The 115689-nt window shown below is 36.2% G+C and overlaps 7 protein-coding genes across 8 annotated transcripts; 4 read left to right on the top strand and 3 right to left on the bottom strand.

Moving 5' to 3' along the window:
* Positions 1-14711: 14711 nt before the first annotated feature.
* LOC140774787 (kinesin-like protein KIN-1) lies at positions 14712-20935 on the top strand. Its single transcript, XM_073117909.1, has 17 exons — positions 14712-14837; positions 15469-15596; positions 15688-15790; positions 15918-15961; positions 17453-17482; positions 17618-17740; positions 17820-17845; positions 18012-18090; positions 18185-18226; positions 18300-18333; positions 18442-18517; positions 19710-19858; positions 19974-20035; positions 20103-20194; positions 20271-20385; positions 20468-20647; positions 20732-20935. Exons 2-17 carry the CDS (start codon positions 15483-15485, stop codon positions 20894-20896), a joined length of 1434 nt encoding a protein of 477 aa, XP_072974010.1. The 5' UTR covers positions 14712-14837; positions 15469-15482; the 3' UTR covers positions 20897-20935.
* Positions 20936-36958: 16023 nt separating this feature from the next.
* Positions 36959-41101, top strand: LOC140776688 (28 kDa ribonucleoprotein, chloroplastic-like). Of its 2 annotated transcripts, XR_012106930.1 has the most exons (5): positions 36959-37454; positions 38701-38802; positions 38914-39219; positions 39409-39573; positions 40787-41101. XR_012106930.1 is itself a non-coding variant. In XM_073120499.1 (4 exons), exons 1-4 carry the CDS (start codon positions 37068-37070, stop codon positions 39463-39465), a joined length of 852 nt encoding a protein of 283 aa, XP_072976600.1. In that variant the 5' UTR covers positions 36959-37067; the 3' UTR covers positions 39466-40757. The 2 variants fall into 2 exon arrangements, 1 of the variants encoding a protein (XP_072976600.1); XM_073120499.1 differs by lacking the exon at positions 40787-41101 and having other exon boundaries at positions 39409-40757.
* Positions 41102-51171: 10070 nt separating this feature from the next.
* Positions 51172-56755, top strand: LOC140776407 (protein LPA2). Its single transcript, XM_073120117.1, has 2 exons — positions 51172-51723; positions 56209-56755. The coding sequence occupies exons 1-2, from the start codon at positions 51249-51251 to the stop codon at positions 56346-56348; spliced, it is 615 nt and encodes a 204-aa protein (XP_072976218.1). The 5' UTR covers positions 51172-51248; the 3' UTR covers positions 56349-56755.
* Positions 56756-63126: 6371 nt separating this feature from the next.
* LOC140768516 (transketolase, chloroplastic) lies at positions 63127-66871 on the top strand. Its single transcript, XM_073108821.1, has 7 exons — positions 63127-63733; positions 64366-64456; positions 64564-64669; positions 64762-65044; positions 65136-65284; positions 65371-65524; positions 65637-66871. The coding sequence occupies exons 1-7, from the start codon at positions 63242-63244 to the stop codon at positions 66591-66593; spliced, it is 2232 nt and encodes a 743-aa protein (XP_072964922.1). The 5' UTR covers positions 63127-63241; the 3' UTR covers positions 66594-66871.
* Positions 66872-72830: 5959 nt separating this feature from the next.
* LOC140770818 (small ribosomal subunit protein uS15) lies at positions 72831-76200 on the bottom strand. Its single transcript, XM_073112107.1, has 5 exons — positions 76046-76200; positions 75893-75965; positions 75635-75773; positions 75347-75533; positions 72831-73195 (listed from the first exon to the last, which is right to left on the bottom strand). Exons 1-5 carry the CDS (start codon positions 76066-76068, stop codon positions 73162-73164), a joined length of 456 nt encoding a protein of 151 aa, XP_072968208.1. The 5' UTR covers positions 76069-76200; the 3' UTR covers positions 72831-73161.
* An 18572-nt stretch (positions 76201-94772) lies between these two features.
* On the bottom strand, positions 94773-95603 carry LOC140770812 (probable calcium-binding protein CML7). Its single transcript, XM_073112093.1, has one exon. It carries the CDS (start codon positions 95560-95562, stop codon positions 95119-95121), a length of 444 nt encoding a protein of 147 aa, XP_072968194.1. The 5' UTR covers positions 95563-95603; the 3' UTR covers positions 94773-95118.
* Positions 95604-104566: 8963 nt separating this feature from the next.
* On the bottom strand, positions 104567-107547 carry LOC140773346 (cation/H(+) antiporter 15-like). The gene is made up of 3 exons (XM_073115847.1): positions 107305-107547; positions 106203-107210; positions 104567-105739 (listed from the first exon to the last, which is right to left on the bottom strand). The coding sequence occupies exons 1-3, from the start codon at positions 107545-107547 to the stop codon at positions 104567-104569; spliced, it is 2424 nt and encodes an 807-aa protein (XP_072971948.1).
* Between the last annotated feature and the right edge of the window lie 8142 nt (positions 107548-115689).

The raw sequence follows: 115689 nt of genomic DNA, 5'->3' as shown, positions 1-115689 counted from the left end.
ATATTTCTCAATGGGGTGGGAAAGGGATATAACTCAGCAGTAGAGTGTCACCAATGGATGGAGACCCATATAAGGCAAGCTTCATAGAATAGTGGTAGAAGCAACATTGAAATTAACGTGATGAAAATGAGGGTGATGAACATGAAGCTGAAGAATTGGGCATCGAAAGTACTACATTTAGAATAAAATACTAGATTGTTCGTTTAGCAATTTACCAAAAGAGTAAATTGCTCAAAATTTTAGAAATTTTGTAACATTTAAAAAAAGAGCCACTATGTGGGCACGTGCATCACATGTGCCTTCTCTTGTCCTCTACTTGTGGCCCCTTCTTGCCACTATGCAGGCTAGCCACCCCCTATACACGTAGCCGACACACTACACCAATGTGATATGTGAAGGTGTGGCCAACCTCGAGTCAAGCACTCCATCAACTTTTTTTTCACTTTTAACTCTCCTTCCTCTCCACTCTCCTTTGGCTGCGGATATCTCTCCTTGAGTTCTTTCTCTCTCTTTCCCTCTTATATTTTATCATTGTCATGGCTAGAGTTCGAGGATCACTCAACCATCTTAAGTGTCAATGAGCCCCCATTTCTCTCTCCTTCATATATTTGATGATGTCGACTTATATGCGTGTTTTCAATCGCTCAAGTTGTGTGGTTGATTTTGTTGGCTAGCGAGCTTCAATCAACAACCGTTGAGCTCTATGAGCTTATTAGATTAGAGCACTATGGCTTGGAGCTCTTTCTAACCCTTGGTGATACCTTGGTGAACCAATCCATACTAGTGAAGCTAGCATTAGGTTGAACTTTGAGTTCTCTTGCCATTGTCCTTGCTAAACCCTAGCAACCCCCTATCATGTAGACCCACCTCTACATGGCTCCTCACTATGTCATCTCCCCTCTTCCCTATCATCTCAGCCACCTCAGCTTTTTTCCTTCTTCTTTCTCACCTTGTTGATTGTCGTCAGATGTTTGTTAGACCTCATTGTTCTGTGAGCTCTTCCCTTAGCAACCCTTCCCTCTTTCTTTCTCTTTGTTGGTCGTCCAACATCGTGGGTCATCGATGTCTCCCTCCTCTCCCTTCTTGCTTTGTGAATGTTCATGTCCCATCTCCTCAGGATGGATTAAGTTCGAACTTGAGCCTAAGCGAATTGGGCTAGGTTAGGCTAGCTCGAGCCCATACATTTTAGGACTAGTGTATTGTAGCCTATTCTAAGTTTTTGGTTGGGTCATTTAATGTCCATAATGTCCCTAGTACGAGCATGAACCCCGAAGCATACTAGGTTTAGAATGGAGCCTCTTCGTCACAAGAAAAATTTAGAGATTCAAGGCAATTGGATTATTCTCCTTGCTAATAATTAATGCTAATATATGGTGATAAACTTTTATGAAAAAAAATGACCTTATGCAAGGTATGGTATTATTTATAAATGACTACAAATGGTTGAGAGAGCATAATTTTACACGTGATTATTTAAATAATTGTACATTCATTGTAGATATTTATAATACTAGTGCATAACTATTCCACAATGTTGATGATGTTGTGATTACAATCTTAAAATCCTTACATGGGTATATCTTAGAATTGCTAGATAGCTTGAATATTATTTTTGGAGTATATACAAGTGCATTAGTCAAAGCCCGATGTCGTGTTGATCTCCTTTTAGTTGACAGTTTTGTTACTTCTATTATAAGATTATTTTTCGCATCTACCTGTTGATATTCTAATGAATGCTGATATGTATTGATGATATCTTACTAATGTAGTAGCATGTCACTAGCATATGTGCACTATCTTGAGAGGTTTGATCTCTATGTCTTAAAAGTTTTTTGCATAGGTTAAAGAGCAAGGAGAAATAGTAGGGTCATGCTTGAGATCCTAATGTCTGGATCTCAATAATCAAGTATGCCTTCATCAAGCTTAGACGGATGATTATACTTTTGATAGATGAGAGTCAAACTTATTGGGAATAAGGTTGGAGGTATGAGGGTGGGATGATATAGACTTAGTAGTACTTAATAGTGTTATGAACCAAATCTAAAATGATCTAGATGTAAAAAAATTATAATATTTTTATGATAATAGCCCCTTAAGTTAGGATTCTAATAGCTTTGGTTTAACGTGAATCGGATGTTGAGGTGAAAAATTAAAATCAAAAAATTGGATGAAGGTTAGAATTAGATAGATTGATAATTATCCAACGTTGCAGCTATCATTGAAGGGTGGCAGACGGCTAATGGTGGCGGTGGATGACCCGCAAGGTAGGGTGGCTTATAGAGGTGATGGTGGCTATGACTTGAATGCAGAATTAGAGTTTTTAAGTTAGATCTACTCTTAGAAAAATAAACGGCTATGATTAATTTACTTTTACTCCTAGATTATCTTACTATTACTCCTAAGATAAGGCTAAAACATAAATTTTTAATTCTTCATTGGATACTTGGATGATTTAAACAAAGCAGTCTAACCTCTTTATATATAAAGGTCGGGTACAATAAGTATTACTCGGACTAATCCTAAAAACTTATATGACTTAAACTATGATTTGTTTTATAGGCTTATATAACTTAATTGGACTTACCTTTTTGAGTCTTGTATTATTTAATTAGACTTTGCATTAAAAGTTTACATAATATATAAGCATAAGTTAATTAAAAGATGAATAATTTCATCCATCGAGCCTAATGTCCTCATAATACAATCGGACCTGACCCAATTCATATCAAATGGGCATAGAGTAAAAGCACATTTTTAAGTGGTATGCTTATAATTTTCGTTGTATGCAATAACCTTGCAATGGCCGTGATAATGAAGATGAGGATATGAGCTTGTAAACTAAGATTCTTAGTCTATAGTGGTGGACGACTAGTCAACTATTTTGTTGGGTGATAAACAAATAATTATATCACTAGTGTCTACACTCTCTCTTGGGGGTGCTTATTTGAGTTGAGAACGGGTGTATTGTCGGTCTGGTGTTAAATATTCTACTCTCTCTCTCTTTGAAAGGTCACATCATCTGTACTCTTCTCTCTCTTAAAAGTCATAGTAATATATTATTTCTCAAATATCACATCGGGTGACTCTCCTTTCTCTTTTAAAAGTCATGTATTGTACACTTTTTCCTCTCTTCATTTTTTTGGTTCGCATCGGAAAGAAATTTATCCACACAAATATGCCCGTAATTAAGTACACATAGATACGCAAAAAAAATAATATACTCTTAGCGTATGATAATATATGATTATTTTTGAGATACCCGTAGTGTATGTGATAAGTCTACGGTACCAATTTGATAGGCTTTGATACCAATGATAAGTCTATGGAACAATTCTTTCAAGATCTGAATTTATTGCAGGAAGTAGTTGGCGCAATCGAGAAAAAATATTCACCAAATATTTTTTCGTAGTCAAAAAATTATGAAACTAAGTGGAATTGATCCATAACTTCATGATCTACGTTTTTCTTATTTATTCCCTTTGCAGATTCGTACAGAAACATGGACGAAATTATGCTTTAGTGCGGATGATGGTGGTGGTGACGGGTGGAGTGGATGTTAGAGTTATGGATGATAATGGAGATGAGGGTGGATGAGTGATGTCGTTTAAGTGAGTAAGACGAAGGGGAAGAAGTGGTTGAGATCTTAAAGAAAATGGAGGACTCAACAGATGAAAGAGATTAGAAGTTAGGAGAGACTTTACCAACGATAGAGGTTGTAGGTTGGTAAAGAGGGAGGAGAGAGAATAGCGTAGAGAAAATAGAGAGAAGATAGGAGGCAAGAAATCAATAATTCAATAGCATAATGAATTTGGCTGCCATCCACACCTTTATAGAGGCTAGTTAACAAGCCTTAGTAACAATAATTAACCCTAATCCTAGTGGAATCCTGCCGATCACGTTCGAATGAGCCCGATCGCGTTCGAACACACAAAAAGCGTTATTCGTATGTGTGAACGCGATGCGAGTGTTCGAACGCACTGACCGCGTTAGAATGTACATTTTACGTTCTCTATTTTTGTGAACCTGATGAAGACATTCGCAAGGGTGTTCAAACGCGACTTATAAAAATTTTATTTTAATAAAAATAAACAACTAATGATAAGAAAGACCCTAACTAAATGTATCAATATGACATGATATGTTTTGATCTTGTGGCATGATGGTAAGACAAGTGCCGAGTTTGGGGTTGGATACCATGCTAGTATGATGGATGATCTTCAATGTTGAAATTGATGATTGTGCTAGTGAGAGATATGTGAGTTATATCTGATTTTAACATATATGATTATTGAGTGATTAGCATACATCATGCATCGTTATTGTTGGATTAATATCTCTTGATCATTGTTGTTATACATCATATATTGTTGTTATATTTGATGATGTTATATTATATTTTCGTCATAGGAAATATATTTGGTTGAGGATATAATATACCCATTTGTAAAATAATACTGATTATATTTACACATATTATAGAGGATATATATTCATGCTCATACATAACATCATACTCTTTTCTTATTCATATTATCTAGTATATAATTTATTCTCTATTTGACATCACTAATTCGAAGTAAAATTTACTCATTAAACCTTTAGCTTATGACCCTTTTATTTTTCATTCCCAAAAACCTAAGTAATAGATTGAGTGAGATACTCCATTAGAGACCTTACCAATGATTGAGTAAGGTGTTACTAGTATTGTACGTAAATGAGTTTATATTATATGATGCATCAGACTTTTCAAAGTGGTGCCTTTATCATTCTTGTTACTATAACAAGTGATTTTATACTTAACGTATTATGTATATACAATTATTGTGTATATGTAATAATAAGATGCTCTTGATGATATGCTATAGCTTTTGAGGGTCATATTAGAGTTAATAATATTTTGTGAATACCTAACATGAATTATTCATAGTTTAGATATTGGTGGATAAATTTTAGGGTTGATATAAGATTTATTTGATTGTCGGTAATTAACCAAGTTGCCGCACGTGCTGTGTGAGCTCGTGGCTTGCACGTGATTGGGACTAGGTGTTACATATCACTAGATATATTTTTGTCAATATCTCTAAATGACAATAAAATGTATTTATGTTGGGCAAATTTTTTTTTCCCGCAATTGCAATTGCTAGTGAAGATTTTATTGTCAACATTTTTCAAAATATTGACAAAACTATATTTGTTGATATTAGTAATTCTAAGTAATAGTTTTATAAATGTTGGTTTTACTGAACTTTTTGACACTCACATAGTATCATTAAATACATTTACCAACTCGTATAAATGTCGACAAAGATTTTAAAATCCCAACTTTTATAAATATTTCTAATTTTTTTTTTGCCATCATTTATAATGGGCAGGAAATATATATAGAGCTACGTTTATAAATGTTGATAAACAAACCTTCATTGGTATTTAATAATAAGTGTCAGCAAAAAAAATTACTTGACGCCACATTTAATGATCATCTGAAAAGATATTGTTGTAATACATAATTCTTGGTTATTACTTAGTTCACATTTATTGAACATAATTCATAGTTATTGGACATAATTCATAGTTATTGAATATAATACACTATTATTTCATATCTTATGCAAATGGATGTGTGTAAACGAAAATATTTATTATTATCGTCTCCCTAAAAAAATAATAATAAAATAATATATTTATAATAAAATTTGAATATATTAAATGCATCCTAATGAGTTCGATAAAAGGACGTATGTAACGCCCCCGCCCGGCACGGACACGTGCACGCCCACGCGCCCACACGGCAACGCGCGGCGCACGCGACAGGTCAGGCGGGGCCCGTCACGCACAGATACACTCCTGTGCACATACAATCATGACATCATCAAATAACACCTGCTAACATATCTATGATCATATAATCCATCACCACATAAATCATACTCTTAACCAAATAAACCTGTTAACATATGAATATCAAAATACACAATAATACACACTAGACCGCTACATAATCTGGCAGGACCCACATAGGCCACAACAAACCATCAAGATACAACTAAACAACTGATACAAGAGTACACTATGATTCGACCTGTATTATACAAATCATCGTCTAATACAAAAGAGTACAAATATCAAATACTGGTACAACTCAATTTCTATATAAACTATCATCTATGCCATCTCGCATCTATAGCTCACCTCATCATTACTCTAAAATATCTTCTCAAGTCGCTATCACGTACCACATATCTGAGGGGTTAGAAAAGAAATAAAGAGAGTCATGAGCAAAAGGCTCAGTGAATAGACCTTACCCCGAATCAGTGAAGCCAAACAGAGAGTAAATCATGTACTGGATAATATGAATCAGAAAGCAGTATGATGTCATGTATGAACATATATATATATGTATCCTCAATGACATATATATGAATGAAATCAGTTCTCATGAATGACCATATTATATCCTCAACCGAAATTATATAACATGATGAAATTACCATATAACATCACCGAATATAACACCATATCATGTATAACAATTATGATCCAATGATACTAGTCACAACAATGATGATGCATGATGCATGCCAACTACTAGATAATCATATATGTCAGAGCCAGATATAATTCACATATCTCTCACTATCACAATCATCCGTCTCAACTCTGAATATCATCCACCATGCTGGACTACGGTACCCGGCCCCAAACTCGATACACATCATGTCACAAGCTCAGAGCATACCCTGTCATACGCTAAGAGTATCTCTGTAGATAAATCATACCCTGCCATACGCTAAGGGTATCTCTGAAGAAAGTAATCATACCCTGCCATACGCTAAGGGTATATCAATGATAGTTGTACCCTGTCATACGCTAAGAGTACAACTATCAGCCATCACCATACTCTGCCATACGCTAAGAGTATGTCCAGTACCAGTCCGGACCAGATACCGTTCCAGCCATCACATCACATCACATACACATGTACTTTTATGATTTCCTATACATGATAAATCATATGCATATATCTAGTACGACAACAGATCATACAACTCAGGAATTTAGGTGGTAAAGAAGCCGAGAGAAAAATGATGTAATGCAAACTCCAACATGTATCTAACACATGCATACTCATGCTAATCTATCACATGCATACTCATGATAGAGATCATCCCGACATAAAACCATAATAGCATAATCATTTCCAATCATCTCTATATATCACCAATGTACTCATATCCCAGATCAGTCTAATCAAATGCATGATAAAATATATGCTCGACTGAAATCATCTCTATATAAAGTCATATAATCATGCTGGAGGCCAAAACATGCATGTACATAATATATAATAAATCCTAATTTGAGAAAGGGATCTAGAGGATAAGACTACTCACACTGATCAGAAGATATAAACCACGTATCCCTTACATCCACCCATCAACCGTGTGACCCTTCTCGCTAGCAAGGACAACGGGGTCTCAAATAAGGGGTTCGGGATCTGAAAATGTTTAAGTAACATAAAGTTAGTTGTTTATTTAATTATAATTCGTTCGAGTAAAATATGATATTTTATTAGGTTTAATATTGATTAGATTTATAGGATAAATTTAATTATGGCAATATTAATATGCTATTTATATTTATTTAATAAAATCCTAATTTGGTAATTATAGAAAATAAGTATATAGTAATTTATCTCCTTTTTATAAATAACCAAGACGTCTATATATATGATTTAATAAAAAAATAATTATAGAATAATATTATTACTAGTTATTTTGTAATACTTACTCTTCTTTAACTAATCCTAGATTATACATAAAATAATCATTATCCTATTATACAAAAATAATCTGCAATTCTAGTATTCCATTTTATACAAACTATTAGACAATACTAATATACTAAAAATAGACATATATAATATAAGTTAAATATAAATATAAGACTACATATATTCACTAATAAATAATAACTAAAACTCTAAATAAATTTATAGGCAATATTTATAATTGTAATTAATAAATTATTATACTAAAATGCTTAGTAAAATTATATTAGTTATAAATTATCAAAATAATTAATTATCTAAATAGACTATGTTACTTATCATTAGGAAGTAATTATATAAAAATAATAATAATAATAGTCCTCTTCCAACACTGTCTGCTACACAACAAGAGGAGGAGGAGGCCAAGAATGGAGAAGAAGAAGAGAGGAAGGAGAAGAGAAAGAAAGAAAGAAGAAAGAAGAAAGAAGAAGAAGAAGAAGAGAAGGAGAAGGAAGGGAGGCTCACCTAGGCTGCGGCGGTGGCGACGGCGACGGCGACAGCGACAGCGGCGGCTGGCGTTGATAAGAGAAGGGAGAGAGCTCAAGAGAGAGAGAGAGAGAGAGAGAGAGAGAGAGAGAGAGAGAGAGAGAGAGGAGGGTAAGAGAGAGAGAAGGTGATGCGGCGGCGACGACGGCAGCGACGGCGGTGGTAGACCGGCGTCGGCAAGAAAATATGTGAGAAAGGAGAGAGAGAGAGAGGGAGAGAGAGAGAATATGTGAGAGAGAAAGAGAGAGAGAGATATATAAAGAGAGAAAGGGAAGGCGGTGGAGGAGGGGGAAAGGCGGCGGCTGCGGCGGCGGCGGGGCCCGCCGCAGCTAGCTGGTCCGGCCCGGTTGGCCGGGCCGGCGGTTGTGGGCGCACGTGGCGCCCCCAACACGCGCCCACGTTGCATGGCACGAGCTCGTGCCATGCAACGCCAATATTTTTTTATTTTATTTTATTTCTTTCTTTTTGTCTCTTTTATTTATTTTTATTATTATTTTTTTTTTCAATTTATATATTATTATTATTATTCTTTTCTTTTTTTTTTTCTTTTTTGGGTTATTACAACGTATGTCATATATATTAGTTAAATCATTTATACATATGTCATATACAACTTCATATTTATCTAGGACATTAAAAAGGATAAGACGAGGACCCAAAATGATTTTCTTTCTTTTATCTTTCAATATCAGTATAGACCTAGTTAAACATTTAGAATGTTCTTTCTTGTTTCAATATCAATATAGACCTAGTAAAACATTCAAAATGTTATTTCTTGTTCTCCAAGATGACAATTATCATGCACAATTACTCCTAAACTTATCAAGAAACTTATTCCACAACAACCTAATTTCTCCCATTATTATATAGGATTTAGTACCAGTTTGGTGGGAAGAGAAAAAAAAAAATCCTCTACTACATTCAAATTGTGTCTACTAATAGGTGTAGCAATTCTAATGTCTTTGTGAGGATTTAGGTTCCGATATGGGACTGGTGGTTAGAATAAGCATAGGCTCATATCATTCGATGCGTATCACATTGACTATTATCTATTCCGAATGAAATATAAAAATGCATCCTCTCGCATTCTACTCAAATTAAATCAAACAGATTTTTGACCTTCTAAATACTACTAATGAATAGGTATAACCCATATGATAGGAGTAAGTGTGTATAAATATTAATTTGGAAGTATTAATTGATTGAAATTTGACATGAGTTGGTTTAAGCAAACGGTTAGATTTGCACCAAATTACACAATCAATGATCTAAAAACCCTCTTATTTTGATTTTAGATATAATTAAAGTCACCAAATCCAGATGATCAATGTCGTATGTCGTATGTCGTATTTTTCTTTAGCATTTAAGGACATTTAGAGAAATATGTTATTTAAGAAAAAGACTGAACATATTTTCACCTAACAATTCCTTATTCAAGAAGCCTAGCAATACTGGACCCAATCCAAGTAGCTTCCTAAGTCGTTCAACGCGCTCCTAGTCTACGTGGTGAGAGTCCAAGAACTTTCTTGCCCCATCTAGATCCCTCCTACCTCCCCTAAAAAAGGCCCAAACAACCCTCATTTCCCACAACTAATAAGGAGAAAAAAAAACCCCCAATATAGATAAGCTCTTGGTAATGTCAACTCTTAGCTCCAATTCTACAGACTTCCCTAATTCTTAGTTGGATATCTCATGGCTAAGGAAGGGGAAGGAGTGATAAAGAGGATCAGAGGAAAGGTAGTAATAGAGATAAGGAGAAGGAGGATACTGTGAAGAGTTCCCAGCAATAGCGAGCTGGGACGTGGTTTGCACCGGAGTTCGATGGGATTAACTGCTTCACGACAATAATCTCACAATGAGGAGGACTACCGTTGTCTTCCCTAATTTTTTGATTCAATTATATGTATTAATAGGATGTTTTGTTTGATTTGTATACGATTTCTCTATGAGAATTTGATTGTGACTATTGACCATTGTTATGCATATAGAGTTTTTGATTGAAAAATAATAAAAAAGTTTTTTTTACCTTCTTTTTTATATGAAACAAATGCCTCTACTAGTAGTAGTATCCTACATATTCTCTAACTTATGATAGAGGATTATATATAATCCTTTGAACCATAGTTTGAATATTTGATGGCTTCGGCTTAGCGGACTTAGTTTAGTAGTCTAATAGTGTATTGTGTTTAATTCAAAGCAATAGCTCGACAACACGATGTCTTAGAGTTTCAATTAGACGACTTAGTATATTAGTTAGATAAAAAAATATCTTTTGTATTAGCGGAGTTTTTGTATAATGCGATGACTTAGAGTTTCGATTGAACATTTTAGTATACTAGTTAAACTTAATAGGATCAAAAATACCTTTTGTATTATCGGAGGGTTGGTCTTTTACTAGGCAATATTTAGTATTCTAGCTCTTGTATGATAAAAGAAAAATATTTGTTACCATTAACGGATACTTAGACTTGTCCTATGATGAGGATTGAGAATAAAATAATCTCACAACTCTGCTCTTAGCTTTACCTAAAATGAATTATGTAGTAATTTTTAACATATAAATTAAATGAATAATTAGTGAAGAAGACATTTAGGAAGTTTTACATAATAAAAAGTGTCAACGTTTTAGAAATAATAATAATAATAATAATAATTCAAATGTAGTTATCCTTAATTAAGAACAAATGCAAATGTTGTAAGGAAGACTTCCTTTTGACAATGATTGATGAATGATGGTAGAAGCCTAAGAGATATCTAAAAGCTTCATATTATTTATTAAAGTTCAGAGAAGTTTATATATAACACCTATAGATAAGTGAATTATGGTTTAAAACCAATATTTTTATTTTACTGTTTATAAATTGAATCCCACCTTATTGACATCATTAGATATGTCATCCAATCATATAAAGCTTAATATAAGGGTTGCTCGATGGAAATATAAAATCATATAAAGATGAGATTTTCTACGTTCGGAACTTGGTAGCATTGTCACTTTCCATCGATAGATGGTGCGAAATCGAGATGAGGTGTTAAGGAGACTCAAGATGCACCTAGCGGCTGCTCAAAATTGAATGAAACAAGTCTATAACCAGCGACACCAAGAGAGGTCCTTCTCGATTAGGGATTGGGTCTACATCAAGCTCTAACCATATTGGCAAAGCTCGGTTAGACCCATTCCTAATCAGAAGTTAGCTCCAAAATTTTATAAATCTTATCAGGTGAATAAGCGGATTGGACCTATGGCATACCGTCTAGACTTACCTGAGGAGGCGCGGATACATTCGATTTTTCATGTCTCAAGCCTTAAGGCGCGAGTTCCCCCTACTGAGCCAATTGGAGTTGTTCCACCGATCCAATAAGGGTTGATCCGGATGAGTTAGAAGCTGAACCAGGTACCCCTATTCCGGTTCGGATCCTAGCCAGACGACACACTCGAATCCAAGACAAGTGGGTGACCGAGATTTTGGTAGAGTGGCACAGACGCACAGTGGACGAGGCAACTTGGATGCCCGAATCCAACTTCATGGGCCGTTATCCAGATCTAACACCTTGAGGGCAAGGTGAACAAAAGCGTGGTGGAGTGATACAAATCGTTAGATTGGATCCACTCACGACATTGGGTTTATTGGGATAAACCTATCTATCTAGTTTGATTTTTGCTTGAGAAAATAAAGCTTTTTACCAGGGGGTGTTTGAACTCCAAGGACCGAGTTAGAATGGGCCATGCGAATGCCTGCACGTGTTCATAAAAATAAAAAACGTGATTAGCACATCCGAACGGCCATGGGCTAGTTCGAACGTGACCGTTTGAATGCCTGCACTAGTTCGCAACGATAGAGATTGGTATATACGCGTTCGAATGCGACGGGGCATGTTCGAACGCACCGCAGCGAGAATATTTGGTTTATTAGGGTTTTAATTTGGTTGTTTGGGTTACAAGGGTGAACCTCTATAAATATATTGAAGAAACATTAATTAGAGTTTATCTGATAATTAGATCAACATTGCTGCTCTTATCTCCCTCCTTCTTGCTCTAGCCATTAGCTCCCTCTTCCACCTCCTTTCTTCCACTACCCAAATCCTTAGTTGGCTTTCTCTAACTTCTAATCTCCTCTTCTACAATAACTTTTCCCCCTTCATACAAAAAGTGCTCTTCTACCACATACATATCTAGCCATTGAAGGACTAACAAGCTAGGGTTCATTCGACCTTCAGTCATTGTTCAGCGATATCTCAAGATCTAGCCTAACTCCTTTATATATAGACGTCGGATATAATGAGTCTTACTAGAATTAGCTCTCACATAATTCAAACTAAGACTTACTTTAAATGCTTACTTGACTTAACTAGACTTGTCTTAAGTGCTTATTTGAGTCAATTTGACTTGTCTTATGGGTTTATATGACTTAACTAGACTTTTATTAAAAGCTTATATAAGCATGAATTAATTAAATAATAAATAAACTCGATCCATTGAACTTTAATATCCTCATAATGTGATCTAATTTGACCTGGTTCACATCACTAGTCAACGAACTCCTTGTGGCAATGATAGAGAACACAATGATAACAACAGGCAAGGATGCTAAAGCAAAGGTAATTGAGTGATGCAGGCGGCTACAAAGGCTGGGGTTAGTGATAGAGGATAGGGGAATGGTGGGAGAATAAGGGTGGGGGAGTAAGGGCGGGGGAATAGGACAACGGCGAAGGAGTAATAGAAGTGATACAGTGTAATAGATTGGCAAGAAAAAGAAAAAGAAAAAGAAAAAGAAGTAGAGAGAAGAGAGGAAGGAGTGATATGATTCGGTCAGATTGGATCCACTTACGATATTGGGTTCATTGAGATGAGCCTATTTATCTAGTTTAATTTTTATTTGAGAAAATAAAGCTTTTTGTTGGGGGGCGTTCGAATGCCAAGGATTGTGTTTCAATGAGTCATGCGAATGCCTGCACGCATTCACAAAAACAAAGAACGTGATTTGCTCGTTCAAACGGTCATGGGCCCGTTTGAATGCGACTGTTCGAATGCCTACATGCATTCTCAACGATAGATAACTGTATTTGCATGTTCGAACACGATCGGGCATGTTCAAACGCACCGCTGTGAGGATTGTTAGTTTATTAGGGTTTTAATTTGGTTATTTGGGTCACAAGGGTGAGCCTCTATAAATATATGGAGAAAACTCTAATTAGAGTTTATCTGATAATTGGATCGGCGTTGTTGCCTTTATCTCCCTCATTCTTGCTTTAGCCATTGGCGCCCTCTCTCATCTGCTTTTTTCCACCGCCCAAATCCGTAGTCAGCTTCCTCTAACACCTAATCCCCCTCTTTTACAGTAATTTCTCTCCCTTCACATCAAAAGAGCTCTTCTAGACCTATCTAGCCATTGAATGACTAACAAGCTAGGGTTCGTTCGACCTTTGGTTACTGTTAGACCGATATCTCACTATCTAGCCATCCAAATCCTACGATCTTAGATTCATTGGAAAGCTCTCTTTAAGAGCAACAATATATCCAAAATTTCGTAAGATCCAATGGTAGATCATCTAGAATTCTCTTTGAAAGTCACATTCTTAAACCTGTTTACAGAGTCCGTTACGGATCGGATCAAGTGGGATCATAATAGGAAGAAGGCGACAAAGTTGATAGGGAGGAAACCTCTCTAAAGAGGGAGAAAAACGTTGCCCCTCCCCTTGCCACTCAAGCTAGGAGAGTGAAAAGACGCTGGTGGCAAGGTAAAGCCCTTTGGAAGAAGAGAGGAGAATGTGACTGAAACCCTTGCAGAGCTAGGGCCAACATAGAGTTTTTTTTTCCTTTTTCCAATGAAGTTCTAACTTTTATTATTATCACTTTCTTCTCTTGTGGTTGAGGCTATTGTGAAAATTTGAGCTGCCACTAATATAGTCATTAATTTACCATGCTTTGTGGTATTAATTTATCTCATTATTTGAGCAATTGCGAATCTTCGACGGAATTTTTAAAATAGTCAAGATATTTTCTTCAATGATCATTTTTTTTAGAAGCTTATAATATTGGAGAGAGAGAAATATATTTTGTTATAAGTTTGAATAATGAGATACGGTGAGTAAATTCAATGTACGGAGAAGATTTTTAAATTTTTTTTTATAACACTTTGATGTCTATTCTGATGTACAAATTCCCTCCAAAAATATTTAAATTTTTTATGTATCTTTTCGCTTAGGTTTGGATGTAAAATATAACATACTCATGTTAGTCCAGAGACAAATTAAGTAGGAGATGCTTAATTTGGGAAGATAATTTGTAATTTACTAATTTACCCATTATCAAATTGGACCACCGGCAATTTAGACTTTAGAATAAGTATAGGGTTAATTCGGTCTTTCAAAATTCCTCCCATGAGCGAGCTATCCTCTTCCCGCTCTCTGGTGGAAGGGTACTATAAATACGGTCCCGAGAGCCATCGCTTCTCAATTCACCATCTCTGAATTTCCAGTAGCTGATCGAATCCTCTTCGCCATCTCCGACGAAGTATTCTTTGTAAGAGATCTCGATCTAATACCTAAGATTTCGATACTGCTTGTTTTTCATTTTTAGAATATGTTCCTAACGTGTCATCTTTTCTCCTTTAAATTTCGGTAGATTTCAGACATCGGTGCCTTAGATTTTCCAAAGTACCGGTCTTTGGAAGCAGAAGCTCGAATTTGAAATTTTTTTCGGCATATTGATAGATCATGTTTTGATTCTTTGGTTCCTCCGTTCCATACCTTTCAGATGATTTTATATTTTTCTCGTACGAATTAATTGTGTTTAGTGACAATCTGATTGTTGCGAATCTCATTTAGTATGATCTATGCTTGTTAAACCTGTTTAATTGGAGGTATGGGAATTTAATTCGTAGTTTGGAGATTTAGCTGGACATTTTGGTGAATCGTACTCCATTTAGTGATCTTACGAGCGACAAAAATCTAGAATTCCTGTTTAGCTTCTATAATATGGTTTCCTAGCTTAGTTGGTGATGTCATTGAATAAGTTGGTGATGTCATTGAATAAGTTGGTGATGTCATTGAATAAGTTGGTGAATATAGGTCTCTCAAGATAAATCTTTTGATATATATGAAATCTGCTTGAAACCCTTAATAGGTTGATAATATTTGACAACCTTGGACAGATTGAAGTCAAAGAATGTCAAATATAACAGTTTGTGTACGATTCAGGCCACTGACTTCAAGAGAGAGGAAAGTTCATGGTGACAGTGTGTGCATCCAGTGCTTGGATATAAAGTCTTTTGTTTTCAAGGTTTTATTCCCTTGCTTACAAACAAATTATTTGTTATTCTTCATGTTTTGTGGAATGTAATGGTCATGGAAAGGTTTCTTACATGTGATAGGATGAGAAAGAAGAAGACATTACCTTTTGCTTTGATAGGGTGTTCTATCAGGATTCTGAGCAATCAGATGTCTACGGCTTTCTTGCAATGCCTATTGTTGGAGGTTTTATTGAATATAAACATTGGAGCTCTCTCTTTCTTTATTCCGCATATTCATTGCAATTCATTTTTCTCAATATTTGTGTGGAGTATATTGATGATTGCGAATATTTTAAATGTTTCTTAAACAGATGCCCTTATTGGAATAAATGGAACCATCATTACTTATGGTCAGGTGTGCTAGACTGAAACTACTTTAGTTGATGCTTTTGTATTCTTCCTTTTTAAGCAATTACTGAGAAGAATGATATGCCTTGTCAATACATTTGTGGAATGGGTGTTTCCAGATGTGCATGTTTATGATTTATTGTAATATAGTTTATGAACAAGGAACGGCCAACTTGTCTGTTACGGTATTTTCTGACATACATCTTTGAAATTATATGCTTAATTGTGTAAGGAAAATATATCATACTTCTATGAACACTAATGGTTGGTGACTCTTAGTTGATAACTACCTAACAAATGGTTGAACTATTGTTCTTTTTTCCCTTTTTTTTTCTTTTGGCTGCAAATGATGAAGAACAATTTACTGGTTTTCTTTAGATATTTGTTGGATTATGTAATTGGGTTAAATTCTTCCAAGATGCGCATTTGGTTCTTTTAATATCCAGCAAATGTAAATGATATAATAAGTAATCCTTGTAATGCTGAATGCTTGCTGGGTACAGCTCTGATTTGTGTATCCCATTGTCACATGTAATAAGCTCCTTCTTGGGCTAAGAAAGTTCTCAATACAACTAGACACCGACTTAGTGACATTTCAACTTATAGGTGTGGTGTGTGTTATTTTATATATATTCTTATCAATATAACTGAAACTAAACAAGTTAATGCTGAAGTGCTTTCTTGTTAATTGCGGACCACGTACTGTCTGTGCTATGGTGGACTTGTGCATGAGAAATGGTCAGCATTCATATGCATGTAAACATTCTAACACAATAACTTTATGGACTTAAACAGAAGTAACTTGGATACAGTTATGGACTTACAAAAAACATAGTGTCTCTGGAGGTCTGTGCAGATGCATGTAATAACGGTGACGTAGATTGAGAGAAGTGAGAAAAATAGCACTGCATTTGAATTAGTAGTTGCACATGATCCATTTAGAAATTGGCTCATAGATATATATTAGATTGATCTAAATAAGAAACCTATTTGAATAGAAAGATATTAAACTCCTTTGAATGTCAAGATGGAGCCAAAGATCTTTCTAGGTTGTAGTTGAACTTCTTAATCTACAAGGCGCCTCTTTTCTAAAGTGACAATTGTGCTTGCCTTGAAATAGGTTTCAGCATGTTTTCCAAAAAGCGTGGTGCAGGATCCTCACCGCAATTATGTGATAAACCTGGTGTTGGTTTAATCATTTGAATGTCTTCCAAACTGTATAGAAGATGGTTACAAACAGGCAGAGAGAAATATACCTGAAATACGTCATGCTTAGTTTTCCCTCCACTAACTTCATAGATAAACTTTCTTTTCTACATCTCATTAATGTCACCTTTAAACTAGATATTTGTTTATTGAAATAGTTGAATTCGTCACAAAAGAAGTTATTATTGAATTTGAAAAAAAAATATTCTTCTATTTCTAGAACTAGATATTTTGGAACTAACTTGTTGTAGAACACTGACTCTCTTACTTCTAAATGTCGAATTTTGAACAGACTGGTGCTGGGAAAACATACAGCATGGAGGTCAAGTGATGAATATTTAATTCTTACTTTTCTTGGTCAACAAATTTAACCATTCTGATTTCCTTAATGTGTATACTTTGTACTGGATGATGCATTAAACTCTCTCTCTCACTCACACACACACACACACAACAGGGCCCAAATATTTTAGAATGTGATGAGCGTAAAAAGGGACTGCTTCAGCGAGTTGTAGATGAGCTCTTTGAATGTATAAAATCCTTCACAGACAAGAGTACATACACAGTGAAGCTGTCGATGGTATTAAAACCACCCTGCCATAGTATTTTGATGGTTATGTGGAACCATTCACCAGTCTAAGTTTATTAATGTTTTTCAGGTGGAGATCTATATGGAAAGAATAAGGTCGATATCCTATTCCAAAGTTCGACTCAATAGATTTCCTATTCTTAAGGAGATTAAATCCTTTGACTCCCCAAGTGCATATAAGACATCACTTTACTCCCCTAGCATTCATACACTCAACCATGACTCTGAGAGAACTAGTTGACTCTTCTCTGTTATTTGCCAGGGACCTTTTTGATTTATCTAAGGACAACCTTCATATTAAGGAGGGTAAACAAGGCATTTATATTTCTGGAGCAACAGAGGTAAGCTAAAACAATTTCGTATGCCAGAAATAAAGAAAATTAATGTTCTGGGCTTTCTTTTTCTCTTTTTCACTTGGTGGTGCTCCATTCTCAGATTTCCATATCAAACTCTTCGGAAGCCCTACGATGCCTTTCTGTAAGAAATATATTTGATTGATTTTAAGTACAATGTTTATGGAGATCACCAACTGATGTTTAATAAATTGCAGCATGGAATTGCGAATAGAGCTGTTGGAGAAACACGTATCCTATCTTTTGCTGGGTTAGCCATTTGAAAACAGGAAAATTATGCTGGTGCACCGCTTTTATTTTCCTTATTTAAATACTTCTTTCTGGACTTAACTATTACAGAAATGAATTTGGCAAGTAGTAGAAGCCATTGTTTGTACATATTTTCTGTCCAGCAGGAGTCTTCTACTGATGAGAGGTAAGCTTGTAAATGTTCACTTTGATACTGTAAAATATCACTTGTTTCAGAACTTGACTTCCTGATTACCTTACATGCCATTTTCTTTACTTGTAATTTAAAACTTACAGCTGGTTATATTTGTAAATGTCTAGGTACAATCTTTTATAGTTTAATTAGATGCATAGTGACCTAGCCTTTTAGACCTGTATTTCCTATTTTGAGCCCAATTTTCTCTTAGCATTTTGTATTTGGCTCCCTCTCATTGATGTAGGGGCAGGCAAAGAGTGGTTTTCTTCCTTTGTGGATCACTCAGATAAATGTAGTAACTAGTAACTCATGACAATAATGTATTCCACAATGATAGCAGGTTAACGCACTATCCATAGAAGAAGCAACTGTTTCTTAATTTTTAAATACTTGCCCAGATAGCTATATCAAATAAGAATTGTATTTACATCCTATCTCGGGAATTCATTTGTAGTTACAATGAACATTTTAGGCAGTTCCAAATCTATTTTGTGTCATAAAACCATCACAGTTTGCCCTGATAAGATATAATCCTTTATTACATAGTACTTCCACATAATTCTTTCTCTCGGTATGATGTAGTAATATACATAAGCAATATGTATTAGAAAAGTTGAGATTGTTTGCTTATTCTAGCTTGTGTCAATTATGTAAGTAACCTTGAAAGTTTCCCATCTTTCTGGAAATCAGTTTGTTAAATATGTTAAAGTACAATGTTATCGGCTAATTAGATTAGCCTATTGTGTCACTGCATTAATCAGAAAACACTTCTCTTCTACCAGAAATAGTAGGATCGGACAATTACTTGATTACCACTTTTTAGCTTTAAGCTTTAACTCTTAACTGTTATGAAGAGAAACAAAAATAGTAATGTAGGCCAACGTAGTGGATTGTGAAACATGTGCTGCTTGTTATAGTAACTTGAATTGTGGTATTAGTACCTCTTTGAAGTGAAAACCTCATGCAAGGACATGACTTGAACAATGGAGCAAAACACCTATTACAATGAAAGGGTGATTGTGGTAATTTAAGATAACAATAATGTAAATTGTCCTTACTTTCAGATGTCTGTCATTATGTCATCGTGGGTCACAGGCTTACACTTTTGCAATTTTAAATTTGATCATTTGCAACTTCTCAAAATGATTCTTGACATTAAGAAAGTCATATAAACTTTTATCAGGGGGGAAACTGGAAAACTTTTTCTTGTGGATTTAGCTGGTTCTGAGAAAGTTGAGAAAACTGGAGCTGGAGGACGAGTTCTTGATGAGGCAAAGACCATTAACAAGTCCCTCTCAGCTCTTGGCAATGTTATCAATGCACTAACAGCTGGTAAAAGAAGCAATGCCTTTTCTTACAATTAGTTAATAAAGCAGCAGGAATTACAAATTTCCACTTACCGATTAGAACATACTCTTTCAGTTAACCCAACATTTCTGCACTTTAGGTAAAACAAATCACATACCCTACCGTGACTCAAAGCTCACCCGCATTCTTCAAGATGCATTGGTTAGTCAAGCTTTACTTCATTTTTCTTGCCAATCATCTTGGTTTGATAAGTTCCTTTACACCGCAGGGTGGGAATTCCAGGACTGCATTGCTTTGCTGCTGCTCTCCTAGTCCTTCAAATGCTTCAGAAAGCCTGTCCACCCTACGCTTTGGAACTAGGCATGTTTAAGAAACATGATATCCCATTTCTACTACCCAAAGAAATATATTTTGTTTTAATGTCTCCATTTGGCAGAACAAAGCTCATAAAGACTCCACTTAGAGTTGATCCTATTGAAGAGAAAGATAATTCAAAGCAAATCATGGATTGTCAAGTCTATGATGAATCACGTGACAGAATATTGGACAAGGTTTTTGATGAGAAATATCAGTTGTTTCTATGTCCTTTCTTGCTTTAATTAACATCTACTTTAAACATGTTTACCTGATCAGTTAAGGGAGAATCTGAATGAGGAAGATGTGGAATTGCTGGAAGAACTGTTTATATTGGAAGGCATCTTCTTTAATCCTGATTCTATTGAAGACGTTGACTCAGTGTGCAATGACATTACCATCCAAACTATTTCATCACTTCATCAAGCTGTGGAAGAGCTGAAAGAAACTGTCGAAGAGGTAAAAACTCTCTATATTCTTGTACATTCTAGTTTCCACACAAATATTCCTAACCTGTATATTCAATCATACTAATTGTTGCAGCTGATAATGGAGAACAATGAACTAAAGGCTGAATTGGAAGCTTCTCGGCAGTTGGAGCTAGACCTGGGAAATGCCCACAAAAATCTTTCTTTCTTTGGCAAGTTCATGGGCATTATTAGTTTCTTGTATACCTCCTTTCCATTTCCAACTATACGGAGAAGATAAGTGAGTCTTTTTCTTTGAGGAGGTATGGATTCTATCTTAAATTGTTAGAAGGTCTGGATTCTATCTTCCCTAAAAAAGGAGAAAAAAAATCTCAGAAAGAAAAGAAGGCGCAATGGATTCTAGAAACTGGCATGGAATTGAAGATTCATACAATTTACAGTTATAGTTACTTTCCAAGGCGGGAAAGTTTTCCTATAGTCAAGAGATTGATTCATACCATCAAGTAGAATAACTTTCACGGTCAGAAGTACCTCAATATGCTGCAGTCTACTTTCTCAGCAGTTCATTGAATCTAATGAGATTGTTAGAGGAAGCCCATAACATAAGGATCCTAAATGGCTTTCTCCAATTGATATGCCTTCTGCTGAATAGAGACAATTGCATTATTATTAATTAGCAAAGCAACCACTTGATTATTAGAGATTGCATGCTAACTCATAAATGTTAGGGCAACCATTTGAAACTTTTTTTTTTGGTAATTGGATTAGGCCCTCTGGAATTTACGAGTGTTTGCTCGCCACCATAGGATTCCATTATTCCTGGTAAATATATAAGCAAGAAGAAGCTTCACAACTATGAGATTTACTGCTAATTGTAAGTTGCTGGAAGCACTAGTTCTCATGACCAGGATAGAGGTTTTTGCCTGCCATAAGCATTTGTGTGTAATTGAGTGTTAAAGTGTGAAGGGTCACACAAGTTGTCACATCTGTCGACTACAAATTGGATCTTCCTCCAAATACTCCAGAAAATTGTTTGGCATCATCAATTATAATAACCCTCCTCTTTAGCTGCATCTATTATTTTAAATAGTTCGGAAGCCCACTTATTCTTGAAATAAAAATTTACAAGTTGACACTGAGATTTGAAATTAATATTTATACAATATGAAATTTTTTAACCATGAGCACTATTTCATTGACTTATATTTTATTGTCAAATTTATATGATATTTTCTAATCTAAAAATATGAAATAACTAAGCGCAAGCATAAACAAGGTAGAAGGAAAAAAAAATATTAATTAAAAATGTTTAGCTTAATTACAACTCCTTATGTACACAAGGATTACCGTCTATGTATAATATATGCTATTTTTCTTGAAACCGGTGTTTTAAATAGTTGGGATAAGAGAGTTATTATTATTATTTTGGATAAACTAATGTTGGGATAAGAAAATTAAATAAGTGCTACATTTTGTATTGGCAATTCTTGTATATAAAACCTATTTGGAAGTTTTATGAGCCTGGTTATAGAAGACCTGAAATCTTCTCTATCACATAGTTTGCAAGCACTTACATAATTGAAAGGGCATTTGAATATTTTTGCAATGTTTCAAACAGTAATGACAAGTCCTCAGGTGTTAGAATGCTTCCAAAATATTTTTAGTAATACTTTGATGATTCCAACACATTTGTGACACTTTTATAATATTTGAAACAGTACGATACGCAGCCATTCGAATGGACAACTTGGGTGCGGGAATGCTTTTCGGGAATTGAATAATTATAGTTGAACTTATATTAGTTTTTTTTTTAATCTTTTCTCTAAACCAACCAATCCTAAATCGAGAGAGAACGTTGTTTGAAGATTAGAGAATATTAGGGTGATGATTTCATTAGAGATATCTAATCATGATTGATGTGCTTTTTCATTAGAGATTGTTGCTGTCCCAAGAGCCACTATGATTAGATTAATTGATGGAAATCAATTAATTATAATTTTTAGAGAGCAAGAAACCTTCAGATATAATTGTGAGATTTAGTAGTTAGTTTGTAAATAGTTCATGTAATTGCTCAATTATTTTAGTAGTTGATTTGATCATACTGAAAATGATTCATTTGATTTACCAAGATTTAAAGTTTTCTAGGTAAAAATATAGTTTGTGTTTGCTTTGCTTATTTATTTCTGGTTATTTTCATTTTATATTTCCATGGTAAGACTGTCATCTCCTATCTTAAGGTTAGTCTATAAAATTTTAATTGGTATTGAAATAGATCTCTCTTACTCTAGATAGAGATCCACTAGGAGATGAATAGTAGATGGGTTGAATATGATTCTTGATGGAGCTAAGCAGCACATACTCTTCTAGGGATTAAGTGTTTATCTAATTAGTTAGTGAGGGAGTGATTAATCTGCTATATGCTGATGATACTTTAATTTTTTGTTCAAAGTTGAAGAGAAGGAAGTGACCACTCTGAAATTTCTTCTTCACTATTTTGAGGGAATTTGTAGCCTCAAAAATATTTTCCCCAAGAGCTTTTTAGTTTATCTAGGTAGTGTGGCAAAAAAACTAAACAGATGAACTACAAAAAAAAGTCTTTATATGTCAAATATTTGGGCTTACCCTTGCATAGCAGTAAGCTCAAGAAACAAGATTGATATCCTGTCATAGAAAAGATGAAGGGGCTTGCAAATTAGAAAAGAAACTTCTATCACTTTGGAGAAGGATTATCTTGTTCAACTTAGTATTGAGTTCTATTTCCCTTTATTTTCTCATCTTCCTTATGCCTACATGGATTTGTAAGATAATTAATCAAATTAGATGTAGATTTTTATGGAATGAGTATGATGAAGTGAAGAAATGTTATTATTTAGGCTAATTTGGAGCGGGTTTACAAGAAAAAAGAGCACGAGGGTTTGAGTATTCTTAAGATTCCGAAGATGAATCTGGCATTTCTTACAAAGTGGTAGTGAAAGTTTCTATCATTTGAGAAGCAGCCATTGGCCTAGATTATCAAGAAGACTTCAATCTAAAATTTTCAAATAAAGTCTCATCTTTTTAGAGGGGAGTTCTGCATACTGGAGAGCTATTTAAAATTAGGCTATCCTATAAGATGGATGATAGTAGTAAGCTAAAATTTTAGACTGAAATCCGGGTTGGAGAGTATTCTTTGACAATTAGATTCTCTAACTCTTTTAAATGGGATGGGATGCTTATATTCATATTACTAATGGGTGCATCTCTTACGTAGAATCCTGAATGATAGCTTGTTAGCTCATGTGCAATTTTTTGTTTCTATGGTTGTCTGATTATCGAGTTCAGATAGGAGATTATGATATTATAGTTGGCATTTTGAGGCCTTCAGTGTCTATACAGTCAAATCCCTTAATTGCTTCCTAAACAATGGGGGTGCAAATTGTAGAGTAATCCATTATTTATGAAAATTGTAATTGTTGATGTTTTGAGGCCTCTAAAATTTATATAGTTAAATCCCTTTTTGGCTTTCTAGATAATATAGCAGTAATTGTAGAGTGATCCAAGATTTATTGAAATTGTAAATTTTTAAGTCTTTTTATGGTTGATATGTAACAATAGAATTCTAACAAAAGATAATTTTATGAATACTATTTTTCTAGGAATGATAAGAGTATATCTAATTTTTTTTGCTATGCACAAATGCCAAAAGGGTTATTATGAAGGTGGAAATTCTTTTAAAGGGAACTTTATTGCTTTAAAGACTTTTTAAGTGAACTTGAGTTTTTTTTTTTTTGTTTTTTGAATGAAGAGCTTATATTAGCTATGAGTTACTCCATTATGGTAGCAGAGTCAGCAATCAAAATTATACATAAATTATGGGAGAAAGGCCCATATGATCTAATCTGATACAAGCTCGTCCCTCTCTTTCCCTGGCTTGTAGCCTAGTCTGCAGCCATATTACATTCTCTTCCAATATGCTGAACTTTAAATTTACTGGAGTTAGTTAACAACACCCTGCATTCTCCCACCAGATTCCTGATTCTCTAGGGTATATTCATCTCTTCATTGATGATCTTGAAAGCCTCCATCGAGTCAGTTTTTAATATAATATTTGACCCCTCTGGAGCCAACCGAAGGCCCAATTAGATCGCCCAAATTTCCACTAGTAGAGTCAACTCATTGGGACACGACACCTAGGCAATTACACTAGCTCTATCTTGGTCATCTCAGATGACCACCTCTGCCCCACCTTAATACTCTTCCATAGAAAAGGCTCCATCAATGTTGATCTTAAGGCAACCAATATTCGGCGGTTCCCATTTCTTACTGCTCTTGGGCTTGCTCTAAATTCCTTTACATGGCTTAATGTATTCTTTGGCAAGTTGGATTGCCCTAACTGTTATCACCTTAGGTTCGACTTTCTCTCCTCGGAACACCTTGTTGTTCCTATGTTTCCATATGCTCCATAGGGTCATAGCAATCAAACACCTGGTGTCAAGGTTCTTTTTGGTTCCTCATGCACCTCCTCGGTAAGCCAGTCCTGACTATGGAAGAAAATCATCCTCAGGTGGAGCTGTCTCAGCTCCTCTCACATTGCCATGGCAAAGCAACATGCGAAGAGAAGATGAGCAACCAGTTCACCATGCAGGGGTGCACCTATCATCCGCCGCCAGCCGTAATGCATGCAGATAGGACATCGTCGGCAATCTGTTTCTGCAAACCTTCAAGCAGAAGGTTTTGATGCGTGGCGCCACTAGTAGTCCCCAGACCTCCTCCAGCCAATCCATCTTTCACTTGAGAGAAAATTGTAAATAGATTTTACTTTTGGTTCTCCTGAAGGATGCATGCACCAAATCCATTTATCATCCAAGCCTACCCTTTCCCCATGCATAACATTAATCTGGAAGGCCAAGTCATCACCTCCTCCCTTGATAATTCTCTGCCACATCCACACATCCTTATCCAGTAGGTTTGCAACCAATAGGTTTTTGTCCAACAACGCTGGCCCCATGACTCTTGGTTGCCTGCACCATAGCACTGTAGCCAGCCAAGGGGCAGTCGCCGCTCTGGTACCTCTATCATTGTTTATAAGCTTCCTACAGCCACCCTTGATCTTGTCCATTGCATGGTTTAAAGCCCGCCAAACCCACAATGAAGCTAGAGCCACCTTGGTTGCCCAAGGGTCCAGTTCAAAATACTTAACCCAAGGTACATTCTCCTAGTGAAGTACTTTGAAAGCTAGCTTGCCCAGAAGAGCTACCCTAACCAGCTTTAATCTTCGCATCGCCAACCCTCCATCCTCCTTATTTTGAGTCACCGCATCCCATCTGATGAGATGCATTCCCCGACGATGACTAGTTCCCCACAGGAAGGATCTAGCTGTTTGCTTAATCTTCTCCAGCACAGTGTCTGACACTCACGTACTCCTGAGCTAATATGTTGGTATTGCCATTAGTGTAGTGTTCACCAGCATTAACCTACCAGCCATCGAGAGAAGACCTTTCTTCCATCCATCCAACTTTTTCTCCATTCGCTCGATCAAACCTTGATGTTCCGAAGCTTTAATACGACCACCAGAGATACAGATGCTCAAATAAGTGAAAGGATGACTAGCTCTTCTTATTCCGAGCCCCTTTATAATTTTGTCTGCCATACTTGTGTTAAGCCACTCGGGGAGAAAAAGCTCTGATTTGGCGGTGTTGACGTGTTGGTTCGTCAGCTGCGAGTAACTTCTAATACAGTCAAGAACACAACACACGTTACTCATGTTGGCTTGAGCAGTAATAAGAAGGTCGTCTGCGTAAAGTAAATGTGAAAGCTACATGTCTCCGACCTTGAATCCAATTAGTTCTCCATCCCTAACCTTGGTATTGAGATTACTCGTAAGGAGTTAGGACACCAAGATAAACAAGTACGGTGATAGTGGATCACCCTGACGAAGCTTGCTGTGAGGGTGATCCACCTAAACGGGAAGTCATTGATGAGCACCGCGAAAATCGGCGACACGATACAAGCATAGACCCATCGCCGCCAGAGCAGAGGAAAGCCCATCCGCTCCAATGTTCTGGTCATCGTGGCCCAGCTCACCCTGTCATACGCCTTCTCTATATCCATCTTAATCATCATGATGGGATCTTTGTATTTGTCAAGAGTTATACTATGAGCTAACTCCTGAGCTGCTAAGGTATTATCATAAATAGAGCGGCCAACGACGAAAGCTGCCTGTTCCAGGTCGACAAGCTTTGGCAATAACCCTTTCAAGCGACTAACAAGTATTTTAGCAATTACCTTGTATGCAACGTTGCATAGGGCTATTGGTCTGAAGTCCTGCATGCGAGTAGGGTAGTCCTTCTTAGGTATCAAGGTGAGGTACGTCCTCCCCCAACTTTTTGGTAGTCTGGCTGTGCTGAAGAAAAAATGAACTGCATCGCAGAAACTCTCTCCTAGGATGTGCCAAAGCCCAATGTATACCTCATCCTGAATCTCATCCGGGCTAGGAGTTTTTCCCCTTGATATGCTCCAGAGGGCACTCTTGATCTCTTCATCTATTACTGGCATGGTCAGCATCTCCGCTTCCTCCGCTGAGATAGCTGGTACTTCAGACCAGCACTCACCTTGCAGAGATTGCTCCTCATCAAGCCCCCAGAGTTGCGAGTAAAAATCTACAAAGGCTGCCGAGGTCTCCTCAGTTTGAGTCCAGCTCCCATCCTCCCTCTGAACAGCAAAGATGTGGTTGTGCCGTTGTCGCATCGAGGCAGTGATTTGAAAGAAATCGGTATTTCTATCACCTTTGCGGACTCACTTTAGGTGAATTCTCTATCTCCACTTTATATTCAGTTAGCGGCTAATGGCGGCCTTCCTATTGTATTGACTGCGAAGGGTACTGTACATCGATTCATCTAGTTGGCTAGATGCATATAGGTCCTCCAACCTCTTGATTTCATTAGTGACTGCTTGAAGGTGAGAATCTAGATTCCCAATAGAGGTTTGACTCTAGCTACGAAGCTTTTGGTGCATGGTTTTGGTCCGATGTATAAAGGCATGCAACGGGTTACCATTTGCTCCTCTAGCCCACACGTCCGTCACCACACTCTCGCAACTCTCGTGCTCGAGCCAATATAATTTGAATTTAGATGGCCGAGGTTTCCAACGAGAGATCTCTGACATGAAGAGGACTAAGGGAGCATGGTCTGAGGCCATCATATCTAGGTGCGTCACTTTACTGCTGGGATGTTGGGTAAGCCACAAGGAGTTGGCAAAGGCCCTATCCAGCCTTATCTAGATACGACATTGCCCCTTTTGGTTGTTACACTACGTGATCGGGATTCCACCATATCCCAGATCACAGAGACAGGTCTTGTCCACAAAGGCCTTGAAGGCTTTGCATTTTGGCCCCAACACTACTAGACGAGAACTTCTTTTTTCATTAGTGGAGAGGTAAGCATTGAAATCTTCGATGATCGCCCACGGGGCCTTGATGCTTAGGACATTGGTCAATTCCTCCCATAATTCCTTCTGCTCACTTAGTTGGTTACTAGCATAAACCGTTGTTAAACCCCAGGTTGAACTATTGTTGGAAATCACCAGGTGAGTTGCAAATCTTGATGACGTTATCACGTCCACCCATTTGACCTCTTTTTTCCATAATACTGTAATGCCACCAGATCTTCCTTCAGCTGGCACAGCAAAAAAATTCCAGCATCTCCCTAGCGATTTAGCCAACCCATCTGCGGTGTCCCAGCTTGCATGAGATTCAAGTAGAATTAGAAAATCCAATTTGTGTCTATTCAAGTTCTGACATTTATCTTGTACTTCTTTCTTTAGAGCTCAATAGGAATTCCAAATTATTGCTTTGATCATTAAGACATGATTAAAGGCAATAGAGCATAGCTTATTGTGTTCTACCTCTCTTGGAGATGTGGGCCAATGTCTCACTCGCTTCTCCTACTTCCATTGTCTTGTCATTGAGGTGGGTAGCATGCTTTGTTGGACCATTTCCCTTATATGCTACTAATTCTAATTGGCTCTAACCTTGGTTGAAACACTCAAACCTCTAAATACACATGTATACCGTGTGGGTAAACCGCCCCCCTCCCCCCCACGCGGTGTATCACCGGTTCCATGCAAGAATACCAGGTGATGGTGTCCAATGACGTGGTGAAACGAACGACGGATCTCCCTCCGAGCTGTGGGGGCAATTTCCAGCCACGAAAGTAGATAGTCGTACCTAATGGATCGATTGATCCTCTGGTCGTTCGTATCCATCCAGCAGTTGGGAAAAATGTCTGCCCTTTAATTATGGGGGAGTAGAGAAGATATACTTGTGGTGAGGAGGCAAGATAAGGAAGGATTGGGATTGGGATTAGGATCGCGATGGGTTGGTTCAGTGAACTAGGTTATTCCATATATGTCCTCTTGACTTTTTTGTTTTATTTTATGTGAGAAACTTCCTTGACCAATAGGGTAGATCAAGAAAACTGCAATAGCAGCTGCAACAGAAGTTGAATATGCAACAGCAATCCAAGGACGCATACCCAGATGGAAACTAAGTTCCCACTCACGACCCATTAAACCAATGATTCGTTATTGAAGCAGATAGCAACAACCATTTCATCAGACATGCGTATTTTTGATTATCTGATGGATTTACATGGTTTCATTAATGGAAATTGTTTGATGTAGTGAATACTTTGGTTGTTCGCCGTTCAAGAATTCTTAGTTAGGTCTATTTCTTAGTTCAAGATCCCTTTTACTAACTGGAATAAAAGAATTAGTAGATCTGTTCCGCCCAAAATGGGAATGGGACATAGTATCTATTTACATACGCTCAAATGATCCCTTCTCATAATAAGAATGTACATAACCCTATTCTGGTCTGGTTCGGTATGTAATGAACTTATAATCTGATGATCGAGTCGATTCCATGATTATAAGTTCATAACACCAGCCCAATTTCTTTTAACAATTTCTCTAGGTAATATGTTATTAACAACTTCTTCCCAACTTGTTTTAACGTTCGTTCCAACCATCAACTCTCCTTTCGCAACTGCTGCGCCTCAACACATTTTGGGGAAGGAGATTACCTGGAATGAAAGAACAAAAATTGATTCATGAAGGTTTAATTAGTGTTTCCACGCCCTTTTTTTTAGACCTTGAAAAATGAAATGCACAAATTCCTTTTCTTAGGAACACATACAAGAAAAAGGATAATGGAAACCCCGCGAATTAACTTGGGTTACAGGTGTAGTTTTGGCTGTATTGATTGCATCTTTTGGTGTAACTGAAACTGGCAGTTCGCCCCGTCAATTCTCTAGGACCCAAATAACTCAATTTTCGCCCATGAATGATTTGTGTTAATGAATTAGTTATATATATATATATGTAAGTTAATATTAATTCAAATTAACTTAACGATGAGATTTATTATCGTTTCTTGCATGTCTCGCGAAAGTTAGAGTAGAGGTGAATTCTCCGAATTTGTGACCTACCATACGATTTGTTATATAAATAGGTAAATGTTCCATTCCATTATGAATAGCGATTGTATGGCTATGCCATCCTAAGGTGCTGCTAAATGGAAGGATCTTATCAACGTCCATGAATAATAAATCATAGATCGAACTGTCGAATTGGAAAAATTGGGTGCTATCATAGTATCAGCTAAGTTCATGGGCTGGAGATAAGCGGACTCGAACCGCTGACATCCACCATAGGGTAAACCACCGCCTCTCAGGCCTCCCCGACTGATTCTATCATAGAGGCCAACGATAGACAATAACTCCCTGCTTGAAGGGGCTCATATACAGAATGTCTCGAAATAATACCTGGGGGAAGGGATTCAATTAACCGATATTCAGAAGATGAAATTTCACCTCTCCCATCAATAGGTTTAGCGAGAGCATTTATAACACGACCCAAATAAGTAGAAAAGTAAAAAATGATAGAAATTTTCTATTTTATAGGAATTCCGTTCAGGGTATGAATCTCCTCATTCACATGATTCGAGAAAATATCTTGAATCTATTTCCATGTTGCATTAGTACATTTTTCAATCAAGTGATTGTTGTTCAGATGCGTTAGTAAACATAAACAAGTGGGGTTGGCCCTGAAACAATTCACTGCATTTATTTTTGATAAAATTTTTGGAGATGATTCCGTACTACAGTTTGGTGGAGGAACTTTAGGACACCCTTAGGGAAATGTATCTGGTGCAATAGCTACTTGTGTGGCTTTAGAAGCGTGTGTACAAGTTCATAATGAAGGACGTGATCTTGCTCGTGAAGGTGTTGAAATTATCTGTGAAGCTTGCAAATTGAGTCCTAAACTATCCTTAATTTTACTGTATACGAGATCTTTTTTTCTTACTTAAATTTTTTCTCTTAGTACTTGAAGAAGTGTGATAAATCTATATTATTTCGACCTTTTCGGGTCATTGAAATAGTGTATTTGGTTAATAATTGATTTTGTTCTAGAAATCAAAAACACCTATCCATTTAAAATCTTCTTTCAATTGGATTAATGAATCATCCAATTGGAAATGATAAGAGAATGCATAAGTCGTTAAAAGAAGTTCTAATAAGCATATACATATATTATACCACCTATACATCTTATTCCCTCTACGAGGTAAAAGAAAATTAAAGAACCCATAAATATCGGCAAAATAACAAGTATTGTTAACCAAGGAAAATAACTTGTGATAAAGACAAGATACGTTTGCTGTAATGTTCATGAATGGTTCAGAATATTCCAAAGATTCCTATCTTTGGACCATTGGAGATGGGGGCACTTCAGTAATATGTTTTCACAAGGCATATAGAAATATAAGTTCAAACCATAAATGATCTCAAGCAAATATGAGTCCGGATACAAGTTCCACATGTCACAACAAGCTTTTAAAGATACACATCCAAAATACAACTCTAATCATAATATTCTCGCAAGGGCTCAATACAACTAATAGAAATAACCCTAAATGAAGTAAATGCAGCTACTCCTCGCTACCCGCACCTATTTCCCCTAGCTCTGAAATGATGCCATCAAGAGGTGATGAGCACAGTTTAGTGAGTAAAATCTATACAATCTATAATAATGAAATCATAGGTGCATATCCCAATGGATACCTATAAATGCTAATAATAGAATAAGCTTATTTAAATGACTTACAATGAGTTACTAAATCAATGCAATTGATAAAGACTACACAGTACTATCCATGAACATGCCAACTTCTAAACATATCAGGATAAGTCTACACAAGTATAAAACTTGATGCAATATCTTATTTATACAAATCTCAATCATAGCATTTACATGTTATACTTCAAAATAAAAAGAGTAGTTTTCTTCGTATTCACGCAAATTAGGGAGGTTTAGTCATTACATGCTCACCAAAGCATTAATCATGTTTTATCATAGCTCACTGAGCCATTTACCACATAATTTAGATATTCTCCAGGAATTATCCATCACATAACTATCCATCATCTCATACATCGAGGAAGGATATATATACATCTAGTGGTAATGTCACCTAAATATGCATGGCGACACTGCATGTGACCGATTGTCTGTGGCTATTAGACTAAGGATCCCGATCGTAGACCCATATCTCACTATCTCTAAATCATCATCGCCCTCAGTGGGATAGTCACAATCCCTCAGCTTATCAATGGACGTTATAACCTTACGTTGTCAGGTACCGCTAGAAATATATCTCCGCCTCATAGTTATGTTCTTATTATTATCATAATCTAGTTTTGACTATGCAGTATAATTATCTGAATGCCACTCAAGCTACTAATCTCAGATGTAGGCCGCTAATAATATAAGTCATATATGACACACTCTATCCTTAACCCCGGGTTGAGTGAGTAGGTGGCATTGCCTAGTCAGAACCCGACTACTAATGATATGTTAAACTGGTGGAGTGTCGATGGATGTATTAATCATGTCATAGTCATCATGGTCATTACATTCTATATTCACTACAGATATTTATGCAAGAGTTTCTCATACTAGGATACATGTAGATCGTAGTTACACTAATGCATGTGCTAACATTAATATTCTTATAATATCATGATGAGCATACTATCAATAGTTGCATATGTCAAGATATATCATGGTACACTAAATGCATGTGTTAATATTAACATTCCTACAATATCATAGACGGTATAATAGTAGCAACTATATTGTTCTAGACTCGTATAAACTCTACTAATCTAGGGTCTCCACAGTACTCTAGTTCCCTCAACTAGTTGGCTCATCCGGAACCCTAAAATCCTCCTTGTACAGTTTCGATGCTATTAATTCAAGCAAGTAAAGACATACGTAAGGTTAGCGCATTAATAGAATTAATGATCTTATTAGAGAATTTAGGTTTAGGCATATTACATGAGTCAAGGGTTCCCTAGGGTGAGTTAATGTCATCCTAAAATTGACATTATTTAGGTAATAGTAATTTATCTTTATGAGAGTGGTTATGCTAATTAATCTAGTAGGAATAGGAAAATGGGGCTATAGGGTCCAAATGACTCTATTGGACCTAGGCTGGGGTGTTGGGTTGGGCTCGAGCCCAACCCAATAGGCAAGGGTGGAATAGCTCATGTGCTGCGGTCCAAGTTGTGGTGCTGGCTTCGTCGGCTCTAGCGTCGGCAACACGAGAGAAGGAGAGGGAGAGAGAGATGGTGGGGTGGAGGGAAATAGAGTGGGGAATGGTTGGTGGCATACACGGCAGGGGAAGAAGAAGGAGAAGAAAGAGAGGACAGTGACAAGTTTGGCATACACAGCGCGTGTGTGGGCAATTTTTTTTGTTATATATTTCAGGGTGTTACATTGGTCTACTCCATGTCTATTATTTGATCATTATCCTAATGCGAACTAGGGCAGATCGGATCACATCAAGGGGAGATTAGACTCAATGGATTGAGTCTAGTTATCTTATTTTCTTATTTGGTTTAGTTAGAAGGTTAGAATTTTATTTAATTAGCTAAATCCAACTCTGTGCAGTTTCGGGAAAATATTCACAAAATATTTTATAGATGTCCGAATAATATTAAACTAGATGGATAAGATCTCCAACCTTTAGATCTACAACTTTGATATTCATTACTTCTCTAGATTCGGAATTTATCTATGACGAAAGAAGGATTAATTTGAGAAAGATAAAGAAGGCTGATTTAATTAGTTAGCTAGCTTTATCTTGTTATTTGAATTTCAAATAAATCGGATAATCCGCATGTAGATCCAATCTGTGGACATGTATTGATAATTTATGGAATTAAATTAAGAGATATCTGAGTTTAGCCAGTTATTATTCTCGTCCTTATCTTTTTACATTAGCCGTTAGATTGTCTTTATTTTCATAGGAGTAGATCATAACCGTAGATCCCCTTCAAGCATCCAAACCCTAGCCACCTTCTACCTCCAGTAGCCACCCTACTACACGGCTGTCCACCACCACCCTTGGCCGTCCAGCACCCTCCAACGGCCGTCCACCACCCTCCAACGACCGCCACAACGTCGGATAATACCATTCTGCCCTCTTTGATATATCTCCGCTATTTTATTTTTATCTTTTCATCCCAATATCAGATTTAGGTGAAATTAGAGCCATTAGAACCCTAACTCATGAGGCTACCTCCACCTAAATTTTCATAATCATCCTACGGGTGGATCATTCCAGATCTGGTCGGTAACATATCCACTCTCTGGATTAAGGCCACCTTAAGCTCGAAAACCACCTTTTTATGGAACGTGGTTGATGTATCTTCTGCTCTTGATGGTGGGCTAGAAGTAGTGTGGGCTAGAAGTAGCATGGGCTAGTCCATCTTTTAAGATTTCTGGAGGGTACCCGTTCCTTTGCATACTGTCATGGTTTCTATCTTTGTTTGTCCGCACATACGAGGAATGAGGCTCTTTATATGGTCTCGAGCCTAAGCGAATTTGAACCCTGTTGATGATCACTGAACTCGTACCTAATTCAATAAGCTTCCCACTAATTTGGTTAGGTTCATTGGCGCCTCTCGTGAAATCTTCTACTTTTGTATGATCTTGGCCTTCTTCCTTCGTGATACGTCTATTATCAGAATGGCAAGCTTGCATGTCAACCTCCGGTTGCGGTGAATCCGGCTTAGCACTCTTTGATGTATTCAAGGGTACAGTCTCGTCTACTCTTTTTCCTTTCCCCATGTTTGCCCCAGAAGACGTGCCTTCTCTTGGTTTAGGGTTTGCATGGGAGAGGTTTTTTGGACGTATGGGAAAGGATGAGATGTCTCCATCACGTGGGCCCACCTGGTTAAAAGCTCTTACCTCCTTGTTGTTATTGGTTAGTTTGACTGGTCCCGTATCACTTCTAGGAATAGAAGCCTTTAGGATTGATTTCCTTCCTGATTGCCTTGAGCCATGAGCTTGGGCTTGGGTCACGCGATTAATCGCTGGTCCTTTTGATGGTCCTCACCATTGACCACTGGTTCTTTCTAGTGAACCATAGGATTGGCCAAAGTTTCGCTTGCCGGTTTGTAGCCTACTTCCCTCCACTGTGCTCCCTTTCGCGGCTTCCTCTGGGCCGTGAACCATGGCCCATAGATCGACTCCTGTTCCTCCACTTCGCCACCCTCAGGTGTGGGCTTTTCTGTCGCAATCTTCTGTTGTATGGTATTTTCCTTTTGCTCCAATATCACGCTCTCCCCCTTCTTGCACTGTTCCTCTCAGTGTCTTGCACGACTGCAAGAGAAGCAGTATAATGGGATGTTCTCGTAGACTACCGTTTGATCCAAGTTATCTGACTTTAGCCCAAGCCAAACAGCCATCTTTAGTGGTTTTGTCAAGTCCACCTCCATACAAACTCGGGCAAATCTGCTTCGAGTATGGTCTAGCATCATTTCATCCACCCGTAAAGGCTTGCCGAAATAGGCCGTGATAGGAATGAGGGCCTCCAGTTCCTAGTACTCATTGGGGAGGTTGTGCAACTGAATCCACATCGGCGTAGTTTTGAAGGCATTTGCCGACAGTTTGAAGTTATCGGGCTAGGAGATCAGGTTGAGAATCATTCGTTGCACCATCCAAGGGCTATTAGTTAGCACATAATGTAGGTCTTTCTCTCGCTCAAATCAGAACGCATAAAAACCCTCCTCCATGTCTGAGACCGAGAGCCCTTCTATCCGTTCCAGAGTTTAGCTAGAATGAACTTAAGTCCGGCCAATGAAAAGCCTTTACCTAGGAATCGTCCAAACAAGATTAATCACCACCTATCCCGGCATGTTTGCAGCACCTCTAGTTCAAGGATGATGCAGTCATCTGTTTGAGCCTTTATCTTCGCCAAGATAGCCTCCGGTATATGCACATGGGTGTCGAGGGGACGTTGAGAGCTCGTCGCCACTTCAGCCCAAGTTCTTTTCTCTGGCTGTTTGTCTTTGGCTGATTTAGAAGAGGAAGCTCTCGTCGGAGGTAAACATCTTCGCCTCTTGCAAGTGTAGGTGGTGATTTCCCCACCTCTCCAGCCATCTTTCCCTGCCTTTCTGCACTTGCAACGTTACTTTTAAGTGAACTTGAGTGATTTGTGGAAGTAATAGAATGGCTAAGGAGAAGAAACAATGATCAAAGATGTGGTGGATTGCTTGCTTCTGATGCATCTAGTTGGACGGGACCATTACATTTTTTAATTCTACAAATCAAAGGAGACCTAAGCTTCTTATATATCGAAACTTTATGTTTCTATGCTGGATAAAGACAAAAAATGTGGAGGCTTAGAAGAGGGCTAAACTAATACTGCTTCAGGGATAATAATCAGAAAAGTTAAGGGAGTCATTTAGTTTATCTCTTGATGTTGGTTGTTTTATATTTCTTTGTTAACATCTTTTTAATAGTTTTTTAGCAGTATGGTTTATATTTTGTTTTGATAGACTCTTGGTTATGAGAGTTATAAATGTGACGTTACTATTTCTTAGTGTTTGGAGTTTACTGAGATTTGTTGTAGTTATATGTGTGTTGTATCTTTATTATATATAAATATTTTTATTAGTTTCGCAATGAAACAAATACAAAACTAGGATAAAAAAAATACTATAATATCAATTTAATCATTTTCTATTGCTTATCCAACCATCAAAACCAAACACCATCATATCTTATAATTTGTCTACAAAAACCTCCTTTGTTTTGGGACATGTCATTTATTTCTGTTTGATTTATTTATCTTTTTTTCTTAATCAAACACCTACAGAAACCTCCTTTATTTTTGGGACATGTCATTTATTTCTGTCCTAAAACCAAAGGAAGAGTGTGGAGGTGAAAATGTAACGACCTCAAGATAAAAACGGAAAAAAACAAAGAAAAAGTGTATCCCATATTCCCATATCCCCATATCCATTAGTAGCCGTAGCGACTGAGCTGAAGTGTTGTCGTGGAGAGGAACCTCCCCCCCTTCCCTATCCCTTTCCATTTCCCTCTCTAATCTCTATCCTCCACCCATGGCGGCAGCCTCTGCTTCCTCCCTTAAATTCTCCCTCCTCCGCTTCCACCCACCTCCAACCTCCACAACGCCTCGCTCCTCCTGTATCTCCTTTGCTGTCTCCCATTTCCAGACCCCTCTCTTCGCTCTCCCTCTCTCCTCCTCCAGATCCAGGAACGCGAACCCGAGACTGCTCGCCGTCGCCGAGGAGGAACAGGAGGCCGTGGCAGTGGCGGCGGAGGACGAGAAGGTCGGCGACGGCGAAGTCGACGACGTCGTCGAGGCCGACGAGTGGAGGTATCGGGTGCGGCCGTGCGAGCTCTACGTCTGCAACCTGCCGAGGAGTTGTGATATCCCCCAGCTTCTGGATCTTTTCAAGAGTTTCGGCATGGTCATCTCCGTCGAGGTTAATTCCTTCGCTTTTTGTTGTTTATCTTCCTTATGCTACATTCTGCGGACTTATCACCGTTTTATTTAATTTAAGGGTAGTTATCCTGTTTGTTTGTTTGGAAGAAGAGTGAGAGGACTAATAAAAAGGAAGCTACATTCGATTGGTTTAGTTTTGTCCGAATTCAAATTGCATTGATATGGAATTGAATGCGGTTATTTTGGATTAGAATAGAAGGGAACTGAAATTAATTCAGTTTGGGTCATGACTGCTGCGAAGCAAGGAAAGATGGATAATCGATTTGAACCTTTGGTTTTGGAGAATGCTTGGGAATTAGAGTTTTAGGCGTCAAATGAAGAGAAATCATCAAATTCTAGACATCCATCATCTTGATACAGTGGATTTTGCGATGACTACATAGATCATGCCATGTACAAACAGCTGAACAGTACTGTTGGTTCCTTTTGTCTCTAGATGTTTGTTTCAAGAGAACAATTATTTATACCCATTCAGTCTCCTTTTATGAGGTCTCTGTATGGAATACAGTACAGTTAGCAACTACAAGGTTGAACTGAAATAGTTGTAATGCTTAAAGTAGTGCATCTTGGATCACGGTAACAGAAACAAGGCTGGCATTATACGTAGGAAATAGGAGGTAGCAGTAAAAACTAATGATCATAGGATTTTATTAAATTCCTTGCGTAGTTGCATGTCAGTTAACTTTGGCTGTTCATCTATTTCTGTTGTGCTACACTGCTCTGAACTGCCTACTTATCAGGAAATGGTGCATGTAGCGATTTGAGGCTGACAAAGTGCTTGTTTGCAGATTGTTGTATCTATGATTTCATCATACAAGTGACAAAAGAGTGTTCTACTATGCTACTCAAAAGTATGAAAGAGAAACTGCTGGATTTATTGACTGTTTTAAAAGTTTAATTATATTGGCCCTGTCTAACATTGTCTACATGTTGTTGGAAATCATTGACATTAAAATCCTTTAGTTCTTGTTTATTGATATATCACATTTAATAATGGAGTAGGAAAATGGTTCATACCACCATCCACTATATGAGCCTTCTTATATTCGTGTTCCAATCTTTCTAGCTAGAACAGCTATGTGAAAATACTTTTCACAGTTTTGATTATTCACTTGCTCAGGGTCATGTTTTAAAGGTATGTTTATCTATTTTTCTAGAAGTGGAGTTCTGTGATCAAAGTATATAGGATGCAATGGCATTATTAATTTGGAGTTTGCATATTACAGGTCTCACGGGATGCTGCGACAGGTATAAGTCGAGGATGTGGTTATGTCACAATGAGTTCTATTGCAGAAGCTAAAGCAGCAATGGCTGCTCTGGATGGATCTGTAAGTCATAAATATGTTGCTCTTGATCATATCACATTCTTATTCTTCTGAATTCATCTTCTCTTACAATTTTTTAAATTTTTTCCATATAAATTTCTCTTCTTTTACCAGGATCTGGGTGGCCGTGAAATACGTGTTAAGTTTTCAGCTGATATGGTTTCTGGAAGGAAAAACATGGAGGCACTCAATACAACACCAAAGAAGGATATAGTATTTGAAAGCCCATTTAAGGTCTATGTTGGTAATCTTGCTTGGACTGTAAGACCTGAAAATTTGAGGGAGCATTTTAGTCAATTTGGAACTGTTGTAAGTACAAGGGTGTTGTACGACCGCAAAGGAGGTAAAAACCGTGTCTATGGGTTTTTGTCATTCTCTTCGGCCGACGAACTCAAGGCTGCATTAGAGTCAAATGGATCGGTAAGTGACTATTTCTGTTTGTGTTTCTTTCATTAATACATCAAATTATAGTTGTATACTTTGTTCTAACAACCATTTTATGGTTGTCAATAGTGTTTTAGTCAAAGCTGAATTTGTGACATGTATCTTCATTGAGGTTATCTTAATGCTACATCCTTTTGATGTTTCTTCTTGTTATGTCTTCAATAGGTATTTCATGGGCGAACTTTATTGGTTAGGGAAGGTATCAATAGGGAAGAAATCTGATGGTGACGGTTTGGTGCCTCTCAAAGAAATATTTTGTTGTTCATGTAGGAGATAGTACATGCCTATGCCACGTACTCCTGTCGATTGGAGTTTTGGTTTGAAAATCAGGTAGCTAATGCAAATACACCTAAATTCTACTTGCCATTCCTGTAGGGCCTTTACAATTTCAACGTCTTTTATTTCATTTGTAATCTTAAAGATATATCCTATATACCTTTGCTTTCATCTGTTGATTTAGAGGTAGCTGTAAATTTCATACTTTTGGCTAGTAATATTTCAATCTCTTATATGGCAGATCACTCATATCTATTATGATTCTTTTGAATCTACAGGAATATTATATCAATTTCACTTGGCTATTATGATCTAAAGTAGTTGCCATTTGCAATCTGTGTACAGATGCTTGATATATATTATCGTGTTATAAACTGTCTCATTTTATCAGAGAATTGGACAGTTGCTGAAGATGCTAGAGAATGGCGGTTCTACTACCGCTATTCTCTGAGAGCAAAAAGTTACTTTACTTTGAGTAAAAATTAATTATGTACTTTTGAAAGGGCAGCTTTGTAGGGTGAACCACCTTTTATGATTTTCTCTACTTATTTCCTTTTTGGATTTCTAAGGAGGTTATTATGTCTGTGACTCCAAACCCAAGAACTATTATACTGCCTAGCACCCGCGTTGGCTCGATTAGTACATTCTAGTGTGGAAAAGAAGTAATAGAGGAGAAATAAGGCAGAGAAGGCAGAGGGATGCAGGGTGGTAGTGGGAGGTTCTAATATAAACACCAGAATCTATGGTGCAATGCTTCTAGTATAAACACAAGAGTCTAAATTTTGTTCAAGTAGTAGTTGTAAATTTTAGCCCATTAAATTGGTATATCCATGAGAGACATCACCAAAATAGCAGTACCTTTTGCATTGTTCACTGCTCAATCTAAATTAAATATTATGTCATTCTTCAGACATTCATACTTGGTAAGATGTCTGATCCAGCTTCTTGCTGACACAAGCATTAAACTCTTCCCAATATGATAATGCTTTAGCTCCAGAAAGAGAAAGCGTGCCATAAGAAAGTAAGAGATCTGGGGTCACAACAAATCTTTAGAATAGGCATGAGTTTCCTGGGGTCTCTTAATTTGTATCATTTACCTTCCGCACAACCTATTTTGTGCTGAGATGTCTAAATACTAAATAGCATGTGTTTTTGCAGGGCTATTGAGTTTGAATTGTTTTGAGAAGTAAATATTAAGTTCACATATCTAATTTCATTGTCAATTGAAAAAACATTGTATTTCTAATGAATTTATTGCTGTTTATAGATGTGTTACATGAAGTCTTATGTGAAAAGGAAGAAGCAAATGAAAATGTAAGTCTCTGGCATTCCGCTATACAGTAGCAGTCAACTCACATGAATACAAATGTGGGAACTTTTTTGCATTTTCTCGATATTGTGATTCTGCATGGCATTTGTCATGAGAGAGATGATTTTTGGATTTCTTATTGACACTTGAATCCTAACTTGAGTTCTTGTAAGTGCTCTGTGTTTTGAGTGCTTGAGTGCACGCAATTTGTCATGTCGTTTGTGATACGATATCGTGGAGGTATATTACTGTGTCTTGTGGTTTATGGTGTTTTATGTACATAGTTTGTAGCACCCATATGTTCATCTTTGTAGCACAAGTACTTTAAACTAAAGCATCTGATGAGGCTCAACCCTTATTTTTGTGCAGATTTATCCTTGAGTCAACAAAAAATAGTTATCTTCTTTTTCCCATATCACTTTCAAATTTTTATTTTTGGTTGAGAAAAGATAGTTTGATCCCAGCTATATTAAGACTGGGAGAATGTACAAGAGAGAGAGAGAGAGAGAGAGAGAGAGAGAGAGAGAGAGAGAGAGAGAGAGAGAGAGAGAGAGAGAGAGATTTTATGGTAGAAATTTCAATTGGATACGAGTGAAAGCGAATTGGATTCGGATCTGACAGTTTCAACTCATATTAGGATTTATAATTTTAGTTTGGATACGGATGTTGTTAGATGGATAGTAAAATTTAAAATTATATTTTAACTAAATTGATATGGATAATTTTTGAATAAAAAATTAAATTTTAAATAGATGTTGATTGAATTTTAAATGAATTATGATATTTTATTTAAATATAATTAACACAAAAATATTAAGAGTTTCACAATAAATATTTTTTTTGTATGTCAAATACATATAAATTAGAGGAATTAATTTTTACAAATAATATATAACACAACATTAGTAACAATATCAATATTCACTATTTAAATAAGTAAATTAAAAACTGTAAATTATTCAAAAAATTATACGAGTAAACAGATATCAGATCGTATCGAAATATGAAAATTATATCTGACCCATATCCGAATCCGTATCCGGGATTCTTTTAAAAATTCTATCCATATTCTAATTCTTATCCGAATCTCATAGAATATTTTTATCCGAATTTGATCCGAATCAGATCGGATAACGGGTTGGCTTGAAGTTAATTCGACCAATTTTTAGCCCTACGGTGAGAACATAATTTATTTTAATTTAAATAAATTTCGGATTGATAAAAATATCTAATATTTATTTTATTGTCAGAAAATAAGATACAAGAGGAAATTTCTATTCTTATATATTTTATTTTAGTAAATAAAATATAAGAGATCTTTATAAAAAAAAAAGATATTTCTTTGAGTTGATAAAAGATTACTTATTTTGACAAGAATGAGAGTAAATATTAGATTATTATTTATTTATGTTTCTATACACATATAGAGAAGAGTTCATTAATCTTTTATCAAAAAAGAAAAATTCTCTTTTTATAAAGATCTCCTACATTTTATTTACTAAAATAAAATATATGAGAAGAAAATAAAATATTAAATATTTTAATAAATCTGAAATTCATTTAAAAATAAAATATTTATAATCGATTAGAAATATAAGCATCATAATCCCTTTTTATTCTAGAAATACAATAAATATGAATTTTCTATAAAATATAATAATATTGGCATATCTAATTTTTCAATAAAAATTCTTAAAATAATGAATTTCTTAATTTGGTTTACATATAGCATAATTGACATCATAATATCAAAACTACTTATCTCATAAAATTGGATGAATAAAAAGAGATACTTTATAATTCATCAACTCTATATTATTTAGAATAATAAAAATTAGAAAAAATATGAGTGAGAATTCATCCGATCGCTTAATCTAAAATAATTTAATTTTCGAAACGTATAAGTCCTATTTTATTCTCTTTTATTCTCTTTCCTCTCTATTCTCTTCTCTCTCTTTCTTGGTAAGTTTTTATCTCCCTTCCTTCAATCTCTCAATAGAGATTCTAATATATTTCTAAATTAAAGACATACCCGAATCCTAAAATATAAAAGATAAAACTAAATCTCTGATACGAACCGGTTTAACCCAATTCAAATAAGTTTCTAGACATAAATTTATACGAAATTTTTAAGAGAGCTTTTGATAGATTTGGTAGTTCGATTGATATGAAATTTTGATAGATTGTAGCCCTAGAAAATATCTTTCTAATGAATCTAATTTCTCGCATATCGAATGGCCAGATTAGAAGATATCTTCAGAAAAGTGGATAAAGGTCTAAGGATCAACTTTGATACCAATGTTACAAACCATATTTGGACCGAATCAAAAGTAAGAAAATTAAGGTGGTAGCCTCATAAGATAGGATTCTAATGGCTCTAGTTTTACATCAATCAGATGTCTGGATGAAAAGATATAATTAAAATAGTAAAGCAATGTTAGAATAGGGCATAACGGTAAATATCCGACGTTGCGCCGGTCGTCGAAAGGTGCCGAACAACCAATGGTGGTGGTGATAGACAACCGTATAGTAGGGTAGCTATTGGAGGAAGGTGGTTTAGGCCATGGCTTGGGTGTAGTTGGTCCAAAGAACGGATCAAATAGTGATTGGATGGTCGCTGGTGGGAATCTAGGGTTTTCGGTCTTAGCTCTCACCGCAGGTGGGGAAGAAGACTCGAGAGGCCGTCTTTGTTAACTGCTCTGGCGTCGCTACTGCTGTGGGCTTAGCCTGCATGGATGGAAGGCACTCCTTGACTAAAGTAGGTGTTTTGGTCGATGGTTGGGTCTCCTCTCCACCTCCCTCCCAGTTTGAAGTTGATGGCTGTGGTTAGGCTATTTCCGCCGTGGCTGGTGGTGTGGGGTGGTCATAACGAGCCAGGATAGCTGCCGTCAAGGCTTGGAGAGCCTTCTCGATCCTTTCGAAGCTCTCCTTCGATTTGGCCAAATTTTTTTAAAAAAATGCCTTTGCCCACCCCAGCGGCTCGTGGTCGGCAGTTGCTGGTGGTGGAGGGGGTGTCGAAGATACTCCCATAGGAATGGAGAAGAGTTCCTAATCTTCCATGGTCGCTTCTTTATCGTTCGTCTTGGATCACATGTTAACCATCGTTTGAGGAACATCGGCTCTGATACCAATTTGATATGTACTAGTTTGACCCAATTCAAATCAGTTTCTAGATAGAAATTTGTATGGATCTTTCGAGAGAGTTCTCGGTAGATCTAGTAGTTGGATCAATATAAAATTTTGATAGGTTGTAGCCATATAAAATATCTTTTTAATGAATATAATTTTTGATAGATCGGATGACCAAATTAGAAGATATCTTTAGAAAAGTGGATGGAGGTTAGAGGACTAGCTTTGATACCAATGTTATGGACTAGATTTGGACCAATTCGGACGTAAGAAAATTATGAAAATGTGGTGGTAGCCTCATAAGATAGGGTTCTAATCTCTCTCATTTCACATCAATTGGATATTTGGAATAAAAAGATATAATTAAAATAGTGGAGCAAGATCAGAATAGAACGTAATGATAAATATTCGACGTTACAATAATTGTAGTAAGGTGGCAGCCTTATAGTAGGGTGGCTGCTGGAGGAAGGTGGTGGCTAGAGACACATGCGCCCCTTTCCCCCTTTTTCTTTCCCTCTCTTTTTCTTCTTCTCCTTCTTTTCTTTTTTCTTTCTTCCTTCTTCTCCCTACCAGCTCACTCTCCCTCTTTCTCCTTCCCTTCATGCCGAAGTGCCATCGGAATCGCTGACCCCGTGGATCGAAGTGTTGGAGCTGCCTCACCCTTATAGTAAGTTAGATCTATAATTAATTAATTAATTAATTTTGACCTTTTCTTCTCCGAAACTTTCCCCTCTCGGTCTTGCCATGATCCGACCGGTTGTTGGCTTTGTGTCTTGCCCCGCCAGTCTGGTGAGCTTCCCTTTTTCGCAAGGATGCCTCCAGTGTCTTCCTTCGATGCCCACGCCACCGGCCGCCTCTAGCGGCTTGGCTTTCCCTCAGTTGGCTTCTACTTGTCAAAGGGAACGTGTCAGTACAATCGGTCGGGTTACTAGTAGCTAGGTTTGCCGATAGCCAGTCTTCCTCCTTTAGATCGAGGTGAGGAAGGAAGGAGCGGTCTGGCTAGGTGTGGACCTAGCCCGGGGCCCGCGTGTCGGGCCGGGCTAGGTGTGGCCTAGCCTGGAGCCTGCATGTCGGGCTGGGCTGGGTGCGGCCCAGCCTGAGGCCCACGTGCCCTAGCCAATGGTAGGGTGTGGTTGGGTTGCATATAGCCCAACCCAAATTTGTGGTGGGTTTGGGTTGCGGCCCAGCCCATGAAGCCTTTAGGCCTAGTTCCCTTGGAGCTTTGGGCCCAATTTTATGGGTTTGTGCTTGGCCTTGAGATGGCCAAGCCTATTAGTGGCTTAATAATCTTTTTAAATTATGCTAGTCATCATATTCTTTTATTCTTGTCAACCTAAGTCCGTAATCTTTAATCATTTTTTAGCAGATTGTGTTCGCTTTGTTAATTATCTTATAAATTAATTTTAATGAATTAGACCATGGTATGAGAGTGGCGCTACAAATAACACATATCAGGAACTAGCTCCAATTGGATATTAACTTTTGCTGATTATAATTTTGGGCTAATTCAATTTTATCAAAGAAGTCGGTGGTCCGAGTGTATCTGTATTAATTGCTCATATCGGAGAATTAATATAGATAAATGTAGGAAAATGATATTAAACAAGTTGCATTTTTTGACGAATCTTATTAATTAAATATTATCTATGCGATCTTCCGTTTATTTTGGTAATAATGATTTCGGTGATAATTTGAGGAGAATATTTTTTATTATGTTTAATAACGCATCGGACCTTTATACAGCTATGTCGGCTCTACCTGATTAATAAATGTAGGAATTACGATATGACATACCCAAGTCTATAGTGAATGTCTATTGTGTAGGAATATTGTGCTCATGCTTTTTTATTTACTTTTTTTTATTGAGGTGGATTTGGTACCCTCTAAGGATGATCTCGTGGCGTAGTTGTAGCTAGTATTAGTAAAGTTGTTCAGGCAAGTGAAACTCCTATAATCTAAGAGTAGTGTAAATAAATGAAATAACTTACCTTATGATATTATTACATTCATAACATGCATGTGTATACGTTTTCCTTATGATTATTATTGCACGTCATGCATGATAAATTATTTCACTGTTTTGTAAGATTTCGCATATCATGATTCAACGCATATTTATTAGGCATGAACATGTGTGTTGGCATGTAAATCATGATAATGATGTGTTGCATTGTGCTTATTGTGCTGTATAATATCATGCCACTTACACACGTACACGACTATAAAGTGAGTGACTATTGCGTTTCGATAGTACCCGATACCTCTCCAGCTAGGGTTAGGGGTGGGGGATATTCTTATACTTATATATATATTATGGTCTACACCTAAGGTCTTAGTTTGTTGATCCTAGACAATTAGGCAACCATTTCGTCGGGCGATAGACGATTTATTGTCGATTGACAAGAATCATATCCTTTAGGGTATTTAAGATGGAGAGAGAGAGAGAGAAGGGTAGGATGACGTAAACCTATCGGTACTCGATGACATAAGGTAAGGGCGTCCATGAGCAATTGCTCATGATTTTCGCACGGTGATGCGATGACGTGGAGCCGAGGGCTCAGATGATAATATCGATGTGCGATACCGACCTTTGTGATGGGCTAACGATTGAGGTCCTTAGTCTATGGTGGCGAACATTCGGTCATGCTGTTTGTCGGGTGATGGGCTAGCGATTCTACCACTAGGGTCTACTCTCCCTTGGGGTATGTGTGTGGTCGGGTGTGAGGACTGATGTGGCCTACGGGTGTAGCTCTACATGAGCCCATATTACAGACTTAGTAGTATGAGATAATGCATATTATGTGGTATGGTGGTGACATGGCCTTTGGGTGGAGCTTAGTGTAACTCGAGTTTGAGGACTTGATAGTTCGAATAGATTGCATGGTATGTTATTGATTTGATGCATGTGCGTATTAGAAAGATATGTTGCGTATGAGATACTAATGCATTGATTTGATCATGATGCGTATATTCATATTTACTTATTGTTGTATCATTCATCGCATTACTTTTAGACTGTAGAAATAGAAACTTGCTTGGCTTTATGCTGAACACCTTTTGGTGGAAATATTTTCAGATTAGTAGATGAGTCGGAGTTCGTGGCGGATCTAGCGAAGACTGGCTTAAGTTTTCTTATTCTAATTCTTATTCTTATTTTTAGTTTATTCATGTAAATTAAGCTAAATAACTTGTAGCTCTTGCGTGGGCTTTGTTATATTTTGTTATGGATATATATTTTAGGCTTGTTGTAGCCTTTCTGTTATGAGCTTTTTATCTGTTTTATTTGTAGAAATGTGGGTTTTTCGCTTATATATTGTGTTGAAACATTGACCAACAGGTCACGTGGTAATCATGTGGGTAGAACCCACATGAGGGGCACGTGTATGGTGGCGGGTGTTATAGTTTGGATGCTTGGAAGAGTTTTATGATTACGATTTACTCCTATGAAGATAAAAACAATCTAATGGCTACGATAAAAACAGTAAATGCGATAATAAGAAATTAACTAAAATCAATTAATTCTCAATGCTTTGATAATTAGATGCTTTGATTAATTATGCCAGCCCCTCTATATATATAGAGTCGGATATAATGAGTCATACTTGAACTTAGCCCTAAAAGCTTATACAACTCAAATTAGGACTTGTCTCAAATGTTTATATGACTTAATTGAAATTGCCTTAGTAGCTTATATGACTTAATTGAACTTGTATTAATAGCTTATATGACTTAACTAGACTTGTCTTAAGGGCTTATATAAGCATGAATCAATTAAAAATAAATAGGTTTAATCCATCGAGCCCAATGTCCTCATGATACGATCCGATTTGTCCTAGTTCGCATCAATCCTTTGTTATCTCTATTTATTTATTTATGTTTCAAAATTCTAGATTGATATAATATTCCTCTAACAGCATTGAAGCTTTTATTCTCGAGTTTTTGACCATACTAGACCATCCTCCTCCCCTTTTTTTATGGAATTAACTACCCCTCGAACTTATTATAAATGAGGTCTAATTCACTGTAGCCGAAATAAAAATGCTAATTAGGTCAGCGTTTTTATTGCCAAACAATTTTTTTGTTAACTGCTAAAAAATTAAGTTAAAGATGTATATATATATATATATATATATATGTTTAGCATTTATGACTAGACAAAAATGCCGATCTGATCAACGTTTTTATTTAAGGTAAAACGTTGATTAGTTCAACGTTTTTGTTATGGCTATAGTAAATTGGATCCTATTTAATAATAAGTTTGAGGAGAACAGGATTAGTTTGGTCAAAATCTCAAAATAGAATAAGAATAGGAGACCGAAAAGCTACGGTTAGGGCTAATCTAAGGGGAAGATTTTTCATGCGCTTGTATTTAGATTTTATTTGGTAAAACATCGACATATTTATAAACTCTATATGTTTTTCCGTTGAAATTAAATCTGAATTATTTTATCAACATACTATTCCAAGCAATTTTTTTTCTATTTTGTTATTATTTTTAAACTATTTACTAAAGAGCTACAGTTGGTGTCATGTAAATCTGGTAGTTGCCAGGTATTTTAGAAGAGTCATTTTTTTTATCTTAAAGAAAAAATTGTCAAAAATTGGTAGATATTAAAGCTGTCTATCTATTTACTAGTAAAATATTATAGTAATGTAATATAATTATATAGTTTGAAAACTATGGCAGAATGAAATCAGTTTTGGCACTTATGAACTAGTTTTTGGCAGAAACTCATTTTATATATCTTTTTTATCAAAATAAATTGTCAATCAAATTTATTATCAAATTAAATCTAATTCAACGTAACCATAATAAAAACACTTAATTGATTAACGTTTTAATAGTTAGATATATTTTTTGCTTTAATTGCTAAAAGAGTAAGTTAAAGATTTTTATATATATACAACGCTTATCAGTTTAGTGTTTTAGGACCAGAAAAAAAATGCTAAACTAATCAGAATTTTTGCCTATGGAAAAAATATTGATTAGTTTAATTTTTTTATTAGGACTATAATGAATTAGACTCCATTTAGTAATAAATTTGAGGGTAGTCCGTTTTGAAAAAAAAGGGTTAATTACACTGACATCCACTAAAGTATATCTGATTTTCACAAAGACCCCCTAAATTTTTTAGGTTACAATGTCCCTCATAATCTGAATTTATTTTAGTTTCACCTTTCTGTTAGTCTACCGTTTATCTTATTGATAGACTTAACCTACGTGGCATACATAATAGATGAAAATAACTAAAATGCCCTTATTTGGAGGGAAAGATGTTAATTTTATTTTGGCCCAACGGTAATGGACCAAAATACCTTCCACTCTCCTCTTTCCTTCTATTTCATTTGGCCAAATAACTCCTTGCTAACCACCACTTCCTAGCCTTCCTTGGCCCGTTGCCTCCTTCTCTATAGCCAAAAGGGCCTTAAGACCAAGACCACGTAGTGGTCCTCCATGACGGCTCATTCGAGATCCATGCGGTGAATCCTCCTCGTAGATAGCCACGCGGTGTGGATTCTTTGTAATGCCCTCGCCCGGCACGGGCACGTGCTTGCCCACTCGCCCACACTGCATGCACGGCGCATGTGACAGGACGGGCGAGGCCCGTCGCCCATTAATACACCTGTGTTCACATAATCTATCATACTATAAATCATGACATTATCAAGTTAAACCTGTTAATATATCCATATCTACATTCATAATAATCATACTAGACAGGTACATAATCTGGCAGGACCCACACAGGCCATGACAAACCATCAAGATACAACTAAAACCACTTATACACAAGTACATTATAATTCGATCTATATTATACAAATCATCATCTATACAATGGAGTATAAATATCAAATAATTGTACAACTTAATATCTAAATAAATTATTTTCTATATCATCTCACGTCTATAGCTTACTTTATCTTTGTTCTAAAATATCTTTTTAGGATATCTCAAGTCGCTATCACGTACCATAATATCTTAGGGAGGTTAGAAAAGAAATAAAAAGAGTCATGAGCTAAAGGCTAAGTGAATAGACCTTACCTTAAATCAATGATATCAAACAGAGAGTAAATCATGTACTGCATAATATGAATCACATAGAAGTATTATGTCATGAATGAGTATAAAAATGTATCATCAATAACATATGAATAAAATGTAGATATCATATCATAACCGATCAAAGTATATAATTCTCAACAATGTATAAACAATCTCCATGTCATACAATTATCATAATTATCTATCAAATATGACACATATGATGCATACCGACCATGATCATATTATTATATCAAATGCAACCGTATATGATGTATAGACCACTTGATCTCTTCTTGGCTTTAGGGGCTTTTGACCTGAGATCCACCGTCAGTTCGTTGCGACGACCCGGTCTGGGTTACCTCTATTGTTTGATCCTAGTGCCAATGGTGCCCACCTTGCCTCGCCGTCTTTCCTGCCTAACGCCTGGAAAGGTAGAAACAAGTGGAGAGAATAGATGTTCCTTTACGCCCGACGAGCTTGTCTTGACTGGATCGCAGCCCCTCCTCATTAACGTTATCGCCAACGGCGAGGCCCGTCGCCCCCACGGGCAAGGGTGTCGATAGGTCTCCACCACAACAAGATCGCTGTGGAGGGAGTGGCACAGGGGTCGCGCCGCATGGGACGGGGAGGCTATGGCGAGCTCGTTGTTGTCGCCCTCCCACTTATGCGCCACCGCTACTGCTGTCTTTAAAGAAGATCTCATTCGTTGCGGTCGGCACTGATGCTGCTGATAGTGAGGCAAGGGAGGAAGATGGGGAGATGAGCAATAGGTAGTGGTTTGAGATGAGCAATGGTAGTGGGGTAATTTATTCTAAAAGTTTTTTTTAAGTTAGTTGAGGGTCATTAGGTAATTTCATAAATTAATTTTTTTGCTGTATAAATTGATGACAAAAAAACTTGTTAGGGTATAGTTGATCATTACGCATTTTTAGTCAATATTGTTACCTGTTTCACTTTTCTCTAAAAATAGGAATGATATTATAATCTAAAAAAGTTTAGGAGGTTTATGTGAAAACTAGGTATAATACAGTAAGTATCAGCATAATTAACCCTAAAATAAATTTATTACAGCGTTAGTTTGGTCATCCTTATGCATTGGAGTCTGGGGACGGTTGTTTGGTGCTCTGAGAAATTTCTCGTTGGTAAATTACCTCCTCCTTGGCGCGTGAGCACTGAGCACGGATTTCCACTCATCCGAGGCAGTGAGGCGAGACGGAGAGAAGGATAAGCGGGAAAAAAAAAATGGAAGTCCCCTCGTCTCTTCTTCATCTTCGAATCCACCACCCATCTCTCCCTCCTATATCCACTCTGAAGAGATCCTGCCATCTCCTCTCCCCACCTCTCCCTCTCCTCTCTCTCTCCTCCACGTCCCTTCGATCACTCTCTCTCATACCCAGGGCGGCGTCGCCGGACGCTGGAGAAGGCGAGAACTCATCCTCCGCCGCCGCGGATCCGCCTCCGAAGAGCGCCAGTGGAAAGGCTACTGGTTTCGGCAAAGGAGTAGCGGTCGAATCGAAGAAGAGGCGAGGGGGAAAGGAGAAGGGTTCGGTGATACGAAGGTCGCCAATCCAGAGGCCTTCGGTTCTCTACTCGAAGGATAAAGAAGAAGAGCAGCAGCAGCAGCAGCAGCAGGGTGTTAACGAGAGCGCGTTCCTTCTCACTTGGTTGGGGCTCGGGATTCTTATCCTCGTCGAAGGCATCGCCTTGGCGGCATCAGGTAGGATTCTGAGTCTTGATCCATTGGGCGTTTAGGTTTTGGTACTTGTGTTCGATTTCATTGTTTCCTGATGTTCGATTTCATTGTTTCTTGATGTTCGATTCGTGCGGGCGTGATGAAATTTGATTATATATAATGGAGACTTTAATAAGGTTCCGGTTTTTAAGCTCCTACAAATTTTCAAAGTTGAAATAATGATATTCCTTTGATTACATTGTCATCTTATGATGAACTCACACTTGATCGTAATTAAAACTCCATTTGGAAACCCCAGATCCTTAGAAATCAATTAATTTGGAGTTCTAATTTCTCCAATTACATGAGTGCGGTCCTACAAATTCTGGTGTAGACTAGTTTATAGCTTTATGAGGCTCTTTAATCTGCAGCTCTAGAAATTCCTATAGATATACTGAAGGCTTTGTGATTTGAAGAGGGTGTAGCTGTTGGAGTTTGGGCGGATTTAGAGGAAGTGGTAAAAACAACATCTCTATTCCGGTGAAATTGTGAAATATAGTGGTAAAACAACCTACCTTGGAAAACAATAATTGCACATCCTGAGAAAGATTTCTCTTCTTAACACCAAAACTAGAAAGCCAATCTTGATCAAAACTTCCAAACCAATGTCTAAAATTGAGAATCGTGCAATGGCTAACCTTGTAGCACTCCATTGTGCTTAAAATTTGAAGTGCATCCTTCTTTGCTGATAAAAATAGTGATGCAAAATTTTCTCTCTGCAGGAGTTTTACTTCCGGCTATGTTTCATCTGACTCTGATCTTATATGTGTACCATAGATGAACGCAACCATTTACTAAGTTGTCATGTTTTCCCCATATAGTGATTGATGTTTTAGGAATTAGGACAGTTTGAAGACTTCTTCTACTTAGAGTAGGTTATATTGTGAGTAAGGTTCGTTTTCTTGTCTAATGTCTATCATTCCTCTTATACATTTCAGTAGACCGAACTTCACTATTTCTTGAACCTAGTACCAACTTCTAGAGGGTTGACTCTAGGATCAGCATCTGGGAATTGTTTGATCTTTATGTAGAAGTTTAGACTGTTTAGTACCTCTCATCTCTCATTTCTACTATATATTTGAGCCCATATTCATAGAAAAAGAAAAACAAAGGACACTTGGGTAATGGTAATGATGACAATGAATCATTTGTAGATTCCTGGGTCTTTGGAACATTCTTGAGTCCCATTATTTATCACATCAACCATGAAGTCTACCAATTCTGCTCCCCAATTTCCTTGATCAGGCAGCAACAAATTAAGTTTACTTGCTTTAGACTTATTATAAGGATTTCTTACTCTGATTGTTTGACACCGGAAATAGCTCTTGATAGGTCCTTTTATGAAATAATCTCGTAACATGTGCAGATAACGTTTCAAGATTTTGCATGCTCACCTATCAAATTCCTTCTTGCATTGGATTTCAAATTAGAGAATCACTAAAAGCATGAGGATGCTGCAGGCACGTGCATGGTACCTGCCATTTCTGCAGGAACATGAATGCTTTGCACATAAGTACCTTAGGTTTCTATTACTTTTGTTATCAACAGTGTATTGAAAAGCAGAAAAGGCGACCGCCCCGCCATTCTGCCTAGCGTTCGTAGAAGGCGGTTTGCCGCCTTGGCGGGCCGCCTGAGCACCAAAAGGCGCTAGTAGGCCGCATGGCCCAATAAGATGGGTTGGCGGTTCAGCTCGCCAAACCGCCTTATCGGGTTTTTCTATAGTGAATCGGATTATCCAATATCCACTAAAAAAACTAACCATTAACTATTAATATAAAATGCTCTCTCTCTCTCTCGCTCACTAAAATTCCTAAATCCCTAATCTCTTTCTTGCTGCGCTCTCTTTCGCTGCACCCTCTCTCTCTCGCTACGCCCTCTCTCTCGCTGTGCCTGCTCTCGCTACACCTCTCTCTAACTTGCGGCAACATTCTCTCCGACTCTCTCTTCCATGGTCGATTGCAGAGGTATGGGTCTCTCTCTCTCTCTCTCTCACAATCTCACTCTCTTTCACTCTCTTTCACTCTCTCCCCCCTTCTCTCTCTCACTCCTCTCTCACAGTTTCACTCTGTCTCACACCGAAGGGTTTTTAAATTTTTTTTAAATTTTTAATTCTGTCTAAAGTAGTTAAATCTTAATCTGTTAGTGACTTAGTGATTATTTGATAATAATCATAATATGTTCGTTAATTAGTTAATCACTTAATAGTTAATGATTGTTAATTACTTAATTTAGAAATTAATTTAGTAATTATCTGATAATATGTTTTTTAGTGTTTCTTATTATTTAGTTCCTCTAGTTAAGTTATTTAGTATTTTGGTTTAGAATTTGCTGCTATTTATGTATTTATGTTATTATGGTTGTGAATTGTGATTATGTATATTATATATGTTTATTTATTTTTTTATATTAAGAATGTTAGACTCCCTTGTCACTCGCCTTCCGCCTAGGCGCTAGGCGGTGGGGTGACCGCCCACCACCCGTGGCCGCCTTTCAAAACACTAGTTATCAAGATAATAAGAGAGGCTTCTAGTTGGTTATCAAGATAATATGGGACCTGGCTTAAGTTTATTAAGCTCTTAATCATTTACTTCCACAGTTCTTTATGAAATAAAATGGAATAATTATGATGAAGTAAGGAATAAGGATAACTAAATTGTAGATCAGGTCTTAATGTATTTAACTCAGAATTGAGATGTTTTAAATTCAAATATGTGGACATAAGAAAGTGACAAAAAGCATAATGACCTTCAAGTTAGAAATAACAAAAGCAAGAAATTCTATTTTAGTAGAGAACCTGATATAAGATTATGACTACGTCATATAAGTGAAGGTTTTGAGTGTCGGGGTCAGTTGTCCAATAGTCCGATATGTATTGGCCATATTAGTCCCCCGTAGCCGCTATATCAAATGATTTTTAAATTACATAAATATTCTAGAAATTATTTTAAAATGCACAAAAATGTCTAAAAATTTAATAAAAAATGGTAGAAAATAGGAAAAAAATTATTCACATATGATGCTTAAAAACAAAAAACAAAAAAAAAACACTCATTTACTCAAAACCATGATGAATTTTGAGTTGGATTCTATAAATTTTTGTGCTCGTAATTATTGCTGCAGAAGTGAGATGAAGAGAAATCTCTTTTCTTTGTTATTTGTAAGAAAGGGAGAGAGAAAGAGAGTTAAATATAGGGGAGAAAGAGGAAGAGGAGAAATGAAAAAAATAAAAAATAAAACAAAAAAATAAAAGAGAAAAAAACACTCATACGAGTTCACAAGAGTATGGAGTTGCCGGAGGAACTCGTTGAATCAGTCATTGGATGAGCTTGATGAAATATAAAGGGTGGGAGGAGAGAGTGTGTGTATGTGTGAGAGAGGAAAAAAGTTAAAAATTTGGAAAAAGGCAATTAGAGACATCAATAAACCAAATATTTGAAAGCCCAATTTAGTCAATGTGACTGATCCCAATCTGGCTAATCAGGATCAGGATCAGGATCGATCTAAACTACAAACCTTGATTTAAGTTGCTCTTGCTGATCTGAGAGGTTAAAGTTTGGGCTCTCTCGCTATTGCCTAAAATTTGTCATGTTTCTTTTTTATGCTTAACACTTTATTATATCTATTCTCAGTGACTATATAGCATATTCTGATAACTCGCTGTTGCCTAAAATTTCTCATGTTTTTTTATGCTAACACTTCATCCTACCTATTCTCATTGACTATATAGCATATTCTGATATTCATCTAGCCTTTTCATGGAATCTCTGTACTCTATAGTTGCTTCGTTTGAGCAGAACTGGTGCCTCCTAATACTGCAAATGAGCACCAATTCTGAATGCCTTGCAGAGTAGTTAAACTAAGTTATAACATAAATTGATTCTCAACATTTTTATAATCTGTTGTAAAATGTCATGTTGGAGACTGGAGCTAGCTAATAATGTAAGAGATTTTATACTATTGCTAATTCTATGATGAAGGATTATGGAAGGGTACAAGCATTCCAGGACTTCTATTGATACAATATTCACAAGCAAGTAATAAAAAGGATCTGTAATCCATCAGGTTTCTAGTATTTTGAGTAATGGTGCACCGCTAAGGCACCTTTTCTGAATGCTGACAGCTCTTCTAATGCAAGTGTATTGTGAAATAACGGAGGCCACTTTATGGATCAAGGCATCTGTTAGTTCCTAGTGAGGAAAAATATACTGTTTTGTAATCATATGGCAGGTCTTCTATGCAAGTCTATCATATTGGTCCTGCAGTTATCCTGTCACTGAGTAACTAGAATATCACAGCCCCTACATTCAACATAAGCACTTATCTCCTTAGTTTCCAACTTTTTATTAGCTTGGTTAACTTGAAAAGGACTTACAATAGAGTCACAAGATTCTGATTTTCACCCTACTGAAGAAGATCCTACTGTGCATATGTATATTTGGTTTGCATAACCCTATGTTTTCACTGGTGCAGGCTTCTTGCCAGAGGAGTGGGATAATTTTTTCGTTAAATATCTTTATCCATCCTTCACTCCAACTGTAGTATTGTTTGTCTGTGGTACGGTTGCATATGGGGTCATCAAGTACCTCCAGGGTGAGAAAATGAAGAGTTGAATGTTGTGCAGAGGTATGATCGGCTATAAATATTAATGTTAATAGGGATGTTTTGTTATTTTGCTCGCTTCCTTTTTGGAGCCACTAAACTATTTTTGACTACTCTTGAGTTGATGTGAAGTAAGGTTTAAGTTGTATAGTCTCTCTGAAGGCATCACGTGATCTTACATCGTGGGAACTAAATCTACTCATCGATAAAAAGGTTCTTGTATGCAACTATGGCTTGATTTCTGAGTATCCACAAAAATGAAGAAGCAACAAAGGAAGTAACTGTTTGTCTCGGTTGAAAATTTTCCATTAGGTCAGTTATCTTAACTTGTTACTTTTGTGAGTTGAGTTTGTGATCAACACTGGATCAGTTACGGTAAATAAAATGCTGTGATTTTACTCCTTTTACATGCTGTTGAGTCATGGAATAGGCCATTCTTCTGTATTTTAGACTAGAAATAGGGTTCCTTGGGGACAGCTTCAATAGTATAAAACTATTTTTGAGGTTACTTTGGAGTGGCCTTTGCAGTAAACAAATTATAATGATTTTTCCAGAAGCAACTAAAAATATATAAGGTCATAGCAAATCAGACCGAGAGTGTGCTCGATCAGATAGCTACTCTTGTGGAAGACATTAATCACCTATTTAATAACTGAATATAACTGTGAATGCTTAAGCTGAAGAAAAGATCTTCTGCGGCAGTAGAAACAATATATTTGCTGAGTTGTGATATGACAATCTTGTTAAGAAAATAGTTTACTCCACAACTTGAGTCTTTGTAGCATAGTGTTCTATGATGGAATAAAAATTAGATTTACTTCAAATCTGTAAGGAATGAAATCTGTTCTTTGTTCTTCTGATAAATTTGTCATTTTAGCAGGCCCACAGAAAATATAGGAGCTACTGAACTGCAACAAGCATATGATTATCAAATTGCTCAGTCCTATCTAATATATCTTTTAAGCTTTTATGAAGTTTCAAAAAGCAACTGATGGATTGCAAATACATTGATGGTGGCAGATTTAGTAACACCAGATTATCTTTTAACTGATGCCTAGGGCTGGTATTGATAACTTTTGAATTGGTGATTAGAGATTTTCATGGATCTCCCTGACACAAATATGCTCGAATCTAGAATTTCTTCAGATTAATCTTGTGAAAAATGGTGAGATAGAGAGTTCTCTAAAATGTGTTATGATTTCTCCAAAGATCACCATCTGAGGAGGCATACCAAAGATACTAAGGTATTGTTTGATTTCATGTGTTTCAAGATACATTATATAGTGTTAAATAAAAAAATTTAATATAAACAAAAGTCTTTTATTTTTTATTTTTTTATTAAGGTTAAGAGAATGTGTTTTGACTAAGGTGGAAGTCAAAATGCAACATATGAGCCCAATTTATCTCTTGAAAATGGTATTTCATGAGATCCATAAACTAATAATTAGTTTTTATATTGCACTTTATATATCTAGATGAAAGCCATTTGGATCTTTGTGTTAGGAGACGCATGTGTATTAGGAGATGCATCTATATTAAGATACCGCATCTAGGAAAACAAAGTTTGTTTGATTGGCTGTACTTTATCATGTTGTCTCTGGTAAACAGTTGCTTGTTTCCCTGCATACTGCATTGTTCATTTGCACATAAAGATCTATTACTTGGTGACTTTTTGGATTAATGTTATTTGATCAAAGTTTGTTAAAATAATGGCTTTTGTTGCATGTATATCTTCTCAAATCATTATCTACTTGTGCCAGATCCTCCAAATTAATATCTATGCATATACCAATCTAAAATCCTTTATTTATATGCAAGCCCCTTCTAAATTGTTATTTGCTTGCATATTTCCTCCCTAACGGAGTGCCTGGAAGTGTCAGCATATTGAAATGGCACAAGGATACAGGGGTCCTTTGCTCTCATATTTAAAGATGCTACCTTTTTCATTAGTGGATTCTATAATCAAAGTTGTTTGCTTAACTATTTGATCCCAAAAAAAATTAAAAAATTGTTTGTGCTTTGACTGTTCAGACGACCCCAACTTTGTCTGTCAGCTGAAGAGTCACCATATTGGTTGGATTGTGACACTAGTTGGTAGTTGATGAAATATGTCACTAATTGAATGATGATATGCAATGCCAAAAATAGGCTTGCTTAAAGCTATACAAACCTAGCAATGTTTTTTAAGGAATCACTGAACTTATGAGTGGTTTATGGCTAAGCCCCGAACTCGGATTTGCTCGTCTTAATATTTTTTAGAAAGTAAATTTGATTAGATATGAAAAAGATAAAAAGATGTTTAGTTATTGAATCAGTATAGAAATTTCTGACCGCTTTTAGGAGGATTCTTAAATTTAAAACTAAAGGTTACACTTTGACTAGCAAGTTGGTGAATTGCAAATGGCTGCAAAGTCCATTTTGGAATAAAATCCGGTAAAAGAAGAGGGCTTCAGAATTATGATTACATCATGGGTCATGGCAATATAATTTAATTCTGCTAGTTTTATCGGCGGATATCCGAATATCTAATATCTTTTGTTATACTTGAATTCTACATTTGCAAAATTGTCAAAATCTGCATCTGGATTTGAATCCCAATTAAATTTGGATTGGATATGTAATCAGGTTGGACCAGAAATTATCCTACTCTTTTCATCCTAGATGAAGGGATTATGCTTGAATAATTGCTAGATAATAAGAGTTATGCACTTAAATGTACGATATACGCAATTAGAATGGTTCTACACTTGTGAATAGGGGGTTTCAAGTAGTAGAGATGATGATCTCATTGATGGGTGGCATCTTAAATTGCATATTACTCTTCTACGCTTTATGCCATAAATAAGTCTTCAATTTGTAGACATAAACTTATAGATGACATCTTCATTGACGTATCAGGCTTTTGCCCAGCAGTTCCATCTCTATACGGAAAGGGTTTTGACCTAACTAGTTCTGTTCTAATTTTTTTAATTAAAATAAATAATTTTTTAAATTTATTATTAAAAGGGTTTTAATTTAGAGTAGTTCTAACAAAAATGTCGAACTAATCAGTATTTTATTACTAACCAAAAACACGGGTCTTAAAAAACTAAATTGATTAACGTTTTATGTATATAAATATCTTTAATTTAATTTTTTAATAATTAAGAAAATATATTGCTCGGCGATAAAATATTAAATTGATTAGCATCTCTTAAAATACTGATTAATTTAATATTTTTATTAAAACTACAATGAATTAGATTTTATTTAATAATTATATTGAGTGATAATCTATTTTAAAAAATAAATAAATAAATAAGGCTTCTAGTTCGGTCAAAAACTCATGGAAATTGAAACATAATCATAAGAAAGCAATCGGACAAGATATGCTGATATCATATGACATGAGCCTCTATTTAAACTATTGGATCACAATCCATTGACATCAAAGTTACAGTGTTTTTAGAGCATTGGGTGACCATCGAAGTCCAGTGGTCAGAATTTTTCCATCATGACCATTCGGATTGTTTGGTGAATTTCTATCAGAATATTGTATATGTGTGACTTAGATTGATATGTTTCTTAGGAGGGTTGGTATACACACTAGCATCAAACGGTAAGATGGTGAAAGCAACGTACCTAATCCTTTTCCCAACTACTACTCGTCCATTTTAGGGGATTGAAACTTTGACTCGATATAATAATGTTTTAAATCGATTTTAATCTAGGGATTTTTTTTTTTAATATCTATGAGCCTCCAGTGTTTCTTATTTAATGTTATAGAATGCCATTATAAGTATTTAAACACTATTATTATTATTATTATTATTATTATTATTTTCCAAAGAGAATTCTTATGTTTGTTCATAATACTTTATTATAGTCAACATGCCATTTTGCACCCACGTCTTAATCAAATTGCATCAAAGGTGGTGGGAGATTTTGTGAAGAGAGGAGGGATCAAATTAAAATTTGAGTTGAAAACATGAGATGTTTGTAGTCCCTTTTAAATAGTAATTCGCTGAGCTAGGTATAAATGGACTTTTGAAAATTCTATCGTTAGGGTATAATGCTTTTATTTTTAAGTTTTAAATAAATTTAGGAACCAGTTACCAATACTAAACATAAAAAAATAAAATTTGAAATCAAATATATTAAAGAAGAAAAAAAAAGATGAGAGTGTTGGATTGTTGTTATATTTAAGATGCTTTCTCGCCTCTTATTTAAATAAATAGGGTTTTAGATATGTATTCATTAGGAATAAATATATTTTCTATTTTGAGTAATTAGAGTATTTCTTTAGACGAGGAAAAATAAGTTTTTACGGTGGGTATGCATACACCCGAAAACTCCGTTCAAATATTTTCTTAAGGAGCTTTCTAATTTTGTGTTCGAACACTTTTATTACTGTTCAAGCGGCCTCTATTTTTTCTCTTTTATTTTTTTTATTTTTCTTTATATATATATATGTGTGTGTGTGTGTGTAATTATATAATTATATAATTGTTTAATTATGACTCTCAAAATAGCTTTGACATGAAGTATAAGACCACATCTCCGGAGATGCAATCCACCACTCTTCATTCTAAAGTAATGTTGTACTAACTTACCAAATTTCTAGAGGGAACGATTACCTACCGTTTAAGTACTTACCCTTTTATGCATGCTTTTTTATATTATTAACAAAATATCCTATAATTTTCGAGAAGAAAGCTAAGGGTTCCATGGAGGATCTGGTATCGTTGATCAACCTATCCACCTCGAGGCTTTAAAGACATGTGCAATTTGGACTTGTGACTTATTGATCTCTTTGGCCAGTGTTTATGAGTTGGTGGGTTTAGAGTATTTGGTTTGATTGGTTGGCTTTCTAAATGCTAGTTTGAGGTAAAAGTTGAAGATCCTGATGTTAGACTTCTTTACCACCGTCCCTTCACCATCACCTCCTCCTCTAATTAAACTTGGGCTCGATCTGGCTCGCCTCGAGTTGAATTGAGCCGAGTCTAAACATCAAAGTAAGACTTGAGACTAATTTCAACCCAAGCATGAGTTGGAGCCGACTCGCTTAGGCTTGGCTGATTTACACACTTACTATGAGCTAAAAACTCAATGTTATAATTCTAATAAAAATATTTGGGCAAATTATAGTTCACCACTTTTGGTTTGATTTGATTTTTTACTTACTTTCGTATACTATAAGAACTTAACTCTTTTGATATAAACTAAATTACAATGGTTCGAATTTTCACCCAAAATTAACAATGATTTAATTTTTTTCTCACCATAAACTATGCAATAACCAAACTATTCGTATTATCTCAAATCAGACTATATTTTTTTTAGAGTTAATTAAATCTTTTAAGCGGGGATAAATTAAAAATGGGCCAAATGATAAGAGAGTAAATTATAATTTGCCCAAAGTTTTAATGTCTATTGACTATTAAATGCACCTCCTGTCTCTAGGTGCATGAAAGCACATCTTATGATTAAATAAAGTAGGAATAGTTTTATTACAGTGATCGACTAAACTAGCCCAGTTCCAAATATTATTATCAAAACAGATTGCTCTCATAACTTTTAACCAAGAGGTTTATTTTACTGTAATCCTAACTTATGTTTATATCAACCGCTGATTAGTTTGATATTTTTATTCAGCGCTAAAATGCTGAGCATTTTAATGTTTTATTTGTGGGAATCAATTAAAACTTTACTTTTATATAAAAACACTTATTTTGATAGCAGTTTTTACTTTAGAAATAAAATACTTACGAGTTCAATATTTTTTTGCAAGGCTATAGTAAAACAGACTCATTTTAGTGATAAATTAAGGGCCAATCTATATTAGTAAATAAAATTTCGAACGGAGCTAGTTTAATCAAATACTATTAAATATAAGTTATTTTTGGGTTTAAAAATGGTTAAGAAGTCATGAAAAGAGAGAACTACTTGTATAAAATTTTTACTTCACCTAAGACTTATTAATAATTTAAATAGTTCTATATAAGTCCTTGAGTTAGAAAATAACATATGTTTGAAAGTTGTGCGACTAAGCGATTTTATGAACAACTCATAGAGTTTATATTCCAACTTCTAACTTTCTATACAAACAAACATTTTGCCCATCACTTTCTCTTTATATATTTTAACAAAAAGAAGAAGAAGAAACATAGAAGCCCTACAGCTTAGTTGCTGAGTACAAAAGAATACTTAGCTCTTTCTTAAACTATAGAATTATGCATGTTTTAGGTGAAGGAAACCTCGCTGCCGACTGGGAGGCAAAGCGAGAGAAATGTGAATCCAAATATGTTTTGATGGGACCCGAGGGCCCAATCCCCTCGGACCTGTGTATCCGGCTTGCAGCCGAGTCCCCCTCCCAATGGGGGTTAGGTCAGTTAAATAAAGCTCTGATTTAAACAAAAAAGAAAAGAAGAAAAACTTATCCATTTACATATTCATAGATCCAAGTTTTCACAATAATACACTTGGAAGACACTGGTAGCCAATGATGGGCTGCCACGTCCGCTTTCTCTTAGGTTGCTGCCCATTTTACTTTTTATGCAATAAAAAGCTACGCAAAATCCAGCCTAAAATGACAATTAAAACCCCAATAAAGTAGGCAGCAAAATATAGACAAGAATAGGCGCAACTGGTCAAACGAACACGAGGCAGTCGTTTCCTACCCACTTCCAACGGCCAGGATCTGCCCATCTCCAATCCAACGGCTGTCCACTCTCCCCTCATCCTCGAACCTACCGCCTCAGCTCCCATTGGCCCCCTATTTCTTTTATATTACTACCCAAAGAAAGCCTCCTAAACCTCTCACCTCTCACCTCTCTCACCTCACCAACCCATTAGAGAGAGAGGGGACAAAAAAGGAGGAAGTCATCTTTAGTCTTTGAAGCAAAAGCTCGAACAGTTGGTAGCCATGGCCGCCTCCTCCTCCTTAACCGCCTCCCAATCCCTCCTATCCCGCTCCATCTCCTCCCCCAAACCGGCCCACCCGGACCGCCTCCCCCTCCTCCCGGTTCGGTTCGGCCTCGGCTCGCTCGCCGCCGGCCGCGGCGTCGGCCTCCGGTCGTCGCGTCTCCCGGCCTCGCAGCCGAGGCGGCGCGTTGGCACCGTGAGGGCCGCGGCGGTGGAGACGCTCCAGGGGAAGGTGGCGACGGATGAGTTGGTGGAGAAGTCGGTGAACACGATCCGGTTCTTGGCCATCGATGCCGTGGAGAAGGCGAATTCCGGGCACCCGGGCTTACCCATGGGATGCGCACCAATGGGGCATATACTCTATGATGAGATGATGAGGTACAATCCTAAGAATCCGTACTGGTTTAATCGGGACCGGTTCGTGCTATCGGCTGGACACGGGTGCATGCTCCAGTACGCGCTGCTTCATCTTGCTGGTTATGATAGTGTCAAGGTGAGAGAATTTTGTTTCCTGAGGCTAATTTTTAGGTTTGACCAGCAAAAACATAAAGATAGAAGATGGAAACTTTATCTCGATCGGGTCTTCTTTCTTGTCTTCAGTGAGTTGGATCTACCTCTGCAGTGAGCAATTGGGATCGATTTGAACAGATAAATCTAAGTTTGCCTTTTCATAAAGTTTAGATCTTGATTGCTTAAATCTGTTACTGTTTCATGCAAGAGATTCTGCCTTTTACCTTGTCTTTTGCATGTTTGGGACAAATCGGCTTTTGTCATCGTCAGTCTCCAACTCCACTGTAAAAGGGGAAGCAAGTGAGAGATGATAAAGCTGGAGGAATAGATTTTTGTTTAGATATATTTTTGTTCTTGACCATGTTGGAGCTCAGATCTAATAACTTGAGTGGAAAATTCTTCAGTAATGATGAGTTTATTTAGGAACAATTGATTCAATTAAACATTAACCAACTTGTTTCAGCTGCTTTACATATTAGTAGGGTCTGGTATCTGCAACTTAAATTTAAAAATGGTTTCTGTCTGGAACTGTGTGTTTGCTTGATCGTTCTATTTTGTTCTCTTTTTTTTTTTTAATAATCTCGAAGCTTCTGATGGTTTCAATTGGGTATATAGGAGGAAGATTTGAAGCAATTCCGCCAGTGGGGAAGCAGGACTCCTGGTCATCCTGAGAATTTTGAAACCCCCGGAATTGAAGTCACTACTGGTTTGCTGCTTTAACCAAGCTATTATGTCCCTTTTACACTACTAAAGGCTGCATCCACAAAATGTTGAGAAATATTCACCTGCCATGGTGTCTGTTGAATGGTGCAGGTCCTCTTGGCCAGGGTATTGCAAATGCTGTTGGCCTGGCACTTGCTGAGAAGCACCTAGCTGCTCGTTTCAATAAGCCTGATAATGAGATTGTTGATCATTACACGTAATTTTCTGTGGATACTCTTTACCTTTCCTTTATCTTTACATCTAGACTTCATCATGCCTATCCCTAACCTGATACATGAATTTCCTTAGTTATGTTATACTTGGGGATGGTTGCCAAATGGAGGGCATATCGAATGAAGCCTGCTCTTTGGCTGGGCATTGGGGTCTGGGAAAACTGATCGCATTTTATGATGACAATCATATCTCCATCGATGGAGATACAGAGATTGCATTCACAGAAGATGTAAGTGCCCGCTTCGATGCTCTTGGATGGCACACTATCTGGGTGAAGAATGGTAACACAGGCTATGATGATATCCGTGCTGCAATTAAGGAAGCAAAGGCTGTCAAGGACAAGCCCACATTGATCAAGGTTCGTTTGTTTGTCTGGTTGTACCAGTATCAATGGGTTGTAGTTGTGTCATATGGAGTTGTAGAATCTTATTAAATCATTGCCTTTTCAGGTGACAACCACCATTGGTTATGGATCTCCAAACAAGGCAAACTCATACAGTGTACATGGGAGCGCATTAGGTGCTAAGGAAGTTGATGCAACTAGGCAGAACCTGGGATGGCCTTATGAGCCATTCCATGTACCTGAAGATGTGAAGAGGTCTGTAAATGTTGTATTAAATTTCTACTTAGCTGACCAAACTAAATCATCTAGACCTGATCAATCATTCCATTTAACGTGTGCAGTCACTGGAGCCGCCATGTCCCAGAAGGTGCTGGCTTTGAAGCTGAATGGAATGCCAAGTTTGCAGAGTACGAAAAGAAGTACAAGGAGGATGCAGCACTTCTGAAAACTATCATTTCAGGAGAGTTGCCTGCTGGATGGGCTGATGCACTTCCGGTAAACATTTCTCCCAGCTTAACATTTTCGTGCTATTGTAACATAGCTATAGTGTGAGTAAGCATTATATGCTGGAAATATTCAATATTATTTGCTTGTTTCTTCTGTCCAGAAATATACTCCTGAAAGTCCAGCAGATGCAACTAGAAATCTCTCTCAGCAGTGCCTGAATGCTCTTGCTAAAGTTCTTCCTGGGCTTCTCGGAGGTAGTGCTGATCTTGCATCTTCTAACATGACATTGCTGAAGATGTTTGGTGACTTCCAAAAGGACACTCCAGAGGAGAGGAATGTCCGTTTTGGTGTGAGAGAGCATGGGATGGGTGCCATTTGCAATGGCATTGCCCTCCACTGCCCTGGACTTATCCCATACTGTGCTACTTTCTTTGTCTTCACTGACTACATGAGGGCTGCCATGAGGATCTCTGCTTTGTGTGAAGCGGGAGTCATTTATGTGATGACACATGATTCTATTGGTCTCGGAGAAGATGGACCAACTCATCAGCCTATTGAGCATCTGATAAGCTTCAGAGCCATGCCCAACATTCTGATGTTGCGACCAGCTGATGGAAATGAGACTGCCGGAGCATATAAGGTTGCAGTCCTTAACAAAAAGAGGCCATCGGTCCTAGCACTCTCCCGTCAGAAGCTTCCCCACCTTCCTGGAACATCTGTTGAAGGAGTTGAGAAAGGAGGATATATCATTTCGGACAACTCGTCAGGTAACAAGCCTGATTTCATTCTCATGGGTACTGGCTCAGAATTGGAGATTGCTGCAAAGGCTGCAGATGAGCTGAGGAAGGAAGGGAAGACCGTCCGTGTTGTGTCACTAGTTTCTTGGGAATTATTTGATGAGCAATCAGATGAATACAAGGAGAGTGTGTTCCCTGCTGCCGTAACGGCAAGAATAAGCATTGAGGCAGGGGCTACTCTTGGATGGGAGAAATACGTCGGAAGCAAGGGCAAGGCAATAGGGATTGACCGGTTTGGAGCAAGTGCTCCTGCTGGGAAAATATACAAGGAATTTGGCATATCAGCAGAGAATATCATCTCAATAGCCAAAAGTCTATAAGATCAACTCACAACGTTCCTTTCCTTCTGGTTTAAATGAAAGCAGTGAAGTGTCCTGTGGGGAAAAAGGGCAGCATAAGCGAGTCAAGGCCATTGGCCTCTAATAAATGGTGCCTGTCACGCTGAGTTCTCTAGTTTTCTTTTCCTTCTTATTGTTCAGGAAAATGAGCCTGATTTATGGATTATTATTTCTGATGCTTGTGTACCGAACTGTATCCTCTGTTAGTCTTTAATTTTGGCATGCTTGAGTAAAGATGTGGTACTGAATCTTTTACTTCATATACATGCTTCATTTATTGAATTTTCTTGTAAGTTAATTCCCACGCTATGAATAACTTTAGTGTCTCTTCTTCACCTCTTTTTCCTGGATGGCCACCAGTCTTCTTGCGTTGTTTTGACTTCTTATTTGTTGCAGTTTCTTAGCTCGACAATTTAATACCAATCTGAAGGCAAGGCTATGGATAGATGGATTTGTTTGTTCCAGTGGATTGGGCTTCTGCCTCTGGCCATCCACTGAGGCTAAGATGCTACCAATAGATGCGGTATCAAATGATGGCCAAGCATGGGTAGTTGTCTGATGGAAAAGAACTTGTGTTGTTGAAGTTGGGGGAGTTGTACTCTTATCCATATCGTCGTCATCTTATCGTGTGGTTTGTTGCTCCAGAATGTCTTGTCTCCTTCCTTCCTTTCGTTCTCACAAGTGTTTACAAATTCTCATAAATGATTGTGGACTTTAGGTTTGTTAATGGATCAGGTCATGATCTGGGTCGTATCTGCATCCGATCCAAAGATAGGCCAAAATTGGATCCGACCCAATCCATCTGGGCTCCTCAGTAAGATGAGTCTTTTATTTCATTTGGATTACATCTTATGGATAGGGAGAGAAAAGATTAATTAAGACCCTTTCCCTTGTTTTCCCAACATTCCTATATTATTTAGGTAATAAATTGGTTCACATTTGCTTTGTTCCATGTTTCTCAGTCTTTGATTTTTCTTCAATTCTCTAAACTAGCTTCTGACATATCTTTATTCTGATCAGAGCTGAATTTAATTGAAACTTAGTTCATAATTATGCAATCATGGGGTTCAACAAGTGCAAATCTATATTTAGTTGCTTCCCTTAACTAATGCAGATCAATTGCTTCACAAGATTTTGATTACCATGACCCTGTTCAATAAATTTCACTGTATATTGTCCTCAATTTATAACACTTCACTACAATTATGCAGTTTAATACCTCTTTGTCTAATTAAATTTGATTGGATTTAATGTAGTCAGCAATGTCAAATACAACCAAAGCATACTGTATTAAATACAAGCTGGACAAAAATATCACTGAAATGAAAGGTAATAGATGATGCCTTTTCTTCAAGAAAAAAATGGCAGTTAGGAATATTTGTATATCAGTATATAGTATGATTAAGGAAGATTCTTCTCCTATTATCATGATCATTATATAGTAGGCAATCATAGTGTAATCATAACTTACTTATATTAATTTGTGTTTACAAAAAGCTTCTCTAAACCCTAAACTGTTGTAGCATATTGTTCTACTCTAATTAGCTAGTAAATCCGCAACCAGATTGGTCTCTCTAAATATGAGTACCTTTACAATTTTAATAATTGATAGTATATTATTTTTATATCATCCACAATAATATCCACCATTTATTAGAGTAGGACAAAACCAATACCTGCTCAGACATGGTGCAGCTAGTGGTTCATCCATAGAATTGCTGATTTTAAAAAAAAAATATTTAAATAGATATTTAGATAGTTCTAAATAATTCTAAAAATAAAAATATCTATAAAGTAGTATAATTGTATGTATATTCTTCAAAACGTATATCATTTATAGAAATACCCCGGTGGATACTTTTTCAATTAAGTTATTTAATAGAAAAAGATAAAAATACCTTTAACTAAGAGAAATACTAGAAAACTATAAATAAGGATATTTTTATCTTATTATATTTAAATTTTAATGATAGTTTACAATAAGGGGATATTCATACAAAACAAATAAGGTTTTTAGAGAGTATATATATACAACAATTGTGTATTTTAAGTGATATACATATAAATGTGAGCTTTATTTGGGCACACAGGCAAATAGTAGAATTTTTAAAGGCATATGTGAAGAAAAAAAAACAACTAATTTTAAGAAAATATGTATTTACCTAAATATTTTCAAAATTTAGGACTAAAATACTTGATAAAAAAATGGAATAATTAGGTATTAAGGTAACTGTGCAAAAGTAGTTGACTCATCGATTCGCCAAAAAATAGCTAAGTTGCATAGTTTACTGGTTCATTTACTGGTTGGTCAGTTTTTTACTGAATCGATTGCTTATCTAGTCTAATAACAAAACTAAATTTGTTAGTCGATTCATAGGTCCAATCACTCGGTCTGGTTCGATTCCAATAACTATGGTATCAATAGACTAAGCAATTTTAGTATCACCTTTTAAAATATTAACAAGGAGGAGCGATCCAATTCAATCATGGTGTTACTTATCCGTATTTTTCCAAGAGATCATTTCATAAAGACGGACAAGGTGGCCATTCAAGATAAATTTGTACTCAAGATAATCCATCGCAGAGATCATACTATATTCCACCAAAATATATTAACATATAAATATCCCAATTAATAATAACAATATTAACCACCTGGCAAGACCAACATAGGCCACAATAAACCATCAAGTTACGACTAATATATGAGTGAAATATAATTCATCATGTATTATACAAATAACCATATAATATAACGAAATATAAATATATATATAATATTGATACAACTCAATTTCTATATAAGACTTTTATACTATCTCATATCTAGCTAATCTTATATTTGCTTTATAATATCTCTTCATGGTATTTTAAATTGTTATCATATACCACATATATAGAGGTTTAAAAAAAATAAAAAGAGTAATGAGCTAAAGACTCAATGAATGAACCTTACATCAAATTAGTGATATCAAACAGAAAGTAAATTATGTACTGGATAACGTAAATAAGAAAGAAACATCATGTCATGCATAATATATAAATGTATTCTCAGTAATATATAAATAGATAATGAATTATATGTTATAAATGAGCATTTATATATATCATCTATATCATCAACGATATATATATATATATATGTAAAACAACCATATTATAAATTTATCAAATATATCAACACATGATGCATGCTGATTATGATCATGACAATTTTAAATGCAACCACATATGATGTATGACAACCACTCGATAATTATATATATTAATATATAAAATAATCAATATATTTTTTAATATTCCAATCATCAATATCTACTATGAATGATACCATCATATTAGACTATTGTGCATGGTCACACTAGCACTCGATCTTATTATCCTGCCTAAAGACAAAGAGCATGCCTTGTCATATACTAAGAGTATATCAATATTCATCTAGATTGAGAATCTACTAGTTCATGCAAATTACATGAGGATAACTCACCACACATGCCTAGCAAACAACATATGTTCGATTGTCTATACGTATCAGATTGAACTAACTTTGGATATGAGCCGCAATATATCGCATATCAATGACCATAATCATCTCATTAGGTACTCCTAATCCTAGTGCTTACTCAATTATCATAATGCTTTTACTATCAACTTTCTACTAATATGACTCCATAAATTTCTTTTAAATAATAAATCATATATATTTATCTAGTATTATAACAAATCATGCATATAAGAAATTTAAGTGGTAAAAAAACTAAAAATAATATGATGTAATGCAGTCTCCAGTACCATATCTATCACATGTCTACACATACTAGAGAACATCTGCTCAGTTTATCCATCTGCCCGAATAGTTACAAAAAATATTCGACCACAAAAGCGTCAACTTTACCACATAGTTAGGGTTAACATAGTAAGAGAGACAGAAAGAGAGAGACGTTCTCTTCACTACACCTTTACTATCAGGTTTAATCCTTACTGGTCCTTTTAATTGTATCTCCTTGTCATCCACATTTCTTACCAAAAATTATCAAAGATGGAAGAAGAACTAAGAATACAATAGAACACCAAAAAATAGCTTCAATTCATACCCTCGTTAAGAATCTCAATGCCGTTTGAGAAAGGAGCATTGGTGACGCAATTCCCGGTACTCCTCTGGCCCCGACTTCGTCGACTTCATAAGAGTATAGGGCATATTATGAAACAAAACTAGCTCACTAGTGTATGGTAAAATGAAGAAAACCCTAACCCTAGCGCTACCACTTAGATCTCGCTTCCTCTTGGAGGTAAAACAAAGAACAATGATAGGGTCGATGTTGGTGATTTTTGATATAGAATCAAAGGAAAATATATAAGAAATCTGTCAACTGAGAAATAGTTTATGACCAAATTAGCCCTTCCCAAAAATTAAGTTTATTTGTCTATAAGCGATTTTTAAATATAAAGTTTGTCACCGACTTATAAAATTTTTGACTGATAGCAATTTTTAAAAATTTCAAAATTACTTAAAAAATTTATTAGAAGTTCCTTTTCATACGAGGACGTGCTATTCAGTTCTTGTATGTTGATGATATGAAATTGACTAGGACTAGCCTATCTTTTATTTCCGTATTCAAACATATCCGAATTTTGATAAACTATCTATGAAAAATCGCTGCTTTCTAAGTTATAGAAAATATTATGAATAATTATAAAAATTTTATATAATAAGGACCATGAGCGCTTTATATTTTATAATCATTGCCTTCAATAGTAATTTTAAATACATCTAATGTCATATATAAATTAACAAGTATACTAAACTTGTCACAAAAATTCAAGGCAACTTAAAAGAGAAGCTCTGTCTAACATGGCAATATGTTACGAACCGATTTGATCCGATCCATAACGGTTCTAGACTAGTTTGAGGATATGACTTTCGAAGGAAGCTGCGAATGATCTAGCTATTGGATCTTCCTGAATTTTGGATATATCATTGCCCTTGAAATGGATGGCTAGATCTTAAAATATCGGCTGAAAGTCAGATGAACCCTAGCTTGTTAGCCCTTCAATGGCTAGATAAATGCTAGGTTAATTTTTTCGAAGCGAATGGGGATAAGTTGCTGTAGAAGAAGGGGATTAGGAGTTCGAGGAAACCGACCAAGGACTTGGGCGGTGAAAGGAAGGAGGTGGGAGAGGACACCAATGGTTAGAACAAGAAAGAAGAAGATAAAGGCACAATGCCGTTTCAATAATCAGATAAACACTAACTAGGATTTCCTCTATATATTTATTTATAGAAGCTCACCATAGAGACCCAACAACTAAGTTAAAACTCCAACAAACCAACAATTTTCGCTGCTGTGTTCGAATGCGTCCGATCGCGTTCGAACACGCAAATCAGTTCTCTATCATTGCAAACATGTGCAGGCGTTCGAATGGTCACTTTTTGGAGGCAGTTCGAACACGCAAATCATTCTTTGTTTTCGTGAATACGTGTAGGCATTCGCATGATTGTTTGATTGCGATCCTTGCATTCAAACGCCCTCGACAAAAATCTTTTATTTTTCAAGCGAAAAGTAAACTTATGCTCATTCCAATTAACCCAATGTCACGAATAGAGCTAATATGACCGAGTCGTATCACAATCTGGACAAAATAATGCTAACACTAGTACAACTCATTCATTAGATGTATTGTAAACCATTAAATGAACCAGACATCTTATGTTATGTAAGACATTTACACAACCCAAAATATTTACGATGCCTCAAGTTTAACACGATAACATGATTATTCTATTTCCAATGAGGCAAATAAACTTCTTTACAAATAGAAAATTCGCACTTAACAACCTACATTTTAACGTATTTGCAATTTATCCTCTGTATTATTAATATTTGTAAATCACGGTATGCATTTTACAAAATATTTGCAGTCCACCATTACATCCAAGGTTGAGGTAAATGAACTAAGGGCATTACTAAAATATCCAATTCAACCTAAACCCACATTCACATAAGCAATTAATTTTACGTCCAAATCGGATTCACATCGACCATTTGAGGTCAGTATTGGGCTAACTTAAGAAACACAGTTCACTTGCATTCCTTACACAGTGATCTTAGAATGTCCCAAATTTGCTTTTCCACGTTTCCAAATTGTATGGTCAATGGCCGACAATATATAATTCTCAATGCAGTGCTGAGTGCCATTTTGAGAGCAATGCGTGTAGACTAGCTGCTAAAACTGAAAGTGCATTTATATTGTTCATGATAAGATGACAAAACCAACAGAACTGGTCCAAACAACATATCTAGGTCCAATAAATTCATCAGACAGCACAAAAATGCTAGCATTTAACTATCCAGAAAGAAAGAAGATCCAACTCTTGCAGCTAATATAAGGGCAATTGAAATAAAGTCAATTCTGGAACCCAAAGGTTTTTCATCCTACAAAAGAGAAAATAAAGATACTGTCAGCTTTGACATGGAGTTCGACAATCTGATCAAGCACTTAAAAGCTGTAGTAACTTTAGCAGCATCCACGAGCAAAAATAGTTGCAAGTCTAGGCCACAAGGGTGCTGGCGGTGGTAGATTCACTGCACAAATCAAAGAGCCAGGTTTTAGAATTCTGTACCGGAAAGGGAATCCATCAATCAACAAAAAGTACAAAATAGATGAAGAATAGTTCAAGTCAAAGATCTATATATCAAGTTATTGACTGTCCTGATAAATCGGACCAACAAATAGAAAGAGCGATAGTAAAAGACATTTGAAAGGGGTATAAAAAGATAACATTTTTAATGGTGAAAAAGAAATAAATATCTTACTGACTACTTTTGAATATGAAGCAAGTATATCTTATCAAATGAAAGTGCGTCACATGCACAAGCAAGCATTTTTCATGTAACATGATACACGAGTTCGTCTGACTACTAGTGTGCTTTAAAGTAGAAAATGGTATAGTCAAATCCCAAAAAAGAAAATATCACAAAGGTTATGTAAATCCTAAGTAGCATAATGACATCAGTCAAGGTTATATCAAGTTATCAAGTAAAACACCATATGCATAAGGATAACAAATAGTCAAAATTAGGGGTAGAAAAGGGTCAGAAATTAATTAATATGATCCGAATCATAGTTGAGTTGTTTAGTCATAAATGGATTTAAATTCACCTGTCCATTTTCATATATGCAACTTTATCAATATCAAGATGGTCTTGCCCAGACATTGATATCCATTAAGCACTATATTTGAACATCCATATAGTTTAAAATTTGATGAAAAATAGCAAAATGAATAGAACATAGCATGGTTTTAAATTTCAATCTGAATCTCTAACCTGCTTCTTACATGTTATGCTATATATGAATAACCCTTCCTATAATAACCAAATATTATGCAATGCCCTGTTGGACACCTCCGATAGTTTGTCACTGGAAACACCACTTCTTGTCCTACTTGTATTTGTTAAGCATGCTGCCAGCATCCTAAGCCAGCGTCGAACATATCTAATGGCATTATAATTCAAATATGGATATCCAACCAGTATTAAGCATACATGGTGACCAATTATACCAAGGATATGATTTTGCTGCTATCAATCCAGATCAGATCCTTCTTCTTGAATACTTAGATTGGTAAAAATATTGCATTTTCCTTTTCACAGTGGACTATGTTACAACTTTTGAAATCTTCAAAAGTTCAGACAGTATTTTGTTGTGATTATGAAATATCTTTTGACTATAAAAATAAATGAAAATGGCCATCAACTTCAAAAGCCCATAGAGGAAACAATTTGACTATAAGGTCAAGATAGAAATATTTATGTTGGCACTAGTTCCTGATATGTTACGAGTCAGACAAGTGTAGGTTTTCGCTCAATATAAGGATGTATTAGCATGTTCACTTGTCAACAAACAATCAAGGGAACATTTTGGACCAAAGATAACTTCACTGCAAAATAATCTACATTCACAAAAATAGTTTAAACCTAGAGATAGTCCCACAATACAATCATCAATCTCAACCTACAAACACCAAAATCCTAGATGCAACGTTTAACTAGACATAAAAAGCAATAGAAGAGTACAGAGATAACAAAGTAAATTTGTAACATAACTTTCTTGTCCCTTTAGAACATATCAAAATTTGAAGGCATAAGATTGCTAGTGCTAACAAATATCACAGTTTAGTAAGGTAACAAGATTTAATCATCCATTCTCAGATTCCAAATAAATAATCACCCTCAGAACGCCCAAGAATTTGCATATTGCAGGAGGAATCTGTATAAATTAGTTACCAATTCAAAGGTGATGCATTAATGTAGAGTGTTGATTAAGGATTTTCCGACAACCAAAAGGAGACTTAGTTGACCTAAGCTACTCTAGTAAGATCACATAACTTCGAAAAACCTACTCAACAACCAGAAAGGAAGATGTTTAATATCAGCAGACAACAGCTGGACTTGCAAATGTTCATCTTGTGCAGATATAAATTGGACACTCAAAGAGACCCAAATTACACTAATGTTCACAAACCATTGATTCACACTAGAGACTATTCAGCACTAAAACTAAACTTAGTTTAAGTTATTGTCAGCAGTTAAAAAAGGCTAAGAAAAATATATGTTGCAACATAAAAGTAACTCATGACGTTTCTCCTCCTTTGGCATCATAAACAACTGAAACAGATTAGATGCAGGCAACACAACTAAACTTGAAGAAAAGACCAAGAAGTAGAAACTCACTACTTCCATACGGGTGGGAGCTTCTTGGTCCTCTTGTAATAACGTGCCAAGCGGTGAATCCTGCTCTCCACAAGGATCAGCCTGAACTTGGAATCCTTATCCTTCCTGTTCCTCTCCAAATGCTTCCTGATAGCCACCGCCTTCTTGATCAAGTGGTACAGATCCTCCGGAATCTCCGGTGCAAGCCCTTTACATAAAAAGAACAACCCAAATAAGAAACTCCAGATCAAATTTAACCTCCATAAAAAACTATAAAAGCCCCAACTTTAACCAAAGAGAAGACTGTACCGTGGGCCTTGAGAATCCTAAGGATCTTGCTTCCCGTGACACTCTTCACCTGTGCGATTCCGTGAGAGTCTCGAAGAAGAACACCGATTTGAGATGGAGTCATCCCCCTCTTGGCAAACTTGCAAATGTGGTCATCCACCTGGGAGATGAAAATAATCAGAAAAAAAAGGAACCTAATGGATCCGAAGAACAGAGAGAGAGAGAGAGAGAGAGAGAGAGAGAGAGAGAGAGAGAGAGAGATCAAGTGATGAAGATTACGTCCTGCGAGGAGATCTTGAGCCAGCTCGGAGGGGTCCTCTTGTAGGGGAGGGCCGAGGAGGAGATACCCTTACTGCATCAGGAAGATTAAGCGAAATTAGGGAGGTCAAATCGGAAACAAGTGAAGGAGAAGACGTAGGAGAAAGGGAGTACCCGCGACTGTGCATACGACCCATGGCGACGGTTGTGGCGGCGAGCTGCGGCGAGTCGCAACGCTCTCGAGCGGTCCTGAAGCGCGGAGGAAACCCTAGCCGACGAGGAAAATTAGCGGTGTTAGGGTTTTGGGATATATATAAGACGAGTCGGTGAGATCTGAGACCTCAGAATGCCCTCGAGCGGATGCGATTTAGAGATGGGATGATGAGAGCCGTCCGATTAGTTAATCAGGTCGAGTTTATTTTTCTTTTCATATTCCTTTTCTATTTTAAAAAGAATGAGTGTGGGCTAAGGCAATTGACAATTTAATTGTAATTTTTATTAATTTATAATTTTGAGTCTAAAGTTATTAAATTAGCATAATCACTCATTAAAATTTTGTAATACCAAAATTACCCTTCAAGTTTACAAAGCAAGTAATACTCTTCTCACTTCTTCTCATCTCCTTTTCGCGGGTTGTTACCCCAGCCCATTGAAGAAGACAACCCAAGCTCAAACCTACCTTTAAAGCTCTAGTGTATTATCTCTCTATAGGATGAACTTTCTTCTATAAGTATGACACATTGTCGGAAATGATAATCTATTTCAGTTCAAAATAATAAAATATAATCATTATTTGATGCTTTTTTTCAATATATTGGTGTATATATTAAAGCTCAATGAAATGGAATGATGCCCTAAACCCCTAATTTTTAGGTGTATTTTTGTTGGAAGAAAACATATGATTTTGGTAAAAAAAAATTCCCTAATGTATTCGAGATTGTTAAAAGCTACATCTAGAAGTTTTTTCCATCCATCATACAAATTTACCTTTTAAATAAAGAGGAGGCCACGCTGAATTGATGAGATAGTTTAAAAGCAATGAAAGTAGTTGTAAATTATAAACCGTAAGACTATCTAGAAAGAACTTTTTATTTAACTAGTTCCAAATTGGAAGTTCCCTTAATATATCACTGAATAGCCCTGTTTTAGCCAATATATACTTTCAAAATTTGTAGCTTGGATATGGGTATATGACAGATAGTTCCTTCCACTTACATTTTAAACTAAAGCTATTATTACTATCTACTGGTTCTTATTGGTGTATATTATTATTTTTTTCTTTACTTTGGGATCTATTTATCTTTTTAATAAATTATGGGGATAATTTTACTTAGACCTCTTGAACTATCACCATACACTTTTAACTTTATTTTTACCACATACACCCCTTGACCTAAAAAGTTTTTGGTTTAGAGATCTCTATAGTTACTTTTTTTTCGTAGTTCAAAGGGTATAGAAGTTTTCTTTCCATTATTGGTTCCTTGCATTATTTATTAGTGTTGTTGATAACAAAAAATATGGGAACTTCTAAAAAGACTTCTAATGAGTAATGTGAGATGAAAAGCAAAACCATTAAATGTTCTTCTAGAAACATAAAAATGAAAAGCCTAACTCAAGCCTAAAAGGAAGGAAAGGAAAAAAAAAGAGAGAAATAATGAGAAGGTAAAACATATCGTTAAACTTGTATCGTGTAATACTAGAGTACGAATGCATTACAAAATATATGAAAAAGCCTCATATGCTAATTTGACGCATGTGACAAGATGGATGGGTATTAGTCACATAGAAATAAAATATGTACTCAAAAAATCCTTTCTAGAAATAAATCATGCTAAAATCTAAATAGATATTTTAGCACAATAATCTCTATACAGATCACAGTAATACTAAATAACTATAGAACTATAGTAGGACTCACACAAGTCACAATAAATTATCAAGATTACTACTAATACACAGATAAAATTTAGCCTAACATGTATAATATCCTCATATTACACAAATCATAGTCTAATATAATGAGAATACAATGATATAATAGTGGTACAATACAATTCCCATATAATTATTACCTACATCATCAACTTCTAATTCATCTCATCTTTGTTATATAATATTTGTTTCATGATAGGAACCACCCAATTGTAGGATGACCTCTGCAAAGAGACTTGAGGCAGATTGTTAGTGATTCTAGGTGGAGCAATTTGCCTTGAAGAAGAAATCTTATTCCAATGCGATCACTAGGGTAGCTCCGAGGAAAGGCTTGCATGACAATCATCTCTTTTATCTTGCTTGTGAGAGATTCCATACCAAGCAAGGTCCTAATGGGTCAATCTCATTTGTTGGTTTTACTAATAAATGAATAGTAGTTTCTCGGAGAAGACGAAAGGCCATGGAAAGACTTAATTATTGTCTATCTATATTGGAAATCCCCTTACATCTTCCTTCTAGCTTGTGAAATCAATAGCGCAAATCTAATCCCTCATTGTTATTGGAGGACTAACACGACCAAATTTAGAGTTATTATCTTTTGCAAGGATATTATGAGTATCTCATAATGGGTTTTGGGTAGTAGCAATCATTTTTTTGCACTCAATCGATATCCACGTCACAAGCTAAGTCAAGGGTGTTATCTTCCCACCCATTTACCATCCGACTAACTTTGAGGTTAACTAGTCTAAGTGGTATGGGATCCTCCTAACTAGATCCAATCTTCTTCCCAACTTCATTTGTCCAATGCAACTGCTCCTAATGCAAGCCGCTCATGTTCATGAGCAAGATACGGTCACTACTTTTGACCTAGTTTGGAAAGTAGCCATTCAACCTAGGCATTTGACCCAATCCTTAAGGAAATAAGGTATGAAAATTAGAAAGGCAACAAAATCGGCAAGATCTCACTTAACTCCTGTTCAAAGATTGCCCAAGCCATAATAAGCCCTCCCTTTCATCTCACTTAGAGTATTTTAAGTTCGCAGTTTTAATAAAAAATAATATTATTTTAGAAAAATACTAGTTTAACATATACTCAATAGTATTTTTGTTGTTTGGTTTAAAACATTACCAATTCACGATGTAGTTTTATTATTCTTTAATATTTTAATATTAACTTTATGTCACATCAAATATAATTATTACTCCTTATACTAGTATTGAACTAAATACTATAATATATTATACTAGTATTAGCTCTATTCTAGTATTAAAAATTAGAATAGTTATACTTATTTCACTCTTATTCTATAATGAACACAATCTTAATGGATTTACTAAGGCTTTAACTTGACCTATGATGCCACAAAGTGAAACTCGAATTTCTTCTCCTTCATAAAAGTGAAGGCATGGTCTTATATTTCTTGACTTATTCGAGAAAAAAATTTCACTTGAAACAATAAGCAACCCCAACCTATCTTTACTAAGCTTGATCCTAACTCATCTCCTTGAGTTGGGACCTAGCTTTCTCCAACTATGTGATGGATCCTCACTAAGGACTGGTTTTTGACCATACACCCATCAAGCTTGGAACCTCGACTATTCGTCCCCTCCCTCAATTTTGTTTAGATTCAAGGGACCACTTAGGATGGTTTCGACTCTCTTGTTAAGGATTGCTGGGCTGTCACGCAAATTCACTAGACGAAAGAAAAAGGGTGATGTAAAATTAATTTCTATATCATTCAAACCCAAAAAATAAATCTCCAAGAGCAAATTCTTTCATTGGGCTCTAAGGAGAAAACTGCCCTCTCTTGCATGCAGACTTATCTGCTATGACCTCGCTTTAGTCAGCATTCTCTAAGATTTTCAGAGGAAAAAATTCTTTGGAGACAGTGATCTAGACAAATCAAGCTAAAAGAAGAACACAACAAATCTAAGTTCTTCCATCAATAAACTAATAGGAGGCGAAAATAAAATAATAATTCCTCCGTCTAGAACAATGAAGACGAAGGAATAAGAAAATATCTAGATTTCTCAAAAAAAAATTTCCAAGACTTCTTCAAACAGCAGCCTAAGCCCGAAGCTGGTTGATTGTGATGTCTTTTTATGGACCTGATAGCTTGGATCTCATAATATTTAGTCAGCCTTTTGATGAGAATGAGCTTTTTTTTTTTTTGGGATAAGGATCCTCTTTGTGTTAATGATCAATCTAACTAGGCTCAACGACCTCAAAATGTTAGAGCTAAAGAACAACATTTCTTTCCTTTAATTTAAGGATAACATGATTCTACATGAGGGCGCCACGCGTCGCAAGCCCGACTAGCTGGACTAGGCTAGCCTCGCCGCTATCGCAGCCATCCTTCCCACCCTCTCCCTCTCTCTCTCTAAGTCGCTCACTCTCTCACCCTCCTCTCTATCTCGATCTCTATCTTTCTCTCACTCTTGCCGCCACCAGCCTCCCTCCCCGCTGCCTCTCTCTGAAACGCTCTCCTCTCTCTCTCTCTCACTCTCCTCTCTCAGTCTCCTTTCTCCCTGTAACGGATAAACAATACAAGTCCAAGATTTAAGAAAACAAATCAAAGATTCATTAAGTGGTTAGATTGGCTTAACCTATATTTGTTAGATTGGTTTTAACTACATTTGTTGTAAACAACTAATCCTATCTAGAGCTATTATGGATAGTTGTATACTAACCATATTATAACAATCTTGGCTTTATAATACTACGTGCCACAACATGACATTAGTGTAGTTGGATATTTAATAGCTTCATTCCCTTTCATGGTATCAGAGCTGATATAAAGGATTAACCTCTATTTGTGATCTATGGCTTCTGAAACTAGTTCCATCTCTTCTTCTCATCTTCTCACTTTCAATACTATGGTCCAGATGTTTTCTGTTAAGTTAACTTTTACTAACTATCTCCTATGGTGTAGCCAAGATATTCCTTTTCTCACCAGCCAAAAATTACATGGGTATATTGATGGTTCTATTTTTTTTAACCATCTAAGGTGATTGAAAATGATATTTAAGTTGACAACCTAAAATATGCTGAAATGATCAATTTGTTCCCAGTCTTCTTTATTCATTTCTTTCTGAAGAAGCTATGTATGAAGTTCTTGGCCTCACTACAAGTTATAAAGCATGGGCAATACTAGAAGACTCCTCTCACAAGTCCAAAACTCGTGAGATTTGCCTCAAGGATGATCTCCAACTTAAAAAGGCTTCAGGAGTGTTACCGACAAGGTACATTGGTTTCTTAGGAGTCTTGGCCCCGAGTTCTCTGTTTTTTCAACTACCATGCTTTCTCAAGCTGTGATTCTAATTTTTGTGATATTGTACCTAAAGCAAAAGATTATGATATCTTTATTAAATCACTTGAACCTACTGTTGGCTCTATTTCAGCCTTTATTGGTCAATGTGATCAATATAATCATAACCCTAGCAATTCCTCTCCACATAATTGAGGTGGTCATGGCCAACGTAGTGATCGAGGTGGTGGTCGCAATCCAGAGGGTCATTAGTAGTATAATTAAAATCAAGCTTCACTCCCTTCTAATCCTAGCAAGTCACCTTGCCAAATATATGGTCGTCAGAACCACATTGCTCCTTCTTGCTGGCATCACTATGATAAGCCTGATCCAACAACAATTCTTATTGAGGCTTTTATTTCATGTACTACAAATGATTTCACTTCTTTAGATTGGTATACAGATACTGGAGCCAATGTCCACATGACAAATGATTATGCTAATTTGGATACATGCAATATATACTCAAGTGATGATAAAATAATTGTTGGTAATAGTGCATCTCTTCTTATCACATATATTGGTTCTCTTTATCATAATTATTCTCTTCACTTCATTGATATCTTAGTTGTTCCTCAAATAACAAAAAATTTGATACATATCAACAAGCTCACTAAAGACAATCGTTGTAAACTTATTTTTATTGACTCTGGCTTCTTCATTTAGGATCGCCTCACGGGACAGGAGCTGGGCATCCGTAGATGTGCGAAATGGGCTATATGTGCTCGACAAATATTATGCAACCTTTTTAGCCACTCTTCGAGACACTAGTTTATGAGCTTCTTTTGATGTATGGCATGTCCGATTGGGTCATACCTTAAATATTGTTCTTCATAAATTGAATAAAGATGATCTTTTATCTGTCACCTTTATTTTACTATCTCCCGAGATATGTTCAAGCTGCCAAATGGGCAAAATCATTGCTTTCCTTTCTCTTTAAATGACAAACGAAGTATACATTTTCTAGATATTATACATTGTGACATATGGGGTCCCTCACCAGATCAATCAACCTTTGGCATTTGTTACTATGTCATATTCATTGATGATCTACTCGTACATCGTACTTTAAAAAATTTACTAAGATAGATTAGCCCTGCTACTTAAATAGAGTCGTTATCTCTCCTAATCCAACTAAGAAATTGTAGTAGGACTCTAATTAGGGCTGATGATAGGTAGGCTTAGTTATAGGAACTCTCATGCACTTGTGCCTAATTGCAAAGCCCACATGGTTGAGAGGGGCAATTGCCATTTACTCCCTCAAATTTTAACAATCTCCTAATCCTGTGTTCTAAGTTATCACACACCAATTAACCCAAAATTTTAGTCGTTAGATAACATGCTAATAATATATATTGTACATTTAACATGCTCTTTCACATACAACCACTATATACTATACTGCATATGAACAGATAAAATATATAATTAACTATGCATACATCTCTCTAGAAGGATTTTACCCACTCAAGCACAAATCAGACTTTTATTCCACTTTTGTCTAATTTCAGAAACTTGAGAACCAACTATCCACCAAATAAAAAAATTTCAAAGTGATGGTGGTACAAAATTTACTAGTAGTCTCTTCAAAAATCATTTGGCTAATTGTGACATCATTCACAGAATGTCATGTTCATGTACTCCTGCTCAAAATGGAAGAGCAGAACCAAGCATAGACATATAACAGAAACCAGTCTTACCATGCTATTTCACTCTCATTCTCCAATATCCCATTGAGTTGAAGCTTTTAGCACCGCCACATTCATCATCAATCGGCTCCCTACTCTAGTCCTTGCAAGCAAGTCTCCTTACTTATATTTGGCAAAACTCCTTAACACTCTATTTTTCGTACATTTGGTTATTTATGCTTTCCTTACATGCGTGATTACAATACTAACAAATTTTCTTCACATAACCTTTCGTGTGTCTTTCTTGGCCACAACACATTTCATAAAGGCTTTCGTTGCCTTGATCATACATTTTGTCATGTATTTATCTCTCGTCATGTGGTATTTGATGAATCTTTTTTTTTCTTATTCTGAGCATGCACCATCCTCAACTTCAAATGTTGGTGATATTATCATGTTTTTTGAACTTTCTATAGACCTCACTGTCCCCTCTCCATTTTCTCATACCAATAGTTCACATACTTCAATCACCAAATCCTCAATATGTGTTCTAGTGCCACTAAGCAAACTCCTGGACATGTTGGTCATTTATCTCAACTCCAAGGTATTACGTCAAATTATATGCCACTTTCCTATGATGACAATACCACTTTGCCTCAAGCACCTTCAAGTTTCGTGGTGCAACCTTCAAATCTTAAGCCATAACATTCTACTACTACTAGCATGCCACATAATACACATCCAATGGTCACTCATGGAAAGGCTTTTGTGTTCAAACCAAAACCTTTTCATTATTTACAGGGATTTTAGATACTCAATTTTATCATGGCCTTCTCTCTTTACATGAGCTACGTGGATTCAAATCAGCTTCTAAACATCCAAAATGGATTAAAGAAATGGATGAAGAAATTTAAGCTCTTCATCAAAACAATATATGGCAACTTGTTCCAAAGACCATGTTATGACCCAGCCACGAGAGTGAATTCAATCCCATTGAGTTCGATGCCTAGAGGTAGTCAGGGGCATTTATATCTTTTCCCTATCTAGTTATCTATTTACTTTTGAGTTTATTTGCTTATGAGTTGCCTATGTAGCTTAATCATTACTTAGGTGGATTAATTATTGCTTATGTGGATTAGTTGGACTTGAGCCTATTCAATTTGGCTACCTAAGTCAAATTAGGGAGCCACCTATAAATATTGTGATGCGCACTTGAATTGGGCATCTTGGATTATTGGAAACCTTAGTTGTCTATCTTCCTCTCCTTTCTCTTATTCTTCTCTCTTGTTTGACTCCTCCAAGCCTTGGCCGACCTAGGGTCACCATTGCTGCCTATCTCATCAACTGCTCGCACCCCCTTGACCCTATGGAACGACCTACCTTCTTCCCTAAACCTACCTTATACTACCTCCATCCATAGAATCCCCAAAAGGGCCTCTCAAGATCATCTCCTGTTGTTTGCCATCTCCGATCTAAGATCACTGTTTGATCTATATCTCATTATGTCACTAACCGATTTATGAGATATTAGATGCGTTGGAAAGCTTACTTCCAGACTTACAACATATCTAAATTTCATGTCAATCCAATGGCTAGATCCTTCATAAAATCTCTCAAAAGCTCCATCTTGGCTGCTGCCCTGAACTGGTTGTAAGCTGAATTGATTTGCTTTGAAAGAGGATCATAACGGACCTGGTCACAAGAATGTTATTGCATGCAATGAGTTTTTTGAACCAAACTTAAAGCCGATAGTAGTATCGAACGCCACAAGCTTGTCTCATGGCAAAAGGATTTACTCAACTTCAAGGGATTGACTTTAAAGAGACCTTCAATGTTGTTGTTAAGGCTACCACTATTCACATTGTTTTGGCAATTGCTATTACTAATAAATGGTCCACCTGTCAGCTCGATGTCAAGAATGCTTTTCTACATGGACATCTTCAAGAGGAAGTATATATGGACCAACCACCAGGTTTTGTTAATGTTGCATATCCTCATCATGTGTGTCGACTTAGAAAAGCACTATATGGTTTGAAGCAAGCTCCTTGTGCTTGGTTTCATCGATTTAATGCTTTTCTTCTTTGCATTGGATTTACTTCTAGTTGTGCCGACGCTTCCTTGTTTGTCAATCATACTAATGAAGCCATCATTTACCTCCTTGTCTATGTGGATGACATTATTCTAACTAGAAGTTGCATATCACTACTTGCTAAATTAATGGATCGCCTTGGTCGAGGATTTGCAATGAAGGATCTCGGGCCCCTTCATTATTTCCTTGGTCTTGAAGCTCATTCATCTAGTCTTTTTTGATGTCAAACAAAATATGCACTTGACATTTTTAAAACAAACAAAGACGAGAGATTGTCAGCCGGTTAATATTCCTATGGTAGTTAGCCAACATCTCTCAAATGAAGGCAAATTATTTGATAATCCTAAAAGCTACCTGTAACGCCCCCGCCCGGCACGGCACGTGCATGCCCACGCTCCCACACAGCACGCGCGGCGCACAAGACAGGTCGGGCGGGGCCCGTCACGCACAGATACTCTCTTGTGCACCTATAAACATGACATTATCAAATAACACCTACTAACATATCCATGATCACATAATCCATCGTCGAATAAATCGTACTATCAATCAAATAAATCTGTTAACATATGAATATCTAAGTCCACAATAATAAACACTAGACCGCTACATAATCTGGCAGGACCCATACAGACCACAACAAACCATCAAGATACAACTAAACAGCTGATACATGAGTGCTATAAAAATCTGACATATACTATATAACTCATCATCTGATACAATAAGGTACAATATAGCAAACAACGATACAACTCAATGTCTGGTTAAACTATCTTCCATACCGTCTCACATCAATAGCTCACCTCATCATCACTCTAATAAATCTTCTCAAGATATCTCAGGTCGCTATCACGTACCACAAATCTGAGGGGTTAGAAAAGAAATAAAGAGAGTCATGAGCAAAATGCTTAGTGAATAGACCTTACCCCGAATCAGTGAAGCCAAACAGAGAGTAAATCATGTACTGGATAATATGAATCAGAAAGCAGTATGATGTCATGTATGAACATATATATATATGTATCATCAATGACATATATATGAATGAAATCAGTTCTCATGAATGACCATATTATATCCTCAACCGAAATTATATAACATGATGAAATTACCATATAACATCACCGGATATAACAACATATCATGTATAACAATTATGATCCAATGATACTAGTCACAACAATGATGATGCATGATGCATGTCAACTACTAGATAATCATATATGTCAGAGCCAGATATAATTCACATATTTCTCACTATCACAATCATCCGTCTCAACTCTGAATATCATCCACCATGCTGAACTACGGTACCCGGCCCCAAACTCGATACACATCATGTCACAAGCTCAGAACATACCCTGTCATACGCTAAGAGTATCTCTATAGATAAATCATACCCTGCCATACGCTAAGGGTATCTCTGAAGAAAGTAATCATACCCTGCCATACGCTGAGGGTATATCAATGATAGTTGTACTCTTAGCGTATGACAGGGTACAACTATCATTGATATACCCTTAGCGTATGACAGGGTATGATTACTTTCTTCAGAGATACCCTTAGCATATGGCAGGGTATGATTTATCTACAGGGTATGTTATATGGTAATTTCATCATGTTATATAATTTCGATTGAGGATATAATATGGTCATTCATGAGAACTGATTTCATTCATATATATGTCATTGAGGATACATATATATATGTTCATACATGACATCATACTGCTTTCTGATTCATATTATCCAGTACATGATTTACTCTCTGTTTGGCTTCACTGATTCGGGGTAAGGTCTATTCACTGAGCCTTTTGCTCATGACTCTCTTTATTTCTTTTCTAACCCCCTCAGATATGTGGTACGTGATAGCGACTTGAGAAGATATTTTAGAGCGATGATGAGATGAGCTATAGATGCGAGATGGTATAGATGATAGTTTATATAGAAATTGAGTTGTACCAATATTTGATATTTGTACTCTTTTGTATTAGACAATGATTTGTATAATACAGGTCAAATCATAGTGTACCCTTGTATTAGTTATTTTAGTTGTATCTTGATGGTTTGTTGTGGCCTGTGTGGGTCCTGCCAGATTATGTGGCGGTCTAGTGTATATTATTATGGACTTTGATATTCATATGCTAATAGGTTTATTTGGTTAAGAGTATGATTTATTTGGTGATGGATTATCTGATCATGGATATGTTAGCAGGTGTTATTTGATGATGTCATGATTGTATGTGCATAGGAGTGTATCTGTGCGTGACGGGCCCCGCCCGACCTGTCGCGTGCGCCGCGCGTGCCGTGTGGGCGCGTGTGCGTGCACGTGCCCGTGCCGGGCGGGGGGGCGTTACACTACCAATAGATTGTTGGTGCCTTACAATATTTAACTATTACAATGCCGGGTCTTGCACATCCTATTAATATTGTAAGTTAGTTTATGCATTCTCCTAGAGACTCTCATTTTCAGGTTGTCAAACATATTTTACGTTCCATTAAGGGTACTCTCTAGTTTGGTCTTACATTTTCTGTGCAACATTCCTCTACTCTTATTGCTTGATGTGATGTTGATTGGGCAGGTTACCCTGACATTAGAAGATCTACCTCTGGTTATGCAATTTTTCTTGGTGATAATCTCATTTCTTAGAGATCAAAGAAACAGTCCACCTTATCTCGTTCAGTGCTGAATAAGAATATCATTCATTGGCATTCACAACTGTTGAAATCACTTGGATCTCTTAACTACTTTATGAAATGAAAGTTCACTATATGAAGCCTAGTACAATACTATGTGATAATCGTAGTGCTATCTTCATGGCATATAATCCAGTGACCCACACTAGATCTAAGTATATTGCTTTGGACTATCATTTCGTCCGTAAAATTGTAGCAAATGGTGATTTACAAGTGAAGTCCATTCCCTCCAATTATCAAATTGCAGACATCTTCACTAAGAGCCTTTCTCATCCTCTCTTCACCTTTTTTCTCTATCCAAGCTCTCCTCCCTTCTCGTTCTCCTCTCCTCCCCTTCTTTCTTCTTCTTATTCTTTCTTTCCTTCCCTCTTTGTTCTCCTCTCTCAATCTGTTGCTATCTACAGTGTTAGGCCCGAGTCCAGCACTGTAGTAGAGATAGTGCTAGCCCAGCATTGTCATAGAGAGAGTTTCTCTCTTTTTTTCTTTCAAACTATTTGTTTTATTTATATTAAATTTAAATAAATAGTTAATTAGTTTAAGGGTGTATATATTCTCACTAATATATTTATTAGCTAAGCATAAACAAATATAATTAATTGAAATTATAAGTATTTTGGTATTTATAGTTTAATTATCATTATTAAATTAATATATTTAGTTTTATTAAAAATAATCAAATTATATAAGTTTCCATTAATGTTCATGTATAATTATATGCATATATATATATATATATAGCACCTTATTATTATATATATTATTTTCTATAAAATAAAATGCTAAGCTCTGATAATTATTTTTATATTAATGGGTAATGATTAGTATATGTATAATTAGTAATTAGTTAAATAGAAGTAGTAGTTGTAAACTAATTGAATTATAATTAGTATATAATTATATTTTTAATTATATTATTGTATATTTGATCCTTGTATGTTTTATATCAAAGGAGAACAATTATTGTATGCATAATATATAATTAGAAAGTAGAGCCCGTAGTAAATGAATATAATTTATAGTGACAAAATGTTAAAATTATTATAACTATATATTTATAATGTAAACCCAGTTATTTAATAAAGTCTATTAAATCATCATATTTTATATGGACAGATTTTAATTGGATAAATGATTAACTTCATGTTATTTAAATATTTTCATATTTCGAACCTTTTACTTGAGACCCCGTGGACCCTGCTAGCGATAAGTTAACATTTAGTTGGTAACTGTGAGAAATACATGGTTTGTGTTTTCTGAATAAACTATGAGTAGTCTTATTCATGAGACATATCTCTCAAATTAAGATATATTATATACTTATGTATATGTATGTTTTGACCTCTAGTATGATTATATAATCTTATCGAGAGATGATTTCAGTCGAGCATATTTTATCATTCATTTGATTAGACTAATATTGGATATGAATAAGCTGTTGATGTATAGAGACGATTGAAAATAACTATACTGTTATGATTTTATGTCGAGATAATATCTAGTATAAGTATACATGTGATACACTAGCATAAACATAAATGTGATAGATATATGATTGAAGATTGCATCACATCATATATTTTTTTTTGACTTTCGTACCATCTAAATTCCTTATATGCATCGTGGTCTAATATGATGACGTTATTCAAAGTCAATATTGATGACTGAGATGTTGAGAAATGTATATGATTATATTATCATCTGATATACCTATTTATTGAATAGTCATTATGCATCATATATGATTGTATTTGATATTATATTATGGTCATTGTCAACATACATCATATGTAGCATATTTGTGAGAGTTATGATGATGGTATAATATGGAGATTTATTTATACATTATCGAGAATTATATACTTGATTAGTTATGATTTGATATTTTACCATATATTTATACATTATTGATCATACATTCATATACTCATTCATGATGTTTTCTTCTGATTCATATTATCTAGTATATGATTTACTCTTTATTTGGCATCACTCATTTGGGGTAAAGTCTATTCACTAAGTCTTTAGCTCATGGCTCTCTTTATTTTTTTTTAACTCTCTTCAGATATGTGGTATGTGATAGCGATTTTAGATATCTTGAGAAGATATTTAGAGCAACAATAAGATGAGCTAGCTATAGATGCGAGATGGTATAGATGATAGTTTACATAGAAATTGAGTTGTGTCGTTATTAGTTATATTTATACTTTATTATATTAGATGATGATTTGTATAATATAAGTCGAATTATAATGTATTCATGTATTTGTTATTTTAGTTATATCTTAGTGGTTTATCGTAGCCTGTGTGGGCCTTACTAGATTATAACATGCTAGATTATGTAGTTGTCTAGTATAATTGTTGTAGATTTATAGATAAATATATTAATAGGTTTAACTTGATGATGTCATGATTTACTTTGTAATGGATTATGTGAGTACAGAGGTGTATCTGTGCGTGGCGGCTCCGCTTGTCCTAGATTATAATATGCTAAATTATGTAGCACATGTGGCGCGTGCACGTGCCGTTGCTGGACAGGGGACGTTATAGATAATATCTTGGTTCCTAATCTCAACACGATTTTCCACCTCTTTGAATTTATTCCAAGCCTCAAACTCAACTTTCTAAAATCGGTCATAATTTTCATACAATCCTAATCTTCATCGATGGCTACCATGCTGGGGTACCCTAAAAGCTCATTTCTAATTAAGTACTTGGGAGGATTGAACCCCGGTGATCAATAAGCTAGATTGGCTCTTTGGAAACTAGACTCTTTGAATAAGCGGCAGTCATACTCTTCTTAGCTCTGCTCTTTTAGCCATTCCTTCATATTTCTTATCAATATTTTGGATCTCATATGACATATTTTACAAGGTTGATAGCATCCAAAGATCCTTCTTATGATAGGGTAGACAACACACACCTTAGATTTTCACTGTCTTGTAACTCTGAAGACTGGTTGCAAACTAAGGATCAGCATAGTTTATGAGTTATCAAACTCCACAATCAAAACTTAGCTTTACTTAGTAAACGGTGGTGGAAGCTTCTCAGCTTTCCGCCGTCATATTGAAAGAACTTAAGTCCTTCACTCCTACTCTTTGATTGGGTCAGCAGTACTCAAATACACAATCTTGTATTTATATTCTAAAATAAATTAGACATATAAAAAAAAAATTATGGGTCGTCAAAATCTCTATTTTTTGTGCCTAACTTTTGTCACATGAGATTATTTGCAGGTTTAATTATCGTGTAGCCTTGCGTTCTTGTTGGTCGAGTTAGGCTCAATCTAACTTTAGGGTTATAATTAATTAGTAGTCACAAGAAATTATCATGCTTTTTCCACTTCATTTTTAGGATATTATTCTTTACATATATATATATATATATTATTTTTTCTATATAATTATTTTTAATCAAATGAATCTATATACTTAATAATCTGTAGGACTAACTTCCAGAAGTACTCAAGTGAGCTCAATTCCCTCCCTTTCTTATCTTTTATAGACCAAAATTTTCTCTCTCCGCTAGTTTTCTTCATAAAAACAATGGCAACGGTGTATTACATTCTCCCCCTGCAAGTGAATAAAGTATATTTTCTCCTAATATCAATCTTTCATGCTCCAAAAGACACAATCAATCGTATTATACTGGGCCTGAAAATGATTAGGCTGTTACGATAAAATATCAGGAATTGCCCTGTCAAATTTGCTCCCAAAACAGTACTAACTTATGGATAACATAAATCTAAAATTGCCAACCCTTTATTCTCAATAATAATAATAATAATAATAATAATAATAATAATAATAATAATAATTCACATGCAAATAGAACGTTATAGGGATTATAAACAGGAAGCAGTTTAGGGTTCTCACTTCTCGTTATCCCAACATACAAATCCTCAAAGTAATCCAATTAAGTGAGGTTGTTCTGAACTGCACCAATAACCTTCTACCTTATACAAAGTACAAAGTCTCCAATTGAGATACCACTTATTTGCTATTATAATCAAAGTGCCTTTGTCACAAGTAAGTGTATTTCTCTGCAGAAAAGAAAAAAAAAAAAGAAAGAAAGTTCTTTATAGTAGTATCATGTAGTAATGTTAATATAAATAGAGAAGAAAGAAATAAGGTAAAGATGACTTTCTAAAGAAAAAGAATCCAAATTGGAAGACAAAATTTGAGATACTGCCAGAAGATGAAGAAAACCAAGATAAGCAAAGTATTCATTGTCAAAGAGGGGAAATATTTATCTGCTGAACTTGGCAAATAAGTAGAATGTGGAAACTTATGGAATGTCTGTGGAAGCATATCAAAAGAAAATTGGATATTTTAAATAGCTATTGATATGCTATTATAGAAGTCATGTTAGGTACTTTCAGCTAAAAAGTCTTTTTTAGGCGTAGAAGCAATGGCTGCATATAAATGCAATTTCAAGAAGAATGAAATCCTCTTAGAAGCAAAACATCATCAAAAGAAAAGGAATTATCTTTTTTTATTGTTATAGTGCAACTCCACTTCCAAAACTTTGCATGCCTTCAAGTTCATTTATAACATTTAGAACAAGCAAGCATACAGGAAATCATATAATGATTATAGCAAGTATAACTGCAAAAATAAGATACATTCATCATTGCCTCCTTATAATTTCAATCTTGAACTGACACCCAAGTAAGGGTAGACCTACCAGAATATTCAGTTGCACCAAAGTTTCGAACTTCCATTGTGTTAGTCAAGAATGACATATAATCAAATGAGTGATGTTCTACCTTCTAAGTTGTGCAAATTACAAAAGAAACAAAAACATTGACAACCTAGATTTGGACACCAGATAGCATGAAGAAAGAAAGGGTAACTGCCTTGTTTATCTTCCTCACCTTCAACAAGAATGGGAACCTAAATAAAATTATGACCTCTTCCTCAAAATTTTGACATGCCGCAAAGCTCCACCAAATGTGGATGGCAATTAGTAGAACAAAGGCTCTACATACACTCTCCATGTGACCTCCTTTACATTTCTTGTTCTTGTTATGTTCCACAGGCAATCTTTTTCAAATGTGGAAATCTTGTGTTTGCCTAATACATGGCAGACAACATAAGGAGTGGTTAGTCCACCATTATCTATCACAAGAACAGGGATGAGAAGGACAGGTAGCAGTAACATGTTTCAGGTTTGAAGGTTTGGCATTTTATAGACTATAACAATGTTCAAGACATTTAATTAAACATTTAAAATGTTCATAACGAGAGGGTTTATATTAACAGTGCACAAAGTGAGGCAAGTCTTTTTGATAGTGACTCATGAACCAAAAAACCAAGAACTGGAAACAAAAAGTGTTTGTATCTAATCTGTCTTAAAAGGTCCTAAGAAGAACAGGGAAGAAAGTAGTCAGAACTAGAAAAGATAACATAGATCAGCAAAACAGCACATGATGAGAAGGAATATAGCCCAACACCCAAGTGTGAAAAACGTGTGTTGAGGGATTGTCCATCCTTTCATCTCAAACATTAGGAAGATATGTCATCCAAATCTATTGTTTTTCAACGTAAATTTAGTTCACCGATCCTCAGTTTCTGATATTGATTCAGAGTAAGAGATTAATGTGGCAGAGCTGTGGAATGGGAGGGAGTGGTGTTTGAAGTTTTGAAGAAATATTGGATGACAGTTTCTGGAAGGAGGATAGAATTGCTGAAGTTTTTGCAAGATACTGAGACTGCCAGAGACAACAGGTTGGATGAGGCAAAGTGGCAATCTGATTCCAAAAGGAATCCACAATGTTAGTTCCTTCTATATATTTTCAAATACTGGGGTTAAATGCCAAGGTCTTAAGGTGAGTACCTAACAACAAAAGCTTTATCATGGATAATTTGATCTAGGTAAAACATTGTGTTTTCTGTGGCAAGCCTGAGACTATTCATCACTTGTTCTTAAAATGTCTAGTTGCAAAACAGAATTTGGTATTGGTGCTCTTCTTCAAATTTCATGGTAAACCTAGGAGATAATGGATATTTGTTTGTCCGCATGTCTTTTGGGTTGTATGGAATTAAAGAAATAGGCATACTTCTGTAACAATAGAGGGAAAATCAAGGAAGGTTTGATCCAGCCGTCAGGGTATCCAATCATTTCCATTATCTTGGTTATCATGGAAAAGTCAACAGGGTGAGGATGCTGTTACAAATGCCAAGATGGTTTCTCCAGGACAGCTATTTAGGAGGATTTACTAACTGTGGAGGAGGAAGCTGTGGGCCATTAGTGGAGATGGCTTTTCTCCTTTCTGGTGTTTTGTTTGTTGACTTCTAAGTTCTAATGTATCGTAATGGAAGCTGGTTTATGTTTCATAAACAAAAGTCTAATTTTGTACTGGCAGAAAGATATAAATTTCAGATGCCTTCTTTGGTAAACTAAGTCCAGTGTCTCTGTTCTTGGTTTCTATTAGCAGATACATACCTAACTGTCAAAAAGAAAACCAACCACAGTTTGAGAAGAAATCTTAGAAACTTACTAGGTGAAACTTCCTACATAATGAAAAAACTTTAAATCAAATTCAGGACACCATAGGTTTCTGTCCAATATATTTCCATTCTAACTGTTCAATGCTAAGTTTTATCTAGCATATGTGAACCACTCAGTTGCATTTTATGAAGTGAAACTCTAGTTTGCTATAGACAAAAGTGGTCCTTTCCTCTTCAAAAGACATGCTTCATTCTATCTTGCATCTTATCTTGGAACTTCCTTCCACCACATTATCTGCATTACTTTTATAGTTAAGATGTTTGCAATAGCTGTTTTATCCTTTTGAAATGCATATTAATGCGACAAAGATTATTAGATTTTTCTCTGCATTCCTAGAATCAGAGATTTATAAGATAAAAATTTTTAGTATCACTTCATTGTTAAAAATAACTAAATATGTTACAATTATGAGACTAACTCATAAAAATTGTCAAATAAAATACAAGAAATGATGTGTATGCTACACATGAAATTCAGAAGAGATGAAATTATTCTAACAAATTTTAGCAAATCACAAATGAATCTAATAACAACACATAGAATTGATATTTTCACATCCAGTAGGTCCAAAATTATCAATCCTCGAAGTCTACAATGAATAAATTTTCACATTATCAAAAGGTGTCTATTCTAATATCAGGCGGATCATTTTTCACCATTATAATAACATCAACCACAACACTCACCAAGATCCAAAGATCCAAAATTTATAGGTCCAACCATCGGCAATAACATTAAATCGACAAGAAACACAATTTTTCCTAGCTTTCCAATAACGTCAGATCATAAAGGGTAACAACTTCTTTATCAAAAAGTAAAAGGAAAGTGAAACCTAGCGATAAGCCAGAAAGGTCTCCATTTTAATATCAAATGGGCCAACCTTAAACCAACATAGACCACAACACAATCGGCAAGATCAGAACTTCACAGGTACAACATCCAAAACTACACCACAACAAGTAAATCGAACAAATCTCCATCCAAAGACATCAGATCCCGACTCCCAAACCACCAAATTGCAATTCGCTTCATGAATTGAAAAGAAAAGCGAACCTTAGCGGGGCAACAAATCAGATCAATTCACTTGGCGACCATTCGCTGGATGAATTCCTCGTATCTTATGGTCCCGTCGGGCGAGACATCAACCTCCCGGATCCATTCGTCGAACTCAGCGGGATCGAGCTTCTCGCCGATGGAGGTTAGGACGTGGCGGAGGTCGGCGACGGCGACGACGCCGGTGGCGTCCTTGTCGAGGACGCGGAACGCGTCGCGCAAGGGGCGGTCGAAGGGCTCGGGGCGGAGGTGGGCGCGCATGAGCTCGAGAAAGCGGGGAAAGTCGAAGGGGGCGGTCAGGTTCTCCGTGGCCGCGATCTCCTTCAGCTGCGCCTGGGTCGGGTTACCGCCCAGGGAGCGCATCAGGATTCCGAGCTCCGAAGGGGCGATCCGGCCGTCGCCGTCGGTGTCGAAGAGGGAGAAAGCCTCGCGCATCGACGCGATCTGATCGTCGGTCAGATCCTTCCCCATTCTCTCTCTCTCCCTATTCTTTCTCTTTCGGGCAATTTCTTTTTGTACAAAACCCACAAGCATAAGCATACGTGGAAAGTGGAAACGTGAATAGGTTCGAAACGGGTCGGATTTTAGTAGACTCTTCTCTTCATCCATTTTCCGTGACAGAGGTGTACTGCCTTTTATTTGCTTATCATTTCTATTAAAAGAAAAAACTTTATTTTCTTATTACTACTTCTTCTGGGGCATGTACCTGATGACTATATTATACTTATCTTATTGCTACTCACCTAGGATTAACTTGATTGTCAAAATATATACCCGATTTGTTTGACTTTCTCTGGTACATTTTTAAAAGTCAAACTTGATATGATATGATATACCATTGCATGTATTTTTCTTAGCCATAAACTTCATGTGTCAGAATTATTAAATTGCTGAAATCTATAGATGAAATTTGGTCTGGGATTTGATTTGATTACTGTGTATCAAATTGATTTCATATTTTACACAGTTGTTTTTTTCGCTTTGGCCCAAATGGTTCTTCTGTAAATTTAGTAGAAAATATGATGATAATGCTTTGTTGCATCCTTTTAACGTCTTCATTGTGCCCACGTCTGTTGCGTCGTTTTAAAGTTTCCATGTTGCCCATGTCTCGCTCACCTGTCATGACCAAAACTTTGGTAGTTTCGACTTTTGGCAAAGTGGTTGCTGCTCGTCTCGTAACTCCGGGATAGTGACGCTCAAAAAGCCGGTGAGCTTGAAAATCGTCTGCGTACAACCTAATAAAATAAAGTTATAGTTCGTCCCAAGCCGGCTTTGGACCGGCCCAACCTGGCTCGAAAGTCTATTAGATTGGCTTAGGGTTAAGCTAAGTTCAAACCCGACCAGGCTCGAGCCTATCCACTAAGACCCATAAATAATGACCGTCTTATGAGCTTAAGTCTATCCGCCTACAATTGTTTGACCCATGTTTATTAGATTAAAATTTAATAAATTCTTTACATATTATTTTATTATTTATATTTCTGAAACGTAAAATATATGCTTATATTACTGTGCTCATTATAGAGCATTAGCAACGGCCACAAAATTTGATTGTGACTAGCTTGGTCGATATTGAAGATAATTATAGAAAAAAAAAATTCTGAATCATATAAAAACATCTTTCTAGACAGTTAGAGAATTTCCTATCGTACAAATATATATTTTTTCCAAATATTTAGATTCAATTAGACATGGTATGTCCATTCGCTCACAATTAGTCTGTCCAATAACGGGCATGGACTGGACTACATCTAAAAACTTGAACCTAGACTCGGTCCAATACTAATTTAGTAATGGACTAAGGCAGATCTTGTCAAGCTTGAGCTTGATCTTATTTTGTCCGGGCCAAGCCTGACCCTGTCAATGAGCACCCCTACTCCAAGAGCTTCTCAACAGCGGCCGTAGTGGCATTGAGATCATTAACCACCTCGGGCCCTTAGTTTTTTCGAGCACTCACTATTGCAACTCATTGAAGAAATAGAATAGGTGATCTTCTTTGTTATGTTTGAGATGGATAGCATCAAGCAGATGAACTCTTTAGCATAGTCTTTAAGAGTCCTACTATGTTTTAGCTTTCTCAAATATTTTTAAGCCAAGAACTCGTACATTCAAGGAAGAATTGTGCCTTATTCTTGCACTCTAAGTCCTCCCAAGAGTTAATTCAACAAAGACCCTTCTCAATCTTTGTAGCCCATTGATGCCACTGTAGTATAACATCATCGATGAAATATATGGTCATTGTTTGGACTTTCTCATCTTCGTCTGCAAGCCGTGTGGTCCTAATATAGTGCTTCATGTTCCATAGAAAGTTTTTAACTTCCTTAGCACTACACGCGCCTCTAAAAATACAAGTTTTAGGGATGTGCAATCTAGGTGCATCCCTTGTGGGTGATCCTCCAAGCGCAACAACCCTCTCAAGGAGAGTGACCTTAGTTTATATAGCTCCTCTAAATTGAGTGTTTTAGCAACTGTTTCATCAATTTATCAAGTGAGCTCTGCTCTAATATTATTAAACTAAGCTTGCCAATGCCCATGGCCACTTAGACACTTTCTTCCACAGCTCACATATTCTCTTTGAAGCCGATTTTAAGTGTAACATCCCTAAAAAAAAATTGGGTGTGCGCATGATCGGCATGTGCACCCCCTTTCTTTTTTTTTTCCTCCCCCCTTATTCTTCCTTCTTCCTTCTTCCTACTCCTTGCTAGTGACCTTTAGCCCATTTCGTGAGCCACCATGCCGGAGCGCCACTAGACTCACCGACCTTTCTAATTGAGGCGTCGGAGTTTCTTCATTCTCTAGGTAAGTTTGCTTTAAAATTTATTATTTAATTTGGGTTTTTCGCCAGTGTCTTCTTTCTCCCTGCTTTGCCATTAATCTGGTTGGCTGGCAGCCTCATGCCCCGCCATGTTGGTCCGTTGAGTGTCCACTCGTCCTCTTCTTTTTGGTGGTGATCTTAGTGGGCCGTTCTTATCTAGGGTGAAGGCTACACGTGGTAGCCTACCCTCGTCAGGTTTTCGGTGGATTTTTGGTCACCTCCATCTCTGGCTTGGCTACCCTAGCAAGTGGGCTTCCCTTTGGCTAGCTTCGGTTTGCTGAGGGGAAGGTTTTAGTATGGTCAATTAGGACAACCCACGGCCGATATCATCGGCAGCTCCCTAACTCTATCGGTGGGTGGTTTGGTGGGTTGTGAGTGGTCGTTGGCCTCTCTATCGGCCAGTCAACATTGTGGGTGACTTTCTTGGCTACTGGGGTGTCGATAAACTTGTTGGCCTAGCTGCCGGTCCCCCTTTCCCCCTCCTCGACTAGGCTAGGTTGAGGAGATGGGGATAGGAGTTTGCTGGGCCAAGCCCATCCTTGGGTTGCTTGGGGGTGGGCTACAACCCAACCCTTGTGGGGCTTGGGTTGCGTGCATCTCAACCTAAGGTGGGGATAGGTTAGGCTGTGGCTCAACTCATGTTATTGGTGGGTTAGGTTGTAGTCCAACCAAAGTTGTTGGCTGGGTTGGACTGCCAGCCAATCCAGCATATGGTGGGCTAGGTTATATGCAGCTTAACCCAGGTTAGTATTGGGTTAGGTTGCAACCCAGCCCATGTTGTATGGGGATTGGGTTGCAGTCCAGCCTATGTGTCTTGTGTGGGTTAGACTGTGGCCCGACCCAAATGGTTTTTTTTTGTTAAGTTTGGGCTTGGGCCTAATGTTGATGGGTTTATATTATGGTTTTGGGTTGGTTGCAGCCCAGCCCATTGCTTAGGCTTTGGGCTGACCCAAATGGGTTAATTATTTTCTAATCTATTCTTGTTTACTTTAATATTTTTTTATTTAATTAATTATGTCAACTTGAACTCTAGCTATTAATTATTTTTAGAAGATGGCTTGTTTAATGAATTATACTATGACTTGAGAGTACTGTTACTAATTGCTATTTAATAGGGATTAGCTCGAAATGGAGTTTAGCATGATCAATTATGATTTTAGTTAAATTAATTTAAACAATGGAGTTAGTGATCGGGGTGTATCTATATTAGTTACTCCTAATGGAGAATTAATACAAATCAATGTAGAAATAGTGAATGAAGCAAATTGCCCAATTTAAAGAAGTTGATTAATTAAATGTGAACTATATGATTTACTATAAATTAATGATATAAACAATAATTCGAGGTACATTATTTTAATTATACTTAATAATGCATCTTGGTATAGCTACGCTAGCCCTACTCAACGATTAAAAGCAAGGAATTCTCAAGTAAACCTACCTAAGCCTATAGTAGACGTTGGTAGGATTATTTAGTTATTAGTGATAGGAATGTGACGCTCATTGTTTATTGTCTTCCTACCAAGATGAACTCCGTATCATGTGAGGATGATCCCGTTATGTAGTTACAACCCGTTGTCTAGAAAGCAATATAAGACAAGTGAAATTTCTATAATTTATAAGTAATAAAAGAATGTAATGTTTTACCTTATGGCATCATTGCATCCATATCATGCATGTGCATACATATTATGATTTCTATATTATCACATGATGGACTATTCCTATTAGAGAAGACAACCTCCTTTCACAATTAGCTACCCTCATTGCTCAAGCCAATACTATGCATGAAGAATAACCATGGTATGTAGATAGCGGAGCCAACAGTCATACCACTTCTTATTTGGAATATTTGTCCCTCCAACATTTTTATCAAGGCCACAAGATGGTCGTTAATGACAATAGTTCAGGTCTATAAGATTGAGAATACTTATTCTTCTATTTTACAAACCTCTTTGTCCAAATTTTATTTAAATGATGTGCTTTATTGTTCTAATGCCTCTAGATGTTTATTATCAATTCAAAAATTGTTGTGATAATAATTGTTGGTTTAGACCTACTACTTCACATTTTCATTTGTTAAAGAAAACCAAACACACCTTGATGCAAAGCAAAAGGAGATCATATATATTGGCTTTATCCTTGTTACTTCGGCAATAGTTTTATTAATGAAAAGCATTGATTGTTTGCTCTATATATAGGGTGTAAACTAGTTGAGCCTGTTTCTGCTCAGGCTCAGCTAGAATCATTTTTTGAGCCGAATCTTTTGTCTTGGCTCTACTCAGCTCAATTCGAGCTGAGTCCAAGCCTAGCTCAAGCCAAGCTTGAGCCTTAGACGAGGTCAAACGAAATAATGGAGGAGGCAGCTTAGGGTCTTTGAGGAGGAGGAGGAGGTCAATAGGGGAAGCTTGAAGGAAGCTGATGGATGAGGAGGCTTGGAGAAGGAGGTGGCAATGGTGGAGAACATAGTACAAAATTAAGCTAGACTTAATTAATAGAGCCTTGATAACTCAAACTACCCTCAGCTTTATGAGTACAAAATTTGGCAATAAATTCAAAGGTTCCATCTCTAACTCTTATCACGACTCATACTCATTTGGCTTAACCTAAACCCCTCCTTCATACAAACTCATATACTCAACTTTATAACATAACAATCAGTCTTATAAAGGCACTAAAGAAGACTAGCCATAGTTGATCTAAAGGAGGGAGGCATTATTAAGAAAGGCCATGAAGAGGGCATGAACTCTCCATTCTCAGTCTCTTTCCGCTCGCTAACGTGATCAAGGTCAGCTTTGTCCGCACCATGGGTTACATGTGGATTCTCTATTTCAAGAGCCTTACAGGGAGGAGACCGACAGAAGAGAACAAAAACGAAAGGATCTGAGGAAAGATTAGAAATGAAAGATTGAGAGGGGATTTAGAGTTAAGGGTTTTGTTAGCTTCAATTGGATTGGATTTTCCCAGCGTGAGTCAGCTTCGGCTCAATCTCAGCATTAAATTCGAGCCTAGATTTGAGTTGAGACCAAGCCTCAACCAAGCCGAGCCCAAGATGCTCGCTTTTTTTAGACAACTCTATCTATATGAAATTAAGACATCACAATTTTTTTGATATTCTATGTTATGACATTCATCTTGAAAAATTAAAACTTATGTGAATATTGAGGTATGCTCTTATACCAATTGAAAAATATAAAAAATATCCTAAAAGATGAGAACTATTACACATTATCGATAATAATATGCGGAAAATAAAGCGTGAAAAAGATAATTGCAAACACAAAAGTTTTTATGTGAAAAAAAATCTAAAGTTGGGTAAAAACCCACGGATCCAAACTCGGTTCGAAACAAATCACTAAACCTATAGCAATTAACAAGAAGCTTATAGATCACCCACCAATTTCCAGGACGTAATCTATACCAACCTTGCCTATTAGACCTTGCAACACACTACTTCTCGTGATAAGTTTCCAAACCTCAACGACCTTCGAGATTGATTCTTCTATCTCAGTGACTTTCGAGGTTGATCCTTCCATCTTAATGACTCTCGAAATATAGTTCTTTCAAATCAAATATACATCTGTTGAGATGAGAACGATTCAACACATTTCATTTTAAACTGAGAATTGATCTCTAATGACCTCCAAAAGATGATATCCAGGTTAATACTTGATGATCCTTACTCCTAGGGTTAAATTAAACTACCCTTTTATATTCTTTATTAAGAATATATGCAACTGTTAGGATTGCTTCACCCTAAAGATTGTCTGGAAGACAAGAATAGTCAAGCATTGTATTAACCATTTCCAATAGAATTCTATTTTTTCTTTCAGCCACACCATTTTATTGTGATGTATATGGAACACTTCTTTGATATGCTATACCATTATTTTCACAAAATGCATCAAAATCATTGTTAAAGTATTCACCTCCCCTATCACTTTTAAGTAGTTTTATTTTACCACCGAGGAGATTCTCAACTTCAGATTTGTATAATTTAAACTTACTAAGTGCTTATCTTTTGTTCTTAATAAATAAACATATGCAAATATAGAAAGGTTATCAATGGAGGTAATAAAATATCTTTTATCATCTCTCGTGAGTTTATGATTCAAGTTACAAACATCAGAGTATATCAATTCAAGTAGAGTTGTAGAAACTTTATTTACACTATGAAATGGTTTTCTAGTTAACTTGGTTTTAACATAAGTTTCACATTTACTTATACCATTTTATAAATTTGAAGGAAGTAAATCCAATTTAGCTATTCTTTAAACTGAATCAAAATTCACATGACCTAATCTAGTATGTCACAAAGACAAAGAGTCAACAAAATAAACATAAGCATCATTATTTACTAAATTTGGTTTAAACATACAATTTTTGACATATCCCTTGCTGACAAATAAGCTTTTCTTAATCGGTACAAATTTATCCGATTCAAACATAGCTTATAACTATGCTTAGAAAGCAAACCACCCGAAACAAGATTCTTTCGAATCTCAGGATCATGGTATACATCAAGTAGAGTAAGAATTTTTCTCGACGTGAACTTTAGTTCCACTGAACCCTTTCTAATTACTTTAGTAGAGAAAGAGTTACCCATATAAAGTGAGACATTGTCATTTACAAGTTCATATTTCTTAAAAAGATTTCTCTCTCCACAAATATAATGAGTCGTGCCTGTATCCATCCACCAATCAGTTTTAGATACTATCAAATTTGCCTCGAATACAACAGCAATAAGATTTTCTTCAACTTTGTTGGATTGCTGTTGTTTTTTCTTAAGAATGCAACACTTATATGTTATAGTGTCCCTTCTTCTTAAAGTAATGACATATTATATTCTTTTTGTTGCCATTTTTCTTCTCACTAGAAGGATTATCTAATTGAAATTTCTTCTCTTTCTTATTGTTTATTTCAACAACATGAAAAACTTTTGTCATTTCTATGATTTTCTCGGCATTATCTCGAAGTCTTGACTCTTCCTCAATTCTGAGTTATCGTTGAAGAGCCTCAAGAATGAAATTATCACCCGTTCTCTTAAGAGACTTACGGTAGTCTTTCCAACTTGGAGGTAATTTGGCGATGATAGTACCAACTTGAAGTTTTTCCTCTATAGAAATGCCTTCAAAAAGTATTTATTGTACAATAAGCTGTAAATCATAGATTTGAGAAAGATAAGTTTATTGTCAACTATTTTAAAATCAAAGTAATTGGAGATGAGATAGCTTTTGTTATCAGAGTTTTCTATTTTGTACTTATTCTCCAATGCTATCCAAATCTCCTTCATGGTCTTTATATGAGAGTATATATCAAATAGATGGCTGATGAGGAACTCAAGAATAGTACCACGACACAAAATATTATCCTCGTCCCATTTTTGCTTTGTAGTTTTTTCTTCTACAGTAGACTTCTTGGTCAAGACTGGACACTCATTTTCTATTACATAACGAGTCTTCATCACCGTAAGGACAAACTCAATTTTCTTCTTCCATCGCTTATAGTTATTTTCATCAAAGCGATCAAGTTTATCATATGACAATATAGATAAACGTGTAGCATTCGAAGCAGCCATTTGAAATCACTAAGTTAGAAATTTTGTTTAAGAATTGTTAGAAATGTTGAAGTAAATTAAAACTGGAGATTAATGAAATCAAATGGCTACGCACTAGCAATGGTTAAGCGAAGGTAAATCTATCTCTTGAATAAATTTGTTGTCCACTTGTTGTGATTGGAAATTACGAAGGCAATTTATTCTCGGGATACAAGACCGTCACGAATCAAGATGCAACTCGCAAAATTGAACCTTATTATCTGAACAAGAGTTAATTGTAACAAAGTAATCACTTAAGTCTATGGATTTATTCAAAACAATAGCACCATCTTCTATTTATAAAGAATGAAATGATACGAACTAAAAGGTGTTGATAGTTAGATAACTAAAAAGAAATTAGATAACTAAAAGGTAGTTATGGTAGTTAAATAACTAGAAAGTAGTTAAATAAATAAAAAGTAGCTATGGTAGTTAAATAACTAACAAATAGTTATAATTATGAAAATGTGTCTAATCTAAATATTTATTTACAGAATTATTTATTTTAAAATAACACCATAGAAATATTAATATTTCTAACTGTACAGAGTTCATTCTCTATTATGTGGACAATTTAATCCTAAATCTTAATCTCTTTTTCAGATACCCATTTATTTTGCAAGTTGAAACCCTATTTGGTTACCAATATAAGAGCAAACATGACCTTATTAATTAATTTCAATCCTTTCATATGAACTATAACGTAAATTATCATTATACCTGTAGCAAGGCTCATTCCCAACATGCAAATTTCTCTTCTTTCTTCAAATGAAAACAGTCTTAATTAGCAATCTAATTCTGAGCAGTAGCGTATATCAATCTGAATTCTCCAATTTTACACGTACTATTACAACTCACTGCTTATTCCTCTCTTGCACTACATGAAACCACATACATGATACATGAACAGATCAAGAGAAAAAAAGAACTCGAATGAAAACAACATTATTAGAATAATTAACACATGAGAACATACATTTAGAACTAATTAAGCTATCTTTCTTTCAGACTAACTAACTAACTATATATATATATATATATATATATATATATATATATATATACTAGTCCTCTAATTCTGGGATTGGATTAACCCCCAAGTGACGCTCCCCTCGTCCCCCACCCCCAACCCTGGTCTGCTGTTGCACCACCAGCGTCGGCACCATGCAACCGAAGTCCGTCGACGCGAGGAGATCTCCGATGATGCCGAGCTCCGGGTGCTCGCTCCACATAGACAACGCCTCCGTCAAGGGCGACTCCTTCCCCTGCCTTCTCCCTACCATCAACAGACTAAACCGAAGGCTCGTCTCTCGTATTATCCCGACCATCCCCTCCCCATCCCTCACCACCTCCTCCCTGTACACCACTCGCGTGCCGTCCGCCATCGTGCGCACCAACTCGTCGATTACCTCGTCGTCGAGCTGCCCTTCGGCGACGTCTTCTTGGCACTTCCACTCATTGGGTTGTCGAAACCGGATGACGGTGAGCCGGACCATCGGGTCCACTGCCATGCGCATGGCGTAGGCCAATGCCTCCCTGTCATCGGCGCCGCCCAAGAAGTAGACGGCGACGTGGTGCGACAAGCTGCCGGCGTTGACGACGCCGCCGGAGATGCCGCGGTCGACGAGGATGCCGACGGAGCAGGGGGCGTAGCTGAGAACGTTGGTGTTGACGGTCTGGATGGCGGGGTTGGAGGCCTCGGTGGTGCCGTCGATTGTGAGCTGCTTGTGGAAGGGGACAAGGACAAGGGTGACCTTCTTCTCCATGGCGACGGAGCAGATGTCGTCGTGCATGGTGGCGTAGGGGGAGATGCAGACGTAGGGGAGGACGGAGATGCCGGCGGAGCGCTGCTGCTCGAAGTACCGGAAAGCATTGACGATGCGGTCGGACTCGGACGCGGAAGAGGATGTCTTGGTGGGGCGGCGCATGTGGGGTGCGAGGATGGCGTTGGCGCGGCCGGCGAGCTGGATGAGGTGGAGGAGGTAGACACACATGGGGGAGTCGCGGGAGGGGTTGGAGGCGTCGAGGAGGGAGAGGACGGGGTTGACGTCGAAGGAGGAGTGGATGCAGGCGAGGACACGGAGCTCGTCGCTGTGCTTCGAGTGTTGGATCGTGCGGCGTCTGTATGCCACGAAACGGTCCTCAGGGCGGTACAGGTGCTTCACCAGGGCGGCAGTGCCGCCGCCCAGGATGAGCACGGTGAGGAGGAGGATGGTGAACAGTTGGTTATCCAAAACCTAATCCATCAAATACATACATTGATTGACACTTCAATTCTTCTAAAAGTTAAATCCGTTTAATCATTTTACCAAAAAAATATATTTTATCTTCCAACGTGCACTAAGGATTTTATTTTTATTTCTATGTAACTAATTTTAGAACTTTAAAAATATCGTTATTGTCTATTAGATCTTCAAAATAACGCAACCCACCATTGAAAAAGAATCGATATGTGAGAAGACAAAGAATATCGAAACCATACCTAGTTTCTGACATGTCCCAAATAAACTTTACGAGGGGTTAAAATAGTCTTTTCGTCATCTCTTTACAGTTTTCATTATATATATATATATATATATATATATATATGTGTGTGTGTGTGTGTGTGTGTGAAGTTTTCATTATTTTAATAAGCCTAAGAGAAAATTCATCATCACCAAAATTTGTATTGAGATAATCTCCAAACATTAGGTAAGGTACCTTATCGTCTTGCCATTGCGAAGCGTAATAGACCTCGAAGATGCCCTTGAAGTTCATCATCAATCCGAACGATAATGCGTCCCGCAGCGGCATCTGGCAGTAGAGGCAGGGCCCCGCCGTGCCGACGAACTTCGCAATCACGGCGAGCACCATGAACAATTCCAAGAACCCCCACTGCCCTACCTCCTTCAGCGACGCGATGTCCATCCTCAGCCCCGCCAGCGTCACGAATACCGGCAAGAACACCCCTACCACCAGCCTGTCCAGCCGCTCCACCACCGTCACCCCGAGCGGCTCCCCGCCTGGCAACAGCAACCCTAGGAAGAAAGGCCCCATCGTCGCGTGGTACCCCAACACCTCGCTTATAAGCCCGCATCCCAAAGCCAGGAGGAGTATCGAGATTAACGAGGCCTCCTCGAGGAGCCCTCCTTCCGGCGTGCGCCGTATGAGCCATATCGCTAGGGGCCGCGCCACGAGGACGAGGAACATCATGAAGCATGCGAAGGCGATGATCGAGGCGACAGCCAAGTGGGGCTTGTAGGCCTGGTAGAGGAGGATGTACCCGGTGACGCCGGCGTTCAGAAAGGTGTTGGCGAAGTCGGCGATGAGGGAGGCAGACATGGCAAGGCGGCCGAGCTTGGAGGTGAGGAGGTTGAGTTCGCTGAGGGCGCATGAGAGGACGGTGTAGGATGTCATGGACCACTTGGAGGCGAGGTTGGCGAGGAGGAGGCGCTGGCGGAACCGAGGAGGGATGTGGCTGCGGAGGAAGTAGGCGGTGCCGAGGATGGACGCGACTGGGAGGAAGGTGCCGAGGAAGGCGATGGCCGCCGCCTTCTTACCCGATTTCGGAATCATGCCGAGGTCCGTCTTCACGCCGACCATAAAGAGGAAGAGAATGAAGGAGAGGAAGGCGATGGTGTTGAGTTGCTCCCAGCACTGAGGGGCGAAGAAGAGCTCCTCAAATCGCTTGCTGCGCCCTAGGAAGGAAGGACCCAGTAACAGACCAGCCTGCCCGGAGGCAGCTTAATATTGTTATCACAGTCGAATGATCGAGCTAAATATATATTAAATATAATGCAGCGGTCGTAGAGGGAGAGGATACCATGATCTGAGAGATGACGATGGGTTGGTCGAGGTGGCGGAGGACGGCATGGACGAGGCGGGAGGTGACGAAGATGGCGATGATCTGGTAGAGGAGGAGGGGCATGGAGAAGTTGAGGGGGTTGTCGCCGAGCCAGATGCCGGCCGAGGAGGTCATGCTCGACCGGTAGCAGAAGATCGACTGATTGAGATCGGCACTGCGGTTGTGGTATAGGTCCTCCGGGGTGAATTCCGCCGACACCATTGTAGTGGTTGTTGTGGTTCGTCTCTGAGAGAGAGAGAGAGAGAGAGAGAGAGAGAGAGAGAGAGAGAGAGAGAGAGAGAGAGAGGAGGGAGGGAGGGAGGGAGGGAGGGAGGGAGGGAGGGAGAAGGGAGGTGGAGAAGTGGTCAGCGCTACGTAAATTAGTGTGTGGTTATGACTACTACAAGGAGACCCGCGGAGTAAAGTACGCGAATAATAAGGCGGGACAAGTGGAATACCTCTCATAACATGACACTATATGGATGGATAAACATATATTATACTCTCAATAAGCACAAAAGAGGTGAATTACAACATTTAATTCTGATTGAGAGAAAAAATAAAATTAGATAACCAAATTTTATTATCCATTACTCATGGCCCAATATGCTAAGCATCTTCATCAAACAATCAACTAAATGAAGAGGACGATAATTTACCACAAGGGATTCCTCGGGATAAGCTTTTCAAGTTGGTCGGGCATATTATTGAAATTATTGAATAAATGAGTAAAATTATTGGATATATGTAATCGATGTGTTTGACATATTGATGACACATTCAGACAGGCTATCTAATGTGATTAGGTATTGGCGAATCCCAATCCTAACATTACAAAGATGTAGCTTCTTACAAAAGAAAATAACTATGTTAGACATAGACATTTTAGCCTAATTTCAAAGTGCACAAATTGTTTAGCAATGTATCTATATTTGGGGAAGAAGTTGACCAATGAAGCGAAATCCTAAATTTGTTTTGAAGTTAGAAGGCAGTGAGAATGATAGATGAAGTGAAACCCCTTTTTTTATTGTATAATTATGATTGTAACAATGAGTTTTTTCTTCGAACTTATTAATTGTGGTATCTTCAATTGTAAGGTTAATCCTATCATACTAGAAAGGTAAATTTGAAAGAAAATAAAAAATAAAAAATGCCTCAATTGCAAGGAGAAACCAAAATAGGCCTAGATGATAAAATGACAAACCAAATATTTTTTTTAGTGCAAATCTCCCATAAAAATAACATTTTACATCTTATATTATCTTGAAACTAAAGCACCCATAAGGTAAAAGTTATCATCAGATTTAACTTGCATCTTTTCTCCCTAACATGTACTGATGCTATCCATTAGGGTTTGGACTATTCATGATCTATTAGGTTTTCTCTTTGATTTGTAAAAATATTATAAATATTTAGAAAAGTAGATCATCTAGTTACATAATCCAAGACGCTAAGGTTAGATAATCTGAGCTACTATAGCTGTAGATTGATAAAAAAATAAAAAAAATAATCGATTGAGGCATATCCTTAGAGCCACCATCTCAAAACCTATCCCCATGTATGTGACATATACTTGCTGCCCAATTGGCAACCATATTGCCCTATCTATATGTGTGTATAATATTTACGTCCACAAAACTAGTTAAAGTAGTCTATGAGGTTGCAACACAATTAGATATAGCAATAATGGGATTTTTGTATCATCAAGAAGGAGATTCACAATATCTTTAGCATCCCGCTCTAGCATTAATTGATCTAATTTAGTTTTCGATGTTACAACTAGATGGGATCAAAAGTGATACATAGAAAACATAATAAAGTTTTGTAGAAAGTTTTCGATGTAACAACTTCCATAAAAAGATCTTGACTTTGGGTGGTGTAGAAGCCAAGTTACTAAATTTTAGTCCATCCATCCCAAGTGATTTGAACTAAGCCTCTAAGAAACTCATATAATGCACTCGCCCGGCTTGAGGGAGAGAATATGGCTTAGGCCCAACAATTCAGCCATCCTTAGAGCCAAGATGACAAATTAGAATAAGAGAAATTCTAGCAAATGTATGCACGTCAAAGAGATTGGTTATAAGAGCCATCTACCAAAAGAGAATTAATCTTGGTAGTCTCCTATAAACCAACAACATTAGTCAAAATAAAAGTCTTATTCTGTGGAATGCTATTGAGCCAAAGATTCTCAAAGGTATCGATATCAAGCTCATTGCCTATTTCACATCTTATGTCTAACTCCAGATCCTAAGCTGACTTCCGTAAGGTATGCTAGGCCCACGAGGATGCAGCATAGTTTGGAAATTTATAGATTTTTCTCACTAGAGATGATTTAGCTAAATGAAGGTTTCGAATGGAGAGTTCCCCTTTAGTTTTATGTCTTAAGGTGATTTTCAAGTTTAACAAATGCAAGTCAGTTTTATTAGCATTTTTCTTCCAAAGGAAACAAATGGATAACTTAGATATTCAGCTTTAAACAATATTTGGAGTCTATGTGGAACAAAGCCGATAGGTTGGAATGACATGCAAAGTAGCGTTGATGTGAGTAAGATGACCAAACATGGTGAGATTATCTCATTTCTAACTTGCTAATTTACATGGAGATCTTATTTTCAAGATAAAATAAAAGAAAACGATCCCTCAAAACGGCCAAGTTTAATTGAAATCCTACCCTTAACAACAATAGGTAAGTTTGTGGAAAAATAAACAATAGACTTGAGCACTAGCCTTTTGATTGCTGAGCAAATAATAATTATCTAAAATGAAAATCATGCTAGTTGACTTCATAATCACATTAGAATAGATGAGTATATCATTGGCACAAGGTTGATTATCTAAAAGCAAAAATCCGCAAAGCCCCCTATAGATAGCAGCTTTATAAAATAGGGAGATGAAAACTTTAGAGCAAAAAATGAATAGATAAAGAGGGTTACCCTATATTAATACCATGCTTAGGATTAATTTATTCAGTTGGTTTATCGGTAATCAGAAAAGAGAACTTGGAATAAGAGATGCATGCCTTAACCCAACATAGAACTTGGGTGGGAATTCCATAATTTCTAATGTACTGGTAATGACCTCCTAACTTAATTGATCATAGGCCTTCTTGAGATTTAATTTAAAGATTATCATAGGGGAGCCACTTCTAACTAAACCAATAGAATGAGCCAACTCTTGAGCTTCTAAGGTATTATCACTAATACTTCATCGAGCCATAAAGATAGTTTGCTTCGAACCAACCAAACACTCAATAGAGGTTTAAATTTATGAATAAGAAATTTTAAAATAACTTTATAACATATTTTGCACAAAATAATTGGCCAAAAATTAGTAACATTTTGGTTTTACTCTTCTTTGGAATCAAAGAAATAAAAGTTTGAGCTCATTGAGTAGGAAGATGCCCATGATTGAAGAACCAAAGCACAACCCTAGAAATGGGAGGGCCCAAAATAGCCTAGTGACTATGATAAACCTCCACTTGAAAACCCCGCCATGTCTAGGGGCTTTTTCAATAGCATACTCCTAACTACCTCTATAATTTCCTCAAGAGTGACAGTCTCTTCTAATTCATTAACCACCCTCTTCGAAAGATAGAGGGTTACTCATAATCTAATAAATCTAGATCAAGGATGGTATCCTAGAGATTTTTATAAATTTGCATAAACTTATCGGTAATTAAATCATGTTCATTCACATAGCATAGGCTTCCATTATAAAAAAGAATATACCTAATAGAACTATGATGTTTTCTAATTAATGTAGAAAGATTAAAAGAATATGAATTTCAAATTCTCGTCCAAAACTTATTTTATTTTATAACTTTGCCACCATTAGATACAAATTATTTATTAACCACAGTATGCTTATCATACATTTTATTGAGAGAAAATAAGTCAAAACGAAAGTTGTGCAATAGGCCTCGATGGGTTCCAAATTGGAGATAAGATTCAGGACAAGCTCATGTTGGCCCTCAAGGCCCTCAATGGTAGACCGACTCTAATGATGGAGGGTGCTTTTAGAATGATTCATAAGGGTGTTAAAATAGTGCAAAGGGTTGCCCCTAGGGCGAATCGCCCAGATTTTAAAGAGGACCCTTCTCACCCTTTGGGAATTCTAACCAGATAACCTCAAATTGAAAAGGCTAAGGAAAGTTAGGAGCCTCAGTGGCAGAAATTAGTAGAATAAGGAAATGGTCAGACCTAGTCCTACTGAATGAGATATTTTATAATTTAGAAAAGATACAACCAATTTAAGCTAGCAAAATCCCTATCCAAATAGATCAAAATATGGGCTAACCCTTCTTGGTTACACCTAGTGAAACCTAGCAAAACCCAAATCTATGATGCAAGAATGTGGACCTAATCTATTTCTACAATGTGAAGCCCAAAGCTAGGACCAGTCAATTAGACCAAGATCAGGCTTATCTCATCCATGCCATAGTGATTGGTGTACCAATTGACCTAGCTTCCTTTATGTACGATTCCATGTTTATCCTAGATTTGTATCTTCAATATGATCTTATTATGAATTCTTCTAAAGTGTCCATCTTGTCTCCTCGTGCCTTGGATCTTAGCCATTGAGTTGTAGTCATCCACATATCTCGGGGGTTCATTATCTGAGGTCTGAGACTTCTGATGAGTTAGAAGATGAAGAGGAGGCTCCGACTAGTACCCCTATTATGCTTGAGAGTCCTTATTTAGAGTCTCTTCTTCTCTTCAATAGATTTATATTTAATAGTTGAGGCAGATAGAAAAGCAAACTTGTTAAGGGACTATGTTGAATGATATTGTGGCTTTGTTACAATAGCATTTTCCTCCTACTTGATTATTTTTTTATCAATTTTGAATAAAAAGGGGGAGTAATGTGTATAATTTTTTGTGTTTTTGGTTGTGAACTTTAGTTGTATGATTGTTTTTCGTTGTGAACTTCTCTTACTTATATAATAATGACTATGTAGTATGCTTGATATTGTGTGTTAAATGCTTATGGATGATTATATACATGTTAGTCTTCAATGTTGATTATTTAGTTCATATTGTATGGTTATTTTCTAAATCTTCCACACTTACGTGCATTTAGTGTAGTAGTTTTAGTGGTTTTAGGGTTTTATGTTGTCAAAGCATGAGCTTTGGTTTAATAGGATGCTTGTAACGCTAGAATCAATGTGTTTAGAAGAGTTTTTGATTTTGTCACAAAATCACTAAAGAGGGAGTTTGTTAGCTTTTGTAATTGACAAATTTGTGTCAAAACAAAAATCATATGGGTTGTAACTCATTATATTTAATTGTAAATACTAGCATACTAAAGAAGAATATCCATTTGAATGGGATTGTTCTGTTCGAATGATTTTCCCCGCGAGGCATAGTTTTTACAAGAGCTGGAAATCCTTTCCAACATAGGAAATATTTTCGAACGAGTTTTTAGTATGCTGATTCATTCGAATATAACACAAACAACAAAGAAAAGTGGAGTCTTTGCGGGCATCATCTTGTTCGTTGATTATTTCTCTCTTCTTCTTATAACTATCACTATCAATAGATAAGATGATATAACGTCAAAAGTATTTGTAGAGTGTTTGTGAGCATAGAGTTACTTTAGTCTTTGTAGTGAATGTATTATGACCAGATTATGGTAGTCCTTTTTATTGGTAAAAGGTATTTTTAACAATGTCAAAATTATAAAATTACTCATTTATATAGAAAAGCTAATAAAACTACTCGCAATCTTGCCAATATGGATCAAATTTGGGTAATGAATATTCTTGATGAAGCATATTGTTATCATGACAAGTTTCACCTTGGGCAATTATAAGTATTGAATAAATGGTATGCTTACTATTACTTACATAAATTGTTTACAACAAAATGCACAAATTTTTAAACCCTTCATAGTTTTACAATTTATCACACAACCACCTCCATTCAGCCATTGTTATATGTAGGTTGAGCTTTTTTCTAGAATTATCCACATTCTGCTAGTTGTTTAGCGACCAAACTAGCCCTCTAAAATATTTACTTTATATATCTAGTATATTTAAAAATTAAATTTGAGACTAGATGTGTTTGAAAATTATTGACTAGGTCGGTAATTTCTAAATATAAGTAGCTGATCACATTATCAACTTATATACAAATTTTAAATTCTTAAAAAGATTGCCAAGTTTGAGGAAAAAATTTATATACAAGTTATTGATCAAATAATTTATATCTGAAAGCTACTTAATTAAGACTTGGGATATAAACTTTTATCTGTAAAAGTTGCCCAATTTTTTAAAGGAATTGAAAATTCTATATTTGCCGTTGACTGAATTATTCAGAAGTCATTGATTAGTTGAACAGTTTATAAAAAACATAGTTATTTTAAAAAGAATTCAAGGTGGATTTTATATGATAATGTCACCTTTACAATGAGATTCCTATTTGTGTTACAAATGTAGATGGTAAATAAATTTGCTGAAAATTCATAGGAAGAGGAAACATTTAATCCACTCGTATTACCAAAATAACCATCATCCTTGAAAGAGCAGCTTCTCTAAAACCTTGCCTAAGTTGAACATGTTATTAATTTCAAAATTAATTAAAATGTAATAATTAAAGGAATTTAAAACTCAAATTTTATAAGGATTTAAAAAGTTTTTGTAACTATCGTAATGACTATTTTTAATATTTAATGAGCTGATTTATTTAAGTGGTTACAAATATTGGAGAAATTTAAAAGTCTCAAAAATCTATAATAGCCCATTTGTCATGAAAAACTATATAACACAAAATTCCATGTCAAGCTTTAGCTACTTTTTCTTTCTCAATTTTCTTATCTATTATTTTGATTGAATTTGAGAAGTGCAGTTCTCACATAAAAATATCGTACTATCCAGCGACATAGGAACGATGTTCCCAATTGTACTTTAGAGGAATGAAAGGCGGGTAATTCTGTATAGAGGACGTCACTTATTTTTATGGTAGCTATGCCATAGTTCCCTAGTTTTTTATAGTATTATATATTATTATTTTAATTTTTAATATTTAATATGACTCTTGTAGGTTCATTTACTCATAAATAATATATTTGTTACATTGTTTTATTAAATGTAAGTTTAAAAACATTTTATAAGTCAAATGATAATTTAAATTTTATACATTGAATTTCGAATTAATGCTATAAGTTGTTTTTCAAATAAAAACAGAACTTAGATCCGTAAAGGATTTTTTTTTTTCAGTCTTTTGTGAAAAAAAATAAAATTATTTTGGTTTTAATGCGTAAATGCTGCTTTTAAATGCTTTTCAATTCTGCGATTGAGGAGTTTTGTATTTTAGTCCTTATAATTTCAGCAAATTATAAAATAAACTTTCAGAAGATAGAAATTTATAATTTTCTATTCGTGCATGTACACATGGCTGAAATTATTAGTGTTATTATTATGACTCTGATAGAATATTCTTAAACAAAAATAATTCTGATCAGGAAGTTAGATAATTAGAGATTATCAATTGTTTATATAAAATAGTTTGAAAAAAAATTCATTTGCATGCTTTATAAATGCATGTTAGATAAATGATCACATATACATAAAATAAAATTTTCTCCTAGTTTATTTTATGGGTTTGGTTAATGGATCAAAGGATTTGAATTCAGAACTAATTCGATAATTTCAAGATTATTATGTCTTGTCAGAATTCAAATAAATTTGAATCCAAATCCGATAAATTAATAATTTAATAAAAGAAGATATTTTTGAATTTATTCTAATCAAGAGATTTGATTATCTCATTAATATACCCAATTGAGACCTATGCACTCTTATTATGCTGAACTTTTATTTTAGACGTCACTATTCTGAATAAAATTATTTTTGTGTATGTTAGACAGAAAAAAATTATTATTATTTTGAGTTCAAAATCAGTATTTATTAAAAATTACTTTTTAAGTCATTTCTTAAAAAATAGATATATATATATATATATTTGCAGTTTTTAATCCTTCATTTGGGTTTAATATCAAATAAACTGTTTAGTAAATTTATAGTTTAAACACTGGATTTTGATTAATCATAATTTAATCCATACAAGTGTTAAAAGGACTATCAAACATAAAATTTTCTTGTAATATATCTTTTATGCAGTTTTTAAAGTATCATAATTTTGATGTTGACATCACCATTTGAGATAGCATAAAAAAATTATTGTAATTTGCATAAAAGACCATATTTTGAGGAATATAAAAACAAAATTGAGATCATAAATTAGCAAAATGATCATTTATTGTTGTCATCATTGCTATTATTAGCTTTATTATTTTGATAGAATTTTTTTTGTTTGTTTGTAACATATTACATTCTAAATTTTAGTAATAAATTTAATGTGAATG

This window comes from Typha angustifolia, chromosome 2, assembly GCF_048772165.1.
Source record: "Typha angustifolia cultivar Huaian chromosome 2, ASM4877216v1, whole genome shotgun sequence".
Taxonomy (NCBI): domain Eukaryota; kingdom Viridiplantae; phylum Streptophyta; class Magnoliopsida; order Poales; family Typhaceae; genus Typha; species Typha angustifolia.
Note: the sequence above shows the minus strand (reverse complement) of the source record. Positions and strands in the feature narration are given on the sequence as shown.

Coding starts and splice junctions, on each gene's coding strand:
- LOC140774787 (XM_073117909.1), top strand. CDS start 15,483: ATGTCAAATATAACAGTTTGTGTACGATTCAGGCCACTGACTTCAAGA. Junction 15,962..17,452: donor CCATCATTACTTATGGTCAG/GTGTGCTAGACT, acceptor AATTTTGAACAG/ACTGGTGCTGGGAAAACATA. Junction 17,483..17,617: donor GGAAAACATACAGCATGGAG/GTCAAGTGATGA, acceptor CACACACAACAG/GGCCCAAATATTTTAGAATG.
- LOC140776688 (XM_073120499.1), top strand. CDS start 37,068: ATGGCGGCAGCCTCTGCTTCCTCCCTTAAATTCTCCCTCCTCCGCTTC. Junction 38,803..38,913: donor TGGCTGCTCTGGATGGATCT/GTAAGTCATAAA, acceptor TTCTTTTACCAG/GATCTGGGTGGCCGTGAAAT. Junction 39,220..39,408: donor CATTAGAGTCAAATGGATCG/GTAAGTGACTAT, acceptor TGTCTTCAATAG/GTATTTCATGGGCGAACTTT.
- LOC140776407 (XM_073120117.1), top strand. CDS start 51,249: ATGGAAGTCCCCTCGTCTCTTCTTCATCTTCGAATCCACCACCCATCT. Junction 51,724..56,208: donor CATCGCCTTGGCGGCATCAG/GTAGGATTCTGA, acceptor TCACTGGTGCAG/GCTTCTTGCCAGAGGAGTGG.
- LOC140768516 (XM_073108821.1), top strand. CDS start 63,242: ATGGCCGCCTCCTCCTCCTTAACCGCCTCCCAATCCCTCCTATCCCGC. Junction 64,457..64,563: donor CGGAATTGAAGTCACTACTG/GTTTGCTGCTTT, acceptor TGAATGGTGCAG/GTCCTCTTGGCCAGGGTATT. Junction 64,670..64,761: donor GAGATTGTTGATCATTACAC/GTAATTTTCTGT, acceptor GAATTTCCTTAG/TTATGTTATACTTGGGGATG.
- LOC140770818 (XM_073112107.1), bottom strand. CDS start 76,068: ATGGGTCGTATGCACAGTCGCGG. Junction 75,966..76,045: donor GGTCGTATGCACAGTCGCGG/GTACTCCCTTTC, acceptor TTCCTGATGCAG/TAAGGGTATCTCCTCCTCGG. Junction 75,534..75,634: donor TAGGATTCTCAAGGCCCACG/GTACAGTCTTCT, acceptor TTTTATGTAAAG/GGCTTGCACCGGAGATTCCG.
- LOC140770812 (XM_073112093.1), bottom strand. CDS start 95,562: ATGGGGAAGGATCTGACCGACGATCAGATCGCGTCGATGCGCGAGGCT.
- LOC140773346 (XM_073115847.1), bottom strand. CDS start 107,547: ATGGTGTCGGCGGAATTCACCCCGGAGGACCTATACCACAACCGCAGT. Junction 107,211..107,304: donor TCGTCATCTCTCAGATCATG/GTATCCTCTCCC, acceptor GCCTCCGGGCAG/GCTGGTCTGTTACTGGGTCC. Junction 105,740..106,202: donor CGCAATGGCAAGACGATAAG/GTACCTTACCTA, acceptor TTGATGGATTAG/GTTTTGGATAACCAACTGTT.